General features: G+C 46.9%; 7 protein-coding genes and 1 long non-coding RNA gene across 19 annotated transcripts; 4 read left to right on the plus strand and 4 right to left on the minus strand.

Annotated features, from left to right (window-relative positions):
- Positions 1-6,840: 6,840 nt before the first annotated feature.
- On the minus strand, positions 6,841-41,760 carry GJC1 (gap junction protein gamma 1). 8 transcript variants are annotated; one of them, XM_059907805.1, is made up of 5 exons: positions 41,143-41,227; positions 13,937-14,167; positions 13,723-13,844; positions 13,547-13,622; positions 6,841-12,591 (listed from the first exon to the last, which is right to left on the minus strand). In XM_059907805.1, the coding sequence occupies exon 5, from the start codon at positions 12,569-12,571 to the stop codon at positions 11,381-11,383; it is 1,191 nt and encodes a 396-aa protein (XP_059763788.1). In that variant the 5' UTR covers positions 12,572-12,591; positions 13,547-13,622; positions 13,723-13,844; positions 13,937-14,167; positions 41,143-41,227; the 3' UTR covers positions 6,841-11,380. The 8 variants fall into 8 exon arrangements, with proteins under 8 accessions (XP_059763788.1, XP_059763787.1, XP_059763786.1 ...); XM_059907804.1 differs by lacking the exons at positions 13,723-13,844; positions 13,937-14,167; positions 41,143-41,227 and adding exons at positions 17,760-18,079; positions 41,596-41,760; XM_059907803.1 differs by lacking the exon at positions 13,937-14,167 and having other exon boundaries at positions 13,723-13,904.
- Positions 41,761-41,849: 89 nt separating this feature from the next.
- Positions 41,850-51,706, plus strand: HIGD1B (HIG1 hypoxia inducible domain family member 1B). The gene is made up of 4 exons (XM_059909032.1): positions 41,850-41,873; positions 50,019-50,169; positions 50,788-50,922; positions 51,565-51,706. The coding sequence occupies exons 2-4, from the start codon at positions 50,070-50,072 to the stop codon at positions 51,627-51,629; spliced, it is 300 nt and encodes a 99-aa protein (XP_059765015.1). The 5' UTR covers positions 41,850-41,873; positions 50,019-50,069; the 3' UTR covers positions 51,630-51,706.
- Positions 51,707-52,158: 452 nt separating this feature from the next.
- On the minus strand, positions 52,159-86,902 carry EFTUD2 (elongation factor Tu GTP binding domain containing 2). The gene is made up of 28 exons (XM_059909027.1): positions 86,741-86,902; positions 83,104-83,212; positions 79,595-79,760; positions 78,859-78,937; positions 76,332-76,407; positions 75,784-75,849; positions 74,975-75,010; positions 73,413-73,503; positions 72,397-72,479; positions 70,221-70,387; positions 67,681-67,805; positions 64,351-64,414; positions 63,874-63,964; positions 62,275-62,410; positions 60,937-61,064; positions 59,532-59,725; positions 58,468-58,579; positions 57,916-58,056; positions 57,160-57,261; positions 56,108-56,190; positions 55,482-55,568; positions 55,130-55,256; positions 54,837-54,924; positions 54,098-54,216; positions 53,865-53,959; positions 53,253-53,406; positions 52,965-53,072; positions 52,159-52,632 (listed from the first exon to the last, which is right to left on the minus strand). The coding sequence occupies exons 2-28, from the start codon at positions 83,206-83,208 to the stop codon at positions 52,537-52,539; spliced, it is 2,919 nt and encodes a 972-aa protein (XP_059765010.1). The 5' UTR covers positions 83,209-83,212; positions 86,741-86,902; the 3' UTR covers positions 52,159-52,536.
- CCDC103 (coiled-coil domain containing 103) lies at positions 86,876-91,327 on the plus strand. Of its 4 annotated transcripts, none has more exons than XM_059909031.1 (4): positions 86,876-87,006; positions 88,668-88,819; positions 89,219-89,351; positions 90,028-91,327. In XM_059909031.1, exons 2-4 carry the CDS (start codon positions 88,677-88,679, stop codon positions 90,457-90,459), a joined length of 708 nt encoding a protein of 235 aa, XP_059765014.1. In that variant the 5' UTR covers positions 86,876-87,006; positions 88,668-88,676; the 3' UTR covers positions 90,460-91,327. The 4 variants fall into 4 exon arrangements, with proteins under 4 accessions (XP_059765014.1, XP_059765013.1, XP_059765012.1 ...); XM_059909030.1 differs by lacking the exon at positions 86,876-87,006 and adding an exon at positions 87,085-87,138; XM_059909029.1 differs by lacking the exon at positions 86,876-87,006 and adding an exon at positions 87,116-87,192.
- Positions 91,328-91,484: 157 nt separating this feature from the next.
- On the plus strand, positions 91,485-92,729 carry FAM187A (family with sequence similarity 187 member A). The gene has a single exon (XM_059908981.1). The coding sequence runs from the start codon at positions 91,485-91,487 to the stop codon at positions 92,727-92,729; it is 1,245 nt and encodes a 414-aa protein (XP_059764964.1).
- An 809-nt stretch (positions 92,730-93,538) lies between these two features.
- On the minus strand, positions 93,539-102,853 carry GFAP (glial fibrillary acidic protein). 2 transcript variants are annotated; one of them, XM_059906355.1, is made up of 10 exons: positions 102,390-102,853; positions 101,386-101,446; positions 101,095-101,190; positions 99,966-100,127; positions 98,663-98,788; positions 98,255-98,475; positions 97,630-97,673; positions 97,136-97,255; positions 95,779-95,864; positions 93,539-95,149 (listed from the first exon to the last, which is right to left on the minus strand). In XM_059906355.1, exons 1-10 carry the CDS (start codon positions 102,836-102,838, stop codon positions 95,108-95,110), a joined length of 1,407 nt encoding a protein of 468 aa, XP_059762338.1. In that variant the 5' UTR covers positions 102,839-102,853; the 3' UTR covers positions 93,539-95,107. The 2 variants fall into 2 exon arrangements, with proteins under 2 accessions (XP_059762338.1, XP_059762339.1); XM_059906356.1 differs by lacking the exon at positions 97,136-97,255 and having other exon boundaries at positions 102,390-102,838.
- Positions 98,319-99,453, plus strand: LOC132354497 (uncharacterized). The gene is made up of 3 exons (XR_009499323.1): positions 98,319-98,409; positions 98,959-99,141; positions 99,366-99,453. It is a non-coding gene; the product is annotated as an uncharacterized LOC132354497 (long non-coding RNA).
- Positions 102,854-108,942: 6,089 nt separating the features above from the next.
- Positions 108,943-131,467, minus strand: KIF18B (kinesin family member 18B). Its single transcript, XM_059907116.1, has 16 exons — positions 131,433-131,467; positions 121,378-121,709; positions 120,310-120,467; positions 119,869-119,973; positions 119,551-119,661; positions 119,272-119,469; positions 118,780-118,956; positions 118,104-118,178; positions 117,853-117,953; positions 117,274-117,460; positions 116,784-116,911; positions 113,519-113,724; positions 112,741-113,266; positions 111,707-111,796; positions 111,110-111,195; positions 108,943-108,998 (listed from the first exon to the last, which is right to left on the minus strand). The coding sequence occupies exons 2-16, from the start codon at positions 121,694-121,696 to the stop codon at positions 108,973-108,975; spliced, it is 2,493 nt and encodes an 830-aa protein (XP_059763099.1). The 5' UTR covers positions 121,697-121,709; positions 131,433-131,467; the 3' UTR covers positions 108,943-108,972.
- Positions 131,468-139,823: the final 8,356 nt, after the last annotated feature.

The raw sequence follows: 139,823 nt of genomic DNA on the forward strand, positions 1-139,823 counted from the left end.
GCTCTGGCTCACCTGCCTGTTCCCTACCTGCCTTTCCAGCTCACTTCAGGTCCACCTTTCCCCTAGACTCCAACCTTAGGAATCTCTTTCAGTTTCTTGAAGTTTTTCATCCTGGGACCTTCTTCCCATTTATGACGTGACCCTCATTTTATCCAGCTAACTCCTATTCATCATTTAGGTCTGAATGGATGTGGCTTGCTCCAGAAAGACACCTGGGTTGGGTGTCTCCCCCACATGTTCTTGGAACACTTGTTCTCCTTCCTAGATCAGAGCACTCAGCACACTCCATCACACTAGCCTGTCCGCGCACGCTTCCCACCCTCCAGACAGCATCAGCTCCATGACGGGTGGGCAGAGCCTGCCTTTCACAGTATCATATTCTCAGCATGTAATCTGGTGCCTGCAATATTCATGGTGCTTAATGTTTGTCAAGTAAAAAAAAAAGCAGTGCCATCCAAAGACTAAATTGGACTGGATTGGATAGTTGTGCACTGGGCTAGGGGAAAAAAATAGGAAACATTAAACTGGACCTGAAAATCCAGACTGGCTCACAACTGTCCTGTTTTTTGCTTTTTAGTTTGTTTTTTTCGGCCACACCGTGGAGTCTTAACCACTGGCCCGCCAGGGAAGCCCCTGTCGTGTTGAACTGGGGTTTAATCTGGAATGTGAATGATCTTTGGGGTGTGGAAGCAAAACAGTTTCATTTGAGACATACCCCACAGCAGGTGTTCACTCTGGAAATTTCTTTCCCAATGCACAACAGAAAGAATAACTGACTTGTTACTGTAAAAAAGAATTGGGATTATATTCCCAATCGCACACCCTCTCCCTCAACCATATTTCCTCTGAGCCTTTCCAGGTTTATTGGTGGAAACACCATTCTTCCCACCAAGTACCCTCATGTATGAAGCCTTAGAACTCACAGCCCCTAGTTAGTAAGGGCTTACTGTGGGCCGGGCACTGGCGCAGCATCTCAGGTGACGCTCACGCTCACCAAATGCAGGCCTATTTTAGCCCCGCTTGACAGATAAGGAAACCCAGCCTTAGAGGACACGCCCCCTTGAACCCACTATGTTGCTTGTAACGTTCATCTGACCCTGTTAACTTTTATGTAAAGGTCCTATTTTCTACAACTCTGTAAAGGCACTCAGGGAGTCTCGTTTTCCGTCTTTTTGCAACTTCTGCAGAGTTTTTTTTTTTTGGTTTTGTTTTTTAAGAGTATTTTTTTTTAACTTGCTTTTTAAAAATAATTAATTAATTAATTAATTAATTTTTGACTGTGTTGGGTCTTTGTTTCTGTGCGAGGGCTTTCTCTAGTTGCGGCAAGCGGGAGCCACTCTTCATCGCGGTGCGCGGGCCTCTCACTATCGCAGCCTCTCTTGTTGCGGAGCACAGGCTCCAGACGCACAGGCTCAGTAGTTGTGGCTCACGGGCCTAGTTGCTCCGCGGCATGTGAGATCTTCCCAGACCAGGGCTCGAACCTGTGTCCCTTGCATTGGCAGGCAGATTCTCAACCACTGCGCCATGAGGGAAGCCCGGCAGAGTTTTTTTTATGTGGGGCTACCTAACATCCTTGTTGGGGAGGACGCTAATACATGACACCCTGTGCAGTTGCTGTGGCCCAGAGCGGAGACGGTGGAGCTATGAGGTAGAACAGGCCTGCTGCTCCAACACAAGAGCCGGCCACTAGCTTCAAAGGACCTCCATGGCTTCTTCCCTTTTCTGAGTAATTCATAAACTTCAAAGATTTATAGTGTTTACTTACTAAAATACTTGCCCAGCCTCTCCAGGAGCTTCAGAGGAAAGAATAAAAGAAAAAAAATCCTAATAGTCAGTGTTGTTGAAAGGGGGATGGAGACTAAAATCCTGTTTATTCAGACAGAACTGCAGAATCGGAAAATGAGAGGGACTTGAGAAAGTATCTGTCCTATTTCCCACTTGATTCCTGCTGCAAAACCACCAGTTTAGCCTTTGTGTGAATTACAATGATGGGAAACACACCACCTCAAAACCCTAGAGATTCTTTATCAGAAAGCTTAAATTGTAACCACTTTCTTCCTCCCTCCCGATTCCTCCTTCCTAGTGTCCTCTTATCTTCCTAGGACTGTCCTTTTTTTTTTTTTTTTTTTTCCCCCGCTCCGCTGCATGCGGGATCTTAGTTCCCTGACCAGGGATCGATCCAGTGCCCCCTGCAGTGGAATCCTGGAGTCCTAACCACTGAACCACCAGGGAATTCCTAGGCGAGTCCTTTAACTGCGAGGACTGCTCCTATTTCCCCAGTGCAAGTCTTCTCTCCCTCAAGCTAAAGATCCTTTCGAATTCCTTAAGTGCCCTTCACGGGCTAGGGACCCAGGTCTTGCCCTGTCCTGTTATTCTCCTCTGGACATGCCCCAACCTACCCATGTTCCTCCTAAAGCACATTGCCCAGAAAAAGAGAATACTCCAGCGTGTCATGACCAATAGAGCCAGAGCAGCGGGCCCATTACCATCCTTGATGAGGAAACCTCACTTCTACAGAAGCAGTAACTGTGCTCTGATCAGACCACATCAGAAATGTGTATTTACTGGCCTTCATCTTACCATGATTTGGCCTAAATCTGTAGATGTTAAATCTGAGAAAGTTATGGGGGCTAAATTTAATAATAGCTTTTTGTTTTTAGGAAGGAGCCAAAACTACATGTCAATCCTTGTTCAGAGGATGTATTATACGAAGACACTAGAAATTACGAAATTACGCTCGGAGAGACAGCTGAAGACGGCCCATCAAGCACCTGCACAGTCTTCGTTTTTGGTGAGCACTTGCAAATTCACTTCTGGGAAGCTCTCTCTCCTGTTCTCTTTAGAACACGGTGTTGAGGGTTGCTAGGAGCACAAAGTATAAAACTGAAGGCATCCAGCGAAGTAGGTCTACAAATGCTGGTGTGAAAAGTGCTCCAAGATGTAGGAAGTGAAAAAATAAGACATGGAGGTGTCTATAGGATGACACCTCATACGTAGACTGACATATGCACAGGAGAAACCTGTGTAGAATTCACAAAAACAGACCAGCATTTTACACTTGGGGAGAAAAACTGTTGGGAAAGGGATATTTACTCTTCACCCACTTAACACATTTTGGTACTTTGAATTTTTAAGACATGTGCATGTATATTACTTTTTTAAAAATATAAATGTATTTATTTATTTATTTTTGGCTGCGTCGGGTCTTTGTTGCTACGCGCGGGCTTTCTCCAGTTGCAGAGAGCGGGGGTTACTCTTCGTTGTGGTGCGTGGGCTTCTCATTGCGGTGGCTTCTCTTGCTGTGGACCACGGGCTCTAGGCGCGTGGGCTCAATAGCTGTGGCTCGCGGGCTCTAGAGCGCAGGCTCAGTCGTTGTGGCACACGGGCTTAGTTGCCCTGCGGCATGTGGGATCTTAGTTCCCTGATCAAATGCACGTCCCCTGCACTGGAAGGCGGATTCTTAATCACTGGACCCAGGGAAGTCCCTACTCTTCCTTCTTCTAGCTATTTCCTGGGATCATAGCCGACAACTCAAAGAGCTGGCTTGAGCGGCTGCTCACTGCCTAGGGTCAATTAAGATAAAGGAAAAGCAGTTCCTACCCCACACTATGTGTCTTCTAGGTCAACAAGCCCCCCAAAGCAGACCACTGGAACTAAACACCATAATCACAAGCTGGTCTATAATCACAACTGGTTCAAAAGCTGTAGCTCAGGCTTCCCTGGTGGCGCAGTAGTTAAGAATCCGCCTGCCAATGCAGGGGACACGGGTTTGAGCCCTGATCCTGGAAGATCCCACATGCCACAGAGCAACTAAGCCCGTGTGCCACAACTACTGAGCCCGCGCTCTAGAGCCCGTGCTCCACAAGAGAAGCCACCGCAATGAGAAGCCCGCGCACCACAACGAAGAGTGCTGCAACTAGAGAAAGCCCATGCGCAACAAAGACCCAACGCAGCCAACAATAAATAAATTTATATATAAAAAAAGCTGTAGCTCCTTTGTCTGTGATCATTTCCCCATCTGAATGTGAAGTAAACAATCCACTGACAATTCTCACTCACTCTGTTTCCAGGGCTTTTGGCATTAAGTGTCTTAAGGAGCCCAAATCCTTATGCAGACCACTCTGCAGTCAGAAGTTGAGGCCTGTCATTGCTCTCAACAGCACCTGGGTACAGGATCGAACATCAGTCTCTGCCTGCTGGGCAGAAGCCACAGCTGCAACACGCTTTCAGGAAAATGGGCCAGGCTGAAGGAGCTCCCTGTCAGTGTTTTTCAATGTTTCCAGAGCAAAGATAAAATTTCACTTTCATGGGACTGACTATACAAACTAAAAATAAAATTGAAAAAAGCTATCTAGTTCTGTATCATTTTTCCCCATGGTCAGGTCCCATTCAGGTCACTGGCTATGCACCGAAATCGGTTATGAACAGTTGCTTGGTTCTGCCTTGCCTGGAGTTTAAGGCTGTCAGCCAGCCCATACCCTGTGTGATGGCCCCGCAGAGCAGAGCAGACAAGGATACTTGTGGGAGGTTCGGCCGAGGGTAAAGAGGGAATCCGGTCAGCTTTTCCTTGAGGCGCTAGCAGTGGGCTTCCATAGGTTTTCTTTCACAATCCCTGAATCTCGTTTAAAGTAGGCATAGCATGTCAAGGGCAGGGCAAGGAAATGCTGTGCCATTTCCTCAGGATTGAGAGGGCAGGAGAGAAAACCAACTGACAGCGGATGCTTGTTACCATGTCATCATCTTTTTTCCTTTTGTTTTCCAACCCTGAGTCACTTCCTATTTCTAATTTCCTCAAAGATGTTATAAAATGTAGGGTGGAGAAACTCTGAAGTAAAGACACCAACTCATTCATATACAAGGTGGGATGGTTCTTGGTCTAGTCCTAGTCAGAAGCCAGAAGTCCTGAGTGCATATTGGAGGATGTTTTGAAAATTTATGCTTCGGGGGGAGGGATAAATTGGGACATTGGGATTGACATATACACACTACTATATATAAAATAGATAACTAATAAGAACCTAGTGTATAGCATAAGGAACTCTTCTCAATACTCTGTAATGACCTATATGGGAAAAGAATCTAAAAAAGTGGATGTGAATGTATAACTGATTCGCTTTGCTGTACAACAGAAACACAACATTTTAAATCAACTATACTCCAATAAAAAAAAAAACTTATGTTTAAACATCTAGTTGGAGACAGCATTCTTCCCAGCGGCCCCCGCCCCTCCGCCAAATCACTTATGGACTATCCCACTGATTCCAGATGAGTGAGTGAATCATCTGCAGTTCTCCACTCCAGCCAGCCATCAATCTGAGCTGACACATGAGATGACACTCATGTGCTATGTCAGGTTTAAACCTCCTTGAACAGAGATCATTCAAAACAATTTCCCTCTCGCTTTTATTCTGGCCCACATTTCACGTTTTTATTTTTTTCCTAAGTGGTTCTCAAACCTTAATATACATAAGAATTACCTAGAGAGAATTTTTGGGGGATGTCACTATTCTGTATCTTCCAGTGGTAGTTGCTCAATGCATGCATTTGTAACTATACACTAAAAAGGGTGAATTTTACATCATGTAAATTACACCTTAATAAAAGATTTTTTAAAAAATCACCTGGAGAACTTATTAGTTCTTATCATAGGCCTCAGATGGGTCCAAGGAACCAACATCTTAATAGGAATTCCCTGTTACTTCTTCATAGGTGGTCCAAGCGTCACATTTGGAAAAAATGCTGTAAACACAGCAAGGGCTACCCAGCTGGATCCACCCCCTGCCACAGTGAGAGCCCCACTAATATCTGCTTCTGCACTTCGCTAGGAAAAGAGCATAGGATGCTGGATTAAGCCACTGGGCAATCAATGTGCAGACGTGTATTCTGTTCTCAGCTCCGCCTCAACTCCCCTATCCTTTATGCCCCTGTGTAACATGCTTCCAACTTGAAATAACTAAAGGAGGCAAACCCTAAAAGTATTACATGTTAAGATTGGTATAAGCCCTTCAACCCTTAGAAATATTGTTTTAATCTCTATGTAGTAAAGAAAACAGACTTTAACTCTGATGCAACACCTTTTCCAGGTACTAATATCTGTTCTGATGGCAAATCTGCCAAAGAATCCGCTTTCCAAACTAGCAGTGACTTAACAGCTCCAACAGCTTTCAAACGGCTCACAAGTTTATTACCAAATATGGTTTGGCTGACCAGTTTACAATCTGTGCCGCTGAGGGTGGGCTTGACGCATGAACTACTTTGTCACTCAGTCAGCTATTCTGTGTCTGGGGTAACAGAGGGCATTGTTGGAATAAATGCTACCCTCTCCTCAGCCCTCTCCCACATCCTCTATTCTCACAAAGTGAATTAGTCATACCAAGACTGGTCTACATCTGTGAGGAGCATCTTTCTCAGAAGGCACTCCTCTTCTCCAGGCCTCGAGAACCAAAGGGAACCAGAGATCGGGTATGTTCCTGGTTTCTGTGCTTAGACCTTAGCCTCCACCCTTAAGGTCACCTACCCCTCCAGACTGTGATGCCACAAACACGCCAAATCCTTTTAGCCACAGCCATCCCAGAGGAGTTCTAACCCAGCTATGAAAAAGGGCATCTTTTGAGCCCAAACCTCTACTTGGAAAATTTCCTGCTCATGTATTTCCACTGAGATCAACTTACAGGTGAATGTATGGGAAGAGATTTTCATATCAGGTTTTCTGTGTAAACCATTAAGCTCTTGGGCACTATTTGATACAAAGAATGGGGTAAAAATCTTCAATATGACATTTCCTGGCAGTTGAGTTTTCACGTTTGGAAAAAGATGCACAGACCACAAATGAATCTTCTAAACTGTATTTGGAACTGACAAAAACATCTGGAACTAACAAAAAATCTTCCTAGAGACAAGGCCCTCAGCAGAGTCTGTCCCCACTATAAAATTTTACATCAACTGTACAGAACCAAATTAGCAACGAGTGATCTTTGGCACTAGAATGGGTGACTCCTTAGCTGTTCATACAATATCCAAACTGCACATCACATGACATTAAATTGCTGGTTAACAGTTGAATTTTACATTTAAATTATCTTAAAAAGTTGGGAGTCCTAGCTAAGTTTTTTGGTATCAATATGCTAATGATATCTAACACTTAGTGCCTGAGGTAGAGACTTCTGTAAGAGATTTATTGAAGAGAACACAATTGAGAGTACAAAAAAGAAAAACACTTCCAATCTTGGAATCATACAGCCAAATGTCTTTGCTGGTTCAGCAAGCCAACCCTGAAATGCAGAACTCTTTACTTCTTTTATTTCTGTAGAGATTTTGCACGGGAGTAGGGCTTTCTTTTGTTTGGACTCCTGAATTTCGGAATACATGGATTGCTTCTTTCAAAAGTATGATTATTAACATGGAATGTGCATGAACCAAACTCACTTAACATCATTATTAAAAACAACAAAAACAACACAACTGCACATTAGGGACAACAAATAAAATCTTTTAAACTCTCCATGATATGTGGCCAGAATGAGTGACAAGTATGCAAGTCAACCTAATGATTCTAACCTTTGATGGTAACTGTGGATTACTACAGATCTACGATATATAGGTGAGCTGAAATTTTATTTCCAAACTCTGCACTGTATAGGTGCAGGGGCTTTATTTTCAGGTGGTAAGAATCTTCGTGAAATTACATTATTTTATAAAGATGAAATTAATCTAACAACTGGAACCTTCCAATCAAAATGACCAGCAGCTCTGTATCTCTGACTTCAGGTACTTTTCTTCACAGCTGGGAAAGACCTTTCCTTTATAAAAAGGCATTTGTGAAGTAGGTTCAAGTATAACATAAACTTGCCTTTTATAAAAAACTGGCTGGCCAAAAATTTATCCTAAACTATAGGTATTATTTTTAGAAGTGTACTGTCTCTTAAATGAGACAGAAAACGTAAAGCCTAGACGTTTATAAGCGTAATGGGTAAAGCACAGGTATGACTAATAGGAATAACATTTAAGTCCATTCTTGGTATAAACTGCTTAGAGCAAGTTAAGTGTTTTAAACAATCACTGATTCCTGTGATAAACAGCACTGAAGGACTTCTTACTACATCACATAGTTCTTCCACCTATTTTTTTTTTTTGAAGCTCCAAGGTCAGACAAATGACCAATAATAATAGTTGGTTTTTTAATACTTTTTTTACCAGACACTTTTTCTAACTACTTCATAACACTTCTGAGAGGTAAGTGGCTCCTGCAACTTGGAAAAGTAAAGTCAACCGCCTAGTCTCATACCATGAAGAAATGACAGTTAAGGTACCTAATGATGACGTTTTTCTTTTTAAAGATATAGGTGTCCTTCTAAAAGACAGATATGTGGGAGCCCTAACCTGTGAGAACCATTTTAGATGGCAAAGTTCCTTTTTAGCAAAAGTCTATAGACGTCAGTCAAGGAAAATCCCCAAACTGACTTCAATGAAGTAACACGCTTGTGGTTTTAAATGAACAAATATAGAGACAGGCGAAACTAAGGCATAAAGCAAAGAGGAAGCCACAAAATGAACAGTAACATTTCTTTAGGGGAAAAAGTTATATAATTCTTCCCTCAAATTTGAACTAAGAAAAAAAGCCTATTTGTTTTACAAATCTCTTCTGAATAACAGACTGTAACAAAGATGAACAAAGGACACACCACATCTGAATAAATCCAACTGTACGTTAAGGAATGTAACATGTTGTTGACCATATCCTGATTGTAGTCTGTGAAGGACTAAGCACTCAACTTCTATTTAGAGAAGCAAATGTCATACAACAGAGCATGTCTTACACAGCAATTCAAAGGAACGATTTTGATAGGGGAAAAAAAAAAACCCTGCTGACAGGTGTTTTATACAAATACCTGCAAGTTCCAGAACAGTAACTGGAACAATATTTTTATAGACTCAATGTAGACCCAGTTAATGCGTTAATAAGCTAGACACTGACAGGGCCGTTTTCTTAATGTAGGCCCATGACATGTTGTTAGGGGAGAATGGCCTTGGCAAACTCAAATGTTCAAAGGCTGAAAGAAATGGACTAAGAAAGCAGTGAGAGTTGGGAAATCTATGTCATAATTAGAACTTTAGTGAGAGAATAAAAATAGACTTTAACACATGTGAAGTGACCCAGAATATCTTTCTATGTACTCGAGGAAGTTGAAGAATTATCCAGACACAGAAGATAACATTCTCATCAGAACAAGCCCAGATGAAACACCAGGGGCCCTGTTTGTAGAAACTAAGTGGATGCTTCTGGCGCCGAATGTCTGCCTGGCATTTCTGCTTGACTCCTTCCCTCTCTCTCACTCAGATCCCCAACCCTCCCACTGGCAAAGCCACTCTGTTCTCCTTCAGGCTCTGAATAGATGGATGTGAATGTATGTGTATTTTTTCTGTCCTTCAATTAAGAAATATACATGAAGTTCTACTGACATAAGAATTATTGGTAGTTCTTTATCTTAGCTGGCCTGAAGTATTTAAAATCTTCCCTGTTTTAGAATAATTATTTGAAATTCCTTATTAAACACTTGGTTTCAAGGAAACTGCGCAGGTCTATTAATTATCAAGGATACATACATGTATAAATCATTTTCTGAAATTTCCCCTTCAGTCTCACTGGAGTTTACCTTTTGCTTAAGTGTTTAGAGATCCTGAGGAACTTCGCTAGGCTAAAATTTACAGATTAAAAAAAGCAAAATAAAGGTAAATTCATGGTTAGAAGATAAGCTTAAATTTTCAACTGAGTGTCTTTTGCGGGGGGTGGGGGAGAAATGCAATGGAGAACAACAAAGAAAAAAAGAACTGCATACAGGACGCTGTTCTAAGAATAGAGAACTGACATTTAAAAATTAAGACAAAAAAATAACACTCTTGGAATTCCAAAGTTGGAGGTGGCTTGCAATAACTTTCTGTTAGAAGAGAGTGAGATACCCAAAATGAAATGCTCCCTGGTGAAGCAAACACCCCTTCCTTTAAATCTTTACCAAGCTCTTACTCAGAAGCTCATAAACTGTAAGACAAATGATGTGAACATGACAGGAGAGCAAAGTTCTCCAACATAACAGAAGGTTGAAAATGGCAATAAAATACTACTGCAAATTACGAGTGTTACGTGAACATTAATGCTTGTCATTAACAAATAGATATGCCTATAGCAAATAAATATTGAAATTCTCTTTCGGTCTATTTACAGATAGAATCCCAGGTCTGACTGGTCTTCCAGGCAGAAACCTACATTGGCAAAAATATGTAAATTATAAAAGTTCCATGGTGAATTATAAAAAATAAGGAATTTGAATTTAGGCCTTCTGCCATATGCAGTTTAAGGTAGCTTTGATTAATTTTTAGCCTAGAAGGGAATTTTTGTGTTTTTACTGTTAACATATAAAAAAAATATCCATCACTGGCTTCTTAAGAAACCAGAGTGGCAGGTTTTTGGATACAGATTTAAGGCAAATCAAACAGGTCCACAACTAAACATCTTATCAGGGCTTATTTTCCAGGTGTGCCTTTGTTTTGTGACAGAGGAATCTTAGAACAGTTCTAGCCAGGGTCTCCACACTGCTACTGGATGAGGACACCTTTGTGCATCAGCCTTTTGAAAGAACTGACATTATATACACACCATCAAAGCATATACTGGCAAGGCTTGATATTTAAAGGACTTCTGCAGTGAATCACTTTATCTTCTTTGAAAACACAAATAGGTTTTCAAAGACTAGATACAACTCTGGACACATGAATGAGATTCAAAGATTTCTCAAGTCAAAGAGAGATCTCAACCTCGCTCTACTATGGACTTTCTTTCCAAGACTGAGAACTGATTCATCCTCCTCCGGCTCCTTACATATCTGAAATCTTCCCTGCAACACGAGAGGCACTTTTATTAGGTATGTAGCATCTATTAAAACTTTAAATCCAGGGTAGAATTTGCTGAACAAAGTAATAACACTAGCCTAATAGGCATTACCTTAAGAATTATTTCCCCTTTAATATAAAAGTATAACTACAGTGGTCCAATATACAAATACAAAAAAAAAGTACCATAATACTGTACATACAAAAACTGTTCAACAAGAATGATTTAAATATATCTGTTCTTTTCCAGATCTGGAAGACACAAATGTAAAGTTCTGCAACTGTATTACTGCTGGAACATGTGTCCAGGAACAGTGTTTCCCGTTCTTTCCCCTTTGTCCCAGCCCCACCTTCAGAGTCCCCTGAGCTTGCATCATGAGCCAACAGCATCCCTGAAAATAACCAGAGCCAAATGTTTACTCAATGGAAGTCATTATTCAGTGAGCCGCTGCTTACCATGAACTATGAAAAGCACAAGTTTTAAGCCCAGCCAAGATTAAATCCAGACGGAGGTCTTCCCATCCCCTGATTTGCTACTAGCACTGCTTTTGTTGGACCCAGCTTTGGACCCCACTCTGGCTTTTTTTCCCCGGGGACCATGGGGGTTGTTTTGGTGATTGTAGGCCTGGATTGCCAGATCCAGGCGTTCCTGAGCCATTTTGATTTCCCTCTGCAGAGTCTCCAGGTCAGCTGGGAGGTTGTCCTCATGGCTGCCATACTGTTGTTCCTGGGCGATGTTGGCCTTGTTTTGCTTGTAGGCAATCTTAGCATTGGACAGTTCGGTGTACTGGATTTGATCTGGTTTGACGGCAATGTTATAGCCAGGGGGAGCAGATGGTGTGTTCCAAGTGAAAGGATAATTATAAGCACCCGGATCTTCCAGTTCCCTCCTTTTACTGTTTAGTGAGTCTCGAATTGTCCCAAATCCTAAATGAAGCATCTCCCAAACGTTAAGCAATAGGCAAAGGCCTGTAACACCATACATTATCAGAAGAAAGATGGTCTTTTCAGTGGGTCTAGAAATAAAGCAGTCTATCTTATGAGGGCAAGGAAGCCTGCTGCACACATAAAATGGGTGGACTTGGAAGCCATACAGAAAGTACTGCCCTATCAGAAAACCCACCTCAAACACGGTCCTTGCCAGCAGCTGCAGCACGTAGATTTTCATGAGCCCATCCTCCTGAATCCGGTGTCGGCCATCATGCTTAGGTTTAGATTGGTTCTGATCTTTATTTTCTTTTTCACTTTCTAATTCCATTTCTGGATACATCATGGGATCCTCTTCATGGTCCTCTTCTGTTTCTTCCAGCGCCCGGTGTTGTTTCCAACGCATTGCATAGGGTTTGCTCCGAGTGGCCCTCTTGTCTGCTTCACCGTGCTCCATTTTGGCGATCTTATGAATGGCATAGCCCAGGTACATCACTGAGGGGGTGGCCACCAGGATGATCTGGAACACCCAGAAGCGCACGTGGGAGAGGGGTGCAAAGGCATCATAGCAGACGTTCTCGCAGCCTGGCTGCTCTGTGTTGCACACAAATTTGCTTTGCTCGTCGTAATAGATGGACTCTCCTCCTACAGCTGTAAGGACAATCCGGAAGACGATCAATACAGTAAGCCAGATCTTCCCCACAAACGTGGAGTGGTTGTGGATCTCCTCTAGCAGGCGAGTGAGGAAGCTCCAACTCATGGTGACTGAACTGGTTCGCCCTGATAAAAATGAAAATTACCAAAGGAAAATCAGCAAATATTAAAATCTTAATTTTTTAATTGATGATGTCTCTAGGAACTACTTCTCTACATACTTGAAATTTATCTTCAAGGCTCATACTAGAATGACTGTTAGAATAAATAGCATCTCACTCTCTACACCACCATCAGGTAGGACCATTCACCTCAGTCAAAGAGCACTGGTTTGGGCCTACAGGGTCCTAGGAAGTCTGATTAGTTTTCATGTCTTCCTTAGCTTAAAAGGTAAAATTATAGCTATCATTTGAGATATATTTCTCAAAGTATACTGGATTTTTCACATACAGTATTATTTCATAAGACCTTCGAACTTTGTGGAATATAGATAAGAAAATAGCACAGAAGTATAGCTATTCGGTCACAGTAAGACTGCCACTGAGAACATAATGGGGACACCTGGGCTGGATGGACTCCATTGTGAAGAGGTACCTTATCAGGAAAGTTAAATTTTGGACCTGGTGACAAGTATTAAAAAAGAATTAAGGAGATAGTACAGCTGCAAATAACTGGCAAAGATCAAGAACTAAAATAAAAGACAGAAAGAAACAAGGAAGACACTCCTGAGCTAGGCTGCATCACAGAGATTCTAGCATTCTGTATTATATTTCTGTATTTTGTTTATGGTAGAAGTTAAAAAATGCCTGTAGATTGAATTGTGAGGACATTAAAAATCCAATCAATAGACAAATCCACTTAAAACAGCATTTTGAAGGATAGTTTTATTCTGAGATTCTTAGATCTATGTCCAGAATCCAGGTAAAAACCATCAAATGAGATAATGTATGTAAAATCCCTAATACAACCCCTGACACACAGTACACCTAGCTTTTCTCTTCTATCTTCCCTCTCTTGGTTTACTTCTGCAGATAACAGTTGATTATCAGCATCACCAAAGAAATTTAAATACACTTTTTACCTGTTATCCAGAATTTCTGTTATCCAAAATTTTCTTAGAGAAATGATGTTTTGCGCACAAGTTTTCCAGATTCCCTCTGGAAGGGAAAAAGAAAAGAGAAGGTCATAAGTTTCCTCCCACAGAAAACAATCAATCACTAGAACGCCATTTTCAGGGAGAAACAGTTTTCTACGTACCATAGGAATCAATCAGCATGAGATGGAAACAGGCTTGAGTTTGAATATCACTGTTCTCTCCTCCTATACGTGGTAGGGGAAACTACCTTACAGTGACTCAAAGAGTCTTAGGTCACTGTAGTCTAAGAAAATATGACAGGAAGATGAGTCATTGGTGAAAATCTGAAGATTAACTCTGGCATCTATAGGAAAAAGCCAAAGTAGAAAATCTCACCAAATTTAAACTGGGTCACTAAAGGCCTTGCAAAAATCTTCACCCTGTGTGCTCTATTCCTGTTCTGTTCTCTGAAGCAGCCAATACCTCTCTCAATGGGATTTGAGCAGCCAACTAGGAGCAAGCTGTTTAGTTAAAACACCCAACAGCTGGCTCTCAGTCACTGGGACACCCATATCCACAGAAGGTGATTTACAGACTCAACTGCTCACAGAAGGAAAACACCTGCATCTGTATTGTGATTAAAAAATATATATATAGGACAAATTATTGCTCATTATCAAGTTCTGCAAACTATGGAATAACTATGGCCAAGAATCATCCACACTATCATTTAATTTAATAAATGAATGTAAAACAATCCCTAAGTGTTCCAAGTTATTATGTGTTCAAAATAACTTAATAAAAAAGATACATGAAAAAAAACCAGAACAATTCCCAAAAGGTCAATGAAGAAGAAGAAGAAAAAAAGTTCAGGCATCTGCATAACATGCAAGTACGAAGATTTACATACAGAATCCAACCACACAAAGATCTCACCATAGGACTTCAAGTACAACTCTCATTTCCAGCCCTGATGTCCAACTGAGTTCACCACTTCTCTCACTGCACATACAAGTTATAAAACCACAACACAAGAAGTAAATAATATGCAGTCTTTAAATGGTGATGTAAGCCAGATTTCCAACACAGAACTCCATAATGATTCACATCCACAAGTCCAGATTCACATTTTCCCCAAACACCATATCTAAAGCATTTACCTTAAAGCCTGAAATTCTATTTGTTCCAATAAGCCAAAATCATGAAAGTGCAATTGTTAATTAGTTAGGAAGCTCATCCTCTACACTGCCATCCATACCGAAAACAAATGGGTACCTTTATAAATAATTATTGCTATGAAATAATTTCTCAACAGTTCAGCATCTCATACAATAATCTAACTTTTTTTGGGGGGGGGGGAATTAGTGACAAACCCTTCAAAGCTTATAAGTTATAAAGCAGCCACTTAAACACATACAGAAATACACATTGCATACTGGTTAAGCTGTAGGCCTAGACAATGATGAACCCTTAGAGCCTGGTTTTCCGTGGGCACTTGTAAGTGCCATAGTACCCTATACCCAAACCTTGAGTATAAATGATGTGTAAAGTAATGTAGCTTCAGCATCTCATACAATGGATGATGGGTAATTTTCTTTCTAAAATAACCATGGGCTTCCTAATCAAATGGCAGCATTACCACTGAGCTGTCAGTAGGTTTTCCGTTGATACTCTTCCCTTTCCAAATCCCCTTCTTCTCCTTGTAAGCATTAAGAGAAAGGCTTAAGTATCAGAGTAGCCTCCTCCAATTTGGGGGGTGGGGTGGAAAGGAGAAGAGGGAGGGAGGGTGTGAGAGAGGAGAAAAAACTGAATGAGTAGAATGGTGGGTTCTGGAATTGACATTTCTAAGCAAAAACGTGTCACTGCCAAGTGTGGTCTTGCTGTGTTCTTGCGCCACTAAAATTCCCTTTTTTCAGAACCATTTTTTTGCTCTCCTACTAGAAGCCTAAGATTCAGAACACAGTCTTCTCTGACTTCCCTGTTTCGGCAAACAGACTTGGTTATAGAGTAGGGAGTGAGAGCATGTAATTAACCTGTGAACAGCTCTCGTGAAAAAATAAAAATCATTTCCATACTCTATTTATGAATGGAAAATATGGGAGCATGGGATGAGTGGTGGTGAGAGGTGGGGGGATGCCAAACACCTAAATATTTTTTGCCAATTAGGAAAGCCAACTGATTTAAATGTATCTTGACACTTAATGTCTTCTTGAATATATCCTTTATGCTTTGGCTGAATTTATCTATAGACAAATTCTAGAAAGTGGTATTATCAGGACACAAGAAATGTAAGTCTGTGTGGTTTTTGCTCTGTACTGTCATTTGATTTTCTAAAAAGGTCCTAGCAGTTTACAATGCCTGGCAATGAATGAGTACAATTTTACCTCAACCTCATCAGCACTGTCTGTTATGCTACTTTGCTAGGTGTAAAATGGTATTTCAAAATTATGTCAATTTGTATGTTTTTAATACAGCAGGATACCCTTCCCTTATATTCCTCCTTCTTTGTGAACTATTTCTGTCCTTTTGCCCATTTATCTGCAGAATGTATTCTTAATACAGTACAGACATCAATCATTTGACATTTAATATAAATACCTCAGTTTATTGTTTTCCTTAAAATTTTAGTATTTTATACAGTCACACCAATTTCTTGAATAAATTAAAAGGTGGAAAAGTTATTCTTCCTAGGATGGCTTTTTACATAAAGAATTTGCAAAATTCATGGTAGCTCATAATTCAAAAGGATTCTCAATTCTCTCTCCATCCCCCAACACATACTGAAGAAAATCATATTTGCTTTCATAACATTTACTGGACAGAAATCAAATGTGCTATTTTTAGTCTGTTTTCCAAATAATTTTCAAATCTACCTTGTCTTACACTAGAAAATAGAATTTTAAAAATTACTTGGGGGCTTCCCTGGTGGCGCAGTGGTTGAGAATCTGCCTAACAATGCAGGGGACACGGGTTCGAGCCCTGGTCTTGGGAAGATCCCACATGCCGCAGAGCAACTAGGCCTGTGAGCCACAATTACTGAGCCTGCGCGTCTGGAGCCTGTGCTCCGCAACAAGAGAGGCCGCGATAGTGACAGGCCCGCACACCGCGATGAAGAGTGGCCCCCACTTGACGCAACTAGAGAAAGCCCTCGCACAGAAACGAAGACCCAACACAGCCATAAATAAATAAATAAATAAATAAATAAATAAATTTTTTTTAAAAAAAATCTATCTTTAAAAAAAACAAAATTACTTGGTATCAACACGGTAATAAATTAAGTAATCTCCTCCCAAATTATTTATATTTGAAGAGTTTTCTATCAGCTACATCCTAACAGGATCAAGTCAAAGTTTACTGCATGTCTAAAACTCAGGATCTTTGAAGATTAAATATAAAAGCTCATTATTTGGATTATCTCTGGAGGTGGATTATATGATTAGATCTATTTTAAATATGAAGAAATGAGGTCCAGAAAGTTTATAAAATTTGCCCGAGATCATCCAGTTATTAAGAGGTGAAGCTAGAATCTAAAGTCAGCCAGTCTTGCTCCAGTCTCAGCTTTTAACTACTAGTAAAGAATTGCACTCCAGATGAGGTGGAACTATGTACAGGCCCCATGTGAATACAGAGGAGGGCACCTCACCCCAATCTTTGGAATCGGAATTAAACTAAATAATAAACTCACAAAGATCAAAGGGGGGGGGTAGTTCTGCTGCCAAAAGAAACTGGAAAAAAAAAATCAAAGGGGGAAATTTCAGGGTTTAAGATCTTACACACAGAATGAATTGAAAGTTAAAACAAAACAAAACAAACAACAACAAAACATAAAACCCAAAAAGAACTCCAAGGTTGTTTCTTGGCAGTTGGAAGGGAAGAATAAACTAGAAAAATGGTATCTTCAACAAAAATGTTTTTTTTTCCACTAAGAAGGATAACTTCTGTGGGCATTGAGAACAGTGACAGAAGGTGGTAAATTTAGTTCAGGGGTGAAAATGCTTGTTAAAGGGTAGATACAAAGATGGTATACACATGAAGTGCTCAGAGCTGTGCCTGGTCTCAAGGCAAGCACCATTATTACCATTACTACCAGTGCTGCTGCAACTTTTTGTCTTATCACCTCAACTGTACTGGGAGCCCCTAGATGTTAGACACCACATCTTTTATCTCTGCTTCCCTAGCTTCTAGTCTGATGATTGGCCATTTTTTAAAAATTAATTACCTTATTTATTTATTTTTGGCTGCGTTGGGTCTTCACTGCTGCACGCAGGCTTTCTCTAGTTGCGGTGAGCTGGGGCTACTCTTCGTTGCGGTGCGTGGGCTTCTCATTGCGGTGGCTTCTCTTCTGCGGAGCACGGGCTTTAGGCACATGGGCTCAGTAGTTGTGGCACACAGGCTCAGTAGTTGTGGCTCACGGGCTTAGTTGCTCCGCGGCATGTGGGATCTTCTCAGACCAGGGCTTGAACCCGTGTCCCCTGCATTGGCAGGTGGATTCTTAACCACTGCGCCACCAGAGAAGTTCCTGATTCGCCATTTTAAGTGCTAAATAAACATTTGACAAACAAATGAATAAATGCATTCCTATCGGACCTGCCTTACATTTTTCACTGCAATCTCTTCTCTCTCTATATATATTTTTTCTCCTAGATTCCCACTGCATCAGTCTGTCCAAAAATGGAATAAGCAGCCTCATGAAGCAGTGAACCCTGGTATAAATGCAGCAGGGAGGGTAAAGGGATATAAAGGGAGGTGTCTGTACTTCACTGAAATCTATAAAATGTGACACCAATGATGGCAATACTTTATGTATGTACAGTGTAATACCTAAAACAGCCACCAAAAAAGCACACAGAGGGACTTCCCTGGTGTCGCAGTGGTTAAGAATCTGCCTGTCAATGCAGGGGATATGGGTTCGAGCCCTGGTTGGGGAAGACCCCACATGCCACAGAGCAACTAAGCCCATCACCACAAGTACTGAGCCTACGCTCTAGAGCCCACGAGCCACAACTACTGAAGCCCGCGCGCCTAGACCCCGTGCCCTGCAACAAGAGAAGCCACCGCACCGCAACGAAGAGTAGCCCCTGCTTGCCACAACTAGAGAAAGCCTGCACGCAGCAACAAAGACCCAATGCAGCCAAAAATAAATAAATAAATAAAATAAATTTAAAAAAAAAAGAAAAAGAAAAAAGAATGACCATACCTAGTGTTGGTGAGGATGTGGAGAAACTGCTACTCTCATACAAGTAGGAATGTAAAATAGTATAATCACTTTGGAAAATAGTCTGGCAGTTTCTTAGAAGTTAAACAACATATACCAACTATATGATGCAGCCATTCTGCTCCTAGGCAAGAAGTAAAACCGTATGTCTATAAAATGACTTGCACATAAATGTTCACAACAATTTTATCTGTAATAGCCAAAACCTGGAAACAACACAAATGCCCATCAGCAGGTTGATGAGTAAACAAATTGTGGTATACTCATACAGTGATATACTACTCAGCAATAAACTATTGATATGCATAGCATGGATGAATCTCAAAATAATTAGACCAAACGAAAGAAGTCAGGCAAAAAAAAAAAAAAAAAAAGGCACACACTGTATGATTCCATTTATATAAAATTCTAGAAAATGCAAACTAACCTATAATGACATAAAGCATGTCAGTGGTTGCCTATGGATGAGCTGGGGGTGGGAGGCAATGAGGGATTGGCCAGCCTGATATCAAACTCTCATGGCTATTATTTTTCAGTTTCTACTTGTCTTACTTTTCCTTTTTCAAACTTCTAAATACATATCCTGATTTTTGTCCTATCTTATTAGCCCATCCTTTTCAGTGCTCTTTGCTGGTTCTTCCACCAGAATCCAAGCTGTAAATGATGTCCCACTTTGCTCCAACATCTCCCTGAAACTTCAGACTTGAAATTCAACTGCTACTCTACATCTTCTCTTGGATGTCTAATAGGCACCTGAAATTTAACATAACCCAAACCAATCCTCCCATCCTCCAAAGACCTACTCTTACTCTGTCTGCAGTTTTCCCAAACTCAGTAAGTAGTTTCACCATTCATGCAGTTTTTTAGGCCAAAACCTTCAAGGCAACCTCACTCCTTTTTCTCACTCCATAGGCAAACTATATCAGCAAATCCTGTCAGTTCTATCTTCAAAATATATCCACAATCCAACCACTTCTTTCCACCTCCACTGCCATCACTCTGATCCAAGCCCCCTTCAACTCTAACCAAGATTATTGTAAAAGCAAGAGTCTTCTAATTGGCCCCCTAGCTTATGCTCTTATGCCTCTCAAATCTCTTCTCCAAAAAGCAACCAGAGTAAAGCTTTTAGAAAGTATGTCAGATCATGTCCCTCTTCTGCTCAAAACTCTCTCAGAACAAAACCCAAAATCTTTACTATAGTCTACAACGCCCTTTATCATATAGCTACTAGTACACTTTTGGTCTCATCACCTTCCATTCTCCCTCTTGCTCATTCTGATTTAGGAATATCTACATCCTAACTATTCCTCTGATCATACCAATCATGCCATACTTTTGCCTCAAGATTTCTGTACTTGTTATTTTCACTGCTTTGAACTTTTTTATTTCATAGATATTAACAGAAAACTCTCTCATTTCATTCAAGTCTGCTCAAAAGTCATCTCCTTAATGACTTTCCTCAGACCACTTTCCTAAAATAACATCTGTCATTCTCTAGCCCCTTTAATTTCCTTTATAGCACTTAACCCTCACATAATTTTTATTTTACAATTTTATTGTTTATAGAATATAAGCTCCCTGAAGGCAGGATTTTGTTCTTTTATCCCCAATATCTAAAACCCCACAGCCTGGCAAATGGTAGTAGGTTCTCAATAAATATCTGTTCAATAAATTAATTCAAACATTTAGAAAAATGCTCTGGATGTATTAACTGAAAAATATAGGATACGGAACAGAATTATCCCAATTTTGGAAAATGAATAAAATTTATGCATTAAAAAATCCTAGAAGAAAAACAAAAATGTAAAAAAAAAACCCACCAAAACCTTGAAAGGTTATAAACAAATACCCACTAGTTTCTCCTTTCTTTAGCCTGTTTCCTGCATCTCTACTAGAATTCTCTCTCTAAAATGGATCTGTTACTCCTTTGCTGAAAAACCACTAATGGAGGTGGCTCCTCAAACCAGTGGGGCAAAGATGGACTTTTTAAAGTATTAGAATAAAACATAGTTGATATCTGTTATAACTCTGGATATGAGAAGAAAAGATGAATCTGAGTACAAAAAATAAAAAGTGTCTCGGTGGTTAAAAGAAAAAACAACCTAAACAATACTGAAAAACAATGGGAACTTCCCTGGTGGCGCAGTGGTTAAGAATCTGCCTGCCAATGCAGGGGACACAGGTTCGATCCCTGGTCCAAGAAGATCCCACATGCCACAGAGCAACTAAGCCCGCGAGCCAGAACTACTGAAGCCTGTGTGCCTAGAGACTGCTCCGCAACGAAGAGTAGCCCCCGCTCGCCGCAACTAGAGACAGCCCATGCACAGCAATGAAGACCCAACGCAGCAAAAACTAAATAAAAATTTTAAAGAAAAATAAAAACAATGAACTGGGGGAAAAGGTTTCAGTAACTCTTTTATAAGCAAAGAGCTAATTTCTAATATATAAAGAGTTCAAAACATACATTCCACAGAAAGAAAAACACAAATTCCCCTTTAAAAAAATGCACAACGTGGATGAACCTTGAAAACATAATGCTAAGTGAAAGAAGTCAGACACAAAAGCCACCTATTGTATGATTCCATTGATATGAAATGTCCAGAATAGGCAAATCAGTAGAGACAGATTAGTGGTTGTCAGGGGCTATGGGAAATGGATTGTGACTGTTAGTTAATGGGTACCGGGTATCTTTTGGGGATAATGAAAATGTTTGGAATTAGACAGTGGTGGTGGTTACACAACCTTGTGAGTATACTAAAACCACTGAACTGTATACTTTAAAAGGACAAATTTTAGCATATGTAAATTATATCTCAATAATAAAGTACTCTAAGATACAATTCTTCTCCTATGACATTGGCAAAAATCCAAAAGGAGAGGCTATGGAAAAACAGACATTCTCACATATCGCTGATGGGAGTGGTACAACCTCTGGTGGCAATTTGATAATATCTAACAAAATTACAAATGCATCTATATCCTTTGACCCAGTAATCTCACTTTGGGGAATGATCAAACTATAACACTGTTTTTATATAACTCAAATGTCCACTGTCAAGGGAATGGTTAAATGCACTATGGTCTATTTACACAACAGAATACCACGTGGTTGTAAAAAATAATGAGGAATGCTCTCCTTGTATAGAAAGATATTCAAGGGCTTCCCTGGTGGCGCAGTGGTTAAGAATCCACCTGCCAATGCAGGGGACTCGGGTTCGAGCCCTGGTCCAGGAAGATCCCACATGCCACGGAGCAACTAAGCCTGTGCGCCACAACTACTGAAACCCACGCGCCTAGAGCCCGTGCTCCGCAACCAGAGAAGCCACTGCAATGAGAAGCCCACGCACCGCAACGAAGAGTAGCCCCTGCTCGCCACAACTAGAGAAAGCCCGCGCGCAGCAACGAAGACCCAATGCAGCCAAAAATAAATTAATTTTAAAAAGATATTCCAAACATTTAATTAGTGAAAACAGCAAGGAAGTGTATATATGTATATGCCTTTTACATAAGGAGAAAAAATATCAATCTGTGTTTTTGCTTATATTTCTATAAAGAAACACAAGGATACATTTTTTTAAAAAACTAATAAAAGTGGGGGAGGAGACTAAGGAGGACGGGGTAGGATCAAGACTTTGATTATATATCTACTTAATTAATATATTTGGCTGCGCCAGGTCTTAGTTGTGGCACTCGGGATCTAGTTCCCTGACCAGGCACCGAACCTGGGCCCCCTGCACTGGGAGCGCAAGTCTTAACCAATGGACCACCAGGGAAGTCCCTGATTATGTATCTTTTTACATTGTCTTATTTTTTTTTAACCAAATGAGTAAGTTGCCTTTTTAAAGAAAACACCGCTAAAAGCATTCCATGCCCTACAGAATAAAGTCTGCTTGAGATTTTAAAGAAATCCTTTTGCAAACTTTTTAAAGTTAAAAAAAACTTACATATTTTTCAGAAATTAAATGTTTTATAAAAAGATCATCTTGGTAATGAATTCCTTGGAGGTCCAGTGGTTAGGACTCAGCGCTTTCACTGCCAAGGGTGCAGGTTCAGTCCCCAGTCGGTAGGGGAACTAAGATCCTGCAAGCTGTGCTGCACGGCCAAATTAAAAAAAAAAAAAAAAAAAAAAAGAGTTCATCTTAATTTCTGTTTAACCCCAAGTTTAAATACCACCTGTACATTTTTCATCAACTTACACTGTACATTTTCACATGTGCATTTGTTGTTTCCCTCCATTAAACCCACTTCCCTTGGACATCCTCAGTTTACTCCCTCACTTCAATTTATGCTTCTCTTCAGATGTCACCTCCTGTGGTGAGGACTTCCCTGACCACTTACCTAGGATAACATTCTTCCATCACTCTCTACACCCTTACCCTGCCTTTTTCCTTCAGAGCACTCAACACTACCTAGAACACTTTTTATTTGTTAAGTTGTTCATTATCTGTCACCCCAATAGAATTTAAACAAGGACTTTGCTCTTGTATCCCTGGCACTTAGAACAACTATTAACTGAGTGATTTAATAAATTTGAATCTCTGCTCATTGATTTTCCTCTGCTTTATGTGGTCTTTCCACAATTTCCTACTTGGAAAAATTTTTATCCTTTAGGTTCTAGCTCAAAGGTCACTTCAAGTTTTCTTGACCTCCTCACTTAATCTCCTCAGAAAGTCTATAATAGTTTTTCATTCCACAAATAACAGGACTTAATCTATTAAACTGAGGTTAGTAGTATCAGTTTCTTCTGCTGGAATATGAGTTCCCTGAGGGGAAAGTCCATGTTTTTTAAAATTCTCTGAGCCCTCAGGATACAAAAATAACTCAATAAATGTACGCTATATTTAATAGAAGATCTAAATGAATTTATAGGAGGTAGAAAATATAAAATATGTTCACTAATACAATCATTTCAGGGCAGAATACAATGAATGGTATAGAAGTACAAAATGTGAAAATACTCAGAGAAGGAAAAGAGACAATTCCTATAAACTAAAAAGTATAAGCTGTCTATTATACCTCAATGAAGCCAGAAAAAAAAAGTATAAGCTTACTGCAGAAGACAAGTGGGTCTCTGAAGAATGGGTATGGTTTCACCAGGCAGAGCTGGGGTGGGAAGTAGAGGCAAGGCAGATGGAGAAAATGGTGTGAGTGAAAAGTTGCACAAGAAGGCTCTTAGACTGGAACATGATGGAGGATGTTTGGGAAGTAGTTGTAGAGAAGGCTGAACAGGGAAGTCAAAGACCAGTTTGTAGAGGGCCTTAGCACACCATGGAACCTGAAATTAAAGCATGTAAGTAATGATGAGTAAATATTCCTCAAATGTGGTCCACAGACCACCTTCAGAATTATCCAGAGTACACGTCTAAAATGCTGATTCCTAGGTCCTACTTATTCAACTCCCACTCTCAGGCCTACTGAGTCAGAATTTAACAAATCTTCTATGGTTAGACATTTAAGTTGTTTACAATGATTTATTCCAATACTTATAACTTTGTACACATCCCCAATTATAGATTTAGGATAAATTTTTCTAAAAGAATTGCTGGGTCAATAGTTGTACAAACTGTGAAAAAACTGTGTGTGTTATTAAGAAAAGATCAGCTTCTTTATGCACTATTTCTCCAAAAATTCTAAGGCTTTTCATATGTATTACCAAATTACTCCTGCAAAAAGCCGGTACCTATTTATATTTCCACTACTGAGAGTATGAGAATACTGGTTTCCTCACTCCTTCACCAATGATTTTAACGCATTTTTCAAGAAACAAGGCTTGGGTCAATCTGTGTTTAAACTATAAGAAGTTTTAGATGATCATTAACCATTAGGGAAATGCAAATGAGACAAATAATGCACAGTGAGATACCATTTCATACTCAAAAGGATGACTACTATTAAAAGAAAAGAAACAAAAAAGAAAAGAAACAAGTGCTAAAAAAGTTATGGAGAAACTGGAATCATTGTTGTGCATTGCTGGTGGGAATGTAAAATGATGCACCTGCTGCAGAAAATGGTATGCTTATGATTTTCTCAAAATATTAACTATAGAATTATCCTATGATCCAGCAATTCTACTTCAGGATGTATACCTAAAAGAAATGAAAGCAGGGACACAAACAGATAGTTGTACACCCATCTTCATAGCACATTATTTACAATAGCCAAAAGGTGGAAGCAACCCAAGTGTCCACTGACAGATAAATAAACAAAATATGGTATATATCCACAATGTTATTCAGCCTTAAAAGGAACGAAATTCTGACACATTCTACAATGCTGATGAACCTTGGAGACAGTATGCTAAGTGAAAGAAGTCAGTCACAAAAGGACAAATATTACGTTTCCACTTATATGAGGGCCCTAGAATAAAATTCATAGAGAGAGAAAGAAGAATGGTGATTGCCAGGGGCTGGGAGGAATGGGTAGAGTTTCAGTTGGGAAGATAAAAGTTCTGGAGATAGATGGTGATGATGTTTGCACAACAATGTAAATGTACTTAATGCCACAGACCTATACACTTAAAAAATGGTTAAAATGGTAAATTTTATGTTATGCATATTTTACCACAATGAAAAAGTAAAAAAAATTTTAGACTAACTTCATTCATGCAATTAGTATTCACCTACCATCAAGAAGCTTGCAAGACAGTAGTTTATAGGAAATTACAAACACTTAAAAAAAAAAATACAGTTGTATTCAAGAAGTATTTAATGTTATATATGCTATGCAACAGAAGACAAGGAAATAACTGGAATCATCTGTTAAAGTTTAAACATATTTTACAGCATAGTGACTCTACAGGGAAATGCTTTATTTTCCAGTTTATCTGATTCATTTTTTCCATTACAATCTCTTTACTATAATGTTGGCCACAAAAACACCGTTAATCCAAAAATATCTCTTTCATATATATCTTTGGAAAAGTTTCTCATAGACTCATGTTTTTAAAAAAAAGCTCCCAAGGGTTTCAGATCAACAACTAAAAAAGCGTGTAACTTGTCCCTTGTCAATTTTTTAATGCTCACTAAACTGAAATAACCAGGAAATTTAAAAATTTTAAATAAGTAGTGCTAGTCTAAATATTTTACAAATCCAACCGAGTCCAAATGGGTCAGAGCCAAGTTTTAATCTGCTTCTAATTAAAAAAAATTTTTAAACCCCAAAATCTATAATAGCTAGACCATATTTAAAAGCCTTAATTTCTAAACAAAAAATCCAGGATGAACTAATATTCTAGAAAAGTGATTCTAACTTTGAATTTTGTGAAACTGAGAGCAAGCACTTAACTAGGAGCCAAGAGATTCTAACAGGCACTTCAGGAATAAATATTTCTTTCCACTTTTTCATTTGTGAGATAAGTGAAGAATACCAGATTAGATTATTATTAAGGTCCCTTCTATTAACAGTTGATGAAAATCAACTCAGGCAGAGTACTATTCATAAAACAACCAACAAATTATGTGGAATTCAGAACTCTAGGGACAGGAAAGAAGCAAAGTAAGAGCAGTGAAATTAAACAATAATAAGATGTCAAATTTTCAAAAAGGCACTTCCCAAACAGTCATCCCAGAAAATCCGTGATTGGACTAAAATTAAAAATTTCAATATTGACTCACCATGATTCTACAGTATTAACTATCTGGGCATCCCAGATTATGAGCTGAGCGATCCACTAAGAATCGTGCTAGTGACTCACATTCCTGAATGAGACTGCTTTATGTGCAGAGACAAGGAATCAATTAAAGGGTTTACAATGAAGTTTTGTTTAACTGGAACGTTTTAAGTGGAAGTTAATTCTGCATGAGTGATAATAGATGTTTAATAACTAGCTAGTGACAATTTCTAAGCAAAAGCACTATGGCAGCCTTAATCTATGTATTACAAACAGTAATCTATGTATTATAAACATGAAAACAACTTGTTTTTCAAAAGAGCTCTTGGCTATGGACAATATTTGAGAAACACAAAATTTGTTGTAAATCAAATTATAAAATAAAGGAGAGAAAGTAGTTTGAAATCTTGGCTCCATTAACTAACAAGGAAACAAAATACACCACTGTGGGTTGAAGTGTCAGTCTATGCTGGCAAAAAGCCATTCTATTTGAATGTAAGAACCTTCAGGAACCAGCTGGAGAAGTATGGGGAACCTGGGATAATGTGTTCGTTCACAGTGCATAGTAAGTGGTACTGTCTTCATGTAAAAAAGGACAGTATTGGTACACTTGTCCAAAACAGCTTAAGTCAAATCAAAAGGACGACATCAGTCTAGGAAAATGACATGTCTAAGAAAAATTAAAAAAATAAACATATAACATTACCAATATGACTAGGGTCACAACACAAAATTTGCAAAAAACATTATCATACACTGATGGTGAGGGTGGTCTGATACAATCTTTCTGGAAGGCATTATGGTAATATTTACCAGAAACTTTAAAATGTTTTATGTCCTTTGATCAGTAACACCACATCTAGTAATTTATCTTAAATAAATGCCCAATAAAATATAAATATATTTATTTATAAAATAAATCTTAAATGAATGCCCAATAAAAGAAAAATTTTACGTAATTTATGATATAATCTCTATGAGGAAATACTGTACAACCACTGTAAATCTTGTTTTAGAACAGAGATCACAAAATCCAAATGTCTACAACTATACAGAGACAAAAAGTAGATTAGTGGTTGCCTAGGACTGAGAAGAATGAGGAATAGTAGGGAATGACTGATAATAGGTACGGGGTTTCTTTTGGGGGGAATGAAAAAATTCTAAAATTAAACTGAGGTGATGGCTACACAACCGGGTGGATATACTAAAAACATTGAATTGTACATTTTAAACAGGTGAACTGTACAGTGTGTGAATCATACATCAAAAAAGCCATTTAAGACATTTTCTAAATGTCTAGGCACCAGTAAGTGATACAAGGAACTGAAACAGAAAAATGGGGCCTGGACAACACAGGCACCAACTAAAGAGGGGCTACTGATTATTAGCTACAGCTGTTGTTGTTATCAGACTGTCATATCTTTCAAAATAAGTCTTCAACCTGGATTTTTATGTGAAGCCTGATTTGGGGGTAATTTTTTTCTTTTTTTTTTCTTTTTTTCTGTGTTGGGTCTTCGTTGCTGCAGGCGGACTTTCTCTTGTTGCGGTGCACGGGCTTCTCATTGCAGTGGCTTCTCTTGTTGCGGAGCACGGGCTCTAGGCGTGCGGGCTTCAGTAGTTCTGGCTCGTGGGCTCTAGGCGCATGGGCTTCAGTAGTTGTGGCGCATGGGCTTAGCTGCTCTGCGGCATGTGGGATCTTCCCGGACCAGAGCTCGAACCCATGTCTCCTGCATTGGCAGGCGTATTCTTAACCACTGCGCCACCAGGGAAGTCCCTGGGGGTAACTTTTTGATTGAAGTATAAAATACCTACAGAAAGGTGCACAAATGTAAGTGTGCAGCTCAATGAATTTTCACATATCCATGTAACTAGCACTGAAATCAAGAGCAAAGCATTACCAGCCACCCAGAGCCACAGTTATGCCCCTTCCTACCCAAGGGAAACCGTCACTATTGACATCTTGGATAATTCTTTGTTGTGGGAGACTGTCCTATGCATTGTAGAATGTTTTGCAGCATCCCTGGCTTCTTCCAGTTGCGACAACCAAAGATGTCTCCAGACACTGCCAAATACCCTTTGGAGAACAATATTATACCACATTGAGATCCACTAGTTTAAACTGTCCTTGAACTTTACATAAATGGAATCACAGAACGGACTCTCTTGTATCAGATTCATAAGGAATACACTTCTAAAAATAATTTAAAAATAAAAGAATACACTCTTGTGTCTGATTTTTGTTCAATATCTGCTAAGTCACCAATCTTATTGCATTTAGCTCTAGTCTGTTCATTCTCTTTGCTTTATTATATTGCCAGTGTGTATATATCACAATTTATCCATTCTACTGCTGATGGGCATTTGAGCAGTTTCCAGTTTGGAGCTATTATGAATAATGCTACTGTGAACACACCAAATATGCCTTCTGGTGAATATATGTACATTTCTGTTGAATACCTAGACCCAGAATTGCTAGTTGTAGGGTATGCATATGTCAGGTTTAGTAGATCAGTACTTTTCCTAAGGGAGTTGTATCCATTTACACTTCTACCTGTCTCTTTTTTCATGTTGACAACTAATAGAAAAAAATTTTTCAATAATATTGAGCCAGATATTTTATTGGCTGAGTAAAGCCTGCCAATTTGTGATCTGTTTTAAAAAAATGTTTCACTATGTGAGAAAATGCTCATATGTAATAAAGAGACAAAAAACAAACAAAATAACTCCCAATAATATAATATGCCTGAATGGAAATATACCAACATTAACAATGGCCTATGAATGTTTTCTCTTCTATTTGCTTTTCAGTATCTTCTACAATAAACATGTAATAATGAAGTTGGCAAAGCCTTCCTATGCAACAAAAGCCCCAAGAGAAATTTAAAAAGTAGGTCGGGGTACAAATTTCATAATATTTGCATACATACATATTTTACATTCATGAAGACCTAATTAAGTAATGAATATATCACAGAAAAGTTAACTATCTCATAGAATCTTTGGTACAATTACTACACAGCCCCTCCATAAGGGGGTCCACGACAGAACTTATATAAAATTTCGCCCTAGAGTAAAAGATAGGATGGTGAGGGTACAGGGTAATCCTTAATTTGTAAGGATATATCAAAAGATAGTAGTCCTCTGACATATCTTATATAGTAGTTAGTATAATAATGCTGCTCTTCTCATTTCTTTAGAGACTCACTTTAAATTGCTCCAGAAGCAACACAGAAAATTAACATACTCAATACTCCCTTGAAATGCATAGTTGTTGCCATTGCTACCTGCTGGTTATTGAGTGTCTGATATTGAATATTTGGAAAAAGTTACCTCTATTTGAGAAAATGATTATTAAAACAGCCACCAAAAACTTTCCAGTGTCCCTTATGAGTTCTATTAAATGTTTACTTGACATGCGAAAATGTTACAAAACTCATACTTCCTGTCCTAATCACTCCATTTCATATCAAGGATTCTGCTGTTGGGATAAGACTGTGCCCATGAGATTCACTACAAACCCAAAAGATATATCTCCTGAGTCAAGATACTAAATGCTAATATACTGCTTTAAATGGAGTTTTTTAAACCAAAATAACCTGTTACTTTAAGGCTTTGCTAAAGGGCACTATTCTGAGCACTGCTCCCATCTGCATTTTCCTATCAAGAAACTACACTGACATGTATGTAATTATAAAACCAAAAAGCAAAAAACAGTTTTCTGAGGCAAAATAAATAAAAAGCAGTAGAAAATAAAGCTTTTAACTACTAAGAGCATTCTAGCTGGGGTTCAAAATGCTAAGGTTGCTTTAAATTTCTCATTGAACTAGTAACCATAATTAACTGGTAACCAAAATAAATCTATTCAAGCTATGTATACATAATTTTCCTCCCAGGATATATCACAAATCATAAACACATTTTCCCATCCTCTTTTCTTTACAGAGTTCAAGTATGATAGGAGACAATGGCTTCAGATACACAATTCAATAACAACTGAGATACTCCCCCAACTCCCAGTAATTTTTCCAAGCTCAAAAAAGAAAGCTTTCCTTTCCAAGTGAATCTGAGAAGTGCACATCTGCTTGAACTGCTCAACCTATAATAAATATAAAGCTTTCACTCTGAATAACATGAACATCTAGTACTGAACTGGAATGTGAGATCAAAAAGCAAGCTATTTGAGTTAGACAAGCAAACAAATTCCCTTTCAGAAAGTACTATATGGTTTCTCTCACTAAATCATTTTCTGTACAAATCCAGATAGGCTAGTCAATCAGGTCTTTTAAAAATAGAATAATTAACATTTCTGACATTATAAGCTTAAAAATCATTATCTTAAGAAAACAAACAAATGAAGCAAGCACCTTTATCACCCAAATCTTCCACAAACACACTTACGGTTTCATAGGTTCACACACTATATCAGTGGTAAAAGAAATATTAAGAGATTGGCTAGGCTAGTAGTAGTCTCCAATTTCTAGAGTCTGAGGACCTTTATGTAACTGCAAAAGACTTTCCACTATGTAATAGTGGTTATACATTTATTATCTATCTTTGGAGAAAACACATACACTGGTAAAGTTTAAAAATAAATCTGTAGTTAATGTATCATAACATCACTCACATATACATTTGAAAAGGTTATACGTATCTGTAAGACATTACTTATACATTTCACAGATAATACTTGCATGGATTCTGAGGTCATCTTTCAACTATTCTGCAGTGGCCCATTGTCTAACACCATAGTATGAGATTAATATCCTTATTTTACTGAAGAGAATACTAAAGATCATGATGACTTGCTTAAGGTCACACAACTAATTATCTGTAAAGCCTAGAATACAACTCAAGACCTACTGATCGTTTTCCTATACCATGTAGATTTAGTATTTAATTTTATTTTAAGACCAAACAGAAGGTCACTGAAAAAACTGACAGTGATATACAAGTAATATAACTAAAGAAAAGATTCCATTTAAAATAGCAACAAATAGATGAAAAAAAACTTAGGAATAAGCCTCACAAGAAACATACTACCCAGGAACACAAAAGACTTAAATGCGTAAAATACGTTAAAGACTTAAAGCATTCTATGTTCTTGGATACAATAGCCATCATAAAAATATTAATTCTTCCTAAATTAATCTAAATTGAATGCAATCTTGATTTCTAAAAATGCCAATAGGATTTCTTTGGAACCAGACAAACTAATTCTAAATTTAATGTGTAAAATTAAATAGTAAGAATGGTTGGGAAATTTCAGAAAGAGAAATGAGGGCACACAAGCTTCTCTCGATATATATTATAAAGTTGTAATAATTTTAAAATGTGGAACTGGCAAAACGATTAACAAATTGGAACAGAATAGAAAGTCCAGAAGATCCAAATACATCTGAGAATTTAATGTATGATAAAGGTGGCATTTCAAACTAATGGAAAAAAGATGGAATATTCAACAAATGATATTGAACTACCATGGGTAGCTATCTAGAAAAAAATTAAAGTTGGATCTTTAAATTCCAGATGGATCAAAGATTTTAAATTAAAAACAATACAATAAAAGTTAGATGAAAACATGAACATTTTTTCTTAATAATCTGAGTAGTGAAAACTTTTCTAAAATGACACAAAATCTAGAGATCAAATGAAAGAAATGACAAATTCAATTATACAAAATATAATTTCTAGAAAGCAAAAAAATACTATAAACAACTCAAAAGATACACTAAATGCTTAAAATTATTTGCAATTCTTAGAATAAAAGGCTAAGTTCTCTTAACACATAAAGCGCTCCAGCAGATCATTAATTGTTAAAAAAAAACAAAAACAAAAAAACACTCAATAGAAATGTGCAATGCAGACACAGAAAACAAACTTATGGTTGGTTACCAAAGGGGAAGAGGGGAGGGATAAACTAAGAGTTTCAGATTAGCAGATACAAACTATTATATATAAAACAGATAAACAACAAGGTCCTCAACTATACTTCAATTAAAAAAAAGTGCAATGAAGAGATAGTTCTCAGAAAAATATAAATGGCTTTTAATAATATAGTATGTAAAGATATTCAATATCACTTGTAATTAAAGATTTACAAATTAAAACTATACCAATATACTACTTTTTCATTTATCCAATTGGAAAAAATTTAAAAATTGATAACAGATCAGCGAGAAGGAAGGGTGTATATATAAAGAGGCATTCTTTGTGCTCTACTGGAAGTGATGGGGTAAAATGGTAAGCTTCTGTAAAAGACAACGTGGAGGGCTTCCCTGGTGGCGCAGTGGTTGAGAGTCTGCCCGCTAATGCGGGGGACATGGGTTCGTACCCTGGTCTGGGAAGATCCCACATGCCGCAGAGCAACTAGGCCCATGAGCCACAACTACTGAGCCTGCGCGTCTGGAGCCTGTGCTCCGCAACAAGAGAGGCCCCAACAGTGAGAGGCCCCGCGGACCGCGATGAAGAGTGGCCCCCGCTTGCCGCAACTAGAGAAAGCCCTAGCACAGAAACGAAGACCCAACATAGCAATCAATCAATCAATAAATAAATCTTAAAAAATAAAAGACAATGTGGAAATATCCATTAAAATTGAAAATGTAGATGTATTTTGATCCAGCGATTCCAGTGCTCAACATTTATCTAATGAAATGTTCAGACATACAAAAAAATATACAAGAATATTCACTGCAGTACTGCTGATAATGGGCTGTAAACAATTTAAAGTCTATCAGTAAGGGACTGGGTAAACAAATTACAGCACATCTAGTAGTCAAAAAAAAAAAAATAGAGTCAGCTCTATCTGCAATGATATGAAACAAACTAAGATATATTAATGAAAAATGCAGGCTACAGAACAGCGTGTAGAGTATGCTACCATTTATGTACGTGGGGGGGGATACTGAATATATGGACATCTCTAGAAGAATTCACAAAAAAAGCAAACAGTAATTGCTTCAGCAGAGAAAAGAAAACTGAGTGACTGAGAATAAAGGAAGACTTACTTTTCTTTTTAAACATATTATTTATTTGTTTGTTTGTTTGTTTTTGGCTGCATTGTGTCTTCATTGCTGCCCATGGGCTTTCTCTAGTTGTGGCGAGCAGGGGCTACTCTTCGTTGCTACTCTTCGTTGCGGTGTGTGGGCTTCTCATTGCGGTGGCTTCTCTTGTTGCAGGGCATGGGCTCTAGGAGCACGGGCTTCAGTAGTTGGGGCATGCGGGCTCAGCAGCTGTGGCTCACGGGCCTAGCTGCTCGCGGCACGTGGGATCTTCCCGGACCAGGGCTTGAACCCGTGTCCCCTGCATTGGCAGGCGGATTCCCAACCACTGCGCCACCAGGGAAGCCCCAGAAGACTTATTTTTCACTGTACATCCTTTCATACCTTTTGATTTTGTATTATGTATACCTATTCCAAAAAAAATTTTTTGTCAGTGAAGTGAAATACTCAAACTGTCAATGTCAGCCTTAATGTATAACTGCATAATATAGCCAGGTTTCTTGGGACATTAATTATACTGACTCTTGGCCCACCAAATGGGGAGAAATTAAAATTAGAACTAGGTACAGCATGTCAAAGAAAAAAACTAATCTTCAATTTCTTTATTGCATCTGATAGCAATTTCTTTATTCCATCTGATAGCCTGCCTAAGCCTAGCTGTGATTATCTTCCTGGGAGACAAGAGTCTCCACTGTGTATACCACACCATAAGTGATCACTGTATTTTTGGTCTATTAAAACTGCTGAAGCGAATTCCCTGGTGGTCCAGCAGTTAGGACTCCGCACTCTCACTGCCGAGGGCCCGGGTTCAATCCCCTGTCAGGGAACTAAGATCCCATAAAAGCCTTGCAGCGCGGCAACATGGATGGACCTAGAGATTGTCATACTGAGTGAAGTAAGTCAGACAGAGAAAGAGAAATATCATATCCCTTATATGCGGAATCTAAAAAGAAATGATATGGCTTCCCTGGTGGCGCAGTGGTTGAGAATCTGCCTGCCAATGCAGAGGACACGGGTTCGAGCCCTGGTCTGGGAAGATCCCACATGCCACGGAGCAACTGGGCCCGTGAGCCACAACTACTGAGCCTGCGCGTCTGGAGCCTGTGCTCCGCAACAAGAGAGGCCGTGATAGTGAGAGGCCCGCGCAACGTGATGAAGAGTGGCCCCCGCTTGCCGCAACCAGAGAAAGCCCTAGCACAGAAACGAAGACCCAACACAGCCAAAAAATAATAATAATAAATAAATTAAAAAAATAAAAAACAAATAAAAAGAAATGATACAAATGAACTTATTTACAAAACAGAAACAGACTCACAGACTTAGAGAATGAACTTATGGTTACCAGAGGGGAAGGATGGGGGGAAGGGATAGGGAGTTTGGGATCTACATGTACACACTGTTATATTTAAAATGGATAACCAACAAGGTCCAACTGTGTAGCACAGGGAACTCTGCTCAATGTTATGTGGCAGCCTGGATGAGAGAGGAGTTTGGGGGAGAATGGATACATGTATATGTATGGCTGAGCCCCTTTGCTGTGCCCCTGAAACTGTCACAACATTGTTAATCAGCTATACTCCAATATAAAATATAAAGTTAAAAAAAAAAAAACAACTGCTTAAGACTGATCAGGCCATGGTTACCAGTAAGTTCACATCAGTAAGTATTTACTGAAGACCTAGCACTGTACTGGCATGTAAGACCAAAAATACAACAAACAAAATACAATAATAAGGCTTCTAGTTAGAACAAAAGCTTTGGCAGAAGTTACTTCATTACCATCAATAACTACAAATAAAAAAGAAATTAGTAAACATCCAAATAATTGCTGAATACCTAAATGAACTATAAGCTAGGTGCTAGGGATACTGGCCATCCAAGACAGACATTACTCCTGACTTTATGGAATATAAAGTATAGTCTGGGAATTCCCTGCTGGGCCAGTGGTTAGGACTCAGCACTTTCACTGCCGGGGCCGGGGTTCAATCCCTGGTCAGTGAACTAAAATCCCTCAAGCCACAGCACGGCGGCGGGGCAGGGGGTGGGGCGGAGTATAGTCTAATGGTGACACAGGTATTATACAAATAGCTAAATTAATTAAAACTGTGATCTGTCCTACAGAAGGGAAGTGCAGGGTGCTGTAAGAGTGTATTATAGGGGTCCCTAATCTAATATAGGAGAATCAGAGAAGGTTTTTCTTCGGAAGTGATATTTAAGCAAATTCTGAAGAATGAAGAGCTGCCTTCCAGGCAGAGGGATTAGCTACAGCATGTACAAAGACTGTTGGGTGAGCTTTGAACCTTCAGGGAATAGGGGGGAAAAAAAATATCAGTATGGCTAGACCATATATAGCAAGAAAGCAAGTAAAAAGAAACGATGCTCGAGAAGCAGGCAAGGCCAGATCACATCATGTTAAATGAAGAGTGAAGGGAAAACAACAGAAGTTTTCAGGTAAGGGACTCGATTAAATTTTTTTAAAAGATAATTTTAGCTGCTGTGAGAAGAGCACAAGAGGGTATATTGCTTAGGCGTATATAATACATAGTAAAAGTATAAAGAAATGCAAGGGAATAATAAATTCAAGTTGGTGATTACCTCTGGGAAGGACGCCTATAACGGTGGTTGTTTGGGGTGCGGGGGTGCAATCAGGTAGGGAAACAGAGAAGACTTCAACCGTACCAATAATATTGTATTTCTTTCTTTCTTTCTTTTTTTTTTTTTTTGAAACAAGAGTGAACAAGGAAGGACCATTTAAAATTGACCTATAATAGGGACTTCCCTGGTGGTCCAGTCATTGAGAGTCCGCCTTGCAGTGCAGGGGACGTGGTTCGATCCCTGGTCGGGGAACTAAGATCCCGCGTGCCGTGGGGCAACTAAGCCCGCACAACACGACTAGAGAGCCCTCGTGCTAGAGAGAAGCCCGCGTGCTGCAATGAAGGATCCCGCATGCCGCAACTAAGACCCGATGCAGCCAAATAAATAAATAAATTAAATTAAATTGACTATAATAATTGTCGGGACTTGCCTGGTGGCGCAGTGGTTAGGAATCCGCCTGCCCATGCAGGGCACATGGGTTCCAGCCCTGGTCCAGGAAGATCCCACATGCCGCGGAGCAACTCAGCCCGTGCGCCACAACTATTGAGCCTGAGCTCTAGAGCCCGCAAGCCACAACTACTGAAGCCCGCGCTCCTAGAGCTCATGCTCCACAACAAGGGAAGCCACTGCAGTGAGAAACCCACGCACTGCAACGAAGAGAAGCCCCCGCTCGCCACAACTACTGAAGCCCGCGCTCCTAGAGCTCGTGCTCCACAACAAGGGAAGCCACTGCAGTGAGAAACCCACGCACTGCAACGAAGAGTAGCCCCCGCTCACATCTAGAGAAAGCCCGCGCACAGCAACAAAGACCCAACACAGCCAAAAATAAATAAATTTATTTTTTTAAAAAATCGTCTTGGGAAAAGGTGGCCTAGACTAGGATGGGGAGACTAGAGTGGAGAGAAACTGCAAGAATCTGGCCTCAGTAAGTTGTTGATAGAGCCACTTAATGAAACTGAGTACGGTGAAGAAGGTCTAGGTTTGGAGCCAAGATCAAGAGCTCAGTCTGGGCAACTCAATTAAAAATACCTCTGAGTATCTAAGTGGAGTTGTTGATTGAGCAGGCAGCTTGGATCAGAAAAGGGGTCTGAACTACAGATTAAAAAATGGTTGTATTCAAAATATACATGCGAACTGAAACCACAGAATGGATAAGATTAGAGTGAGAAGGGACTAAGGACCAAGACCTGAGAAAGACCATCAATTAAAGATCTGGTTGGGGGTGGAGGGGACCTGAAGGAATAGCCAGAGATCGAGGAGGGAAAATTCAAACCCAAATAAACACCTACTCTAGATAGGCACTTAGGAATCCGAGGTCCAAGAATGAGTCAAAGGGAATTCCCTAAAAATAGACAAGAGTCTAGATCCACTTTACTCTGAACATTCCCAAAAGGAATGCTGTAACTCAGTTAAGTAACAATAAATTCCATCAAAACTGATAAATCCTTCCAAGATGTAGATGAAAACTTTTCTAACTATTTGAGACTTAAATACAATTAAGAGATTAGTTGAAAATAGGGATGTGGAGTTTATTCCATTTCTGTAGAGAAAAAAATGAAAACCCCGAAATCCTATACATTTCTTTCCTCTCAAAGATTTTAGATAATTTCCAGATTGCTAAACCTTTTTAGCATGTTAAACCAGGGGTCCCAAATTGAAATCTGGACTTCCCTGGTGGCGCAGTGGTTAAGAATCTGCCTGCCAATGCAGGGGACAGGGGTTCGAGCCCTGGTCCGGGAAGATCCCACATGCTGCGGGGCAACTAAGCCCATGCGCCACAACTACTGAGCTTGCGCTCTAGAGCCCGCGAGCCACAATTACTGAGCCCGTGTGCCACAACTACTGAAGCCCGTGCGCCTAGAGTCCGTGCTCCGCAGCAAGAGAAGCCACCATAATGAGAAGCCCACTCACCGCAACGAAGGGTAGCCCCCACTCGCCACAACTAGAGAAAGCCCTCCTGCAGCAACGAAGACCCAACACAGCCAAAAACAAAAACAAAACAAAAACCAGGGGTCTCCAACACCTGGGCCACGGACTGATACCTGTCCCTGGCCTGTTAGTAACTGGGCTGCAGAGCAGGAGATGAGCAGCAGGCAAAGGAGGGAAGCTTCATCTGTATTTACAGCCACTCCCCATCACTCACATTACCGCCTGAGCTCTGCCTCCTGTCAGCATTATGGTGAGTTGTATATTTCATTATATATTACAATGTAATAATAATAGAAATAAAGTGCACAATAAATATAACGCGCTTGAATCATCCCGAAACCATCCCCACCCCCACCCCTGTCCATCCGTGGAAAATTGTCTTCCACAAAACCAGTCCCTGGTGCCAAAAAGGTTGGGACCGCCGTGTTAAACTGTAAGCATTTTGAGAACAAAGCCCACATAACATTCATCTTTGAACTGAATCTTCAGTCCAGTTCAGTGTTTAACATAAGTACCTGACGGAAAAAACAGTTCACTGAATGAATGGCCACCAGAACACTTATGTCCAAACTGTGCTAGTGCTACAGCAATATAGCCTCATAGAACAGGCTTCAACTGAGAGTTCTACTCATTCCACAGAAATAAAGATCTCATCCTTGTCTTAAGGAAAAAAAACCCCATGGGGCAACACATTCCACTGGTCTGAATGATAAATCCAAGTGCTGTCAGCCACTGCAATGCTTGCAAAACTCAAGAATGTACTACCCTATGCCAACCAGAACTGACTGATCATTCATTCTTTTTTTTCTTTTAAATAAGTTTGAATATTTATTTAATTAATTAATTTATTTGGCTGCTCCAGGTCTTAGTTGCGACACGTGGGCTCTTTTTCAGTTGTGGCATTCGGGATCTAGTGCCCTGATCAGGGATGGAACCCGGGCCCACTGCATTGGGAGCACGGAGTCTTAACCACTGAACCACCAAGGAAGTCCCTGATCATTCATTCTTGAGAGCTGTAGAAAACAGCAGTGCTCAGACTTAACCAAATAGATCCTTACTTCCACACAAACTAAATTCATCAGTTGCAGCAGTGTGCTTGAAAAACAATTGTTGACACTTTGCTGATATTAACAGTTCATAACTGTTTTCTATGTGTAAGCTTCAGGTTAATGATAATAGCCAAAATCTATCTTATATGTGTTCTCAAAGAAATGGTCTACAAAAGCAAAAAAACACAAAAAACCCATCCTTTCTCTGTCTAAATTTTCACTAGATATTTTGGATAGGAGCCACACATGTTCTATGGCCACAAGAAAAGCACAAGTTCAGAAATAAGTAATTATACCTCCAGGTGCACTTAACTATCAAGATTAATATTAAAAACAAAACAAAAAAAGGAAAACACCTCATTTATTTTGAAATGTGAACTGAAAAAAAAAAACCCATCTTTTTTGGAACTCATCACTTTGCACTGAATAAGTCATGGAACAAACTATGTATTTATTAAGAAAGTCATGCTCTGAATTTTAATTGTATGTTTTGTATTCTAGGATCCCAATTAATGAATTGATAGGTAGGCCTGAAGCTAGAGATGAGGGAGGGTGTAGCTAATCAGAGACCCACCCTGAATCCTTTCACTTTGGCTAATTTATACAAATACGAAATAAGAGTAAAAATTATTAAGAGACAGCGGCATTTACAAGTAAGATTATTATGTTGAAGATATGTTAACTTCTTAAATCCTTTGGTTTTTTTTAATGGTTAAGATGGTAAATTTTATGTTACATATATTTTCCCACAATTAAAAAAAACCAAACACATCTATCTTCCCTCCCACTCTCCACCCCCGCCCCCCCCCCCCCCGCAGGTGAACTCCTTATCTTGATCCGTATTTAGTTGATATAACCTGGAGAAAGCTGGGAGGAATTCTTAAATCCTTTCAATTAAAGACTGAAACTCAATTCAACCTTCATGAACTGAAGAGAAAGTTACTGAGTCCTTTGCTCCTTTTTAAGAGCATTGTGGCTACTAGCAAAAGTAGAAAACCAATCCAAAAGTCACACAACCTAAAAGGAAGCTAAAAGCGTTGACTTTTGGAAAGGATGTTTGAAATGCTCTGGAAAAGTGCACAACAGTTTAAGATTATTAGTAAATAGTATCAAACCATTACAAATCAGGACAAATAATAAAAGGAGAATTTTCACATAACTACCATGTACAAAGATCTGGTGAAAACTAAGACACAGATTTGTTTACCAGAGCTTTTTACCTTTTACCCAGAATAGTTCATGTTTTTTTAATTCTGCCATTACATAGCACTTAAGAAATCGAAAGCAACTGCAATATACAAAACTCTGCTAAAATCCAAAAAATAAAACAAAAAAACACACACACAAAACCATCAAATGTAATCACAATTAACATACTTTTAGTCAGGAGCTCTGCAGTTAAGTTTATTTTTCTGCATTCTTATTCTGAAAAATACCTAAGCCCTCTTCCAGGGGTAGAGGATTTGATCCCTAAATTACATTATGAAGCCTTTTTTCTACAGATATTAATGTACTCCGTTTATCACGGAATGAAAATCCCTTTCATTTATAGTTTGATTTTTACGGCACTTTCACTGGAACGTATACACAACACGAACGTATAATAATTTTAGACTAATCAGGCCTACAAGATAACACTTATCCAGAACTTATTCTAACTTGATTTATTCGATCCCACAAAGTAATCTCGATGCTAACAAAATAAAGCTCGAGCACAATGAAATTTGTACCACTGCTGGTTCTCAACGAACAAAAATTCCTTCAAATGGTAAAAACCAAACTCGCCCATTTCCCAAAAAAACAGTAATCCCAATCTTAGAAACAGTTGCAAAAAAAAAAAAAAGAAAAAAAAAGAAAGAAAGAAAAAGAAAAAAAGAACAAACAATTCTAAACCACACAATCACGTAAATCTTTTCAACTCAAAGCTCCAAAAGCAGCCGCCAACCACACAACTGGCCACAATCACAGCGTTAGCGCCTTCTCGTAATTTTGAATCTGGAGACAGAAGGAAAAAAAACCACAACACACCAGTCATCCAAAGTTTCACGAAGAGGAAAAAAAAATCATTTTAAGTAAAGAAAACGTGTTAACCGAGAGGCGACTATTGCATTCCCCGTCCCCCACTACCAGCCCGCGAACTAAATCTCTCAAACATTCAAGGAGACAGAAGTCCCGGCAGGGATGTTAGAGGAAAGAGCCAGACGAACCGCACGCCGCCCGGAGAGATGTCAGGAGCCGAGCATCGGGAGACAAAGACCAGCCCGCGAAGAGCCCCGGCGCGGGCCTGCGCCCCTAACCGCCCGAGGAGTTGCGAGCACCGCCCAAGTGCAAGCCCAGGTCCTTCGGGCTCCCCGCCCACCCGGCGCCGCCGCCGCGGCCCCGGCCCACCCCCGAGCCGTTTTCCCTCCCAATTTGGGAACCGCGCGCCTGGGGACAAAGGGGGAGGGCGCGCCGGGGGCAGCGGCGGGCTGCGGGTCGCGACGCCCCTCTGGGCTCGGAGGGAAGCCCTCTGTGGTGTCCTCTCCCTCCCCCCTGCCCCCGCCGCACTCTCCGCCGGCCCACCTGCCCCTCTCCAGCCTCCCCACAAGTTCTCCCACCACCCCCCTCGGGCCCCGCCCCTGGCCCGCCGCCTCTCAGCCGACCCCGCGGCCGCCCCTCACCTGCCGGCGGGGTCCCCCGGAGCCGCCTCCTCCGCCGGGCCTCGGCCCGTCCTGCCGGCCGCCGCCTCATGTGCCCTGTGTCGCCATCGCCTTCGCCGCCACAGTCATCTCTCCTCCTTCTCCTCCACCGCCGCCTTCGCCTCAGTCTCCGGCCGTGGCCAAAGCCGCTCCCGCCGCCCAGAGCCACAGGGAGGCGCCTGCGCACTGCGCGCCGCGGTGGGGGCGGGGGCGTCTCGCCGAGGTCTGGGGGCGGAGGGTGCGCTGCACGTGGAGCCCGGGTAGGAGGGGGCGTCGGGAGCGCGGGGGCGGAGGCGCGGGCGTCCAACTTTCCGCGGTGGGGTCCGCGCGCTCCCGGACGGGGTAGAGGTGCGGTGCTTGTAGGAACTACCCAGGCGCGTGGAGTCTGGGCCCTGGGTGGGCGCAGCCTTCGCCTCCTGGACAGTTCATTCCTCCAGCTTGATCCTCAAGGCAGGAACTCCGCCGTGGGCAGTGCCTCACTTCGAGTGGGCAACTAACGGCGCAGTGAGGACACGCCTTACCTGGGTATCCTGAGGTGTTGGTCCAACGAGCCCCGGAGTTGTATTCTGTGTGCTCCGCCAAGGCCTGGGTCCAGTGTAACGCGGGATGCTGATTCCCCGTTCTAGGTTCTGCTCTACAATTACTCGAGGATCCTACTGGCCTTTGTTGGGTTAATCGTCCTAATTCCTTGGCCTCTGGGCTTTTAGTGTTGTTCTAGATATTTTTGAAGTCCTGGACTTCTCCCATTAGCAAGACCCTAATAGGCCATTTCCTTTTAACCCCTTGCATCCCAGCAGGATCCCATTTTCAAAGGACTTTGTATGCATAGGAATCTCCAGCCTTGAATTGCCTCGTAGGAATATGAAAACTCCTCAAATGGTTTAAGTAGAGGGAGTCCGTGCATAACAACAGAAGTCGTACTAAGGAGATGGGAGAATACTTTACTTTGTAAAGCGCTCCTGAATTATCTTATTGACCATCATTATGCGGAAGGATAGGTTTTCATTTTACCCTTTTGACCACAGAGGAAATTAAACTCTAACTAGTGAGGTGACTTGCTACAGTTCAACCCTGCCCCCTCTACGGAAAGCCAGGCCCTTATGGCCAGTCAAGTGGCTGAAAACTTGAGGGCTGAGCATCTGGCCCACTGACAGATGTTTTGTTTGGCTAGTATGATGTTTTCCAAAATTATGAATTAGTTGCCAAATTTTAAAAATCTGTCTTTTTGGCTTCTCTCTAAAAAGTCAAAAGTTTTGCTCATTTTGAGCCTCTCTTTTCACGTGACCGTTACTTCTGAGTAACATCTGTCCATCCAGGGCAGGCACTGTCTCCACTTAGCTGCTTGGCCTCTGTATTTAAATTATCTTCCCCCTATACTTGCCATGCCCCAGTCTCCGTCCCCTCCCCATTATCACGTTACCTCTCTACAAATGTATTTAAAATGACAAGTGTGAAGACCCTGTAAATATGTGAAAATAGGAATAAAGAACATGTTAGCTAAGATGACACAGGAGACAAAATCCATACTGACTACAATATTAAAACTCATCTATTGCTAGTACAAGTGTAAATCGCTACAAATCACTTTGGAAGACTGTTTGGCAGTGTCTACTAAAGCCGAAACTAGGAATGTGAATCTGTGAATCTGAAATTCCACAAAATGTGTACAAAATACTTGTTCTAGAATATTGATGGCAGCAGTATTTGTAATAGCCAAAAAACTGGGAACTACCCAAAATGCCCATCAACCATAGCAAGGATAGATAAAATGTTATATTCTGACAATGGTACATTATGCAGCAATGAGAATGAATAATCTACAATTACACGCAGCAAGATAGATGAATCTCACAAAACTTTCCATTTGTATAAAGTTCAAAAACAGGCAGAACTAATCTGTGCTGTTAGAAGTAAGGATAGTGGTTATCCTAGGGTAAGGATAGTTATCGGAAGGGAGCCTGAGGGGGCTTCTGGGGGGCTGTTCCTGTTCTGTTCCTGAGCTGGAGGCTGAATACACGATATACAGGTATCTTTAGTTGCCACATTTGAGCTGTTCTCTTTTGATAGTGATAGTACACTTTTCTGTGGCATGTTGACTTCAATAAAAACCTTTAAAATATTTGGTTATATACGTATATATAATATTTATAAACAAATATGTATTGTGTATTATATATAAATAATATATATATATATACTCAAATGTTTATTAGGTATTATTTTCCTATAAATTCATGGATGAACCTGCCAGGAAGTGTGGAGTCCTAATCACTGGACTGCTAGGGAATTCCCAAGAGCAACCTTTTAAAGATGGAAATGATGTGCTTCCCTGGTGCCTTCCCTGGTTAAGAATCCGCCTGCCAATGCAGGGGACACAGGTTCGATCCCTGGTCTGGGAAGATCCCACATGCTGCAGAGCAGCTAAGCCCGTGCGCCACAACTACTGAGCCTGTGCTCTAGAGCCCATGAGCCACAACTACTGAGCCCGCGCGCCTAGAGCCTGTGCTCCGCAACAAGAGAAGCCACCACGATGAGAAGCCTGCGCGCAGCAACGAAGACCCAATGCAGCCAATAAATTTTAAAAATAAATTAATTAATTAAAAAAAAAAAAAAAAAGATGGAAATGAGACCCAGAGAAGATAAGTTGTTTTAACTGCAGATAGTTAAAAAAACAGAAATGTAGCCAAAGACTCTATCTCCTAGTCAGGACTCTTCATCCGCTCCTCTGTCACCTTGCCAGCTACTGACATCCTTTAATCCAGTTACAGGTGGGGAAGCTGAGGCCAGAAACCTAAGCCAGAGGTCCAGGCATTCACCATGGTCCGGAGCAAACCAGGGCAACTGCTAGAATGTGAGCTCCCTGAAGGCAGGGCCGCTGTATCGCAGCTCCTTGAGCCCAGCCCAGCACACAGTAGGTGCCTGGCAAGTGTATGCAGAGTGCATGAGTGAAGGAAGGCTTGCCATTGCTAACATAAGAAAGGCTACCGGAAGGAAGAAAAAAAAAGCCTCAAAACAGGGAAATGGGTCTGGTTTCCAGCCTCTGGCAGGGAGTGGTAGAGCCGGGTGCTGTGAGAACCATGTCACTTTTTATTCACATGGGGCCCAGGCAGGAAAGGATCAAAACCCAGTTTGAGAACTTGAGAGTCGCCCTGGGGCTCTGTGGTTTAGAAACCGTAGGGTCAACTTGAAGGCTGCAGTGTGTCACTATTTCCATTACACATTTTCCAGGGTCCCCACTTGGCTGGTAAACTCGGAGCAGATTCTTCTGTCCAGGGGGATGGGAGCAGAGGCCCAGAGAGGTAGGATTTGGGAAAGCTCCCCGTTGGCAACAGGAAGCCCTGCTTGCCCCAGACTGGCCGGATAAGAAGCTCTTGATTACTTGTGCTGTTGGGAGGGGGGTGTTAGTAGCACAACCCCCTGTCCCCATAATCCCCAACAGTTTCAGTTAACCTGTGAGACACATTATACTGCTCCTCCCTGCCACAGGGATGTTGTTTGAAGCAGATTTTTTTGTCAAAAATTTTTTTTGAATAGGTAATGCAAGTAGTATAGAGGGAACAGTAAGATGACTCCCCCCCCAGTGTTTCCCAGAGCCCAGCTAGCTGCTTCTTGTATATTTAATGCTGGATTTCAAGTTAAGGTCAATTTACTTGCAAATGAAGGGTAGGTGAAGTATGCTCAGGAATTAGGGGTGGGGAGAAGGGTATGGGAGATGAAGAGACCTCCTCTGGTACCACCCACAAACAAGGACTTTTGGACACGCTCAGAGCACAGTGTGGGGGAGGGATGAATTGGGAGATTGGGACTGACATATATACACTATTGATACTATGTATAAAATAGATAACTAATGAGAACCTACTGTACAGCACAGGGAACTCTACTCAGTGCTCTCTGGTGACCTAAATGGGAAGGAAATCCAAAAAAGAGGGAATATATGTATACATATAGCTGATTCACTTTGCTGTACAGTAGAAACTAACACAACATTGTAAAGCAACCATACACCAATAAAAATTAAAAAAAAAAAAAGAACACAGTGCACTGGCTCAGGACCTACCCTGCCTTGGTGAGAGGCAGTGCGGTGGGTGTGCAGTCCTTGAGTGTCTGGAAGCCCTGGGTTCAGAGGTCTGCTCTGCCCAGCTGTGTGCATTCATTTACGTGTATTTCTAAGATGGTGTGAGAATGTGATGAAATGTACAGGAAATCACATTGTCATATGTTAATTTTTCATTGTAAAGTGGTCTATAGTGGTTATCATATTTTCTTTTTCTTTTTTTTGGCCGCACCATGCGGCATGCAGGATCTTAGTTCCCCGACCAGGGATCGAACCCAGGCCCTCGGCAGTGAGAGCACGGAGTCCTAACCACTGGACCGCCAGGGAATTCCCTGTAGTGGTTATCATTATTGGCTGGATAGTGCAGCCATTTACCTGCTGTGTGATATGGCTGTTACTTAACCTCTCTCAGCCTTGGTTTCCTCATCTATAAAATGGGGATAATGATATCTACCAGTTGGGGCTGTTGCGAAGATTAGATATGTGATGTATCCTAAATCTTGTAGGCTCTCAAGACATTAGTTCCCTCTCATAGTGCGCTTTGGGTAATTTGGGTATTCAAAAGCACCCAACACAAGAACTTCAGCAAAACATTTCAACTCCTCTGGAGCAACCATTTGTTAGTACAGGGGTCTATACTGGTGTCTTCTGCAGCTCAAAACTATTCCTTCACAAGACAGGATTCTGTGTCAGCATCACTACAGTCTGTCAGCCTTCCAATTGCTATTATTATCCACACCCTCTTAGAATCTTTAAAAATATGTGAGCAGTCCCTCCAGAATGATTAGTGGGTACCAAAGGCACTGTCCTGGCCCAAGCCTGTGGCCCTCGAGGCTGTCCTTAGACAAATACTGCAAGGTCCTTGGAACCCAGTGCCTGTTTTTAGAAGGAGAGGGGGTGTCCCACCCTCCCCACCCCAGGCACCCTCTAGAGGTTGCCTCAGCCTAGCCACATCATCTGGAAACTTCCACTGCCTCTGCCTGTTCCTGCTACCACCTCTTTGCCCCTCAAGTCCCCCAGATACTACTATATGGCCCAATGTTTTCTCCCCTGTGATTACCCCAGCCCTTCAGCCTGGGTCCTTCCCATTCTAACCCCAACTCAGAGCATTCTCTGTTCCTTATCCAGTTCATTCATCATCATCCCCTCACTCACAGCACTCCTTAGCTCAAGGCAAAAGCTGCACGTCCCTCACCTCCCCCCTCTTGTCACTCAGCTCCCTCAGGCTATATATAGCACAGCTGTGTCTTAGATTGTGTACAGCCTCAAGTCCAAGTCCCCCTCCCCTACCCATTCCCTTCCCCCCACACAATAAGGAGAACAAGCCTGAAGCTTCCAGTTAGGGCAGGGAAGCCCCTCCAACAAGGAGGAGGTGGGGTTGGAGAAGGTTGAGAGTGTGCTGAATTCAGGACCACCCAGAACATGGGAACCTTCCCATCTGTTGTCAGGGACTTTCCACTTCTCCCCCAGCCTGTTACCCATCCCTGCCACTTGCTCATTCTGGAGGAAAAGGAGCAGGCAGTGTGCAGGGGAATTCTAACAATCATCTTGTTTAACCCTTACAACGATCCTATAGGTAGATGCTACCTCCATTTTACAGATGATGACACACACTCAAAAGAGGTTGAGTGGCATAAGACCAAGTATTCAGAGAGTGGTTGGTCAAGCAGCTGACCCCACGTCTGACTCTGGCCGGCACTCCAGATCCATTAAGTCTGTCTGCATCATTCAATTAGACCCCTCTAATAGAATTTCTGTTAGTGTGACCTGATCTGGAAGAGGTTTATTAAGCAAATTACTAATGTAGAAAGGCTTAAATCAAAGTAATTATTAAAGACTTGGCATATTAAACAAAAATGGTATCATAATTTTATCTTATCTGTTTACTAAAACAGGACTCTACAGAAATCTGGTCCTTGAAGTTTTAATTACTGTGTGTTCTCAGAGGTTCTTGAAATAAAAAGCAATTTTGTTTCTTCTATTTCAAGACTTTCCCCCCACTTTACAGTCATTCTCCTGTTAGTCCAGAGTAGTGAGACTTGACTTTAGGAATGGTTAGAAATCTGGTCCTTTTTTCTCTGTCACTTTCTGTGACCTTGAGCAAGATGTTTAACTCAAGCCTCAGTTTTTCATCTTTGAAATAGGAATAAAAATAATAGTACCTACCACATACCTAATAGAATAATAGTTATGAGGATTAAATAAAATAACCTACTTAAAGCAATTAGCACATGTCTATGCTCAGAAGATCATAGCAACTATTATTATTTTCTTGGTTCTGGGCTGAGATGCTGTGGGAGCGTCAACATCATCTCAATGGGGAGAAGTTGAACTTCGCTCTCCATAGCTTGGCCTCCATTCTCTAAAGGGCTTAGAGTTGATCCTGATTCTTGCACTGTCTCATCCAGACATTTCCATCCTCCCACTTCTGGCCTAGAGCACTGATCTCTGGAGAATTCAGGCCACTGCTGGGACCAGGAGAGGCAGCACAGGAGTGTGTGTGAATGACTGGGAGGAGAGTTCCCATGGACGCTGGGGATATGCGGAGGCCCTGGGGAGATGCTGTGACCCTGGGTCTCTCCCTGAAGCAGTGAGGGCTAGGGAGAGAAAAGAGAGACATCAGCTGCTGGACACATTTCCAGTGCTAAAACGCCCCTTTAGGACAGACACACAGGCTAGGAGAGAAACAAAGGCATGGGACGGAGTGGGACTCTCCACAGTGCATCCGATCTTTCTCCATTTCTTAGCAAGAAGCTACTTTGGAGCCACCCAGACCTAGGTTCAGATCGTGACACTGCCATTTACTAGCTGTGTACCCGTGGATAATTCATTTAGCTTCTCAGAAGCTCAGTTCCTGGTCTATGAACAAGCTGCTACTTACTGTGTAGAATAGTGGAAAGGTCTGAAATATAAATACTTTAAATAGAATAGGTGCTAATGCTGGTCTTTGTCATCTCTGTATCCTGAGTGAGCATCACCCCATAGGCAGTATGAAGGGGTCTGGAGATGTGAGGGAAGTCCCAGTTGTTTCAAACTCCTGGAGAAATCTCTTTGGTCCAGAAAACATCCTTGGAGGGATCAAGACCAAGACCAGACAGCCCGTCTCTCACAATTAAGGCAGTACAACAACTTGGGGGAGAACCCAGGATCTCTATCCATCCTTGCCTCTATATTCCCATCTCAGTTCTTCAAATCAAGTCCGTCTCTGATCCAGCCACTTATGTCCAGAGGAATGAAAAGACTGAATTGAGGTAAGGGCTCCCCTCCATCTGATCTTTCATTACTTTCCAGTGTTTGAGCTCCAGCCTGGAACTCAGCAGATGGGGGGTTAAGACCGATGCCCTGTCCTATCTCCTCTCCTCTCCATTCCTGACTTCAAAGTCTCCATAAAGCCGGACACTGCTTCCCTGACCCCACAGTGGCAGCTCCATCCTCAGCTCTTGGCTGATTCAAAGCAGCAGACGCTGAGCCCTGGCTGGGCTGCTTGCACTCCACTTTCTAGCCGTCTCCTAGGGTAAGCACCGGCGTGCTGAGGACCTGTGGGGCCAGCAGTCTTTGCTCCTCCAGGAGAGGAGAGGCAACTAGGAATAGAAGTCACCTCAAGCAGGGACTTTGTCTCGTGGTTAGACTTAGAAGGCACCCGGCAGGCAGAACCCCTGGCCTAAGGACCAGGACTCTGGGACTCCATCTAGTTTTTGATCAGAGCAGACATTTACAGGGTTAGCAAGTAGAGCCATAGGGGTTCCAGCACAGGGATAAGGCAGGGGGTTGGTACCTGCAAAGAACCTGGCAAGAGATGGACTTAGAGACAGGAGAACAGCTCAGGGACCAGAATTTGTTCCATTAGCCTTAACATCCAAAATCTACACAAAATTATACACAGATACATGCCTAATCGTTTCAATCTCTGGCTCTGGTGATTCAGGAACCAGTGCTGTAACTCTGTCTGGGATGACTCTGGCTGCCTGGGGCCAGATCTTCCTTTGCAGCTCCATCAGGGACAACCATCACAGACTCAAGGCCAGTGGGGGACCCAATGTTAAAGGCCTGTTCCTCCCACCCTCATCTGTGGATTTTTCCAGCTGCTTTTCTTGGCCCAAGGATCCCACCCGTAGGGACAGAGGTGGTAGAGGGGGAGGCAGAGAAAACAGTGAAGCTGGAATGAGTTGGGCAAGAGGCAGATGCTGGGAGGAAGAGACGGAGAAATGGCTCCAGCCATCTGAGACAGGACACCCAGGACATCTTTTTAAGTAGTGTCTGTGTTGGGCATGGTAAGAGAGGTCTCAGCAGTCCACTTCTTCCTTCCCACCCTAGACTGGGAATTGGAGTTCTTCCTGCCTCCTTCTAGGACTGATTTGAAGCCTAGGAGCCCCAGCTGCTAACATCTGGGGGCAGGATCATGTCTGCTAACAAAGGCTCGTGGGCACCACCTGAGGGTGAGGACAGCATGTCTGAGAAGTTCCTGAGGAAGACCAGGGAGTCTCTGCTGGTGCCTATAGGTGAGTGGGAGACGAAGGAATGGGGGCCGAGGAGGGGGCCTTCTCTCAGAGAACATGTCTCCTAGTCCTTTCAAAGAATGAAGCACAGAACTCAAGTGGTCCTACCCATCGAATAATCAACAGCTAGAAGAGAAGTGAACCAACAGCAAAGATGCCGAGGGACTAAGGGACACGTCCTGACAATGAAACGAAGGAGTCTGGATGGCTGGAGGTGGCAGCCAACCAAGCGCATGGGATACCAACACCAGAGTCAGGATGGGCAGGAGCAGTTTGGGGTCCCCCAGGGCTCCCTTCCCCCTGGCCCTGGGAGGTTAGAACAGCTGTGGGGGCCGGCAGCAGTTGGAGAAGAGCTAAGGGGGGTGGGAGAGTGATGATGATGGGCTATTTGTACAGAGAGGAGGGGAGTCATTGGAGGGAAGCACTTTGTAAATATCTTTGAGAAGAAACAACTCAATGTTCTAATGATAGCCTCTCCTCACCCCACTGCCAGCCCCAAAGCAGTAGCAGGAGGGCAGCCGATTGTCCAGATGCCCAGCCTGCCTAGTGAGGTGTCTCTCACCAGGAGAGCGATGTACTTGGTGACTGAGGTCCAAGGGGTCATGTTCTCTGCCTACATAGGCTTAGGGGGCTGTGTGGTGTTGGCAGCATGCAGGATTTACCGGCTGAAGGCTCGTGGTTCCACCAAGATGTCCACACACCTGATTCACACCCGAGTGGCAGCACAGGCCTGTGCTGTGGGTGCGATCATGCTGGGTGAGCAGCTGGTGGGGTCATGGGAGAATGAGGGCAAAACTGATTAGGCAAAATCTGGCTGTGAGTCCTGACAGTTAAGGGACCATGAGTTCAGTCCCTGTTCCCTATACCAAGCTCCACAGCAAGTCCTTGGTGAGGCCCTCATACCGAGAGTCTCAGGGTTCCCTGTTTAATCTCCTGTGTTCCAGGGGAAGATGCACAGTCTGTTTCGTGAGTTTGTCCTAGAAATGAGAAAAACCATGCAGCAGAACCTATGCTGAATTTCTTTTCCTCTCTGGATCAAAAGACAGACAGCTACTTACTAGCTGTGCGACAGTGGACAAATCTCTTTATCTCACAGTTTCCCCATGTGCAACATGATGGTAACCACCCCAGCTTGCCTCCCTCATGTACTGCCGTGAGGTTTCTCAGATAATATACGTGAAAGTACTTTGTGAAGTGTTAAATGGGATGTTTCCCCAGGCTGTGCGGCCAGGTGTTTGTAGCAGCTGTTGTGACCTAGGGCGGAAAGATAAGCAGCAAAGCTGGACTCCCAATGGGATAGCTAGTGCTGGACCCCCAGGACTCTGGAACACCTGAGAGAGCCAGAGGATGGGTGGAGGGTGTGATGTCATGGGGCCTTTTCCCTTCTCCCTCACACAGGTGCTGTGTACACGATGTACAGAGACTACATCAAGAGAACCGCGCAGGACGCTGGGGAGAAGTAGGACTCCTACAGGCCTGGGGCAGTCAGACCTCTTCGATCAACCCCTGGTATGCTCCTAATAAAGGAGTCTGAGGCAAATCAACAGTCTCTTCTGCACACAGACGAGAGCAGAGTAAGGGATTGGTAGGGGCTGGTAGGAGGACTTACGGCAAAGGGCTGGAAATCAAAGAGTTCTGGCCCCCAGCTCCAGGGCAAGGAGAATCCTCAGGGGCAGAGGAGGAGGTGCAGCCCTCTGATCCCAGAGACCCAACAACTCCCAAGCCCCCTCAGGTGCCATCCACCAGGAATGGGAGCTGGGGACAGTAAAGAGGCCTCAGTGCTCATGGGAACACTGAGTGAAGAGGCAGGCGTTCCTCCCCCCACAGGCCGCCTCCCTGGGGACCAGGCAGGAAGAAGGCTGCAGCTGGGAGCAGAGTCAGTGTGGCCTCATGGGAGACAACACAGATCCAGAACCCAAGTGCCAGGATGAGCCCGTGCTGGAGGGAAGGGGGCGGAGCGGTGGGGATGAAAAGAACGGAGCAAGGCAGAGGTCAGAATGTTCTGTTCATTTATAAACCATGTCTAAGGTCAAACTTTTATACAAAAAAAAATAAAATAAAATAAAAATCCACGTAAATCCTGACGACAGGGCCCCCTTGGGCTTCAACACTGCCAGCCCTTCTCCTTCCTGAGCCCAAGCTCCTCTCTGTTCTCTGGGAATGGAGCCAGGCAGAGGCCACAGGAGGAACCAGGAAGCCAAACGCTTCTCCCTCTGGGTTGGAGGTTGGAGGCTCTGGGCTTGTTAAGGGCGGCCACAGCAGTCCCAGACACGCTCTGACAGCACGGAGTCCAAGTCCCACCAGGTCCTCGCTTCAAAGCCCAGGACGCAGCCCAGCGCAGGGAGCAGGAGCTGCCAGGAGTCCGGGCGCTCACATGGGGTAATTGAGCACAACATCCTGCTTGGCGAGCTCCAGCAACATAGGATCATCGAAGAACTTGCTGATGCTGACGTCTTCACTCAGGCCCTGCAGAGTGGGGGCAAATGCAAGGATGAGCTCTGCGTGATCGAGCTGTGCTTGAGTGTGGGGAGCGGGTGGGGGCCAAGTGTCGGCGGAGCTGCTTCGGGAGCCCTGCCTTTAGGGTAGCGTCCCAGGGCAGGGGAAGGCGCTCCCTTCCCAGGCACGCGGCCCCGGGTCTGGTTGCCTGAAGCCTACACAGATCGTGACTCTCCACGCTCTGCCGTGAAATGCTTTCAGTCTTTGGGAGGAGGGTCCAAAAGCAAGAAATGAAGAGAGATCCAACTCCTGGCAAGACCCTTGGGGGTGGAGGGATGGCCGTGGGTCTGAGGGACACGTACCTTCCTACGACGGGTTTTGATCATGAATTCTCGGGCCAGGTGGGGTGCTGGCTGCGGCTCCAAGGGACGGATGACAATGCTCTTGTCCAGAGGATCACCGGGTACAATCTGAAAGGCAAAGTGGTTTCATCAGATGGTCCAGGCCGACCTCCCAGAGCATCCGGCCTAGCAGCAGGGCCCTTCTCTAGGATGCCGGCGATCCCCCTTGGGGCCTGGAGAGGAACAGGTCAGAGGGGATGACCTTGCAGAGGTGGGGACCATAGCGGCCAGCCTGCATTGTTTTCTTACCTGCCAATGGTGGAAGACAGACAAGGAAAAGGCCTGCCCCTGCGTGTGAGTCCGCAGATCGGTCTCAAAGCCAAAAGAGTCGATGGCAGGGATGAAAGCTTTGATGGTGTAGAGAGGGGAGCCTGGGATGGGTGCATCCTGAGTCACATGCCCCCTGAGACAGAAAAACAAAGGCTGAGTCCCTAGTCCTGAAGAGGCCAAAAGCAGAGAAGTAGTGTACCCCCAAATGTTGACCATCAAAGAAAATAACCACAAGTGCGCTACAGAGGGCAGAAACGGCTCTCGGCCTAGTTCCCTGTGGAAGTCAAAGGGGCAGCAACCTCTGGGCAAGCGTACAACATTGACGAGACAAGGTCCTGTAGACATTCCCACCACTGACACACCCCAGGAATACTTGCCCCAGGAGCTCTCTGAGGGGGCAGCCCAAGGAGAAATCTCAAATTATAATCTGTGGTAAGGCTGGGGATTGCCTCATTCCTTTCCTACTTCCTTCTAAAAACCGTGGTTTCCGGAGTGGAGAGTGTGGGGTCCAGTCCCTCCTCCTCCACAGCGAGGTTCCTTCTTGCTGGGCTTGTGCTCGCTGCCCCTCCCTAACGTGCCTGGGCAGCTCACCTGCGTCTGGCCAGGACGGTATAAACAGCAGAAACACAATCTGCGGGAGCCTGGACCTCTACGAAGTAGTAGGGCTCCATCAGACGAGGGGTGGCCTGCGAGAGAGCCAGAAGGAAGGGTTCCTCAGCTTGGGGAAGGCTGAGGACCGAGAACCCGGGTAAAGGGAAGGCTGCGGGACAGTAGCCTCGAGGCCCCACTTAATGCCCTGCGGCAGGACAGCCCTACTCGCTCACCATGAGGAAGGCAGAGTAGACGACTCTTCTGGCCGTGGGGATGATTTGGCCCCCACCCCGGTGCAGGGGCTCCTGGGCAACCACTGCATCCAGGATCTTAAACTTGACATTTCGAATCACTGGAAAGGAGAAGGGGGAGCCGACTGCTGAGTGGTTCTGGTGCTAGTCAAGGGCGCATGGGCAGAGCAGCAAGGAGCCTCTGCAGCACTGCAGCTGTCTTGTAGCCATGAAAGATACGGTACAGAATCAGCCTGCAGATGCGCGTTCTAATAGCATATGCGGGGGTGTGAAGGTAAGCATATGTTCTCAGTGTTGGTTTCAGGCCACGTTCAGACAGCATAAAGTGTCCCTAGAAGTTTATGTGTTTCTTTTCCAGATATTTAATTATTTTGGGATGTAGAGTAAGTTCTAGGAATTGCACATTTGTCCCAACTAAGTCCAACCCTGGTCTATAAACCACTCCAATCCCATCCCCCTGATACCCTTCCTGAAACACATTCCAGAAATGAGGAGCAAATGTCAATCTAGACGTGACTTCCATTTCTAAGGTGTACCAAGCAGTAGCACCAGCATAGGGAAGGAGAAGGGAGGAAGCTGGCCCAGGACATGGGAAGGCCCTGTGGGCCCCAAGCTGCTTCTCCTGCCGGGTCCCAAAGATGAGCCCACCCCACCTCATACACCCAGATGCAAGGACCCTAGAGGCCTGGGGTGGCAAAGGCAGAGGCGCTGGTGGACTTACACTCATCACAGAGGGGCCCCTCCCTGGTTCCCCACTGGAAACCTTGAACGATGCTGTCCTTCACCGAGCCGAGAAGAGCCTTGTCCACCTGCACAAAACATGAGGGCCCCTTAGCAGTGACCCTGGCAACAGCCGAAGAGTTTAGAGGGAGGAGGAGGTAGGTACACCAGTAAAAGGATACTCTTCTTCACCAGAACATACAACATACTTTTGGGAAAAATAAGAACACTTTGTAGTTTCTTCCACTCAAGAGCTAAGAGAAGGCCACATGGCTTCCATTAGTTCTTATGTACCTCAGAGGGCAGGGTATCATCCACCAGGATGTTGGGGCCGGTGGCATCAGGGCCAAAAGCCCAGATGGAACGGGCAGCCAGCAGATCCCAGTCGTACTTGGTCTGGAAGAACTCTCCCAGCTTCTTCCTGGGGGAGGAGGAGAAAATGGTCACATCAGACAGTTCTGTGATTGCCCGTTCCTGAGGCCACAGATCCTGCTTTTCTGGGTAACAGTCGCCTCAGCCTACCTACACTGTGCCAGGACCATAGCGAGAAGGGGGAGACAAAATCAATTCCTAGAGTGAGGGATGTGTCGTGCTAGAGACTCATCAGGTAAGCTGTTCGGCCCTGGAATCAGAGCCACGTTCTCACCTGTTCCACGTGATCTGGACCACCTCGTTCTCTATGTCCTCAGCGAGGCCCTTCTCAAGAGGCTCAGCAATCATGGTGATCTTGTTCCTAGTCAGAAAGGAAATGGGTAATGAGGAGGGTCAGCAGGCTGACCCTCTAGTCAGAAAGGAAATGGGTTCTGAGCAGGGTCAGAAGGGTTGTTCCTAAGAAAGGGTGACAAAGGAAAGAGCTAAGGCAGCGACATCAGTGAAAGCCACAGGAGCAGAGTAGAGCAAAAAGGGCTCATCTTCTTTCATTTGAATCTATCACTCTTTAAAAAAGTAAAATTTGGGGCATTGTTTTAAAAAGCTTTAAACAGTATTAGTTATTAAACAGTGAAACAGTAGAGTTGCTGCTAGGGAAAATTTTAAGATGGTCATATTATACAGAGAGAAAAAGTGGCAATTACAAAACCACTGGGAGTAACTAAGGCAAAGAATTCCACAGCATCGTGTCCAAAGGCATAATGAGAGGGCTGGGGTAAAACTCAAGTATCCTAAGCACCCTCATCCCAAGACTTAGGGGCCTCTATTTGTGATTGGGGTAGAGGTGGGGGCAGGGGAAAGCGACCCCTGTGAGTCCCAGGGTCACTATGACCCCCAGCTTACTTCTTATTGGGAGTTTCAGCAAAGCACTTGAGGGAGGATGTTTCCACGACCGTCTCACAAAACGTGACAACGGGGTCAGCCACCTGAGAAACAAAATAAACTGTTAGGCAAGGTCTAACTGTTGGGAGGACGACCTTCTGCCAAAGGGGATTCCAAGGTTCCCTTGATGCTACCTCTGCGAGAACCCCTGTCTTAATCAGCGTTAGCGACAAGTACCATAGCAGGCTCAGGCTAAAAGTCTGTACCTAAACTAAGAAGCCTGGAAAACTTAGTGTAGTGCACAATTTATGTTCCTGAGCCAAGAGTAAGTGGAGATCAGTTTAGGGCCTAAATTATAGTCTCCCAGGGTATCTTTCAATATCCATACAGCCGTCCCACTAGCATTCACTAAACACCGTGGGCCTGTCAGAGCTCTGCCTTGACACACTGACTGGCGAGCGCCCGTTCCATCCTCAACCCACGACCTCCGGGCAGCACAGCTCCGCCCAGAAGCCCCCACATGGCCTACTCGCGGAAAAACGCAGCGTCTTCTACAGCACCAGCCCTGGGCTAAAAGGGGCATTTGAGGGCACTCACTCCCACGACCACCACCCATGGCCCTGGAGAAAATGTGTGTGTCCACTGAGACCAAGGCTGTGCGACGGGCAGTTTAACTGAGGGGCTACATTAAGATCTCACCACGAGTCCAGAAGAGCCAGTCCCCACGCTCTCCTCGGAACCATCCACTCTGAGCCCTAATCACCACAGATGGCTTAGCTGTGCAACCATTTTCTTAACAAAAGATCAAGAATAACTTTGGCTTGGGAGCCTTGGCTCTGAACGTTTGACACTGAGAATAACCCCCACCGCAGGAGGCAAACTGGATTTCCAACCCTTCCCACACAGGGAGCAACAGGTCATGCTTTTCCCACACAGATCTCCTTCCCTGGCGCACCCTTCTCCCCTTGGACCTTCCTGGGGACTCAAGGGTTTGGCTGCTTGTAAAATCAGCCTGGAGCTGTGAGCCAAGCTCCTGGCCAAGCAGGAGCCAAAGAAAGGAGCGGCTGCTTCACCTTGATGTCTATCTCCGAGTACATCTTCCGCAAATCGTGCATCACACAGTCCAGGTAGAGCTCCCCAGTACCCAGGATCACGTGCTCGCCAGATTCTTCCACCTGAAACACAACGACCCTGGTGGTCACAGCCTGGACTCTCTTGTGGCAGCAACAGCAGACAGAGACAGCATGAAGGCTAGAACCCAGGAGGAGGTGCCCAAGCCCACTATCAGAAAGGCCACTGGCCAGTGTTGGTTCCAGCCTCTTCAGGAAGGATCAGTGGGGAGCAGTGACCTATGAGTCAGTCCTCAAGACACCTGGACCGCTGAGCACAGTGCTACTGGGTGTGAGGTCACGGACTGAATTAACATCTTAGCCATTTAGGGAAAACCCTGCTCTGCCCGTGGATATAAGCTGACCCTGTAGCCCTGGCCAACTCCTCAGAAAGCTATGCTGGCAGGCTCAGAGTGACTCACTTTTCCCTGTGTGTTTTCTGGAAAATCAATTCAAAGTGTACTTTCCAGGAATCACCTTTCCTATCTAAAGATGCTTGTGTAAGATGCATACACACGTGCATACAGGCCCATACACACAAACAGGGGTCTTGTACTGCCTTCAAATGACAATTAACAGACAGGGACCAGTCCCTGATGTAGGCTGCCGGAAGCAGCAGATCAGAGCCACCCGGTGGACACGAGGCAGCGCGCGACACAAGCAAAGACCCCCTCAGCCTGGGCACACAGGGCTCGGCAGCGACCGCGGCCTCGGGCCTACCTTGGTGGTGAGGGACGGATAGCTCTTGTTGACCTTGCGGAGGCCGTCCAGCATCTTGGGCAGCTCAGAGGGGTTGACTGGCTCCACAGCAATCTTGATAACAGATGTGGTGTTGAACTTCAAGGGCCGGAAAATCTGAGCCTGAGACCCAAAATGCAGAGCAGTGAGGACACCTGGCCTGAGCAGGCACAGACAGTGCGGAGGTCAGGGAGAAGCTGATGACCTGCTGGGGAGCGGACTATCCCCCCCACCTGGAGCCAGGGCGCTGCTTGGAGGCAACCTGAAGGGCCATTTATTCCCACATACGTTGGCAGAACAAAAAGAGGAGGGAAAGAATAAAAGGATCCCTTCTAATTCCTAGCATTCAGTACAAGGAGAATCCAGCAGGGGCAGATCTAGAAGGCTGAGCCCATGCTGAGGCCTGGCAGCAGGAAGCAGCAGTGACTCCGGGTTCATCCCCTGCGCGTTCTGCTGCCTGTTGCTCACGTGTGCTGCGGCTCCTTGTGACCCTCTAGCTTAAGCCAATCTAGTTGCCTCTTCCAAAACTCTTACCTCCTCATTGCCTCGGGGTTCAGTTATGGTCGCGGTCTTCACAATTGGTTGATCGACACCTTCAATCAGAACCCAGTTGCCAGCAGGAACACGGTTCACTTCAATGTGGTACCTGGAGCAGCATCCAATAAGCAGCAATGGAACTTGGGCAGAGTATTCATTCCATAAAAATTTACTGAGCACCTGCTCTGTGCCAGGCACTGAGCCAGGAGCAGGGTGAGCAAAACAGATACATTCTAGCAGGGAAGGGATGCAATGAACAATCAATCATATAGCCACACATATATGTGGTTACAAACTGATGCATGCCATGAAAGAAAAATGCAAGGTATAACATGAGGACAAAACAGGCAAATCTAATTCCAGTTAGATGTTGGTAGTAAGCAAACCACTGCCCAAGGGGTAGAATGTAAGGAGATGCCAAAAGCACCACAGAAGATACTGCAACTCTCCTAGCTCTTTAATTTTCTTCTGCCTTCTAGAGAATGGGGTGAATTTGGAGGGAAAAGGGGCTGTTGGCAAGGTGCAGCAGCCACCCTAGGAACAGGACAGCCTCGGTTCGGCTTTCTAGCTAAAACGCCAAACTGATGAACTGACAAGCAGCCCAGAGACCCAAGCGAAGTTTAATTCTGCAGACTGGGGTGCTACAAGGGATCCAGCAAAGTCTTTATCTTAGTCAAAAAATAGTCAGTGGAGTTCGGGAAATAATTTCTTTTGGGAAGAAACATAAAGGTTACGATTTAAAGAACACAGAAGAGGAAGAGAAGATTAAGATGAGTGAACATGGAAATCCTGCTACAAGAGTTTATACAAACCATTCAAAAGGCAAAGGCAGGGCTCTTGGCATTATCCCAACAGTAGCTGCCTTGTGACCCTAGCAACCTTGGATAGTAAGAACCAGAAGTCAACAGATCTGCTGCAGGAAGGAGTGGACTTCATCTTACCCCCATCACAGGGAGCCAGGCAGCTACTGTGTTTCCAAGGAGGACCACCCCTTTCAGCTCGCTGGGGCAGTTCCAGTGCAGAGGCCCAGGCATGCCCCTAGGGGCTCTGGTTGGCAGTACCTGGCCACGGAGATCCAAAGGCGGCCCACGGTGCATATCTGGGAGTCTTCCTCATCCTCCAGGGTGTAGTTCTCCCCCAGTACCTTCACAGGCTGCCCAGCATGGATGGTGCCACTTAGCACTCGGCCAAAGGCATGAAACTGAACTCCATCATCTGTGCTGTACATCTTGGTAGTATGGCACATCAGGGGACCCTGGAGGTGGGGACAGAGTGTAGCCTCAACCACACAGACTCTCTGGGTAAGCACCACCGTCTCCACCTTCCTTCTTAGCAATGACATGAGCTCCACGAGAAGGCAGCCCAGACCGAGAAGAAGATGTGGCAATCTCCTGGGAAAATTCCAACCAAGGCCCACCCCCTGCTTAGTTAATAGATGTCACAGGCATAGCAAAAAAATCTTCCTTTTTCTTGGGGTGGGATGAGGGCACTGGGAAAGAGAAGCAGGTTTAGGATGGTAGAATGGCACTTTTAACTTGCAAGATTATAAGACTAACTTGCCCCAAATTTCCTCCAAAGAAGTAACTCACAATTCTCGACTGGCTGTAACGTTTATGCCAAGAAACTAGATTGCCTAAGGAATGACGGGGACAGATTTTTTTAAAAGCCAGGACTGGGACTTTCCTGGCGGTCCAGTGGTTAAGACTCTGCACTTCCACTTCAGGGGGCACGGGTTCGATCCCTGGTCAGGGAACTAAGATCCCGCGTGCTGTGCGGCAATCAATCGATCAATCAAAAATTAAGGGGGCTTCCCTGGTGGCGCAGTGGTTGAGAATCTGCCTGCCAATGCAGGGGACATGGGTTCGCGCCCTGGTCCGGGAAGATCCCACATGCCGCGGAGCAACTAGGCCCGTGCGCCACAACTACTGAGCCTGCGCGTCTGGAGCCTGTGCTCCGCAACAAGAGAGGCCGTGACAGTGAGAGGCCCGCGCACCGCGATGAAGAGTGGCCCCCGCTCGCCGCAACTAGAGAAAGCCCTCGCACAGAAACGAAGACCCAACACAGCCAAAAATAAATAAATAAATTAATAATAATAATAAAAAATTAAAAGCCAGGACTGACAAGATTAGTTATCATTCGTTGAATCTTTACTACCTGTCAGGCACCATGCTAAACACAACTGTGACACTTGCTTAATCTTACTTACTTCTCACAACTACCACATACAAATTATTATCATCACTTTATAGACCAAGACCCTTAGACTCAGAAAGCCTAAACAATGTTCTCAAGATCACACCAGCAGTAGTGGTAACATCGGGCTTTGAATTCAGGTCATTCTGACTACGCCCATTGGGAGGGCCATGTAAGGACGGAAAAGAAGGCATTACTCCTGTGACTGGAAAACAGTATTCCCCATACAGTAGGGGACGGAAATCAGAGAACCGGGGGGCCACGTTCCCTTACATCAGGGTCACAGTCGCTCATGGCCTCGCCGAGGTCGGAATCCACGCCTCCGGTGTAGGTGTGCTCGATCTTGGGCTTGGCGCCCGCCTTTGGAGACGGGATGTGCTGCACACACATGTCCACAAAGCCTGCGGAGGGAGCAGAGAAGCCACGACTATACGCTCTCATGGGGGAAGGGAGTGGGGAGCTCTGATCCACTCATGATGGCCAGAAAACTAACAGTGAGGGGACTGCTTTTCAGCTCGAAAAGCTATGGTCCTATGATTCTAGGCAGAAGTGATACCCTGTTGCCTGGGCATACGCTGCTAAAAGATTTGGAATCACACTGATGCCAGGGAAGAGCAAGAAGAAGGTCTAAGTGGTTCCTCGGAACTCAGCTGACAAAAACTTTAATGTATCTATATCAGTCCATGACCTTTTACTGAATATAAGCACTTACTGAGCACTTACACAAAACTAAGTAAGTACCCCATCTCTTCTTTCTAGATCTACTTAGAACAATCTCCGAATTGACTCTTCCCTTTGGGAAACACTTCATACGTTTCTGTTCAATAAGTTATTCTGTTTTTCTAACAGCCAATAAGCCACACAAGAGAGAACCTCCATTGGCACCTTGGGGTGCCTAGCATGTCTGCTTTTAGTTGGGATCTCCTATGTCAGATTGAGGACCAGCCCAGAATGAACCATTAAAATTATGCACTTTAGGGATTCAGATACCTAATTCCTATCAGACTCGGAATCAAGAGATTGCTGAGAGGGCCCTTAGCCATCACCTTTTCCACCTCCCTTATTTTACAGATGAGAGATTAGAGTGACAGAAGGATTGAGTGGCTGGCCCGGGATCACCCCATGGGACAGGGCCAGAGGAGGATTAAGACTCAGGTCTTTTCCCAGCCAGTCTGGGGCTTGTTTTACTATAGCACCTGCCTTCTGCATGACTAAAATATGAGAAAGAGGAGCTTGGGGGAAAGAGAGATTGGAGTCTATAACCCATCTCCCAAGTCCCAGCCTGGGGCTTTTCCCACTATTTTACCACACCCACGAGTCCACCTTCCTGACTGCCCTCTGGCAAAAACACCAGAACCTCAGAATCTGCTTCCCCATCCCCTTTACTTGCATGCTCCTCCTGGTAGGGAAATTTAATTGCTTTTGTTTTCCCAAGATAGAATTCTTGGTACCATCTTCTAAGCAAAGCAGCTAGGAAAAAACCCAGGTGCCCTGCATCCTGACCTGCAGTTTACTTAAAAGAGCCTCAGATCTCCAAACACCACTGTGGGGTAAGGAAAAGGTCCCCATGATACATGTGGAGGAAAATGGTGATGACGATGAGCTCCTTACCTGTGAACTCGCCAAAGAATTTTTTGCAGACCAGCCTGAGCAGGGGGCGGATGTTCAGCTTCAGCTCCTCCTTGGTCAGGTGGATGCCAAGCTCATCCAGGGTCCTCGGGAGGCTGGTGTCCACATCACCCACGACCTGTGACAGTTGACACCATGTCAGCTCGAATCATAGCCCCAGTGTGGTGGTACAGAGGACAAGGGGGGCCAAAGGGCAATAGGAAGGGTCACTGCACTGGGTTCTCTTCTACAGGGAGAGCTCTTGGCAAGGATATCAATTTGGTTTCAGGGAAATCTTTGGTACTTACACTTCAAACCAACAGTGGGTGTAGCAAGCTCAGTTAAATGCCCACACCAGCCAATAAACCTGGCCCTCTCAGACGGACTGCTGTCAGTGCTGCCCCCTGGTGTCCGAAAAGCAGCATCTCATCTCACTCAGGAAATCCCTTACCCTTCCTTCCCTATTTAGAGACTTCTCAGATTTAGAGGATCACTGCACTGGAAGGAACCAAAAAAGGTCACCTAGCAGTCCATCGGCTGTCAGAATGGGGCCAAGCTAAATCATCCTCAGCAGACTCAAGGTCTCTACAGAGACAGACTATATAAATTTCTTCTTTAATCCTTAGTCTCACACAAGATACGAAGTATTTTCCAGCACTAATAAATTTTAATCGTGGTACTTTGTTTTGTTGCTATGTTTTACTATTTTGTCAGTTGGAATGGCCACACACATTTTGTGTATGTGTGTGTGTTCACTGTGCACAGTGCTTATTAAACACTTGCATAAACACATAACACTCATAAAGTATAACTGTCTTGGGAGAAAGGTATGTATGAAAATTCCTGTACAACATTATTACCCTTTTAGGTAGCACAAATTCATACAAATGCAATGTTATATTCTTTTCTTTGGAGCATCCCACATGTTTTATTTATTTATTTATTTATTATTTTCATTGGCGGATAGTTGCTTGGAGCATCCTACATGTTTAACTACATCATTACCACTGTCTGATGCATCCTTTTCAATCTGACAAACATCACATACATATGTGCCCAGAATAGTCATTAAAATCAAGCTCATATAGCCATTCATTTAATGGCTGCAAAATACTTCATTTTATGGGGTGTACCGTAATTCATTTAATCAGATTCTCACCGATGAACACATATTTCCAGTTTTTTCCCCTTTTCCTGCTGGTATAAATAACGCTATAACATATATATATATATTTTAAATATATTTTCATATGTGTATAAAAGTAAAAACTAGAGAACGTTCATGTGAAACAATTATATCGAAGTTAAATCCCCATAACTGAAACTATTACTTCTCAAGTGTCACATTCTTTCGAATAGTCAAAATCTTTGTACGTTTCTCCAGGCTGTGCCTTTTCTTTTCTATCTTCCCCCTTTACTCTGATCTCAACAGCACTTAGAGGACTGTAGTGTTCTAGATCCAGAAGACTGGTGACCAACCTTCCTCATACTGAGTAATACAAAACTGATCAGGTTCAGGGGCAGGGGGAAGACCAAGTTCACCAGCTCTTCCACCCTGTGCTTAGAAGGGCAGACCTGAGCCAGGTGACCTGACACACTCACCTGAGCGAGGATCTTATAGAGGGGCTCCAAGATAAACTCCACGAAGCTCCTCTGGGAGCTGCTGGTTGGGGCCTTTTTGGTGAACTTTCGCCTGAAGAGATCAAGAGTTATGGGAGACCCAGGAGGAAGATGGCAGTGTCACCAACCCCAAGGGTGGGTTTCCTAACTTCTGAATCTGGGCAAGGCCAAGCCAAGGGGAAGGAATGTGTGTGATCATAAAATCTCCAAACACAGACTCCTGAGACGGCATAGGTTATGACCCTCATGCATGCCTGGGCTGGGCTGTGGAGACTTCAAGGGAAATGGCCTCTCACCGTGTTAGAGCTCATGAAGCCAGCTCACTTAGAGGAGGAAAGATGGTAGTTCACGTCTAATAAAAAAGTAGGTTTTAATCTTAGGAACTCTTTCTCTGTCTGTCCGCACTTACTGGGAAAATGGATCATGCCTCTAGAGAGTCACTTCCTGCACTCTACTTACGTCTTGGGGTTGAAGTAGATGTCACCCCAGAGTCTTTTAGCAAATTCCTGGTAGTTAATGTCACCTATAAGAAAAGCCATACAATTATAGTCTACCTAGCAAAGTACTATTCGAAATTGTTTCATGTGCCACAAGTGGTTTCTAGCTGAGGAATTCTTGCACCTTCCTCTCCAAGGTCCAGACATTTGCTTCTACCCAGGCAGGCAGACAAGGATACCGAGGCACAAGGGACACTACTGGCCCAAAGTCAACAAGGCGATGCTGGAGCCAAAATGAGCACTCAGGTAGCTCCATCTCCAGGAAGCCTATGACTGAGCTATGGACAAGGGTACAGTTTATATCCTTTCCTTTGATGCAACAGGTTCAACTGCCTACATGCTATCCTCTGTGTGCACCTATTACCGCCCCTTCCTGCAGTGGATCTTAGTAGTTCCTTCATTCCTTCCTGACCCACAGAAGCTCTACTCCGCTGCCAGTGTGGGCAACCTCCCAGCTGCAGCACCACGCTGAGGCTCCGACTAGCCGTCAACCTCTAGAAGGCACACACCCAGCCCTCTGGAGAGAAAACACCAAAGCTAACCATTGTGTCATCTTTTACCAATTGATATTTTTAGTTTGACTGCAACTGCTGATCCTCATCAGACTGAAGCCAGCAATTGTGGCTTTTAAAATTCAAGATCTTCTGAGTCCAGAGCTCGTCTAACATTCAGTTAGATCCCTGATAGCACCAGCTATCTCGTGGATGTTTCTAACCCAGATGTCAGACTGCTATCTCTTTCTTGAGAAGGCATAGAGGAAATTCATCACCTTTTCCCTAAAGCCACATTCCCTCAGACTTTTCGCTCCCTTTCAGTGAGGCCATCATCGGCACTTCAACCAAGCTCAAAATCTCTTTGTTGCCCACTTGGTTAATCACCACATTTCCCCTTCTTTCCCACGTTATTAGTTACTTTAACCCTCTCTCCTCTGTGAACCGCTGTTTCTTTTACACACCTCTATTACTGCACTTAACATACACTGTATTATAATCACTGGACTGAGCTGCCCGAGCACTCACAGAACCAGGCCTAGTGCGTAACAGACGTTTAATACGTGCTTACTCAAAGAATGAGTGAACACCTCTCCAATCCCCCTGCCCCCTTTCAATCTCAAAGATAACATCAAGCCAATAATCACAATCCTGTATCTGTATATTGGCGAAAATGTCTAAATAAGTGTCCCTTCCCTCATCATTTCCTCTCTCTGGCCTATCTTCCATCAGCTTTGCACATATCATCCCACTCCAATCTTTATTAGCTCCTAACTGCCTACAGGATAAAGTCTAAATTCCTTAACCTCACATTCCAACCCTCCCCAATGTGGTCCCAACCCAGCCTCCCAGTAGTTTTACTTCAACTCTTCTCCTTGATGGAACAGTCCACTATTCCTGAACAGCCGCCCGTGGGCCAACACCACCCGCCTCCGTGCCTCCTCTCCCAGCCCAGCGAGTCTGGACCTCCTGGCTCCCTACTCTCCACCGTCAAAGCCCCGTCTCCTTCAGGCAGCCTCCCCTAGGCCTTTGCAGCCGAATTCCCTCAGCTCCACCTGCCTACGGCAGCCCCCAGGCACTAAGCCTACACCACCTTACACTGTCATTCATCACTGTGGGATTCTGTCTACCCACTGGATGAAGTTCCCAGGAGTCAGAGATTATTCATCATGCCTTGTGTTCCTAGTAAGAAGACATGGTATCAATTTTGGCAGGATGATGTGATTAAAAAAGCACCAAAGTGGATTCTAGTCCCAACCCCATCAATAAGGTCTGTGTCCCTGGGCACAGTTTTCCCACATGTAAAACGATGGGGAAGGACGCAGTGATCTCTGATTCCTTCCAGTGCTGACTTTCCAGAAGTCCCTACGTGGCTTTTCATAATGATGCTGGGGCTCAAAGCTGGCTTCTTTGGAAACTAACAGTGGGTTCGAAGGGTGAGTAATCATCTCTCCTGAGGCTCAGAGCCATTTTCAGTCAGAAACTGAACCGTCAATACATTATAATTACAGAAACAATCTTGGATTTTGCTTCATATGTTGATACAAACAACATTCAGAAACATAACCTGGAACCTTGTTCAGGTGAATTTCATTTACTGTCTGTCCATCTATACATTTTTTAAAAAAGAGCCATTTGGAAACAACCAAAATATATGTCTAATGATGAGAAAGCGAATAAGTTATAGTACATCTATACAGCGGACCAATAGGCAGTTACATAAAATCATTTTTATCAATAAATTTTAATAGGCAAATTATTGTGATCTAATGCTAAGTGAATACTTATCTTATGCTATTATACTATATGTATATATATAAAATACGATCTCTTTTATGTAAAACACTGAACTGAGAAAGAAGGAACTACATCAGAATGTTTGCAGTAGTTATGGTAATGAGGTTATGGGTGAATTTTGTTTCCTTCACATTTTACTGTATTTTCCACTCTTCTAAATAAGGATGCAGTAAATATGTACATATTTTAAAAAAGACCAAGTTTTAATTGGTCCATTATTTTCACCAGAGCAAACGTTTCCACGTTTGAGAGTGAGGCAGGACCAGTGACTAAAGAACACTGGTGCCCCAACGCCAGCGCTGACCAGCTGTGAGGCTTCTCACTGAGCCTGTCTCCTCAGCTCCAAAAATGGGGGTGACAAAGACCTCTGTGCGGAAGTACAGTATTTGACACACAGGCTACACACTGACACCCAGGACATGGTTCCTACTAGATCTGAGGGAACTGGGGAGGCACAGAGGTGGAGCGCACGGGAACCTCTTGAGAGTTGGGGAGCTGGTCCCAGGGTTCTGGTGTTGCGGCTCCAGGGGCCTATAAAATCATTCCGCTGGACGTCCCAGTGGGCTGCGAATCCAACTCGAGTTCTCAAGTGGGACTACAAAACTTCTATGTGCCTGGATATAGTTGGAAAGACAGCTAGAAGCACGACCAGTGAGAGAGATTCCATCTCTGAGAAAGAGGCCTGAATGGCTTTGGAGCCATGGATAATTCCTTCTTGACAAAATCTGTTTCACCCTAGGAGAGATTCTTATTCCTAACTTGAGCTCCCTCTCCACCCATTTCTTCCCAGGCACCTTTATCCCTCTATTTATTGTTTGGAAAGCAGTTAGCCCGAGGAAAGAGCCTAGGTGCCAAAAAGAGCCCCAGATGGGAAGACAACACTTGATAAAATGCCTCCCTCCGACAGGGGACTCTGGCATGAAGCCCATTTCTAAACCATTCAGCAGGAAAGGCACACATGACTCTGGGGAAGCTGGAGAGACAGACTGCCAGCCAGAGCTTACCAAAGGTGTCAGCGTAGATCTTGGCAAAGGAGCCCAGTGTGAAGCAGATGCTGTACTGGGAGCTGGAGAAGCAGACGTTGCCCAGGAGCGGGGAAAGGATTAGGTTCTCGTCAGTGGAATACATGCTGAAACAGAGACAGCCGTGAGTGCAGAGCCAGGCTGGGCAGCAATGCCGGCGCGATGCCAAGGGTGAAGGGCGCAGGGACTCAATATCACAGCTTCTTTCCAGCCCTCACCCTCAGAAGGGGCTTGCGTTATACACTCGGCTTTGCCAACAGCCTGATCCAAGAAAGTGACATGATGGAGCTGTACCCTAACCCCCAGTAACAAAGTGATTTCCCAGAGCTGGAAACATTCTGCATGATCTTGAAGAAGTTAACTGCGCCAGACAAGGGGAAACTTGGAGGACAGAGACAAAGACCTTGGAACACAGGAAACTAATCTAATGTGATAAGATTAGAGAAATCCAACATTTTAGAGGAATCTCAATTTCACAAAGAGAAACACCAGTGTAAGTAAATGAATGAATGAAAAAAAAGCAACTTTGCCCCCTGCTCTCACTGCCCTACTCTTCATTGCCTTGTTTGGCTTTGCTTTTACAAATTCATGTTAAAACGTTCAGTCTTAAAAGCCATGCAGAAGCCACAGCACCCCAAGTTCACTAGCATTTATAAGAAAACCAGCTGTACACAGGGATCAAATCCACAACCCTAGCCTTTCTGACACCCTGCTTTACGCAATTTCTTTTCTTTTTAAAAAATATTTGGCTGCGCCAGGTCTTAGTTGCAGCGTGCAGAATCTTTTTAGCTGCGGCATGCGAACTCTTAGTGGCGGCATGTGGGATCTAGTTCCCTGACCAGGGATCGAACCCGGGCCCCCTGCGTTGGGAGCGCAGAGTCTTAGCCACTGGACCACCAGGGAAGTCCCTGGAATTTCTTAATTTAGAAATAAAAGTATTGGCTTATAAAGAGTAGTCCCCTATCATACTCCCAAGTTACGGTCCCCAGAGGCAATTGCTTTCAACTCTTTTAAAGGTGCTTCTAGAGCATTCACCTCCATATTTCTAAATAATATGTTCATGTTGCTATTTCTTTTTATTTCTTTCTTTTTTTTTTTTTTTTTTGGCTGCATTGGGTCTTCGTTGCTGTGCACGGGCTTTCTCTAGTTGCGGCAAGCGTGGGCTGCTCTTCGTTGTGGAGTACAGGCTCTATCTAGGGGGCGGGCTTCAGTAATTGTGGCACGTGGGCTTAGTAGTTGTGGCTTGCGGGCTCTAGAGCCCAGGCTCAGTAGTTGTGGCACACCGGCTTAGTTGCTCCGCGGCATGTGGGATCTTCCCGGACCAGGGCTGGAACCCGTGTCCCCTGCATTGGCAGGCGGATTCTTAACCACTGCGCCACCAGGGAAGCCCCATGTTGCTATTTCTTGTTTGGTGGTTGAGATGTGACTTCTTGACTTCCTATTCTGGTACATAAGGATTTAGCCCTGTCCAAGCCGTCCCCCCTTTAGAGAAGTTTATCATTTCATCTTTTCGACTCTGGCCATTATATGGGCTCCAGTCATTCTCAGCCCTTCCAGTAACAGGGAGAAGATACCCCTGTTGAGAATCAGTGTTACAAACTGGGGGATGGCGGGGCGGGGTGTCTGAAGGTGAACCTGTCCCCGCCACAAGAGTACTGTCCCTGACCCTCAGCTGGAGAGGAGCTCTCTCAGGAGGGCAGCCTCCTCCCAGGCCCTGCAACGGACCTCAAAAAGTCATCCAGTACATCCTTCAGCCTACAGATAAAACTGTCTTTAAGAATATATTCAGGGAGTTCCCTGGCGGTTCAGTGGTTAGGACTCCACGCTTCCACTGCTGGGGGCCCGGACTGGATCCCTGGTCGGGGAACTAAGATCCCACAAGCTGTGCGGTGTGGCCAAAGAAAACTAATTTAAGCTATTCTTCAAAGCCACCTTGGTACTGTATTCTAAGGTCTCCCAACCATCACTCATAAACCCCAAATCCATCTTTTTGAAAAGCAGCTTCAACAAGAAATAAAAGCCAACAGTTCCTTCTCTCACTGAGTCTGTGCTAGTAAGATAATAGCAGCTAACATTACTCACCCATCAGTTACTGTATGCTGAGCACCGTGCTAAGTGTGTTACACTGGCTGTCTTTAATTCCTTGTAACATCTCATTGGGCAAATATTACTATTCCCTTCTTACGGAAGCAGAAACTGAGGCTCTATGAGCTTAAGGACTCTGCCCAACTTTACATGGTTGGTTCGGTGAAGACGAGACTGATTCTAGAGCTCAGGGCACTGACTGCAGTACTAAATTGAGGATGTGTGGCAAGCTGCATATCTGGTTAAGGAGCAGAGTTAATGAGGCCAAGGCGGCGGAGTCAATCCCTGCAGAGCCACAGAATGCGCCTCTAGCTGTGTCCAACAAGCTTGTCAACGCATGCCAAGGAATCAGAGTTGCCCCCAGAGGTGTTCCAAGGTTAAGATTTATAAAAACCAGAGTGCCGAGGACAGGAGGTCCACTCCCAGGGTTCCTCTACCTTATTAATCCGTTGACCTCATCTACAATGTGACGCAGCTTGTAATAAGCATCAGTGGGGGGCAGCTTCAGCTCCAGGATCAGCCGGTCAATCTTGTTGATGCACACGGTGACTGCCAGCCTCTCCTGCACGGCGTGCTTGATCAGCCGCTCAGTGTTCAGCATCACCTGAGAAACACAAGGCTCAGAAGGTGGTGATGACAGCAAAGACGGCAGAACAGTCCAGAGCAGAGCCAAAGAAGGTACTACTTAAAAATATGAAGAATGTGGAAAAGAGGAAATAGATTGTTGGGGGGAAGCAGAGGGTATCTTGCCCAATGGCAGATTCAGGAATTTTAAGAGGTGACCTTGCAGGATTGAGAAATGAATAAATACACTGATGATGTTGGGAGCCAGGTTTCTCGGTGCCAGAGAAGGAACCAAGGAAGGCTTGGGAAGAAGCCGTGGTGCTGAAATAGAATTGTGGGTATTAGGATAAATTGATTTTTTTCTTCTCTTCTACTGTGTTAATGGTTTTTAATATGTATGTATAGAAACAGTTACAGATACCTTTGGGTGTATATTATCTGTGTTCAGTGAAAAGTCCTAGAAGCAATGTGTCCCAGTAGCAATGAACATACTCTGATCTTTGTTTCTATGTATCCGTCCTCACTATAAGGAGCCAAAGCTCCATGGAGAAATGGCTGATTCCAGGATTGGGGCAGGGAAAGTACAAGATGACTCTAGGACATCTTTTTGTGCCTAAAAAAAGATGGGGCATGTCAAAAGGATAAAGGAGCCAGCCTGAAGGAGTTCTCACTAGCCAAATCTGGGATAACTAGAATATTAAAAGATATAAAGATACTAGTGGATTATAACCCACTGAGTAAAATAAAAATCCGTGTATCCATACGGATAATAAATAAGCAAATGGAGAAGGGAAATCTCTCCCTTACAACAGAATTCCAACCAATAAATACAGAAGAAATAGTAAGAGTTAGAAAATCACCATTTGCAACTATTATATCAATAAGCTAGGAATGACCAATGGATGATAAAACTGGTAAAGTTTGATAAGGAATAACATGTATACGTAGACTCAAGGTATCACCCCACAAATCAGTTATTACAAGGGGGAAAACAGTAACTTTACATTGGAGAAGCCTGGCACACCCACCTTAACCAAGTGATCAAAGTTCACATCACCAATAATGGGATAAGGTTACATCATGGGCCTTCTGATGTGATGGACTAATAAGAACACAACTGTGCTGATATAGTATTCCTGCCCCAAATAACCTGAACCTAATCATGAGGAAACATTAGACAAACCCTGATTGAGAGACAGTCTACAAAATAAATGGCCTATACACTTCAAAAATGCTAACGTCATAAAAGACCAAGAAAGGTAAAAGAAGAATTCCAATTAAAAGAGACATGAAAATTAAATGTCATGCATCATCCTGGATAAGGAAAAAAAATTCTATAAAGGACATTAATGAGACAATTAGTGAGACTGACTAAGGTCTACAGAAAAAGATCTGTACAACAATATTGTATCAACGTTGAATTCCCAGATTCTGGTAAGTGTATTATGATTATGTAAGTGTATGTCCTTATTCTTAGGAAATACATTCTGAAATATTTTATTTTCAAATGGTTCAAAGGGGAAAACACATACGTGTGAGTGCATATGTACATGTACAGAGACAGAATTACAAATGAGGGTGTTCTCTGTACTACTGCAACTTTTCAGTAAGTTTGAAATTACTCCAAGATGAAGTCAATTTTTAAAAAGGTAACCCTGGCTCCCTCTGCTGGCTATCTCACCCATGACAACATGAATGAGGTTAGCCAGATCACCTAATCTTTGGGCCTTTTAACTCCAATCTCTCTTTACCTTAGACAAATTCATTAACATTTAAAACTCTCCTCCCTCCCTTTTATTTACCTTTGTCATTTTTGTGTTTCTGAATGACAATGGGTCCTATCATTTTGAGCTTCACTGGGCAGGGAGTGAGGGACTCACTGAGAACTAATTTTGACTTTCATTTGCTGCCCTAATTTTAGAGCAAAGGTGAGGCTTAATCCCACAGACTCTCACATTCTCTAATTCCCAGCTCACTCAGAGCTCTGGGCATCGTGTGCGGCAAACATGACAGGGAGGAGGGGTCCTAAGAGAACTGACGCAGACTTACGCCCTCAGCAGCATCGATGAAAAGGACCACTCCATCTGAGATGCGCAAGCCAGCTGTGACCTCGTCAGAAAAATTCACGTGTCCTGAAAAGCAAATACCAAGTAAGTCGCCACTCGTGTGGTGGCAGGATGAGGCACAATTAACTTGTACGTGGTCTGTGGGGCACTGCAAAGCATGTGAACCCACAAATACCCCCTTCCCTTCTCCCCACAGCTCCCTGCAGTGTGCAAAGTTCCACGTTAGAGCCACATCCTTGGATTATGCTTTTATACAGGAGGCCCCCAAACATAAAGAAAGCATTTTATCAAGGAGGGCACAACACATTCAACTCGCAGACTAAACCAGTCTAATCAGCAGTGAACAGAGTTCTGCGGGACAGAAGACAATTTGGAAGCAGGAAAGAGGGCAAAGGAGGGCCTGGAGCATGGGAGCTGGTTCCTGGCAAGGTGGTGCTGGCGGGTGCGGGTAGGGGTCAGGGGCTGAGAGGTACGAGGGCATCGGGCATCTGATGGGGCAAAGAAGGCCAATCTGTCAAAACCCAAATTTTCCTATTTAAAAAAAGGGAACCCTGAGCTGGTCCTTCCCAAAGAGAAAGTCAGCCACAGGGTGAGGTATGCTGCTTCTATGGTAACCTGCATGTCCCCCAGCCATCGGTGTGTGCCCCCATAGTCTCCTTCAAAAGACTGAGACTGCCTGAGGCCGGGACCATGTCTGACTCAGCTTTGCTGCCCCAATGTCTAGCATGGGCTGACACAGGCTGAAATGAATAAGTGAATAAGATTCCCCCAAATTTAAATCTTCTAGAGCAGAGTCAAGAGAGGAACAAAATAGAAGGCCTGGAGCACACTGCTGGCTAATTAACTAGTTAGAAGCAAAGGAGACAGTTAAAAAAAGAAAATTATCTCAATGAAGGCAAGGGAATGTAAAAACAAAGACATAATGCTCTGCTCTGTTCTGGAAGCAAAAGAAACAAACAGGACAGGGTCCTGATGGTAAAAACTCAAGGAATGTCCTACCTGGAGTGTCCATGATATTGAAGAGGTAGGATTTTCCTTTGGTATCTGGCAAGACTACTGTCACAGGAGTACTCTTGATGCCAACACCCCTCTGAAAGCCGCAGAGAGAAAGAGGGCGAGAGTAATCAAGGCTTCTTCCTATTCAGGAGGGATTCACTCTGCTCTTGGATCTTTCCAGTTGCTAGTAAATTACACTGATGTCTCTCCTTGTAGTGGGTGTGATTTTTATCTAGGTCTCTAACCAGAATGACCTTAAAGATGAACAATCTTGATGTTAAAAAGCACTGGGGGGCTTCCCTGGTGGCGCAGTGGTTGAGAATCCACCTGCCAATGCAGGGCACACGGGTTCGAGCCCTGGTCTGGGAAGATCCCACATGCCACGGAGCAACTAGGCCCGTGAGCCACAATTACTGAGCCTGCGCGTCTGGAGCCTGTGCTCCGCAACAAGAGAGGCCGCGACAGTGAAAGGCCCGCGCACTGCGATGAAGAGTGGCCCCCGCTTGCCACAACTAGAGAAAGCCCTCACACAGAAACGAAGAGCCACACAGCCAAAAATAAATAAATAAATAAACAAAGTAAACAATGCGTTTGAAAAAAAAAAAAAAAGCACTGGGGCGGGGCGGCGGGGGGAGTTGGTTCAAATACAAAAAAGTAAAAATAAAAAAATGAACAAGCTAGCAAAGCAGTATTAAACCTTAATAGAGAATCCAGAGTCCTAAAATCTTATCCTCCTCATACACTGTAAACAAAAATAATTAAGCACAGTACAAGTAAAAAGAAACAATCTGCGGCATTTTAGGTTTTCTTAAAAATATATTACAAAAGCTGTAACAGAAAATAAGTATTAAAACAACTCCAGTCAAACAAATATATAAATACATATATAAAAAAACAATAGCTAGTATCTGTTGAGTGCTTAACATATGCCAGCACCGTTCAAGGTTCCTTTGGTTAATCACAGTACTTACACTCTTGTGCTTTCCATGTGGTCATTTATGAGAGACAGAAATAAAGAAGAGGGGGAAACAGAAGGGATTAGAGGGGAGAGACAAAGATCCAGATGGAAAGAAAGACCAACCAGTAGGAATGGGAAAGACAGAGATGTATGCTCACTCTTTTATACAGAAAGAGAAGCACAAAGACAGACGAACCCATTCTCCAGGAGAAGCTACCCCCAGAAAGATCAACATATGGATGGAGTCATCTTACAGATTTTAAGGATGATGTCATTTTATAAATCATGTTTAGCTTCTGCAGAACTTACAGCATAAATGTACACATCACCTCTTAGCATTTGCCCTACTAGGCTAAATTAAATCCAGCCAAAGATAGGAGAGTCTCCCCTTTTACCCTACAGTTTGCCTACCCAGCTCTCTTTCAAGTTATAGATCATAGTATGACCGAGAGAAGCAGGGAGATAAAGAGATGAGGGGTGGGAGTGAGGGTGGGGAGGTGTGTGGTATGGACCAAAATGTTACCGTAAAGCTCTTCGACATTCCCTACAAGACTACTACTGCTGGGCCTGCTGTGGACAACAATCAGACTTCCAAAGGCACACTTACCTCTTGCTCTGTGAAGAGGATGTCAGTGTAGCACAGCTTTAAAAAAAAAAAAAAAAGGAACTGTAGTTACCTCCTGAATTCAGACTCCTCTCCCACACAAACCATCAATTACTTTCCCTCACCACCTCCCAGCTCAAGGGTCTCTGCCTCAGGAGGAGAATAGATGGAAGACAACAGGGTACCCCTACAGAAATTTCAGACAATGAGACCAGCACCCTCCCAGATGGAAAATGCTCCTGGGTGTGTGGTTGGTTGGGGAGTAGGGGAAGTCACTAAAGACCAGGTATGACTGAAGAGCTAAATTATATCAAATGCACTGAATTTTTCACAGTGGTACATGGAGACACATCCGGCCTTCATGGGACCCTGAACGTCAAAACAGTCATCTGGCCAAGACTGAACATTTATTGCACTGAGACTTGCAGCCCCACTTGGCCTCATTCACAGGCATTTAAATTTATCATGAAAACAACAAGGTCCAATTGTATTATATTTATAGAGAAGCTATTAATACTATGACAGGAAAGAATAGGTTATCGAAGTCAGCACGTATCAGAACAGAGGAGGGATCCCATGCGCGGAACAGATCATCCAAAAATACTGCACGCTAATATTCTCTCTGTTTCTGAGAAAGTTGAAATTATTTTCTTAAGGCCTATTAATAGAAATTACAATTATAAAGCAGCACATTATATGCATCATTATTTACAGTGAGAGTGGGAAGGTGGAAGAAAGGGAAAGGAGAGAGACACCCACCCCTGTATATTCTGAATGGTTCATCCTAAACCTTCAACAGAATTTCTACTCACATCTTGGTCGTAGCGCTTTCTGATTTCCGGGTGAGTCTGCTCTATTAAACAATCTACAAAACATGTCTGAAAGGGAAGAGAAAGTTAGGTTCTGCCAACCACAGAGAAAAATCTACTCTACCCTTCTCCCAGTTCCTACTACACCACATAATTTAGGGATAAAGAGAGGAAGAAGAGAGCAGGGAGGATTATGGGCCAGCAAAGAATTAACAATGAAGCCACAGGATTATTTTCAAATGAAAGATGAAATCTTTCTTAGACAAGCATCCCCCAGGAAATGAAAACTTATAAAATCAGAGCAAGGCTCAATTTCCCCTCTTCTGTCCAGATGTAGACACAAGGCTCAGGCATGCAAGTGGCTTAGCTTTCCATCTGCTGCTCAGGAAAAGCTAGAATTTCACAGCTCAGTTTCACAATAGGCATGGAGGCCCCCCAGAGTGAGGAGGTCCAGCCTTATGGCCTCAGACCCCAACGTGTGACTCTGAGGGCTGAAAAAATGAGCAGAAATGAAGAGCAACCCTGTTCCAAGTAGCCGAAAGCTCTCTCACCTTGCCATGGTGGAGATGACCACAAAGGGTCACATTTCTGATGAGCTCCGAATTATCCATCAGATCTGCCAAGAAACTGAAAGGAGAAAGGAAAAGAGCAAAAGGGACTTTGCCAAAAGTTTTCAAATGGGGGAGTGCTACAAAGGTGTTTTAGGTATTTTCGGCCAGGAACAACTTTCAGACCAACTGGAGAATTGTCAGAGGCAGAAGTGAGTTTCTACCTCTACACAGTTCTGGCTTTGGGAACGGAACGGACTTATTCATGAGGAGACACGACCTGTGAAATGTCATGGAGATTTCAACAGTAAAATAATGAAATTTGAAAAGCAAGCAAGAAGAAAAAACCAAATACCAGCACACACATACATGAGTACTGTTCAGTTCAAAACATTCAGGCTAGATGTTACACATTTATACCACTGATGCCAAGGGGACTTCAAATCACTTTGGGAGCTTTGCTTCTGAAACTGCCGTCACAGCTGATTAACAAGGCTTTCAAGAAAACCTCATCTCATTAATGATGAGCAGAGGAGTTCCATCCTGATCAAAACCAACCCTGCCTTTCTTGCTTATCATCCGCATTACTTATGGTAAACAGCCTTCAGATGACTTTTGGCTCTTTGAAAAATCCAGCCTGGGGCTTCCCTGGTGGCGCAGTGGTTGAGAATCTGCCTGCCAATGCAGGGGACACGGGTTCGAACCCTGGTCTGGGAAGATCCCACATGCCACGGAGCAGCTGGGCCCGTGAGTCACAATTACTGAGCCTGCGCGTCTGGAGCCTGTGCTCCGCAACAAGAGAGGCCGTGATAGTGAGAGGCCCGCGCACCGCGATGAAGAGTGGCCCCCGCTTGCCACAACTAGAGGAAGCCCTCGTACAGAAACGAAGACCCAACACGGCCATACATACATACATACATACATACATACATAAAATAAATACAGTATAAAGTGTTAAAAATAAATAAATAAATAAATTTTAAAAATCCAGCCTGCTTTCAAAGATTGAAGATTTTTTAAAAAATCACCACTGAGAACACAAAAGAATATGATGCAAGTTCTGAAGAAAACTGAAAGGTTGTTTCAAAAATGTGTGAATGGGGGACTTCCTGGTGGCGCAGTGGTTAAGACTACGCACTCCCAATGCAAGGGGCCCGGGTTTGATCCCTGCTCAGAGAACTAGATCCCACATGAGATTCACATGCCACAACTAAGGAGCCCGCCTGCCGCAACTAAGGAGCCCGTGCGCTGCAACTAAGACCCAATGCAACCAAATAAATAAATATTAAAAAAAAAAAAAAAAGTGTGAATGATGGCAGGTGAGCTGACCATTTCAGAAGGGACCTTACTCCTTTGGACATACAAGATGTCAGCATGTTTTAAAAAAAAAAGTTTCATTATTTAATAATGGGTCACAAGCACCTCAATATATGAGGGCCTTATAAGTGCATTTCCTCAATAAAAATATTTTCAAAAACAGTTTGCAATGTGAAGAGTCTAAACTATTCTACACATATCTACCTACCTGTGCCTCCTTTTCAAAATAAAGAGTTGTTATGTTCCCAAAACACTTAGCAACCATACCGAGTCAAAACATGCTCTGGTGGCCCCAACACTGACAATTATAATACCCAGTTCTGTCTCAAAGGCTGGCTTCTAATACCAAACTAAAGGTTTGGAAGAAGAGAAAATGGCTGAGATCCGGATGAGAGCCAAGAAGAAAGTTAAGATTGAGCCTAAATATCTCAGCAACGATATAAGCTGAAGGAAAATTTTGGCAAATTGTAGGAAGAGATTTTTGCTTTCACAATAATTCACTGCCGCAGCACCATGGATGGACCTAGAGATTATTATCCTAAGTGAAGTAAGCCAGACAGAGAAAGACAAATGTCATACGATATCACTTATATGTGGAATCTAAAAGAAAAAAAAAAAAGATACAAATGAGCTTATTTACAAAACGGAAATAGGCCCACAGACATAGAAAACAAACTGACGGTTACCAAAGAGGAAAGGGGAGGGGAGGGGAGCGATAAATTAGGAGTTGGAGATTAACATATACACACTACTATATATAAAACAGATAACCAACAAGGACCTACTGTAGAGCACAGGGAACTATACTCAATATTCTGTAATAACATATAAGGGAAAAGAATCTGAATCACTGTGCTGTACAGTAGAAACTAACACAACATTGCAAATCAACTATACCTCAATTTTTAAAAATTAAATAAATAAATACATAATAAAGAGCTCAGGGATATGCCCTTTTACCTACCAAAATAAATAAATACTTAAATAAAGTTGAAATCTGTCAGACTAGATCTGGCAGCAGGCAGCGACAGAGCTGAACCTGGTCATAGAGAGAAGTCAGCAAAATGACTCAGGCACAAACAGATGCCACTGCTCTCACCACCACCACCCCAAAAATTCACTGGTTACTTTAACCACAAACCACCTCCTACCTCCATGAAAAAACTGAACCTACAATATTCGTGCAGAGAGGCTGCAAGACCTTATAACTTACTCCATTTCATATACCGTGACAGGTAATGTCTGCTCCATCAGAGTGAATTTCTTGGTTTTCACCGGTTTAATAATGGGTTCTAGGAGGGAAAAAAAAGTAGTGATGTGTAGGTAGGCATAAAGCATAAAAATACAGAGCCCTATTCCATTAGACTGAGCTTTCAGAATGGATGATATATGACATCAATTTATGTTATTCTCGAGGACCACTCAGGTTGAGAAAGTTCTGGGAACGCTGTCTGGCATGAGACACTGAAGGATCTTGAATTGTGGACTGAGGTGTTTGGACTTCATTTTGTGGGAGGAAGGGAGAGGGACTGGATATAGGATGAGGTCAATGTCAGTTCAAAATCTCTCCTTGCATTTATAAAATGCAACTACTTCCCAGAAGATCAATGAAAATTATTAAGGACGTGGAAAATAAGCATTGTGAGGACTAGTTAAAGAAACTGGTATTATTTGGATGGAAAAATATGTTAGACCAGAGGGAGAACTTAAAAACAGTCTTCAAGAACCCAAACAAATATTAGATAAAGAAAGAAGTGACACTTATTTGCTTGCTAACAAGCTGTTTTGTTGAATATCAAAACAGGGCTAATTGAATCTCAATCCAGAAATACCACCTGAAAGAAAAACTAGTCAGTTCATTCACTGAACTTTCAAGACTGCTGATGGCTATGAAATGAAGTTTTCTAGCTTCAATTTCACCTCTCACAGCCCAGTGCCTCCAGACTCACCTGTGAGAGGCTGGGTGTCCTCCTCCTGAACTATGGTCTCCACTTCAGGACCGTACACCTCCTCAGCTGTGGGGTAGTACTTCTTGTCCTCATGCAGCACCACCTCCATCCCAGGGTGGTCTTCATCATGATCTCCTAGCTCGTCGTCGTCGTCATCATCATCGACCTAAAAGCAAGAGACGGAAGGAGGTTGGAAGAGGCATGCACTTTTCCTGCTCAATGACTCACTACACTACACGAGTTAAGATCAATGACTTCACATGCCTGACAGCTTCTTATTTTGAGTTCTGTGCTACAGTCAGTGGGGCAGGTTCTACTCTTGCGTGATCCTTCACAAAGAGAAGACTGTAAGCCGTGGGTATGGACGGCTCTCCTGATTCAAATGGACCCTTTCTTAAATGCAGGCCATTGGTCACAAATGGATCAAGATTGGAGGCACTTTTCTGGATATTGCCCTATGCCTCACACATTAGGAATCCCATAGGACGGGAGTTCTTTGAGCACTATTCATCTCTGTGTCCTCGGTACACAGCATGGTGCCTGGCACATAGCAGACCATGTTAAATGAATGAACTTCTCTACGTATTCCTGTCCCTGTTGAGTACTTCCAATAACAACAGTACTCACTCACAAGACAGCCCAGTTCCCTGTTGGAAAGTGAGTCTTCGTAAATGACTTCGAACTCACCTCCTTATAAATTAAAACCCACAGTCACAAGCAACGCTGAACAAAGCTATGCCCTCTTCTCCTAAAAAGTCTTTCAAATGATTAAAAGTGGCTACTACATAACCCTTTATGTTCCAAAACATCCTGGTTAATTCATTCGCTCAACAAATATCTACTGAGCACTTACTATGTGCCAGGCACTGTTCTAGGTACTGGTAATATAGCAATGCAAAAAAGAGAGGTGATGACATTTGAGCAAAAATCTGAGGGAAGAGAGAGTAAGTTCTACAAGTAAGTGGGGAAGAGCATTCTAGTTGGCTGAAACAGCAAATGCAAAGGCTCTGAGTCAAGGGTATGCCGGCAACTTTGAGGATTAGCAAGGAAGCCAGTTCAGTAAATAATGGGGAGAACTGTATAAGCTGAGATCACATAGGAGGTGATCATGTAGGATCTTCTGGATCATTCTAAGTAATCTAACTTTACTCTATGGCAGTGCTTCTCAGCCAAAGACAATTCTGTCTCCCAGGGAACACTTGGCAATGTCTGAAGACGTTTCTGGTTGTCACAGTTGGGTATGTGTGTGGGGGACCTAGTGGGTAGAAGCCAGGGATGCTGCTAAACATCCTATAAAGCGCAGGACAGCCCCTGCAACAAAGAATTATCTGGCCCCAAACGTCAATGGTACCAAGGCTGAGAAGCCCTGTTCTAGCAGTTCTGAGCAGAAGAGTAATATGATCAGGCTTTTGTTCTAAAAGACTCACTCTGGTCCCCAGACTGAGATATACTAAAAGGAGAGAGATTAGTTGGAAGGCTACTGCAGTGATACAGGAGAGAGATGGCAGTGATTGTGGCTTACGCCCAGAGGAGTAGCTGTGAAGGTGGAAGGAGAGGTTGGATTCTGCATATATTTTAAAAATAGAGTAAAAAATGTATTCTAGTGAATTCAGAGTAGGAATGAAAAAAAAGAGGCAAGGTTTTTGACCTGAGCAACCGGGGAATGGCCCTGTCTTTACTAGATGAGGAAGACTGTAAGAGGAGGTTGGAGGCAGAAGCAGGGGACAGGGGATGGAGAAGCTCTGTGTTTAGGCCTTAGATATGCTAAGTTTGAGATGCCATATTAGACATCAAGTAGAGATGCCAAGTAGAAAGCTAGACATACAAACCTGAGGTTCAAGAGAAAGGTGCAGGTTGGAGATATAAATTTGAGAGTCCTCAGGGAATAGAAGGGATTTGACATACTGGACAAGATGACCAGGGGAGTGAGTGCAGATAGAGAACAGGTATTAGGAATGGAGCCTTGGGGCCCATTGACAGTTAAGAGGTCAGGGAGATGAGGAGGAACCAGCGGCAAAGACTGAGAAGGACCGGCCAGAGAAGAGAAGGAAAACCAGGGGATTCCCTAGAAGCCAAGGGAAGAGAGTATTTTAAGGAGGGAGGGATCAGCTGGGCCAGATGCTGCAGACAGGTCAAGCAGGATGAGCACCGGGTCTGGGGCAGAGGTCACTGATGACCCTGACAAGAGCAGTCTGTGTGGAATGGGAGAGGCAAAACAACAAAACTTGGTTTCAGAGAAAATGGGAGGAGAGGATTTGGAGACAGCAAGTAACAACTCTTTTGTGATGTGCCGCATTGGGAAACAGGGAAATGGGAGGTAACGGAAGGGGGCTATAGGGTCATGAAAGGATTTTATCATGAAACAACAGCATATCTGTATGCTGATGGGGATGATCTAGTAGAGAGGGAAAACTAATGACATGGGAGAGAGGGGAGAATTGCTGGGGTGAACATCTTGAGTAAATGAGAAGGGATGATGGAAAAATCAAAAACACTAGTTCAAAAAGACATATGGGGGCTTCCCTGGTGGCGCAGTGGTTGAGAATCTGCCTGCCAATGCAGGGGACACGGGTTCGAGCCCTGGTCTGGGAAGATCCCACATGCTGCGGAGCAACTAGGCCCGTGAGCCACAACTACTGAGCCTGCGCATCTGGAGCCTGTGCTCCGCAACAAGAGAGGCCGCGACAGTGAGAGGCCTGCGCACCGCGATGAAGAGTGGCCCCTGCTTGCCACAACCAGAGAAAGCCCTCACACAGAAACGAAGACCCAACACAGCCAAAAATATAAATTAAAAAAAAAAAAAAAAAAAAAAAAGACATATAGGGGCTTCCCTGGTGGCGCAGTGGTTGAGAGTCCGCCTGCCAATGCAGGGGACACGGGTTCGAGCCCTGGTCTGGGAAGATCCCACATGTCGCGGAGCGGCTGGGCCCGTGAGCCACAATTACTGAGCCTGCGCGTCTGGAGCCTGTGCTCCGCAGCGGGAGAGGCCGCGATAGTGAGAAGCCCGCGCACCGCGATGAAGAGTGGCCCCTGCTCGCCGCAGCTGGAGAGGGCCCTCGCACAGAAGCGAAGACCCAACACAGCCATAAATTAATTAATTAATTAATTAATTAAAAAAAAAAAAAAAAGACATATGCACCCCCAGGTTCATAGCAGCACTATTTACAACAGTCAAGACATGGAAACAACCCAAGTGCCCATCAACAGATGACTGATTTAAGAAGACGTGGTACATGTATACAGTGGAATATTACTCAGCCATAAAAAAGAATGAAATATTGCCATTTGCAGCAACGTTGATGGACCGAGAGAATATCATACTAAGTGAAGCCAGACAGAGAAAGACAAATATTATATGATATCACTTATATGTGGAATCTAAAACACAACACAAATGAATCTATATACAAAACAGAAAGAGACTCACAGAAACAGACTCACTAATTTATGATTACTACTTTATTGCTTTCTTAAAAAAGAGAGATGAAAAAAGTATATATTTGTTTTACCTCATCAAGATCTTTGGTCTCTCTGCCCAATTCATCATCATCTTCATCAGAATCAAGCTCTGGTCCAATATAATTCCCAAACTCATCATACAAGTCAGTATCCATGATGCTAAAATTCAAGAAGAGAAGAGTTAGATGCTGGCAAGGTAATCAAGGCCTCCGCCCTAGCCTGTGGTTGACCATATCCCTCACACAATCTCCTCTCCAGTTACATCAACCTACTGACTGCTCCTCCAAAGCCCTGTACCTTCCCCTCCTGTCTGTTCCACTCCTGTTTCTGTTTACATATACTTCACCCACTTCTTTTTTCTAATACTAAACAAATTTTAATTTTAAAATAATTAAATACCAGAAAGTTGCAAAAATAGTACACATAACTTTCTTTCTCCTAAATTATTTGCAAATAAGTTGCTGACACAATGTCTCATCGCCTCCTCATACTTCAGTGCAGCAGTTGGTAAACTATAGCCTGTGGCCAAATCTGGCCTGCCAACTGTTTTCATACAGCCCTGAAGGTAAGATGTTTTTTATTATTTTTAAATAGTTGAAAGAAATCAAAAGAATAATATTTCATGACACATGAAAATTAATTATATGAAATTCAAATTTCAGCGTCTATAAAAACAGCTTTATTGGAACACAGCCATGCTCATTCTTTTTTTTTTTTTAATTAATTAATTTATTTATTTATGGTTGTGTTAGGTCTTCATTTCTGTGCGAGAGCTTTCTCTAGTTGTGGCAAGCGGGGGCCACTCCTCATCGCGGTGCGCGGGCCTCTCACTATCGCGGCCTCTCTTGTTGCAGAGCACAGGCTCCAGACTCGCAGGCTCAGTAATTGTGGCTCACGGGCCCAGTCGCTCCGCGGCATGTGGGATCTTCCCAGACCAGGGCTCGAACCCGTGTCCCCTGCATTGGCAGGCAGATTCTCAACCACTGCGCCACCAGGGAAGCCCCATGCTCATTCTTTTATATTGTCTGTGGCTGCTTTCACACTGTAACAGCGGAGCAGAGTAGCTGCCACTGAGATCATATGGCCCACAAAGCCTAAAATATTTACTATCTAGCCCTTGACAGACAAAGTTTGCCAACCCCTGCTTTTAGTGCATGTGATTCCTACAAACAAGGACATTCTCCTACATAACCACAACACAACCATCAGAATCAGAAAACACTGACATATTACTACCACCTAATCCACAGGCCCCCATTCAAGTTTCACAGACTGTTCCAATAATCTGCACAGCAAAGGAGCCAATCCAGGATTCCATGTTTGCATTTAGCTGTCATGTCTTTAGTCTCTTTCAATCTGGAACAGTTCCTTGGTCTTTCCTTTGACTTCTATGACTTGACACTTTTGAAGATTATAGGCTAGTGAGTTTGTAGAATGTCCCTTAATTTAAGTTTGCCAATGTTTCCTCATTATTAGATTCAGGTTATGCATTTTCTGGCAAGAATATCACAGAAGTGATGCTGTGCTCTTTTCAGTGCATCTTCTAACAAGTGGCATATGATTTTAATTTGTCCCATCAGTGGCGATGTTAACTTCACCACTTGATTATGGTGGTGCCTACCAGGCCTTTCCATTGTAAAGTTACTTGCTTTCTCTTTGTAATTAATAAGTATTTTGTGGGTTGTCTCCACTTCAATTATTGAAATTCTATTCAAAGTAACAGGTCAAATACCATCTCCTTCAAGCCTTCCTATAGCCTCAATTTCTCACTCTCCTATACTGCTGTAGCCTTTTGTGTCTTTATCAGCATTTAATTCTGTCATGAATGGTAGTTAACTGTACTAATTACCCTCACCAACATTTCTATAGCTTACAGTAATAGGCAACAGACCAGAGTGCGGGTTAATGGTCAGGGCTCTGGAGTTGGGAGACCTAGATTTGAATCCAAACTTTGTCACTTAATAACTATGTCATTTCAGGTTATTTCACATCTCCAAGCTTGTTTCTTTAATTGGAAAATAAAGTGATTAATCCCCATTGCATAAAGGGTTATGAGAATTAAGCAAAATAGGCTGTGTAAAGAATTTATTACAGTTCCAGGCTCAATAAATGTTAGCTAGCATTATTTTTTGGCCATTCTTGAATACAGGAACCCTGTGTTCCTTGTGCCCACCTGCCAATGACCAAGACAGCGTTTCACGTAAGTAGGAAGTGGATAAATGTTAACTGAACAGAATGTTTAATTTCGAAATACTGATATTTCTTTCATGAGGCTAATCCTTCCACCTCCCTCAATGCCCTTGTTGAGTGCTGACTGTGGATAAAATAGAGAATTAAGAGCTCCAAGCACTAATAATTAAATGTAAATTATTATGGAAACTTTCATATGCATAGAGATTCTTTTTACTACCAAAGAGCTACCACATCTGTGCACATTTCATTCTCCCAAGACACCCATGAAATGACTGCAGAAATTTTTACAGAAGGCTGTTCATGGAACAACCCACCTCATTTCTGCTTCAGGGCCACTGCACTTACTATTCTCTTCCAAAATGCTCTCCCCTTGGGCATGTATACCTTGTTCCTTCATCTCACCCAGGTCTCTACTATATAAAACGTCACCTTCTCTGAGAAGCCTCCCCTTGTCACTCTAAAAAAAGCTTCACCCATACACATTCTCCAACCCCCACTTTCATTGTTTTATTATTTTTATTAACATTTATCATTAGCTGACACGTATCTATTCGTGTATTTACTGTCATCTCTCCAACTACAGTTTAAGCAACGACTGTTTTTTTTCACTTAGAACGGTGCCTGGCACAAAACAGAACCTCAATCAGTATTTGCTGAATGACTAAATGAGTGACTCCAACAAGGCACAGAGAAGATAGGTGACTTGCCCACAGTTGCACAAATTAGTGAACTTCGGTACCAAACTTCACCGCAGCTTCCCACCACAACGCAGGCTCTCCAAGGAATACAGAGTAAGGACGGAGGGAGCTTGGTAGAGAAAGGGTGAAGGCGGCACAGTTGGAAGAGGGAGTGAGACAGGTGCATGGACAGTGCAAGAACGACCCCTGCCCCGGGAAAGGGTTTTAAAGATGGACGACAGGGGCTCCCCTGGTGGCGCAGTGGTTGAGAATTTGCCTACCAATGCAGGGGACACGGGTTCGAGCCCTGGTCTGGGAAGATCCCACATGCCGCGGAGCAACTAGGCCCGTGAGCCACAACTACTGAGCCTGCGCGTCTGGAGCCTGTGCTCCGCAACAAGAGAGGCCGCGACAGTGAGAGGCCCGAGCACCGCGATGAAGAGTGGCCCCCGCTTGCCGCAACTAGAGAAAGCCCTCGCACAGAAACGAAGACCCAACACAGCTTAAAAAAAAAAAAACAAAAAAAAACACCAACGTTTAAAAAAAAAAAAAGTTAACTTTAAATGAAAAAGGTAGCCATTTAAATTCTACAGCCTAAAAAAAAAAAAAAAAAAAAGATGTACGACAGGAGGGAACCCCGGAATCGGTGGGGGGGGGGGCGGGGTGGGAGGGCTTTCATTCCCTTTCCCGCCTCAATTAACCCATCTGTAAAGTGAAAGGAGAAGATAGCATATAACGTTTCCTCCACATCTGACATTATTTAATTTCCCATCCCACAAGAGCAACCTTCCCATGCCGTGGACCCGCGTCAGCTCACCTCCCGCTGCTCAGCCAAAATCTCCGAGTCAGCCGCCGGAGACCGCGCTTCCGTCCCACGCCGCCGCACCGCCTGCGCCCGCTGTTCGGAAGGACCCCGCAGACGCCGCGGTCGCGTTTCTGCCCCGGAGGACAGCCCTTTGCCTGTGGACCAGCTCGGAAGAATGCCGGCCGCGGACACAGGAACCTGCGAGGCGGAGTTGTGGGTCCCCAAACCAAGGCGTGGGCTGCTCCGAAGAAAGCAAGGCCCGAGGAGGCGAGAATCTGGTCAGGCGCCTCGGGGCCACCCTGACGAGGGCGGGGGGCCTTCGGGGCGGTCACGTGGGCAGGCTGTTGGAGCAGTTGCTGGGCAACCACAGCTGCTGGGCGTGGTCTACACTGAGCCGACTTGGTCTGGCGGTAACTGGGGATCCCCAAAGAAAGGAAACCAGGGCCCTGGCTGCTGGGGTGAAGGTCAGGGGGCAGGAGGATTAGATGTTCTATTTATTTCAGTGACTGGCAAGGGCTCAGAACTAGACAGGAGCCAGGACACCTGAGTTCAGTTCCTGGCCAACCCAGCCTCCTTCTTGGTCTTCAAGCTTACCCATGTTGGGGTGGAGGGGGAGGGCACGGGGTTGGTTGTAGACGTCAAGCTTCCCTGCCCTAAGACTGTTGATGATGACTTCACCACTTAATCTAGCTTAGTGCACTAAGAGTCTGATGTTCAAAGGGGTCTCACAGTAAGGAAATGCTAGAGCCAAGACTAGAACACATATAGGTGATCTCCGTGTAAAACGGGTCAGTCAGCCTCAGATATGCGGAGGCTGCAGAAGTACAGTGGCAGAGCTAAAGAGGTTGCCCAAGAACCTAGGAATCTGTGCTCCAGCCCTGGCTGGACAGAGGGATTTGGAAACGGGGATCATTGAGCCCCTTCTTCTGCCACCTCTACTTGATTTCCTGCTCAGTCTCTGCATCTGGATTGGGTGGAAAGTATCATTCCTCGTTAAAGACATTTAACAATGAGTGGAATTTTATCCCAGGGCTCAAGAGTAGGTTACAATAGTTCTGCTTTTGTGTGAGGGCCTCTATCACAACTCGCTATAGAGTGAGTCCATGTGGAAATGTGAAGGGACTGAATTCTGAAATCTAAATGCTTCCTCAGCCAAAGCACCAATACTAAAATATTTTTAGAGGCAGAATAAAAAAGAATGAAAAATTGCCGTTTAAAACAACATGGATGAAAAAAAAAAAAAAAAAACCCAACATGGATGGACCTAGAGGGTGTTATGCTAAGGTATTATACAGTATTACAGGATATTATAAGTCAGACAGAGAAAGACAAATACTGTATGATTCCACTTATGTGTGGAATCTAAAACACAAATGAACAAACAAAACAGAACAAACTGGTGGTTGCCAGAAGGGAAGGGGGTGGTGGGATGGATGAACTAGGTTAAGAAGCACAAACTTCCAGGTATAAAATATATGTTATGAGAATGTAATATACAGAATAGGGAATATAGTCAATAGTATTGTAATAACCTTAAATGATGACAGATGGTAACAAGACTTATTGTGGTGATCATCTTGTAATGTATATAAATGTCGAATCACTATGTTGTACACCTGAAACTAATATAACATTGTATGTCAATTATACTTCGATTAAAAAAATATTTTCAGAGGCAGAGAGCAAAATTTAGACAAGGCACTAAATTGAAAGTCAAGACTATTTTCAGTGGCAACAAATCTTAAGCAAGACCTCACTGTGCAACTCAGCTTCCCTCTGTAAAATAGAGAACTAGATTTTTATAACACCCCCCTCAAGATAAGTGACTAGATATCCAGAGTGCTTTGGGGTCATTTTGTGGGCTGGCAAAGAATCCAGATGCAACCCCCCACCCCTGATATTCACCCTCTGCTGACATTCATTCCCTTTGCCTTCCCAGGCACAGGCCATGAAAAGGAATGACATCATTGACTTCAAGGCTTTGGAGAAAGAGCTGCAGGCTGCACTCACTGCTGATGAGAAGTACAAACGGGAAAATGCTGCCAAGTTACGGGCAGTGGAACAGAGGGTAGCTTCCTATGAGGAGTTCAGGTCGGCTTACTGCCATTTTTCTCAGGCTCTCCTGTTATGGTTTACTATAGTGGATAAGAGCGTGCACTTGGAGTCAGACAATTCTGGGCTCAATCTTGGCCGTACCTTCTGCTACCTGTGTGATCTTGTGCAAGTTATTTAACCGATCTGAGCCTCTGTTCCTCATCTGTAAGAGAGAGTAACCATTGTCATGTTAAATGTTATTGCACATAAGATTCTGAGCACAATATCTGGCACATGGAAAGTGCTCAAAAGTTGTCAGCTATTGTTACTGTTGTTGTTATTATTATTGTCATATTAGCCTGCCAACAGGTTCAGCCAGTATCACACAAAGTCCAGCCACCTCATACCTACAGACAGCATTAGGTCCATCCCCTAATCTCTGTCCTTTGCCTGTAGGGGTATTGTCCTTGCATCACATCTGAAGCCACTGGAGCAGAAGGACAAGATAGGAGGAAAGAGGACTGTGCCCTGGAACTGTCACACTATTCAGGGAAGGCCCTCCCAGGATGAAACCACTGAAATCTCCCCGGTAGGTGAGGCCCAGCAGGATTCTCTGCCTTAAACCTCCAACCCTGTTTTCTTATAACACATATGTTTTCCTTATTTCTCATGTAAAGCCAACAGAGGCAGGTTTCTGCCTCCAATCCCAGAAAGAAAAGCAACCAACGGGTGGTGAGGCCAAAACTAACCAGAACAGGTCAGAAAGGTGGGCTCGGCAGGCCCCTGTCAGTCAGTCCTTAGTTCCCATTCCCAGATCAGATTTAGGTTGCTCTGCCTCGAGTTATATGGTATAGAGCCTATGATCCTCTGGCAGTGTTGGGAAGGAGATCTAGCCTGTCAGATCCTTAATACTCATCTTGAGTTCCTTTCTCTCCTCCCGAGGTTTCCAATTACCCCCTCTCCTGCCCTGCCCAGAGTAAACTCTGACTTAGTCTTGTAGATCAGGGCTATGTCTACATTCATCAGTAGGAAAATCCTGGTACAACTGAGAGTCTCAAATCACAGCCTGGGTTCCTTGGGACCCTCCCTCCCCATCCCATCCCTTGTTCCCTCGTCTGAAAATGAGGCCCACAGGGACCGCAGCCTTGCCAGTGCTCAGAGAGTGATACTAGAGCTCAGATGAAAATCCACAGGCTCCCCTCACTCTCACTGTCATAGAGCAGCTGCAGGAGCTCTGTACTCTCTTTCCTTCATCTGCGATCCAGGAGAAAACGCTCCTCCAGCCCGAGACCTCGGCTGAGTTCTACCGTGATTGGCGGCGATACTTGCGGAGTGGGCCAGAGCGCTACGAGGCCCTGCTGCATCTCGGGGGCCCAAAGCTGGGCCGCCTCTTCCAGATGGATGTGGGGTTTGGGCTTCTAGGGGAGATGCTGATGGCACTGGCTGATCACGTGAGGCCAGCTGACTGGTGGGTGGTGCTGGGGGTCCTGCGCAGCCTGGCCAGCACGGGCCGCTTCACCCTGAACCTGAGCCTGATGAGCCATGCGGAGAAAGAGAGCTGCAGATCCTTGTTTCAGAAGCTGCAGGCCATGGGCACCCCCAGCCTGGAGGGGCGGGGTCTGGGGGAGCAGCCTGGTGGGCTCCAGGAGGAGGAGAGTCTTCTGCAAGAGCTGCTAAGGCTGTATCACGTGGACTGATGGGACCAGTTACCTTCAGAGGCCCCCAGTGGCCACTGGAGGCATTTTTTTGTTGTCTCGAGGGCTCTGCAGGACTGTAGTGAGAAGCCCACACCTAATTCCCTTCTGGTCTTGGAATTTTCACAACAAAAGCAGTAACTGAATTTTCCCTTTTCCTCCAGCCTCTTGGGGGCTCCATATGCTGAACTGTGTAGATCCACAGGATGGTCAAGGGCCCAAGAAGTTGAAAGACTTTTGCTTCCCACCCTTAGAGTCTGCCAGTCTGCTAGCCCATGGCCCTGAGAGATGGGTGCGAACCCAACCAAACACTGGTACCACCAGTTATAGCCTCCACTCAAAAAAAGTAAAAAGCAAAATTGTTAATCTTCCATGATAAATTAATACTGATCTCCATAGCTCTTAACAAGAGTATTTGTAACTGGAAACCAACAGAATGGACATTTAATCAATAAATGATCAAATGCTACCTCATTTGAGGTGCAGTATTTTTCTCGAGGGGCTGACTTCCTGTGCAGGTTGGGCCTGGGAAAGCCCCAAGCCATCAGCTCAGGCCTGGCCAGCCTCCCAGGCATCTTCAGATGGCCAGATGTGCAGGTAGGAGGGTTTCCTTCAACTCCTGGATTAACCAAAGGGAGGACCTTTCCACCGGGCAGGCAGGGCAGGGCCTGGAACAGAGAGGCAGAGAGTTCCCTGTCCTGGTACCTGGGCCCTTGCTTCTCATTCTGGCTTCCCCTGACCCATTCTTGAGTGAGTGTCAGTGTTCTAGAAAGGGGAGAAAGGGCCAGGTTCTAGAATGGTTTTCCCTCAAGATCATGTCTGGAATGTTAGAAGGGCATCTTGTACTTCCACTGGGAATAAATTGCTTGGTCTGTGGCAGCTTCCTCTGCAGACTGTTGCTTCTTCTCCCGGCTGCTGAATCCTTTCCTCATATACGTGCCTCCTCCCAGCAGTGATTTCTAGAAGCCCCACAGGCCTTTAGTGCCTAGGTTTTGCCCTGCCCCCTCTGACTCTTCCCTTGCGCAGGCATGAACCTGGCCCAGGCCACTGTGCTCCTGTGGGTGTTGGGGAGCCTCCAGGCCTTTGAAATCGTGGAGAAGGAGAACATTTTTCAGAGGACCCCCTGCCCAGCTTTCCTGATGTTTGACAATGCAGCCTACCTGGCTGACATGAGCTTCGAGCTCCCCTGCCACTGCAAGCCCGAGGAGGTGTCCGCTGTCGTCTGGTACTATCAGAAGCACCTCGGCAGCGGCCACACCAAAGTGCTGACGGACTTTGATGGGCGGGTCCTGACGGAGGCAGCCCAGGTGCGTGTGGGCAGCGACATGCTGGTCCGCTTCAGCATCCGTATGTTCAGCCTGCTGGTCTTCCGGGCGCAGCCCGAGGACTCAGGCTTGTATTTCTGCGGCACCCGCAAGGGGGACTACTTTTACGCCTACGACGTGGACATCCAGAGCAGTGAGGGGATGGTGGCCACCTTCAAGGACCAGGGCCAGGAGCCCTTCGCAGATGAGTACCACGGGAGCCTCCACGTCTTCACCACCTTCTGGGAGTGGACCCCCTGCGACCGCTGCGGGGTGCGCGGGGAGCAGTGGCGCATCGGCCTGTGTTACCTGCAGAGCCCAGACCTCTCCCCCCGCTACCGCAAGACACTGCCCGACGTGGTGTCCTGTGGTTCGCGGGCCGTGCCCAGGCAGCTCCGGGCCCAGGCCAGCAACCACGCCCCTGAGCTGCTGCTTCGGAGCTGCCTGGTGCCCTGCGAGAAGAAGAAGAAGATCCAGGAGGGTGTGATGGCCCTCTTCAGCTACGTGTCCAAAGTGGGCAGCCGGCCCTGGTTGCCCCAGGTGCCCATTCAGTTCCACCAGCAGAGGCTGGGCCACGGACTAATCATCTCCTGTCCCGGGGCCCGGCCGGAGCATGCCGTGGCCTGGGACAAGGACCACCAGTACCTCTACCGCACGCAGTACCTAAAGGGCGTCAACTGGTCCATGAGGGTGTTCATCGACCACGGCAACCATCTCCACATCCGCTTCACCCAGCTGGAAGACCGGGGCATCTACTACTGCTGGCGGCAGGGCGTGCGCATCGCTGGGGTCCGACTGGGCGTGACATCTCGAGGCCGCTACCCAGTCTCGTTCTCCAACCCCGAGATTCGGGCCGCCCTGGTGCTCACCCTGATAGGCTACCTGCTCATCACGGCAGTCTTCATCACTATTCACCTCTGTCGTTGCTGCTGTTACTTATTCCGCTGTTGTCCCAACTTCTCCCCCTAGGCTCTCTCTTCCCCAGCTCTGAAGACCAGATGTGCTCAAATGTGTTTGTTAAATGGTACCAGATGCCTCTGGATAGGCATCCTGAGCTGGGATGTGTGGCAGGGCATGTGGACAAAGTTGTTAGCTATAACCTGCTCCCCGCTACCATGAGCGAGTCTGGGACCCAATCTGGGAAGTGGGGAGGCCTGAGGCTGGTGGGAGATGGGGGACTGAAGCGAGATGGAAGTAGCCAGGGTGCACGTGTCTTCTGACTTCACGCTCAGAGAGGCAAGAAGTGAACCTAACATTTATCACCTGTCTGGTGTTGAACAGTGTTTGACGTGCTTTATTTTCTTGCCTTCGAGGATTGCTAAGTGGGCGCTGTTTGAATTGGGGGTAGCAGTGGGGGAAGAAAAGAGTCGGGGTACCTAGTATATATCCTCTTTGCCTTCTTTCCCAGCCTCATCCCGGGACTGGCAGGTAGAAATGGTGAGTTTGGGAATACAGGTAAAGACTAGAACAGGGGAAATGGGTGAGGAAATTGGAGACTGAATTCAGCACTTTCCTGAGAGACTGCACCCAGGCTGGGGGCTGGGGGTGAGAAGAGGGGCGGGAAGCGAAGGCCGTGGGGGGCAGGCACCAGGGCTGCAGGGCAGAGCAGGGCTGGGGATGGGATTTGTCATGTGGCCACTGCTGGGGGTGGCTGGGGGTCCCAAGATGATCAGTGATAAGAAGCAAGTTGTGTCTTGTCCAAGGCTACTTCCTGCCCCCTTCCCCCAGCCCCAGCCTCTGCCGAACAGATGAGAGTCCACTCTGGGGAAAGCCACAGCAGTTGTCTTTATTTATGTCAGTGACTAAAGGCAGCAGTGGTGCCCCGAAGGTTAGCAGCAGTGGGTGGCAGGAGGGAGTAGGGGAAGGGCACCAGTCTTGGAAAGAGGGAGGGACTCCTACTTCTCCCTCCCTCTGCCTTAGAGGGAGATGGGGACACTGGAGTGGGCCTCTGAGCCCCGCTCGTGGGCACTGATCATCTCGTGTCCGCCAGTCTTCCCGTGGACCGCAGAACAGGTGCTCGGGGTGAAAGTGTCTGCCCCAAGCTGTCCTGCCTCTAGGCTGCAGGAACACAAACCAGTGTCTTCACTCTGCGTGGGCCTCGGGTTCCCAAATTATAAAATAGGGCGCTACCTAAAACACGGGGGTAAGCTTTGTATTTGACTACGAGGGGACAACAGGGGCCTTGGCTTAGGGAAGAGCAGCGGTCACTGTGGGGAGGAGAGGGTCAGGCGTGCGGCAGAGGCTTTGCCTAGCAGTATTTGCTGGGGTCAGGCGGCAGCTGCAGCGGCTCCCAGGCCTGGGTGGACAGGGGTTACGCAGCCAGGAAAGGGCCTTTAGAGCTGGGACAAAGTGGGCCCTGCCCCCAGGAACAGCAGCCTCTTTCTTTCCTGTTTCACCATCTTCAAGAGGATGAGTCACTTTCTTGATTCCCACGACCCAGAGGCCAAGTGTAACTGCTCACTCACAGCCCCCCACTCTGATGTCTGGCCTCATCCCAACCGCCTCCTCTACCATCTCTACCTGCCCCCCCTCCAGCCTGTATCGGGGGCGGGGGAGTCCTCCTGGGCTTGACCTCTCTGTGCCCACAGCTCGGGGCCAGGCCCCCTTCTACTCCCTCCCAGCACCCCTTCCCTCACCACTTACACTGTAGTTCCCCCAAGTACTGAGAATCAAGCTCCCACGGGCCCACAGCATGCCCACGTGGCAGCTCAGTGGGGCTGAGACACTTGAACCATCACTCAGGAGGCCCCTCTGCAATCTGGGCAGGCCAGGAATTCTGTCCGGTGACTACTCCAGGTAGCAGGATAGCCCCACCCACCCTCAGACTGGGCAGAGTCAGTCTAGAAGAATAAGCCTCTGGCCAAGGCCGCCTTGCCTATGGGGATTCCCCTGCCTGTCTCAGCGTCTCGGTTTTCCTCCACCAGCCTGAGGAAATTCAAAGACCCCTTTCCCAGATACCCCCAGACACCTCCGGCTCTGGCAACAGTTGCCATGACAACAGGGATTCGGGATATGGAGGGTGATTTATTAGGTCTCCCTGCCCTCCCCAACTTCTCTCCTCCCTCCCAATTCTAACCCAAGCTGCTGGCCATGCCCCTCCAGGCTGCCCCTTTGGGGTGAGTGCCCTGTTAGAGTTGCTGGGTGCCGGGTGGGTGCTGTCTGACAGCCTTAATGCTGATGGAGCCTAGGGCAGCAAGCTGACATAGAGACTGAGGGGGAAGAGGAGCAGCTGGGGTGGGTGGGAACTCAAGTCTGGGGAAATTAACTAGCAGAGGAGAGGCAACTACCCCGACTCCTGCTGCAGGCCCCTCATACTGTGGGGCAGGGACCACCAGGTGGGTCCTGCCTCACATCACATCCTTGTGCTCCTGCTTGGACTCCTTAATGACCTGCAGGGGACAGAGAAAGTGCCACAGTTAGGTTAGGAGCTCACACAGACTCCAGGTCCACCACAGCTAGGCTATGGACCTAGACAAGTCCCCCGCCTTCCTGGGTCATCTTTTCTATGATAGTAGCCGGAACACGCCCATGCAGCAGTCAGAGGGGGAGATGAGGTAACGTGGGCAAACAACTAGCACCGTGCCTGGCACATGGTGAGCTGATCTTGTAAGATTAGCTGGTACTGTTGCTGGTGTGATAGGGAGGGGGTTATGACCAATCCCCCCATACCATTCTTCTGCCAGGTTCCTTTCACCAAGCTGCAAGTTGAAAGTTGGGAGTGAAAGCTACTAACTTTAATTTTCTTTTTCTCTCCCCCAGGCCTGGCATGGGGGCACCGGAGTCTGAGGGTGAGATAGGGAGAAAGCTGGAGTCAGGACCCCATCCAGTGGTCTAGGCACCCAGGCTCCCCTTAGAACTGCCAGTGGAGGGGCTGGGGAAATGAATTACATCCGGGTTCCTTCCCCTCTTGCAGAGCCTCCCAGAGGAGCTGTTGTGAATGATCAACAACCTTCTATGTGCCAGTCAAGCTTTCTTCCAGAGTCTGCCGGGGCCAGAATCTGGGATCCGCCCTCCTCACCTCTCCATCCCGCATCTCCACGGTCTTCACCACGATGTTCCTCTTGAGGTGGCCTTCTGACATGGAATTGGTGTCCAGGCTGGTTTCTGCAGGCATGAGGAGAGGAGGCCTCCGTGGGCTCTCAGGGCACTAGACATCCTCTCCCACCCTCGGTTTCACCATGAAATCCCCAATCATGAGTCCAAAAGCCTATCCAATCAGGCAGAGAGGGCATAGGCTCTTCCAAAGGGGCTGGCAACCTCCTAAGTCCCTATGGTGCTGGGCAAGTCCTTGCTGCCCCACTCGCTCTCCTGGCCTGGCTGCATTTCAGCCCCTCTGCAAGCCCTCACCTGGCCCCTGGCTTCCTGACAACCCAGCGCCGTGCCAAGGAAGGAGCACGTGGGTTTTGAAGTCAGGCAGGCCAGAACTTGAGTCCCAGCTCAGCCACATGACTGTGGGCAAGTTAATTTACCTCTTCCAGCCTCAGTGTCCTCATCTGCAAAATGGGGATGCTGTTGTCTACTTTTCTAGGTGGGAGTGAGGAGTCAGTTAACTGAAATAATGTTTGTTAAATGACGGGCACATATTAGTGCTCAATACACGTGGGTCCCTTTCCTGTCCCCCTTCCTCTTTCCTACTTCTCTCTGCCTCTCCTCTGGGCCCTAGTGACCCTTTTCTGTCTGGCATTTGGCAGTATTGCCTCTACCTGGTCTGCCTGGTTAACCTTTCTGATGCTGAACTAAGCCCTGATACATGCATAGCTAGTGTTCCTAAATTTCTAGCCCAAAAGAAAGAAGAATTTTTTTTTCCTTAGCTAAGAATCATTTGAGGGCCACATACAAGTAAGAAGTAATTGACTTTTTTTCCCCCCTCAGAGAGAAAAATATAACATGTCACACTCACTAATATTTAAAATTAAGAGCAGGGGACATAAAACTTTGTTCACTCCAAGAGCAGCAGTCCAGGGGGAAATAATCCTCTGGGTTGAATCATCACTGAGCTGAACAATGGAGCCTCAGGGACAGAAGAATCAGGCAGAGAGCCTAGCTGCCGGGCACAGCGAGACCCTAGGGGCCCTCCCAGTGATGGGAAAGAGGTGAGGCAGAGGCTGGCGTTTGCTCAGAGGCCCCAGAACATCTCACCTGTGCACCCGAGGACTTATCACCTTGAACACCGGCCAACTCTGCTACTCTAACCTACATTTACCCTGTGCCAGGTCCTGGGCTGGGTGCTGAGGCTGCTGGGAAAATGACACAGGCTTGGCCCTTTAAGGAAACCTGGGAGGAGGGAGCCCAAGAGGATGGGGAAAGTGGGCTTGGTGAGGCTCGCTCCCTATCAAGCTGAGAAGAGCACCGTGTCTATAAGGCAGGCAGCTAACCGAGAGCCGGTGGGGCTCCATTTACAATCTGGTGAGCCTGTATTGGTATAACTTGTATTGTGAGGCTTTTGAGATGTCTTGTGACCTTGTGACCTTCCCCTTCTTTGGTGCTTTTGCCCCCTGTAGTGACAAGCAGTTAAAAAAAAAACACACAAACATCAAACACTTGGATGTGCAGAGCTTAATCAGGGATCTGCAGACAGGACAGAGGTTGAGACCGTCATCACCCAGTTCTGCAATGGAATGGGGTGTGGGGATGGGGGGGGGTGTGGGACAAAGGGCAGAGCAGGACAGGAGTGGCTGTAAGCCCCACCTCGAATGCTCTGGGATGGTGTGTTCTGGCTAGAAGTTCTGCGGTGAATCATGAAGGTCCCCATGGAGAGCCCCAGGCCCGTTTGCCCTGGTCCTCGGCCCCAGGCCAGAACAGCAACCCACAGGCCTGGGGGAGGGGGCAGGAGTCCAACACTCTGCCCACAAGACCCTGTTCTACTGACCTCGGATCTGCAGGTTGGAGAAGGTCTGCACAGGAATGGTGATGCTGAAAGACAGCAGAGAGAGAGAGAGGGGTGACCAGGCTGCCCTAGGATATCCCCAGGCCAGGTCCTGGTCTGGGGATTTCATGACAGCTTTGAGGCTTTTTTCCCTGCCAGGAAAGGCCGACCCCATCTTTTAGCTTCCCCAGCAGCAAACACACTCCTTGGAGCTGCCAAATCCGGCAAGGGGCCTGGATGTTGTGAGGGGAACATCTCTATTCAAAAGAGAGTGGGTGCTTGGAGGATGGCAGAGGGGAGGGAAGAGTGGCGAAGAGAATTCCCAGGAGGCAGAAGACACTGGTCAGGGGAAAAGAAGTCCGATTTTTGTTGGGAGGGTGGGAAGTGAGCCTCTTAGTTTGGGAGGTGACCCGAGTCCTTACCCCGGGACCTAATCAACATGGGCTGAATTGAATCCATTCATTCATTCATCAGACATTTATTGAATACCAACTGTGTGTTAGGCAAGCACTGTGCTGGGCACTGGGATAGGAGGGGGCTGGACACAAGACTGAATAAGACAGTCCCTGAAGGGAGCAAAGCAGCTCCAGGGAGGGGCACGCAGGGAGGGCTGCTGGGCTGGGCTCACCGGTTCTCCTCGCCCTCCAGCAGCTTCCTGTAGGTGGCGATCTCGATGTCCAGGGCCAGTTTAACGTTGAGCAGGTCCTGGTACTCCTGCAGGTGGCGGGCCATCTCGTCCTTGAGGCTCTGCCCCTCCTCTTCCAGCCGGGCCAGCGCCTCCTGGTAACTCGCCGCCTCCCGCGCGTGGCGCTCCTCCTGCTCCCGCATCTGCCTCTCCAGGGACTCGTTCTGTGGGTGGAGTCGGCTGGTTTCTCGAGGCCCCGCCCCGAGTAACTTTTCAGAGCTCCGCCCCCAGCCCTGGTCCCAGCCCCTGGCCCTTTTCCAGCACCTCCTAGGGCGGCAGGTCCCCTCCTCCGGTTCGCCAGCCTCCGCTCGCGGGCCCCGTCCCCCCGCCTCTGGCCCTGCCCGCGCTCACCGTGCCGCGCAAGGACTCTAGGTCGCAGGTTAAGGCCTGCAGCTGGCGCCGGTAGTCGTTGGCCTCGTGCTTGGCCTGGCGGAGCAGCTCCGCGTTGCGGGCAGCGGCGTCCGTCAAGTCCGCAAACTAAATGGGGAGAGGGCTTTATGCTGAGCGGAGGGCTGGGGACGCTTATGGCGGAAGTTGTGCGGGCCCGTGGGGAGGAACGATGTCTGGAGGATCAGGGAGATGGGCGGGACCCCAGGGTGGTTGTCCAGCTCACCCCAGCCATTGGCCCTGGGTGGGATTATTCGCAGCGACTGCGGCCCGTGGACCGGGGACACAGAAGACACTGCTACGTCTCCAGCACCTAGCACAGTGCCTGGTCAGGGAATGCAGGAATGGAACAGTGTTCGCCACGGAATCCAGAATCTCCAGCACTGGCAGCTCCATCCACGTGACTGAACCCTGTCCTCTTCCACCTTACACAGGGGATTCTGGTGAGCAAGCGCTGGATTCTAATAGCCCTGTTGCAGTGAAGCCCTCAGGGCTCCACCACGTCTTGCCCTGCTCAGAACCATCACTGGCTTCTGCCACTTAAACTCCTCAGCTCCACGCCCTGGCCCAGGATCTCTGGGCCCCTACCTCTTTGTGCTTTTCGGCCTCTACTCAGGCTCTGTCCTGCACTCTGAATGCCCCTTTCCTCTTTTCTTTATGTTCACAGGCTTCCAGTCCTGCCTGGTCCCAGTGCCCTCCCTTCTATGATATCCTTCCTGTCCCCACATTGTATATAAACTCTGCCCTGCTGTGTTCTCCGTAGACATCATTATTGGGTGACATAACATCTCCCTGGTCAGACATGTCTCTGTATCCTGGGCAGAGCTGGAGATGTAGTAGATGCTCAATAACCCAGGATACAGAGGCATCAAGAATTCAGGCTCCCAAGTGAGATAGCTAGGGTTAGAAATCCAGCTTTACTGCTTAGGAGCTGTGTGACGTTCGGCAAATTGGTTAACCTCTCTGGACTTTAGTTCTCTCATCTATCAAAGAACAGTACCTACTTCATGGTAAAATAATCCATGCAAAGCACAGGGCCTAATACACAACAGTGTTGGCTAATAGTAATAGCAATAAGTACTAATAAGTACTTATTGGAAATAATAATGCCTGTGTAACCCCGGGCAAGTCACCTCACTTCTCTGGTGAAGATCAGTCACTCAGAGAGGATCCTCCCCCAGCTTCCTCCACCCTCCTTCCCCAGTTCCTTTGTATGGAGCCAGGAGGGCTGCCTGGAGGAGGCAGGCTGGCCCAAAGTCAGGGCTACCTTGGAGCGGTACCACTCCTCCGCCTCATGCATGTTGCTGGACGCCACTGCCTCGTACTGCATACGGATCTCTCTCAGGGCTGCTGTGAGGTCGGGCTTGGCCACATCCATCTCCACGTGGACCTGCTGCTGAGCTAGCTGCTCCTGGAGCTCCCGCACCTCCTGGCCAGGGTGAGAGAAGGGATGCCAGGGCTCAGGGACCAGGCTGCAACTGGGGTTTCCCCCCAGCATCATGCCCTCTTCTGTCTGCCCCTCGGACACAGAAGTTGGCTAAGGGAGATGGTCATTCCTAGTTGAAGGAAATGGCATGGCCCAGGCTAAGGGAGGCGGGGGGTACTTTGGGGGTCTCATGGTGTCCTCCTCCCAAGCCTGGAAGGCAGGAGCACTGAAAGTGTGCCTGTGTTCTCGTGGGAGAGTGACTGAGTCCCTGTGGTGTGGGTGTGCCTGTGGGTTCCCAGGTTCCCTGAGGCCGTGGATTCTGCATCCATTATCTGAAGTCAGAGCTCAGCTGTGGTGGGGGGGTTGGTTGGTTTGTTTGTGTGTGTATTTTTATGTATGGCTCTCATTTAAATGGAGACAGATGGCAGAGGGAATGGAGTCAGAGAGACTAACTGTGTGACCCTAGCAAGTTCTTTAACATCTCTGGGCTTCAGTGTCCTCCTCTGTGAAAAGGAGATAACACTGGAACGGCGGTCCCTATCTCACTGGGCTGTAGTGAAGAAAAACAGGAGGCAATGAGGCCTGTTGTAATTCTCAGTAAGTGGAGTGTGTGTCTGTGTGCATTTTACCGGGGGCTGGGGATGCTCTCTTATCTATCATTTTGTACCCCGGCCGCACAGCGAGGCACGTGAGTTCCCCAGCCAGGGATGGACCCCGTGCTCCCTGCAGTGGAAGCGTGGAGTCCTAACCACTGGACCACCAGGGAAGGCCCTGTCTTTATCTCTGTCTCCCTTAGTCTCTCTCTGTATCTCTCTCTGTCTTTTCTCTCTCTCCCATTTTCTTTCTCTCTCTGTCAGTCTGTCTCCTTCTCTCTATGTCTGAATACCTCTGCCTCAGTCTCTGTCTCTCTGTCTCTTTTCCTCAGTTCCAATCTCTGTGTTGGCCTTTCCTCCCTCTGCCCTGGCCTTACCTCCTCATGGATCTTCCTCCAGAACCGGATTTCCTCCTCCAGAGACTCAGTCTTCCTCTCCAGATCCAGACGGCCCAGGGTGGCTTCATCTGCCTCCTGGAGTAGGGAGGAAGCAAAGGGCCCCTCTGACCCCAGACTCCTCCTCCCCACTCCCTAGTCTTATCTGATCCCTCCTTTTGTGGCTGGGGGGAGCAGCACATTGCTCTGGAGGGCTGGGCTTGGGGGCTATGTTTGGGTGGGCTGCCATCAACACTTTCCCCCTCCCCGGCCCCTCCCCTCTGCCACCCTGACCTGTCGATAGGCAGCCAGGTTGTTCTCAGCCTCCAGCCTCAGGTTGGTTTCATCCTGGAGCCTGGGGTAGGGGGACACATTCCTGGGTCCGGGCTCTTCTGAGGACTATAGGACCCCTGCCCTAGTCTCCCTGGAGGTAGCTGCCAGAGAACCCCCCCCCTCCCTCCCAGGACCAATGTGAGTGGCAAGAGGAGTGAGGGGCAGAAGGACTTGGCCAGGAGGGTGAGCAGACAAGGTCCTTTGCTTTAACTCGTTACCAAGTTGCCTTATCAGGGTTGCTGCACCTGCTCCCGCTCACACAGGCGCTTCCACCAATGTACACTCACTGCTGCACACACCACACACACACACACACACACACACGTCCTCCTGCACTTGAAGTCACACATGCATGCCCTGCCAGCTCAGCAAGGACCATGCCCCTGGGGTTTCCTCTGACCTTTGGAAATGGGTTTTATTAAGATCTCCGCTTTACAGCTGTGCAAGTTGAAGTGTCTTGACTAGGGTCATAAGCTGGTGACAGGCAGGGTCTCCTGTATTCTGAAGCCAGTATTCTGCCTGCTCTTTCCCCCTCTTCCTGTAGCCCCAGCCCAGTCCTCCTGGTGCATACCAATCTTCCCTTCCAGTTCCCCCTCTAGACGGACCCAGGCTCAGAATACGTGCGCTCCCCGACCACAGTAACAAGGCCCTGCAGTGAGTGAAACGCAGAGACCCTGCCCGCTGGGGGTCCCTGACTGTCCCACACAGCTTTCCCCAGCGGGGAGGTGCTGAGAGTACCCGAAGGTCTTTGGGAATCAGATCCCTGAGATCCTGGGCCTCCTCCCGGGCCCACCCTCATCTTGGGGAGCAAGGGCCACCCTCTCCTCCCAGAGGTGGGAAACTGGGGAGCAGGGAGGCAGAGCCCCTGCCCGAGACCCCGCAGGCCTGCAGGTGCTGCCTCTCCCGGGGTGGGGGGTGGCTCAGTGCTCCCTGTTCATGAGGCCCCTCTGCGGCCCCCTCCTCACTTCTGCCTCAGGGTGCCCAGGTCCTGCGCCAGATTGTCCCTCTCCACCTCGAGCCGGGCGCTGTTGGCGGTAAGTTGATCAAGCCGCAGCCGCAGCTCGCGCAGCTCCGCCTGGTAGACGTCGGCAAGCTTGGTGGGCTCCTTGGCCCGCAGCTGGTTCAGCTCGGCAGCCAGCACCTTGTTCTGCTGTTCCAGGAAGCGCACCTTCTCGATGTAGCTGGCGAAGCGGTCATTGAGCTCCATCATCTCCGCCCGCTCACTGGCCCGGGTCTCCTTGAAGCCGGAGCTGAGCGCCCCGGCCAAGGAGAAGTCCACCCGGGCCGGGAGTGGAGGCGGCATTCGAGCCAGGGACAGGCGGGTGCCAGGACCCAGGCGGCGGCCCCCCATCCCCATCTCTGAGGAGGAGACATAGGAGCGGCGAGCCACTGAGGTGACCCGTCTCCTCTCCATCCTGTCCTGGCTCTGCCTGCTCCTGGGATGTGCTGGCTTTATGGAGGAGGGCCCGGCCTGGCCCGGCCCAGGCTGCCCCTGGCAACACCCCCTGGCATAGCCTGAGTGGGTGGGGCTGGGCCACAGCCCAGCCATGGGGAGAGTGCCTCTCATGCCCACCGAGGTCACTGTGCCCAGAGACAGGGCCTCCTGGGCATGCCAGCCCCAGCCTGGCTCCAGACAGAGGTGCTAGTGGGCAGTTCCCGGGGCCGATGCTGCGTCTGGGGCCCTGACCACTGGACAAGGAGACCCTTTCACTGGGACGGTGGGTCAAGGAAGGGCTGGACCAGATGACCTCTGACCTGTCTTCTAACTTTTAGATCCTATGACCCAGGCCTTTCCTGACTCAGCATTCTCAGGCACACTCAGTGCCTGTTAGATGCTGGGAATCTGGTGGAAAACAAACCTGTTCCATATCTTCAAGGAACAGCCTATGTTACAGTTTCCTGCCAGCCTCATTCCCAACAGATTCCTGCAGTCCCTCCCTCTGAATACAGGCGTTCTGCATTCCTGCTTTCTCCCCATCTGCAGGTGTGGGGCTGTGGGCTGGAATTAGAACCGGCCCTTTGTCTGGAGGGTCAGTTGAGGCCTCTGTCTAGCAGTGGGGGAATGATGGAAGGAACGTGGAGCCCCTGATAGGGTAAGTGGGGACAGGCGCTGCACTCTCTGGCCCTCCCCCTGGGTCACCCTTAAGCCCCAGCCTCAGCCTCATCGGGCTCACCCCTTCCTTGCCCAGCCTCCCCGCACCCCCTCCAAGAGTGCAGGCCTTGACAGCTCCACAAAGCACTTATGAATGAGCTGGCTGTCCCAACTCCCATCTTTGTTCCTGTAACACCCCGTTTCCCTGGCCACCCCTCACCTCACTCTCACACTGGAGATTTATCTCCTTCAAGTTCCCACACATCAAGCTGAGAAGCTGGGAAAGGCTTCTGGAGAATTGGTGGGTTTGGGAACCTAGGAGCCAGTGGGTTTGAACTGGGAGCCTGGGGCCTGGGCCCTGTTGCCCCTTGAGATTTCAGATCCAATCACACCTTCTATCTTGTCCCCCGGGGTCAGTACCCTGCCCAGGCCCTTCACCCATCTCTGTCCCTGGACTTCTGGGAAGTGGGCAGCCTTCCTCTCGTGCCCCCACCCCCCGCCCCACTGCCCACTGCCCACGCCTGGGCCTCTGATCCCTTTTCCTGAGCACTTGCTGAACGGAGCCTTGTTCTCCACTGCCGGTGAGGGTGTCGCGTGGCAAGGGCAGCCCTTGCAGGGGGCTGTGCTGTTTTTATCCCAAGATGCCAGCCTGTTGGGTGGGGTGCAGCCCAAGCCCCTTGCTCAAAGAGCTTCTCGGAAAGCATCTGATGGGGGCTGGGGTGCAAGAGGAAGCAGGCTCTGTGCCCACCCCTGACCATTGTGTTTGTGCCAAGGTGAGTCATTCAGTGGGCACCTCACAGTGGTGAGTCATTCAGTGGGCACCAAGGGAAGGCCCTGGGGGTAGTCCAGCACTGCCAGGCCTCCAGCTCTGCAGACAGGGCCTGGCTACTTGCCTCCTCCCCAGCTGTCAGAGCCAGCTCAGCCCCTGAGCTCCTGTCTGGGCAATGCCCCCTCGTCCATGCCAGGGGAGATGCTTTTCATTTGGGCAGGTTACAGGCTGCTTGCCGAGATTTCCCCGTGAGTCCCAAGCAGAGAGAGGAGGTGAGAATCCCTAATTCTTTAGCAGAGTCTGACCCTGGGCCTGAGCAGTATCATGGGGAGGGGAATCTTGAATCTTTAGGAGGGGGCACCCAGTCACTTGATCCTGCTGTGGGTTGAGGGGCTGGGGAGGGATGGGGCCTGGGAGTGACATTAAAGGAAGAACAAGACTGGGGACAAACCCTTGTCCTAACTCCTCTCAGTGGCTTGGAGAGGCTGCCCTTCCAGCTTGCAGGGCAAGTCACAGCGTGTGGCCTTCTCTCTTTGTACAATTGAAATCTAGTTGAAATGAGCGCAAAGCGGTCCTGGAGGGAAAAGATGTAATAGAGCAGGAAGGGCTTGTCAGGGACTCTCAGTAATTGTGTCTGGGAGACAGAGGCTCAGCTCGTTTTAGCAGCGGCAGATGAGGCCCCCTCTTTAACCCCTTCAGCCACCTCGCTGGGCCCCTGTCACCGGCCCAGGCCCTCTCCCTCCATCCTCAACTCCCATCCAACCTTCAGACCCAGCTCCACACTCAGCCCTTAACTCTCTGAAGATGTCCACACAGAGAAGCAAAGAGATAGACAGACTCAGTCATGGTTGTTTGTCAAACCTTCATTATTTTTTATTATACATTCATTGTAGAAAAATCAGCAAATACAGATAAGCAAAACAAAATTTAATTAGCTATAATTTTGCCACCTGGAGATATAAACATTACCGGATTTTTTTTCTACACATATAAATTCATTTTTTAAAAGTAGGCTCACGCTGTACAAATTATTTTGTAACTTGCTTTTTTTTACTAGACAATATGTTGTGAACATCTTTCCATATCAATAAATATTTATCTACATCATCATTTTAACAGTTGCATGGTTTTCCACTATGTGCATTAATGTAACCAAGCCCTGTTGTTGGACAGTTATGTCCCCTCTTTCTCTGTTCTAGATCACACCGTGATGCACATCTGCCTCAGGGAGACACAGCTCCCGGCCTCCACCTCTACCCCCCTCCTCCCAGCCTGACTCAGGCCCCATTCTCTGTGGCGCTTCCTCTCCTGCTTCCCCAATCTGAGGGCTTCATCATCCAAAGCCTCAGGCCAGTTCCTAGACTGACTTCTGGACTAGATGGCAGAATGCTGCGGGCCCCAAGAAGAGAATGCCTGGACACCCTTCCTCACGGCCTTCAGCCAAGCTGCGCCCCACTTCAAGCTGAGTTGGGGACAAGATGACCTCCCACTCCCTGTGCCCATCTTCTACATCAGAATTTGCCAGGATGCCCTCCTGCCTACGAGGCCCAGGTTGATCCCAGGATAGATCAACACTTCACCCGGCCTCAACCCACACACAAGGTGCCCAGTGTTTTCCAAACCTGCCAGCCTCTAATTCAAGGGGCCCTTTTGTCCCTTGACTGCTGCCCATTGACTCCGCTTGTGCTCCTGCCACTCTCCCAGTGCCTGGCACAGCATGGTGGTCAGCAAGCGTGAGTGGGATGGAGAGAACATGGATCTCTGACCAGTCCACCCACTCGGTGGTGACCCATCTCTGAGGAGGGAAACTGGCCACTAGATGGCAGTGCTGAGCTGACCAGGTCCGAGTGGCCTGGTGGACATAGCCCTTTGGAGGCAAGAAGAAAGTTGGTCTCACAACTCTAGGCAGGGTTTCTAAAACCCAGATGTGCATTACTTAGATGGCTCACTAGAATTGCCTCTGACTGCTATGGCAGTGCCGTCTAGGGGAGAGAGCAAGGCCATGGCCACTCAATAGCTGTATGATCTTGGATGACTGAGGAACCTTCTCTGAGTCTCCATTTCCCCATCTGTAAAATGAGGTCTAGACATACTTCCAAGGTAGCTGTGAGATAAAAATCAGTGAAAGCCGGACACAGCAGGTGCTCGACAAATCCTGCTTCCATTTAATAACACCTACCAGGTGCTTTACCTGTTTCCATGTTAGCGCATCTATGATGGGGTGGACCCGGGGGGCTGGGAGCTGGGTCTTCCAGGGGAGCAGCCATGTCCTGTTGACCCCATTGGGGTTGGGGCAGGGACAGCGTGTGGGCAGGCCCCCCCTGCAAAGGGCAGTTACCTGGCAGTGTGGACAGGATGTGGGGAGGGGGCAGCACCCTTTGCCCCCAGATCACTAGTTGTTTGTGGCTTTGGGTCTCCCAGGGGACATGTGAGAGTTATGTCCCACTGTTCTGGAGGAGACTCAGAGTATAGGCTGTTTCCCACCCTGCTTTCTCTCCTCCCTGACTCCCCCAGTGGGCTCTGTCCCTCCATCCTTGCCCTTCCCCAACCCTTGTGGGCTTGAGACCCACAGCTCCATTGGCTTGAAAACCTCTTGGTGTGTCAACATCTCCGATGGGTGCAAGTCTCTTCTGCACTTCAGCCTGAGGCTTCCCAAGGACAAGGCCCCCTGAAGATGGGGTCCTCCCGTTGCTAGACCTATGTTTTCCCATCAGACTGGGATGCACCTAAGGGTAGGGTCTGTCTCCCCCTTCAGACTCAGGCACCCACAGGACAGGAGCCGCCCTCTCCCCTTGGATGGGAGCCACCTAATGGGAGAACCCGTGGTTCACTGTCAACTGGGAGCTCCCTGAGGGCAGGGGTCTCCCCTTTCTGTTGGAGGATGGTTGGAGGATGGCTGCCTCAAGCCAGGGATGGTTCCTTCTCCGATCCTGAGCCTGTGCCCAGCCCAGCTCTGTCGGTTAGAAGCGCCCGACTCCTGTGGCTGCAGAAGGGTTCCTGGCTGAACCCCTGGACTCCTTCTCCTTCTCAACGGCCCCTCAGCTGTTGGAGGCATCAGCTCATTCACCTTCACAGACCCAGGGGCCAGGCTGCTGTGTTGGGGTTAATAAGCTCGGGCCCTTGCTCTACTCCCGCCTCCCCACCCAGCCAGGGGCCGCTCAAGCCTGCCCCCAGCCTCTAACCCTGAGACCAGCTCTTTAATTGCTTTCCTTGGTCTGCTCTGCTCCCTGCTCCCTTCCGTCTCCCTGCCTGACTGTGTCCCTTTGGGAGGGTGAGAGGCGGGGACCAGATGTGTCCCTGGAGGGAGGAGAGGGCTGACCAGCGGCCTGTTATTTCCAATCCAGTGGTCCTTCAAATGGACAGGATGAGCCGGGGGCAGGCCTGCGGGTGAGCCCAGGGGAGCTCCGGGGTGAGCTAGAAAACACAGCCATGGTCTCCAGGCTCTTGGGTATGACTCTGGTCCCTTCCTCCACCCACAAACTCCATCCCAAGACTTTCTAGGTCCCTATTCACAGAAGAACTGTGGAGGAGGGGAAGATAGCCAGGAACTAGATTCTGTCTGGGAAGCAGGATCCCCCAAACCTAGCCAAGAGCCAAAGAGACATTCTGGGGGAAACTGGAGGCAGATGAGCAAGGGTCTGGGAGGCAGGATGCCTGAGTTAGCAGCTGCCAAGGAGGAAGGAGCCCCATGGGGTGATGATGTCCCCTGTGGGCGCCAAGCTGATGGCTGGGGTGGGAGGACCCAGTGGAAAAAGCCCAGTCCCTTCCTCTTGACACGGCCTAACACTGACGGAGGTTTGGGTTTACGCTCAGGTGACAAGGACTCCATCCTGACTCTTTGTGTGAAGGGAACATGTCTTGTTCTGTCTCTGCAGCTCCTGGCACTGAGCCTGCTTCTCTGAACTGGGCAGGAATTTGTGCCCCGGGGTGGGGCCCAGACCTGAGCTGCGGGGCCTGGAGTGGGTGAAAAGAGCCTGGGAAGAGAGAACATCTAAACTCCCTGAAGTGGAGGGAGGGGCTCTGCATAGGCCCTCAAGGCGGAAGAGGCAGGCTGAAGCCGGGAGGGAGAACCTAGGGCAGGCTGACCGGCAGTGGACGGGGGAGCCATCTATTGCCGCCTCTGGCGGATGACTCTGTGTGAGAACAATCCAATCTCAGAGCCTCATCGCTGCCCACGGAGGTCAGCTGGGAGCTGGCCGTCAGCTCACTGCCCCCCTCAGCCCCTGCCAGCAACCTGGACCATCCAGGCTGCCTCCTCGCGAGCGGCCCATCTCAGCCCAACCTCCCGTGATTGAGGGCAGGAGCCACATGTGCTTAACTCCATTGGCAAAGTCTTCGTACATTTAATGGGTCACCCGAGAGCACATTTTGCACCACGGAGCCACAAATGTTTGCTGAGCGAATGGTCAGCTGCAGAACATCCTTGTCAAGAGTGACCTCTTTCCCTTGCGAGCTGCCCCCAGCCCTCGTGCAACGGAGCCTGTTGGGCAAAGCCTGCCCTCCTGGCCCTGGTTACCAGCCACCTTGCCCTGTGCCTGCTGCCTCTGCGCTTGCAGGGGTGATGGTGACGATCAAATGAGATAATAGATGTGAGGGCCCCAGGAAATGAGGAAGTTATTCAATTTGGATGCAACCAGCATGCAGCGAGGTCTCCTGAGGTCAAGGCACCACACCAGGCCGCTGGGGGCTACAGATGCGAGGCGGTGACTGCTTCTGCGGGGATCATGGTATACAGGGGAAAAAAACTCATTAAGACTAATTGGAGAGGAGGAAATTCCCGGCACGCGGAAAGAAATGATGTCTGTTCACTTCTAAACGGAAGCAGCTTGGTGTCATGTGTACGACCAGATCCTGGTCTGAATCCTGGCGCTGCCACTTGCCGTCTAACTCCGGGCACATTTTGTTAACCTTTTTGTCTATTTCCTCATTATACCTCATAAGGTCGTGAAGTCGTGTGAGATGCCTGCAGCCGGTAGGAATGCGGCGCTCCCCTCTGTGCTCTCCATTCCTCCAAAAAGGCATGGAAACTGAGCGGGGAGGGGTGCCCCAGGTAGAGGGGGAGGCTGCTCGCCCACAGCAGCGAGGCCTCATTTGAAATTAGCGGCATTGTTTACACACTACTCACAAAGTGCTAAATGCCTTTTACGTGTTTGTTTTCAGAAGCAATTTAAACACAGACTGCTGGGATTTTGGTTATGCCATTCGTTCATGCAGCCAGCCATGTCTTCCTGGGGAAACAGAGGTAGGCTTGGGTTGAACTGTCACAATCCGAATGAGTGGAGGGGAGAGCCACGAACGGGGGTGGAGGGGAGTTTTCAGAGCTGTGGGAGGAAGACTGCAATGGGTTCCAGCAGGTGGAGGCTCAGCCTGGAGCCTTGTAAGACCTGGGGACCACTAAGACGCTCTCTCTGACGACAGGACTCCTGGCAACCCACACCCAGGCTGTAGGAGGATGGACCAGGCCTCCAGGGGTGATAGCTTCTTCACCCGCTAAGGAGCAGGGGCCCTTAGCAGAAGGTGGGGCTGCGGAGTAAGGGACAGGGCCCACCTGTAAGGATGGAGGAGGAGGCAGAGGGGGGATGTTTTTTATACTCAGAAGTTTCTTGAAGAGGAGGAAGGGGTTGCTATCCTACCTAGGTGTACAGAGAGAAACACACACCAAGGATGGAGATGGTTTATTAATCATTATAATTAAAAAAAACTATATCTATACGTGTATATATATATGCAGAACTAAAGGATCAGAGGATATAAACCCAAGTATTAACAGCTCTTATGTCTAGATGGTAGCATTAAGGTTTATACTTCTTACACGGAGTGTGTATTCTGTTTACAATAGGGTAAAAACGATAAACTCTCTTCATTTGGAAATCAAGGCACCACCATCACCTGCATCATCGTCAGGACTGTGGCATGGGGTTGGGGCTCTTGCTCCAGGCTGGGGGGATGGGGCTGAAGACGCCTTCCTCTCAAAGCCAGGAAGAGCCAAGCTGGGACTCCCTCATGCCCCCATCCCATGCTCACCCCTCCTCAACTGCACAGCGGGCATCACTGTGCAGAGCCCTGTGTTAGATGGCGGGTGGGCAACAAAGCCCCCAAAAGCCACCTTCCTGCATGGAGGGTGTTATAAACTAGGGGGGAATGATGGCAGCACCCTTTAAAATAGCAAAATGTTAAAACTCACAAATGAATAAATACACGCTGAGAAGCTGAGTGTAACAAGAGGTTAATGAAGAGGGCGAGTAGCAGAATGAACATCTGGGGGAGGACCGTTAATAAAGGAAGAGGGTGTTGGCATTAATTGCTCCGAGCCGAGGAAGGCAGGTCAGGGCTCCTGGTGCAGGCGGCTCCAGGGACCAAGAGGGGCCGGGCGGTCAGGACACCTTGGCAGAGCAGCTCCCAGCTGACAGCGCTCCCCCAACCCCTAACAGTTCCTTCTGGCTCCTCTGGTTGCCAGGGGAGTGGGGACTGGAGGGGGGCTCTGCAGGCCAGTTAGATGAGGGGAGGCAGGGAGGAAGGAGAAAAGTGAGGCTGTATCCCACCGTTCCCTTCCCCCACCCCATCCCCCATCTCTCTCACCAGGGTCCCTGAGGTGCTCGGAAGTACCCCATGCCCTCCTCTCGCCTGTCCCCGCCTACATTTTTTTTTTTTTTTTTTGGCGGCTTGCGGGATCTTAGTTCCCTGACCAGGGATTGAACCTGGGCCACCGCAGTGAACGCGCCGAGTCTTAACCACTGGACCGCCAGGGAATTCCCTCCCCTCCTACTTCTTGTCCCCATCTGCCACTGTGACCCAGAGCATCCCTGCCCCCAAATGCCAGTCACCTGGGATTGCCAGGGGCCCAGCTGGCCTCTTCAAGGTGCTGCTGGGGAGGTGGGCGATGCGGCTGTGGCCGCGGGGGATGGAGGAACTGCGGGAGGGAAGGAAGGAAGAAGGGGGGAAGGTCACGGCCAAGCCTCTGGACTACGGGGGGTGGTGGGGGGTGGTGGTGGGGGGAGGGTAAGAGCTAGACACTGAGCCTTGGGAGCAGGGGGAGGCTGAGCACCAGTAGGAAGTCCCAAGGCCAGACCTGAGGGTGGGAGAGGCAGCAGAGGGAAGGGGAGCTGAGTGGGGTTTGGGAGGGAAGTAGAGGTGAGGGGGTGGGTAGTCCACTCCCTGGATTACCCAGTGAACACTGAATGTCCCCCTCATGGAGAGAGGGTCTGTGGCCTTTACTGAAGGAGGGAGACATCTCTAATATAATCCTGTAATAGCAAGAACCCAGGGAACCTGAGACAACCAGACGCTGGTCCTGCTCACAAGACCCCCTGCTACTGGCCCCAAGGGGTCTAGAGACACACGCAGTGCCTGTAGTTGGCCCGGGCGTCCGCTGCCCTGGTGACAGCTCCTCTTTTCCTCCTCCCACACCTCCCCAGCCTCACCTCACAACGCGCCTCTTCTTGCGAGCTGAGGTCCCAGGGAAGGAAGTTGCCGGCTCGGGGCCCTTCATGGTGAACAGGTGCCTGGGTCCGCTGGGGAGGGAGGAGGATGAAGGTGGCACATCAGGAGGGAACCAGAAAAGGGTGCCAGCACCTCCCGCTCCGGCGCCCGGCTTGCGGGGCAGGGAGGTTAGACACGATGACCGCTGAGGTTTCTTCCTCCTAAGAGGTGGACTCCTCTCCCTGCCTCACTCGGCCCGGGCTGACAGCTGAGTGACAGGCCTGCTCTGGGAGAACATCCAGGTGTCAGTTTCTGGCGCGTCCGGGGAACTGGAGTTCAGACAGTTTCACCCTTCCACCTGCCTGGCTCTGAGCCTGTTCCTGAGAGGGGGTTCGGGCTGTGGGAGAGGTGGGGGGAGCAGTGGGCAGCCTGCCACCCTCGGCCTCCCGAGTCCAGGTCAGTCTGCTGCTTGTTCGCGGCCTTGGACTGTCCTGAGCTGGTTGCTGCTCCCCCTACCTGCCACGCGGGAAGAAGCCGAGGGTGAGAGCATCTTCCCACTGAAAAATGCTGAATAAAGTTTTCTCAGGATGCCCTTCCCAGTCCCAGATGCTGGGCTGGAGGGTAAAGTCTGGGGTGGAAGTGGTAGAAACAGGTATTTCTCAGTGGGATACAGAACTCAGACCAGGCCCAAGTGATGGGGCCCAAGGAACAGAGTGGGCTGGGCACCCCATGTTAGTTCCTCCTCCCTGCTGACCCTCCCTATAGGGGGCGCCTGTGAGCTACTCATGGGCATGTCACAAACCAGCACAGAGCTGGTGGCTTTGAAGTGTAGATGGACAAGGCAGGGCCTGGAGAGAAGCAGCACCTCCAAAGAAACGGCACTTTGCTCTCCTGGGCCTGGATGCTGGTCAGACCAAAGGGAAAGAGATGCAGTGTCCCAACATCAAGAGCGTGCTGTCTTCCGTTCCCCTGGGCAGCACCTCTGTCCCTTGCTGACCCCTGACCACCCTGCTGGGAGGGCAGAAGGGAGACCCACCTGGGGATGAAGGGCTGATCCAGCCTGTTCAACTCCTGGGGGACATTGTCCCAGCCAATGCATTCGTGGAAGCCCAGCTTTGAGGGGGTCTCCTCGGAGAGATCAAAGGTGGCGTTGAGGTCCCGTGCGGGCAAGGCCAGAGGGGTGGAGCAGTTCTGCAGAGCGGAAGGGCCCAGGGGCACCCGGCTTTTGATGACTGTGGCTGGGCAGAAGTGAGGGGAATGGCAGGGGGAGGAGGCCCGTCCCCCCGTGGGGGTGATGGGCCCACAATGAAGCCGAGCCTCAGGCGGGGTCCCCCTCCTCAGGCAGGGCAAGAGGGACTGGCGCTGGCGTTTGGTCCCGGGCTTCGGGCCTGGGGGGCTGTCTGGCTCCAAGGGGCTCGGTCTCCTCCTTTTCTTCCCTGTGGGCCGTCGGGATGCCTGAGCTGAGGTGCGGTCAGGCCTGGGTGGGACCCTGAGAGCGTGTATGACGCCACTCAGTTGCCTTGCCATGGTCCGGGTCACAGGGCCGGAGTATCCTGGAGACTCTGGGCAGAGAGGAGGGTGATAAGGGGAGATCAGGGATTGGCCAGAAGGAAGGAGAATTTGTAGAATTTGGGGAGAGAGACACGGGACAGGCAGGAGCCCCTGACTCCTCGGGTCTGCGTGACCCCTGGGGCCTCTCTGTGCAGAAGTCCATGATCCTAGGGGTCCAGTCTCTGACTGAACCATAACCCAGCACCCGGGGCCCCAGCCACCCCTTGGCACCAGAAGACAGGCCGAGCAGGGCTGAGACTCACTTGACTCTGAACGTAGCTCCTGAGCCAGAGGTGACCCCCTGGCCGGGCCAGGCTCCCCGGTGGCCTCTGCTCCAGGCTCAGTGTTTTCCTCTTGTACCAGCTGCTGCAGCATCTCGAATTCCGTGATCATGTCAGGGGTCAGGAGGTTGGCTGCTTGGAGCAGGGAATACTGGCGCTGGGCCAGGCACAGCACCCTCAGAGCCAACCTGGAACAGAGGGAAGGGGATCCCCACCCCGCCTCAGACCTGCCCGGAGGACCCAGCCCCAGGGCTCCAGGTGTGGTGCGCAGCACACGTGCACTGGCCCTCCCGGACTGCCTGGCCGGCCTCATCACCCTTCCAGCCGTGCTGAAGACCAAGGCTGGCGGAGATGATGCCGGTAATGGTGGGCGGCTTCACCCACTCAACATGTCCCCTGACAAAGACAGTACTTGGGAAGTAGGGAAAGGGCACTAAGTGGCCTTGGACTTGGAAGGTCTGAGATTCCTCTGAGCTCTGCCACCTACAAGTGCTGTGATCTTAAGTCCATTTCCCAGAGGGGCAATGGGAGGTAGCAGAGAAGAGCCAGGCTCAAGTCAGACTAACAGCTCAAAACCCGGCTCCAACACGTCCCAGCTGCGTGACCCTGGATCACCTCTTACCCTCAGTGTCCACATCCCTAAAATGAGGTCAACACACACAGCCACCTCACAGGGTTGCTGGGGAGATGAAATAGGTTATTTTATTTAAAAAATTTTTGGCAGTGCCCAGCAGATTGCCGGATCCTAGTTCCCTGACCAGGGATTGAACCCGGGCCCTCAGTAATGAAAGCACAGAGTCCCAACCACTGGATTGCCAGGGAATTCCCCTAATGGGTTATCTTAGATATAAAGTGTTTAAAGAGTACTTGGCACATACCCAGCACTATAAGGTTAGTTAACTGTTGTTTTCTATAATAGTAATAATAATAATGCCATCTACCTTGTTAGGATAATAAGAGATTAAATAAGATAGGCCATGTTGATCTTGGTTCTGAGGAGACCCTCAAAAATGCATTCAGTCTGCTCTTTCTATTTAGTGATTGGGATCCTGAAAGAGTATGTGTGTATTAACACATACTTCACATGCACTGAGGGGCTATTTAAAGGAAATTACGAAGGACACCCCTGGTGGCGCAGTGGTTAAGAATCTGCCTGCCAATGCAGGGGGCACGGGTTTGATCCCTGGTCTGGGAAGATCCCACGTGCCACAGAGCAACTAAGCCCGTGCGCCACAACTACTGAGCCTGTGCTCTAGAGCCTGTGAGCCATAACTATTGAGCCCGCGTGCCACAACTACTGAAGCCCGCGCACCTAGAGCCCGTGCTCCGCAACAAGAGAAGCCACCGCAACGAGAAGCCCGCGCACCGCAATGAAGAGTAGCTCCCGCTCGCTGCAACTAGAGAAAGCCCGCGCGCAGCAACGAAGACCCAATGCAGTCAAAAATAAACAAATAAATAAATTTATTTTTAAAAATATATATGTAAAAAATAAAATAAAGGAAATTACGAGGGTAATGTGATTATTGATGTTGTAAATTTAGATTCTAAGAAAGCAAATTTTCCTTCTGTGAGGCACACCCATGATAAAAGGATAAACAGTTTTCTCGGTGGGGATTATTCATGGCCAGTCATTTATCCCTGGGTAGCATTTACCTGCCTGGACATCTCTGAGCCCCCTCCTGTGTCCTCACTGTGTGCTCAGGGAACCCAAACTCATTTTATAAAGCAGCCTCAAGGCCTTTTTGAAAGAAGGCAGGATATAAATTAAAAAGGACACAGCAGAAACTCATTCTGTATCTGCCTGAGCCACACATTATACGAAAATTAGACTGAGAAAAGTGGGAGTCTGGGGAGAAAGCCACTGGCCTGGATGTCAGATGACCCAGGTCTGGTCCCGTCCCTCTTGCCGTGTAGCCCCCGCAGACGGGGGAGTCGGTCTATATCATGGGTTTTCAATTCAGGTTTCAAGAAGCCCATTAGAGGACATTTTTAATGGAACAGCTCTGCTTTATCTGTTCTACATATTAGACCTCAGCATAAGATTTCAATTGAAGACAGGGCTTTGCGGCTAAAAAAAAATTCTGAAAAACCACTGAACTGGAAAATCTAAAATCTACTCAGTGCCCTGGTGGTCTAAGATTCTAAATTCTAAGGCCAAAGCAAAATTATTTTCGATTATCTGGTTGTTAGGTTGTTTTCAAGCATGGAGAAGATCTAGAATGTTCTGCAGCCCCTGATACTTGGGGTCTTCCATCACAGTTTATTAGTATCTATTATTAACTCTAAGAAGTAAGGAAAACAAGGACCATGATGCCCAAATCGCAGCCAAGTTTGAAGCAACTTGTCAGAAACCACAAAATCAGAGGCAAAGCAGAAATGAGAACCCTGGTGTCCTAGCAACGCGGGACTCCAGGCAGAGAGACCCTGAGTCATCAGTGGGAGTCCATGGTTGTTCCCTGGGGGCCAAGGGGACATCCCGCCAGTGCATCCCTGCCACTCCAGGGCCCCGGGGAGTCGGCAGCAGGAGACAGATAATGAGCCGCTGATTATTCAGGCTGCAGCATTTTTTGCTGAGTCGGGAACAGGCACTCCCCAACAAGAAATAAAATTAAACAGGCCCTTCTGTCCGGAAGCTTTAAATACACTGCTTAGCGTGAAGCGTGCTGGGGAGGGAGGTGTAGGGTTGGCAGCAGCAAAGCTAAGTGGCAGGGGATTTATGTTCTGGGGGCACCTCTCTATTAAGCACGGAAAGAATGGCCCAAAAGCCATTTCTCTTTGGGTTTGTATTTACTTCAGAGGAGAAGAGCAGCAGTCAATCTGTTGATGAAGACACATGACGAACACCTGACTCAGGAAAGCTGTCCCTTGCTCAGCTGCTGCCCAGCTTCTCCTGGCAGCTGTCTCCTTGCTGAGCACAGGCAGCTTGGCCTTCAGACTGGAAAGCAAAGCACTAGCCCAGGCAGCCCTGCCCTAGCTCGGTGTTTGCCAGCTGTCTGGATGGAATTTGGTGTTTTGCTTCCCCCCTGTTGGGCTGCCAGTTACGCGGAGTAATAGAGAGGATGCTACGTAAACAGAGTAGGTGATAATATCAAATTGTTGACAGCAGGTAAGGGACAATATTGATGAGAAAAGACTTGCCTCTTTAACTAGAGCAGAAACAGAGCTTTTGTGATGTACTTAGCGCCAACTCCCACCCCAGGAGGCCTGGAACCCATCACCTCCCGCCTCGGAGCAAGAAGATACCTACTGCTTAGAACGGTCCCTGCCCAGGTTCTGTGGTGAGAGGTGGTCCACGACTGGCTTGGGCTGCAGGGTCAGGTCAGGGGAGCCGGGCAATGGGTGTTTGAGGTTCTGTGCTGGCACCTGGATTGGAACCTAGAGAGGAAGGGAGTCACAGGTCGAGGGCCCAGGAGGGCCTCCCTCGCTTTACGTGAGCAGCTCCTACAACCCGTCCCTCCTCCAAGAGTGGGAATGACAGCTCCTGGAACGACCAGGTCCTGGTAGGGGCTTTTTCTCTCCCAGTCCCCGTGCTCCCTCCCTGCTCCCCTTCTGTTAACACTCAGCCTCCCCACTTCCAGACACACAGGATCTGACAGACTAGTTCTTCCTGCGTAGGATCTGAAAGCCTCCTAATGACTGAGGTGTAAGACATCCAGGTAGAGAAGCTGGGACTGAAGGGACCCTGTGAGTTGGGGGTGGGGCATTTCTTTCAATATTCCACCAGCCCCAAGTCTTACCTCCTCAGCCGGACCTTCGTCCTTGTCCTCTGGGGGCTGCTCCCTGTCTGAAGAGTTCCCTTCCACGACCTTCTCCACCTGGGCCTCTGTCCCCAGGCTCTCCCCTTGAAGGACTGCCGACCCTGGGTGTAGCTCTGGGGTGCAGGGCTGGCTGGGGAGGCGGGATGGCGAGGGGCAGCTGGGAAGGCTAAGGGGGAAAGGAGAGGTTTGAAAGGCGGGAAGCAGGGGCAGGTGGGAAAATCAGGGAGGGGGCAGGATCTCTGTGGCTCCAGGTCCATAAGGGGTGGATGCTTGGGTAACAAGAGGGCAGTAGCTGAGGGTGGGAGAAGGAGTCAGGGATTTTCTGGTTTAGGAAACAATGACACCCGCCCCCTAAATGCACCTTCTTTTGAAGAGTAGATGCTGCTTATATAGGCTGGGGTGTGATTTACTCCTTTGACATAGACAATTCTAAGTGACAATCAGTGTGCCGGGCAGTGAGTAGGAACCCCTAACCCCAGATGCCAGAACAGAAGCGAGGAGTCCTAGCCCTCCAGAAGCTGGAGAAAGGATGGGGCACGTAGGGGCGGCAGAACTCACGGTTGATGTGGAGGGCCCGCTTTGGGGGACCGTGAGGAGTCCTGCTGCGGGGCCTGGGCTCCTGCCTCGTACACTCGGAGCTTCTCCCTCAGCGCGGCCACCTGGAACGAAGCAGCCCAGACCCTCAGAGCCCCGGGTGAGCACAGGAGGCAAGGGGCAGGCAGAGCGCCCTGGCCGCGCGCCAGTGGTCCCGTCCTGCCCCCGAGCCGGGTGCCCTGCCTCCCGGCCAAGCTCCCCAGGCGGCTCCTCACCTCAGCCTGGAGCTGCTGGCAGATGGTGGCGTACTGGCTGATGTGACAGTCCAGGCTGATCACGTTGCTCTTCAGCTGAGATGGGGGCACAGGGGAGAGATCTGTTTGTTCATTCAAAGCCGCTTTCGGCAACCACTTCCAGCGGCCAGACGCTGCGCTAGGCACACCTCACTCACATTCCCGAGACTCACCCTCACGACTGAGGGAACAGGGAGGCCAGTGGCAAGAGGAGAGCTTGCCTTTGAACCTGAGACCCCGGCTCCCTGACCGATATGCTCTCCCCAGGCCAGGGGCTTTGCAGCAGTGGCTCCTGGAGCACCGGGGCTCCCTGGAGGAGGCGGGGGAAACCGGGCAACCCTGCTTTTATCTGTGTTATATGTTGTTTTGCCAAAAATATGGGCCTGCCGCTAAAAACAAGTCTGACAAAGATCACCGGCTGATACTCGGCCACTCCCTTCCGTTGCCTCCCTCTTGAGAAGATTCTGCTTCAATCATCCCAGTGCTGTGATATTTTAAGGACGAGGACTCTGTCACTTCTTCCCTCGGCCTTGCGGGAACGCTTGCTCCAGGTACCAGAGGAAGCCAGTGGGTCCTGTCCCCTCCTCCTCCCAGCCTGGGGGCTCCCCCGACACCCCTACACCCCCGCTCCAGGGTGGCCGTCCCAGCTGGCACGCACCGAGAGTTTGATCTCCTTGGCCCGGTCGGCATACTTGAGGGTGTTGTAAGTGTCCTCGTAGGCCAGGCTGGAGGGGCTGATGGCAGCGATCATCACCGTACGGCAGTTGCCCCCGATGGAGTCCTTGAGTAGGCGGGTCAGCTTGCTGTCCCGGTAGGGCACGTGAGACTTGCGGCCCTGGGGACAGTGGGTGGGCGTGGAGTGAGTGTCTGGACTACACAGACCCAGGCTAGACTCGGTAGCCTTTGCTTTTTTTTGTTTGTTTGCTTGTTTTGTTTTTGTTTTTTTGACCCCGCTGCTGGGCTTACAGGATCTTAGTTCTCTGACCAGGGATTGAACCCGGGCCACTGGAGTGAAAGCACCGAGTCCTAACCGCTGGACCACCAGGAAATTTAGACTTGATAGCTTTTGGCCCAGGGCTGGAGGGAGGGCCCCTTGGCTCGGGCACTGGGTCGCTGTCCCGGGGAGGAGCCTGGCTCTGTGCAGCTTTACCTTTGCGTCGGCCAGGGCGTTGAGGACGTTGATGAGGGCCAGCAGCGAACGGTTGATGCTGGCTCCCTCCCGCAGCCGCTCCCCCTTGGCGTGGGTGCTGGACGCCCGCTCCGAGCCAGCCAGGTCAATCAGGCTCATCTTGGCCACCCGAAGGGCCTGGGTCAGACCTGGGATCCGGTCCTGCTGCTTCACGAAGATCTGGGGGCAGATGGCAGGGGTGAGGGGGCACTGGGCACCAGGAGCTCCAGCTTCAGGCCCTGGCCCGTGACCCCTCCTCACCTGGAAGATGGCATGGGAGCGGGAGGACGTAGCGTTGACGTCAGTGGGGTGCTGCGTGCGGTTACGGTTCCCCCTGGTCAGCATCCCCAGCAGCTGCTCAGCTGAGGTCGGCTACAGAGGAGATGTGCAGGAAGGGGGCTCTGGTCTCCCCAGCGGGGACTTTTCCCCCAGCAGAAGGGCTGCTCTTCAGGACCAATGTTACCCCCTTGCTATCACCACCACTGCCCCAACAGGATCCAGGACATCCCCAAACTGCCCGGTGAGGGGATTCCGGAGGACCAGTGGGGCTGCTCGTCCCACCTGAGCCCAGCCCCTTACCTGGTGGAAGGAAAGTCCTTGCACCACCACCCCCTTGTCGGGGTCCTCACGGATGGCAAGGGGCCCCTTGGGCTCTAGGAGGTCGTGGATCTGCTCATTGTACACCTGAGGAGAAAGGAGGCCAGGGAGAGACCTGAGGGAGAGGCTGCTTAAGAAGCCTCTCCCCTAGGGGCTGGGGAGAGCTGAGTTGCTGGGTCAGGGAAGCATGATGAGACACGCCGTGGTGAGTGGCACTTTGCTGGATGATGTCACATGGTGAGTAGGACAGGCGGGGTCAGTTCACATGCAGTCTCTCTTGGAGCTGTGTCCACCCTCTGGGCCCCCCTCTGCTCACTCCCTACCACCCTCTCCCCCTCCTGCTTACTCCACCCCACTCCCTCTTTAGGTGGTTGTGAGAATGAGGCATGGGGCCGCCCAGTCCTGGGGTGCAAACAGCCCTACCTCCTGGTAGCTGATGAGCACCTCGAGTCTCTTCTCCTCCCGGCAGGCCTCGAGCCTTCTGTACAGTTCCATGGTGGTCAGGTACATGATGCCGGGGTCCCCCTCTCTTCCCAGCATGGTGTGTGTCTTCCCGGCCCCAGTGGCCCCATAGGCAAACACTACAGAAGACAGAGTAGGGAGTAGGGTGGCGGCAGGGCCAGATCCACCTTCTCTAGGGGCTCCCCCAGTGCATTTCCATCCGGTCAGCACTTCCCTTCTCCCCGAGCCCCCCTCCTTCCTTCCACATGCGCGGTTCCACTGCTCTCTCCCACCCACCCACATCCCCTACGTTCCCAGCTGTTGAGTTCTCCGTGTCCATTCCTGGTGCCCCTGTAGGCTTGTGGATTTGAGGGCAAGGGGTCTCCACTATGGGTGGGAGCTTATCCTTTCCTCAGGGAAGCCTTCTCCAGCCTGGGTAGCTTCCTCTGTGGAAGGCCCACAATTCTTTCCCTCATATCACTTATCTTGGTTTTTTTTTTTTTTAATAAATCAGCATATTAGGGGATATTATTATTTATTATTATTATTTTTTTGGCTGTGTTGGGTCTTCGTTTCTGTGCGAGGGCTTTCTCTAGTTGCGGCAAGCGGGAGCCACTCTTCATCGTGGTGCGCGGGCCTCTCACTATCGTGGCCTCTCTTGTTGTGGAGCACAGGCTCCAGACACGCAGGCTCAGTAATTGTGGCTCACGGGCCTAATTGCTCCGCGGCATGTGGGATCTTCCCAGACCAGGGCTTGAACCCGTGTCCCCTGCATTGGCAGGCAGATTCTCAACCACCACGCCACCAGGTAAGCCCCTTATCTTGGTTTTTAACCACACACTTGTGGGTGTGATTTTGTGATGTGTTTTCTCCCAGTTCTAGACTGTAAGCCTCACGAATACAGGAACGCTGTCTGCCTGATCTGCTATTGTATCCCGTGGCCCAGTGGAGTGGCCCACACACAGGAGAAGAATGAATGGGGGGCCCACAGAGAATGCACGGCCAGAGCCCTCCTCAACCAGTGCCCAGCAGAGGGGGAGACGGGCTCACCTGAGCAGTTGTAGCCCTGGAGGAAGCTGTCCAGGATGCTGTGGGTGGTGTGATGGAACACGTCCTGTTGGGTGGCCGCCTCACCAAAGACCCGGTCAAAGACAAACATCAGGTCTTTGCCCTTCTTCTTGGGGCCATCATGGACGCTGCCCCATTTCAGGCCAAGGAAGCCCCCATCGGGCTCCTCAGGGTCAAACACCAGCACCCGTTCATCCACCACCTGAACCACAGGCCGCCGCTGACTCTCCAATTCCCTCGGGGTGGGGGGCCGCACCCGCACCACGACCTGCACCATGCTGTTTTCCACCGCCATCACCATGGCAACACCTGGGCTGAGACATGATGGATATGAGGACCAATCTGACCCAGGCCTGACCAGGTGCCCTCAGCCTAGCACTCAGGGGCCTTCTCCCACCTCCTCCTCAACAGCTCAGTTCCATTTTATACCTCAGGAGAATATTGATGCCAGCACCAATTACTGACAAATATCTTTCTCATCTGAAAGACCATCTTTGTCATATCCAATGACTGTATTTTTTTCGGAGGCCTATTCTGGGCTTTCTATTATGTTCCACTAATCTGTCTATTCCTGTGGCAGCACCACAGTTTCCACTCCATTCCTTTACAGTTGCTTCTTATCTAGCAAGGCAAGACACCCCTCCCAACCCCAGCTTTCTTTTTCATGATTCTCTTGGCTATTTTCAGTCATTTATTCTATTCGACTTTAAGAACATTTTATCAATTCCATCCCCATCCCAGAACCCCACCCCCCGAGAAAAAACCTATTGGGATTACAATCAGAATTATATTAAATTTACATATTTATTTTATATTAAATGTTTACATACAAGAACATGGCTATTACCTTTCTATTTGTTCATGTATTTTTTATATCTTCAGATAGTTTCTATAATTGTCCTTTTAATACAATTCTTAAGTACTTTATTGCTCTTATGAATGGAACACCTTCCCTATTTCCAGGTGCTAATATGGAGAAACATGATTGATTAAAAAAAAAAAAATTATTTATTTGGTTGCGTTGGGTCTTAGTTGTGGCAGGCGGGCTCCTTACTTGGCTCCTTAGTTGTGGTATGCAAACTCTTAGTTGCGGCACCCATGTGGGATCTAGTTCCCGGACCAGGGATCGAATCCGGGCCCCCTGCATTGGGAGCACAGAGCCTTAACCACTGAGCCACCAGGGAAGTCCTGAAACATGATTGATTTTTATATATTTGCCTTATACCCACCACCCTCAAACTCTCTTATTATTATTATTATTATTATTATTATTATTTGGCCGTGCCACGAGGCTTGTGGGATCTTAGTTCCCTCACCAGGGATTGAACATGGGCCCTCAGCAGTGAAAGTGCATAGTCCTAACCACTGGACCACCAAGGAATTCCCTCAAACTCTCTTATTGACTCTAAGTGCTTTTTATTAGAGCTTATTGAGTTTTCTGAGTATACAATTATGTATTAGAAAATAATTTTTTTTACCTTTTCTTCTCCATACTTATACCAAATATTTCATATCTTGTCTACTGTATTCCCTAGAACTTCCAAAACAATGTTGAATGATAATAGGCATCCCTGTATTGTTTTTTTAAAATAAATAAATGTATTTATTTATTTATTTATTTTTGGCTGTGTTGGGTCTTTGTTGCTGCACGTGGGCTTTCTCTAGTTGTAGCGAGCGAGGGGCTACTCTTGGTTGTGGTGCGTGGGCTTCTCACTGTGGTGGCTTCTCTTGTTGTGGAGCACGGGCTCTAGGCACGTGGGCTCAGTAGTTGTGCCTTGCAGGCTCTAGAGCGCAGGCTCAGTAGTTGTGGCGCATGGGCTTAGTCGCTCCGCGGCATGTGGGATCTTCCCGGACCAGGGCTCGAACCCGTCTCCCCTGCATTGGCAGGCAGATTCTTAACCACTGCGCCACCAGGGAAGTCCCCCTGTAGTGTTTTTGATCTTAAAGGAAATGGCTTTAGTGCTTCACTATTTATTTATTTATTTTTAAAATTTATTTTATTTATTTATTTATTTTTGGCTGTGTTGGGTCTTTGTTGCTGCGCACGGGCTTTCTCTAGTTGCGGCGAGCGGGGGCTACTCTTCGTTGCGGTGCACGGGCTTCTCATTGCAGTGGCTTCTCTCATTGTGGGGCACGGGCTCTAGGCACGTGGGCTTCAGTAGTTGCAGCATGCGGGCTCAGTAGTTGTGGCTCACGGGCTCTAGACCACAGGCTCAGTAGTTGTGGCACACGAGCTTAGTTGCTCCGCGGCATGTGGGATCTTCCCGGACCAGGGATTGAACCCATGTCTCCTGCATTGGCAGGCGGATTCTCAACCACTGTGCCACTGGGGAAGCCCTGCTTCACTATTTAGATATTGATTTTGGACAAATAGTCATTATCATATTAGTAATTTCCTCTGTTCTTATTTTACTCAGAGTTGTTATCAGGAATGTCTTGAACTTTATCTAATGCTCTTGCAGCATCTTCTGATATGTTCACATGTTTTTTCTCCTTTATTTTGTTGATGTGGTAAATTATTTGATATTATTCTTGGCATCAAAGCAACCATGCATTCTTGAAGAAAAATCCTACTCTGGCCATACTGAAGTTTCCAATTTTCAAATGGTCAAATGTGTCAACCTTTTTTTTAATTGTTTTTATGTCATATTTAAGAAGACGTTCCTTCCCTAAAATAATAAACACTTTTCCTATATTGCTAATACTTTTCCTTTCTTACATTTAGATCTTTATCCAGATGGAATTTATTTTTGTGTGTGAATGATATGAGGATATTCCTAAATATCTTTTCTTTCCAAATGGCAGGCAACTATCTCAAGATCATTTATTAAATAGCGCATTCATTCTCCACTAATTTATTTATTTATTTATTTTTAAAAATTTATTTATTTATTTATATTTATTTTGGCTGCGTTGGGTCTTCGTTGCTGTGCGTGGGCTTTCTCTAGTTGTGGCGAGCAGGGGCTACTCTTCATTGTGGTGCACAGGCTTCTCATTGCAGTGGCTTCTCTCGTTGCGGAGCATGGGCTCTAGGCAAGTGGGCTTCAGTAGTTGTGGCACATGGGCTCATTAGTTGTGGCACATGGGCTTAGTTGCTCCACGGCATGTGGGATCTTCCTGGACCAGGGCTCAAACCCATGTCCCCTGCATTGGCAGGTGGATTCTTAACCACTGGGCCACCAGGGAAGTACCCCCCACTAATTTAAATGCCATATTTAACATAACTAAATTCTCATATAAACATGAATTTGTTTTGTGAGTCTCCATTCTGATCTACTGATATGTCTATTCCTTTTCCCGTAACTCGTTGTAATTATTGTGGTTCTATAATATATCACCTTATTGTTCTTTTTCTTGGCTATTCTTGGGCACCTTGTCTTGTGCATGATTTTAGAATCAGCTTATGAAGCTGATTCTATGAAAAATCCTGCTAAGATTTTAATTGGGATTATTTTGAATTTATAGATTAATATGAGAATTGACATCTTTACAGTATGAAGTCTTCCCATCTAGGAATATTGTATCTCTTTTCATTATTCACAACTTTATAATCTTCAGTAAAATTTTATTGTTTTCCTCACATGAGTTCTGTACATTTCTTCATAGGTTTATTACTAGTTACTGTATAGTCTTTGTTATATTGTAAATAAGCTCTTTTTAAAATTACATTTTCTAATTCATTTTGACAGAACATAGGAAAGCTACTGATTTCTGTATGCAGATCTTGTATCTGGCCATATTGCTGAACACCCTTATTAGTTCTAATAGATTGTCATTGAATCTCTTAGATTTTTAAATTAAATGATGATATAGTTCGCAAATAATAACAGTTACTTTCTATTTTTAGCTCTTCTATATTTAGTTCCCCACCCTCCACTACCCATTAGGAATGGGTGCTAAATTTTATCAAATGCTTTTTTGGCACTTGCTGAGATGATCACACAGTGTTTCTCCTTTAGTCTGTTAATGTAGAGGGTGACATGGATAGATTTCCTAATATTGCCCTGGTAGTGATCCCAAAAGCTTATTTACCTATTCTCTCTTGAATTCCCCTCAGACCTCTCTCCCCTTTCATTTCACCTTCAAGCCAGCCTACCAAAGGTAGAGATGGAATTTCTGGAATGCAGTAGTCACAGATATCCTGGAAAAGTTCAGCCCAAGTCTAGGGATATGTTAACAGGGGTAAGAAACAGGGGGCTGTTCCTGGGGGATAGGAATAGATGAATGCTTTCCTAGGAAAGATGAGGTCCCACTGATGGGTCACAATTACCAGGGTCATTCAGCAAAGAAACATGGGATTTCTACCTAAAACTCCAGCAAACAACTCATTTTTTCCTTGGGGAATGAGGCAGAATTGAGTTGATTTCAAACTCCTGTCCTTCACCCCCAAACTTCTTAATTTCTTCCCCACACAAAACAAAGGAGAGATGTCGACCAATAATCATCTTTTTACTTGTGTGTAATTAATTCTATTCCTGTCCCAGCAATCAGCTCATCATAATAATAAACATAACAGGTAAGTGCCCACTCTGTCAGGGACTGTTCTAGGCACCTTACACGTTTCACCTCCTTTCAACCCCATCACGACCCCACGTGATAGATACTATTATTATACTCATTTTTCAATGAGAAAATTGAGACAGAGAGGGTTAAGCAACTTGCCCAAGATCCCAGTGGTAGTAAGTGATGAATCCTGGTTCCAACCCGGGCAGTCTGACCATAGAGCCTGCTATACTGCCTTGTAATGACATTATATATTACACCCTCATGATCACATTGTTTAATAGTCCCTTATGTTTCTATAATAATTATAATCCCTTTTATGTAACTAGCATTATGTATGCTGCAAACGCTTTCGGATAAATAGACTAGACCTGATTTTCAACACTCAGAATTCCTGTCTCCCATCCTCGCAATCCCACCCCCAGGGAACCCCACTCTTTATTTTTTGGCTGCGCCTCACAGCTTGCAGGATCCTAGTTCCCTGACCAAGGATCAAACCCCTCGGCCCTCGGCAGTGAAAGCATGGAGTCCTAACCACTGGACCGCCAGGGAATTCCCAGGAACCCTACTCTTGTGACCAGGAAAGTGAAGGCAGAGGGTGCCTGGTCCCACCATCTGAGCCTACACTGTATTAGCTGAGTTGGAGCTACAGAGCAGCTTAACATTCAAAGCAGGAAATTAAAAAGGGCACTGGCAGCGGAGTGCGCCTAACCTTTACAGTTCCCTCCTCTCCGCCTCCTGAGGGCCAGTGAGGCCGACTGTTTGCCTAATGAGATGTTTTCCTTCTCCCTGAGACAGTGCTGAGGGTAGGGGGTGGGAGGTGGGGAGCGGGTAGGGTGACACTTGGCATGGCCGCAGTTAGGACACCTGGGTCCTGGTCTCTGCTTTGCCTCTGACTGGTGGGGAGGTCTTTCCACCAGCCACACCATGTTGATGTCACATCATCTGCCTTCGAGAGCCAGAGAGAACAGCTACCAATCTGCTCTTGCCCCAGGGGGATGGGAGATTAATGAGAGAACGTTTGTCAAGTTTACTTTGATCCTCGGTTGGAAAGAGCTTTTCAGCCCAAAGTACAAGGGAGATGATTCTTTAATAAGATCTTCAGGGTTCTGAGCCAGCCACAGTCATGTCCTGTTTCTAACCTGGGGCAGCTCATTAAAACCCAGAGGCTAGTTCGCTGCGGAGCCGAGGCTGGGAAGCCAAGATTCAGTTGTTTTCAGGGTAGCCTCCTCTGCCCATCCTCATAGGGACAGAGAGAACAACCCCAAGATGCTCAGAAGCCCCTGGAGAAGAATTTTTGAGGACTTGAGGGGGGTCTGCCTGCAGACATTGGGAGCTCGGAAGGCAGGGAAAGTGCCTAGCCCTTGGGTGTTGTACTTTTATATAGTGGTTGCTGTGGTCCCCTTCATTGCTCCTTCACAACAATCATACACTGTGTTTCTTGTCCTTAAGCTCCAAGAGAGCAGGACCCTCTTCTGATATGGTCTGTGCACCTCAGATCCTAGGAGCCAGATCCAGCATGCAGTAGATGCTGTATAATATTTGTCCTATGAATGAATAGAGGCCAGAGAAAAGCAGTCTGAAGCCAAAAGTCTAAAAATAACTACAATTATAGCTAACATTTATTGAGCACTTACTTTGTGTCAGGCACTATGCTAAGTGCTTTACAAGTGTTTTGTTTATCTTTCACAGCAATCTCATTCTGCAGTTATTGATACATTTGTTACATCCCTACTCTGCAAAGGAAACTGAGGCTCAGGAAGGAAATTGTCTCATGGATGGTAAGTAGCAAGGCCAGAACTTGACTTTGTTCTGTCATCAGAGGTGCTACTCTTCATCCTAGCCTGCTCTGCCTTCTACCTGGGCTTTTGTAGCTCTTAATTCCCCTCACCTTAGTACCCACAGAAAAACATCCAAAGATGGCTGTTTCTTTCTATGGGTGGTAGCAAAGAGGAAGGAGCTGTGTTCTTTTGTTTTATAAATAGACAATCATAAGGCTGTAACTAATGATAGTTTTGTTTATCCCTTTCTAATCAATTTTATTTATTTTTCTTGTCTTACAGCTCTGGCTAGGACCTCAGGTACAATACTGAAAGCAGCAATAGTGAGCAATCTTGTCTCTTTCCTGCTTTCACTTTGCTCTTTGTTGGTTTAAGGAAATTTACCTCTATTTCTAGTTTACCACTGAAAAAAGTCATAAATGGTTATTGAATGCTATTTCTGTACCTAATGGGATATGTTTTCTCCTTTAATCTGTAAATGTGTAAATTGTATTAGTAGATCTTCTATTGTTAAACTATTCTCACATTCCTGGGATAAACCCAATTTAGTCATAATGCATTTTTAAAAAATACATCACTGGCTTCTGATTGCTAGTATTTTATCTAAGATTTTTACAACTACATTTATAAAAGAGATTGGCTTGAAATTTTCTTTGCCTCATTTTTGGTATCACAAAATAGACTGGGGACTTCCCTGGCGGTCCAGTGGTTAAGACTCTGAGCTTCCACTGCAGGAGACACGGGTTCGATCTGTGGTCAGGGAACTAAGATCCTGCTTGCTGCGTGGCACCCCGCCTCCCCCCCAGAAATAGACTGAAAATGTTTTCTTCCTTTCTTTCTTTTTTTTGGAAGAGTTTCTATAAGATTAGAATCATTTCAATTGCCTGTATATTTTTGGTGGGTTTTTTTGATGTGTGAAGGTAGATTTTTTTTTTAATTAATTAATTAATTAATTATTTATTTTTGGCTGTGTTGGGTCTTCGTTTCTGTGCGAGGGCTTTCTCTAGTTGCGGCAAGCGGGGGCCACTCTTCATCGCGGTGCGCGGGCCTCTCACTATTGCGGCCTCTCCTGTTGCAGAGCACAGGCTCCAGACGTGCAGGCTCAGTAATCGTGGCTCACGGGCCCAGTTGCTCCGCGGCATGTGGGATCTTCCCAGACCAGGGCTCGAACTCGTGTCCCCTGCATTGGCAGGCAGATTCTCAACCACTGCGCCACCAGGGAAGCCCTGAAGGTAGATTTTAAACTAATTAAATTTCTTCAGTAGTCCTAGGTTTGTTAAAAATTTCCATAGCTTCTTTTTTTTTAAATTTATTTATTTTATTTTATTTTATTTATTTTTGGCTGTGTTGGGTCTTCATTGCTGCTTGTGGGCTTTCTCTAGTTGCGGTGAGTGGGGGCTACTCTTTGTTGTGGTGCGCGGGCTTCTCATTGCGGTGGCTTCTCTTGTTGCAGAGCACGGGCTCTAGGCATGCGGGCTTCAGTAGTTGTGGCACACGGGCTTAGTTGCTCCGTGGCATGTGGGACCTTCCCGGACCAGGGATCGAACCCGTGTCCCCTGCATTGGCAGGCGGATTCTTAACCACTGCACCACCAGGGAAGTCCCTTCCATAGCTTTTTTTTTTTTTTTTTTTTTTTTTCCTTCCATAGCTTCTTGAATCAGTTTAGGTAAGTTGTTTTTCCTAGAAAACTGCCCAAAAGCATCATCAAAAAGATTTCCCATTGAAGTCTTTCTCTCTCTTTTAATCTTTCAGTAACCAAAGTTATGTCCCTATTTTCATTCCTAAGGTCATTTTTCCATGTTTCTTTTCTTTTTTTCTTAATATTACCAGAGGTCTGGCTTTTTTATTAGTCTTTTCAAAGATACAGCTTTTGGCTAAGTTAATCATCTCTATTATATAGGAAAATTCTATTTCATTAATTTTTGCTCTTAACTTCTTTTATTTTCTACACTTTAATTCTGTTGTTCTGTTCTATCTTATTAAAATTGAATATTTGCCTCACTTTCAGCTTGAAAAAATACATGTTCTAATGTAAGCCTTTAAGACTACAAATTTCCCTCTAAGTATTCTCTAACTGCATTCCCCACATTTTATAAATAGCATTTTCACTGTTTCATGCTAATTACATTTTAATTAGAATAATGATATCCTATTTGACTGAGTTATTTAAATGTTTTTTTTTTTTAAATCCAAATGTGGGTTTGTTTCTTTTTCTTCTGTATTTTAAACTTAATTGCTTGTGGAAATAGAATATGGTTTGTACAATACTCTGATAACTGTTTAGATTTGCTCTGTGGCCAGATAGAGACAATTTTTATTAAGATCTCTAAAAATATGCTACTGGCATACTTTTTTTTAAAAAAAAGGTATAAGGGCTTCCCTGGTGGCGCAGTGGTTGAGAATCCGCCTGCCAATGCAGGGGACACGGGTTCGAGCCCTGGTCTGGGAAGATCCCACATGCCGCGGAGCAAGTAGGCCCGTGAGCCACAATTACTGAGCCTGCGTGTCTGGAGCCTGTGCTCCGCAACAAGAGAGGCCGCGATAGTGAGAGGCCCGCGCACCGCGATGAAGAGTGGCCCCCACTCGCCGCAACTAGAGAAAGCCCTCGCACAGAAACAGAGACCCAACACAGCCATAAATAAATAAATAAATAAAATTTAAAAAAAAAAAAAAGGTATAAAATGGAGCTGGGTTGGTTAATATAAAACCAACAAATTGAGACACTTTAAAATCTCTCTCTGATGGTGGGGGAATTCAATCATGAAATAGGCAGAGGACTGGATACTTTGGTAGTTGTTTGAAGCATGGACTGTGTGACTGGAGAGGAAAGAGAATAGTGATAAGACTGGAGAAAGCAGTGTAACATCCACAAGAAGCTCATACAGAAAAATTTTGTGGATGTTCTCCTCTTAGCTAGGCTTAACTTCTCTGTTTCTTAACCTGTAAAATGTAAATATTAGTGTCTATTCCATTGGGTTGTTGTGAGGATTAAATGAGTTAACTCAAACCTGGTAAGTGCTCAATAAATGTTAGCCATCATTATTAGAATTGATATGACATACTAGCATTTCACCCCCTACCAGAAGAACCAACATCTGCAGTAAAATCCCCTATTTTCCTTGACACAGACCAGGCTTATCTTTCCCGTGTCACTTCAGTACCTTAAAGGGTCAAAGCTAAGAGGAAAGGCATCCTAGGAACAGTAGCAGAAGACCTGGTTTTCCGTCATGCAGATCTTCTTTCATTCTTTCCTTTATTCAATCAAATATTTACTGGGTGCTCCAGTAACTAAGTTACAGCCCCCCGCACAGCTCTGCAATCAGTTCTGCACAGATGTGCAGCGAGGGTCTTAGCTACTCCTTACAGATGTGCAGAGAGTCCCACGTCTCCAGTTCTAGTGCGCGGGAGGACCCAATTCTTCCTTACGTATGAGCAGGGGTACCTTTCCCAGAGCGGATGTACAGAGGGCTGGGCCCGGGTGCAGACTTGAGGGCCCAGTCTAGGTCCTGTACAAATAAGCAGAGAGTCCCGATCTCCCGTGCAGGTGTGGAAGGAAGGGCCTTCTCCCCGCACCTCCCCCCACCCTGTTCGGAAGGGACCGCCCGGGACCTGATGGGTCTTCACGCTGCACCTCCGTGTCCCGCACAAAAGAGGCCGGGCTCCGGCTTCCGCCGCCGTCAGCAGCTGGGTCCGCCCGTCCAGACCTGAGCGCAGGAGCCCGCGGGGCCGCCTCCGTCGTGGGCCAGCGCTTACCCTTCGTCGGTTCCACGCCGCTGGTGTCGCTCCTCGCTGACGGGTCCCGCCGCAGCAGACAGGAAACCCTGACCACCGGAGAGCGCCGCCCCTCAAGCACCCGACCGGCGCCAACCTCCGGTCCGCGCGGAGTGTTCAAATTAGCCGGGTCGGCTCATCGGCGCTTGCCATTGGTCACCGCCCGGATGGCTGATTGGCTGTTTCCTAAGTAACAGTGTACTGCTTCGAGGTGGCGGGAGTTGTCAACAGTGCGCTTGCGCACTCCCCCTTCCTGCTTGCTGGAGGTTTGAGGCGGTGGCTCTGAGGCTGGAGCCACCAGACTGACCGGCAGAAACCAGTATGCGGTTGGGGTACGGAGGGGGAAGGGGGGGGGGTTACGGCCTGTCTCAGTTGCCCCTGGGACTGAGTTCATCACCAAATGCAGCAACCAGACATCAAACACGTTTTCAAACCTGCTTTTTCTGTGGGCTAAGTCGGCATCCACTTACCCAAGAAAGGAGTTTCAGCCGCTCTCCAGGGTTTCTTCTCTTCCGCGACCATCCGAAGAATGGACTTCAAGCTTTGATGTGGAGAAACCGGGGGAGGCAGAGAATGGCACCTGCTTGGCTTTGACAGTGCCAGGAGTATCATGGACGGACTGTTGAATATGAGGGGCGGCCCCTTAGGGCACCGCTGGGCAGCAGTGTCTCCATCCTCCACAGCGGTCTGCTGCTTGGACTCTGGTGGGCCACCGTCATGCTGATCCCCAACACCGGGGGTTGTGGAGGTGGAAGAGAGAGCCTTGCCCTGGAATCGGAAAGTCTGATTCCAATCACTAGTGACTGTATCATTAATTAGTGCTGAGACTGTGGAAGTCACTTCTCCTCCCTGGGTGTCAGTTTCCTCATCTATAAAGTGGGGCAAATATCCTGCCCTTCCTAAGAGCATGGTTGGAAAACCCTCTTAACTTCCAGCATATGTAAGCTTTCTATGAGTCTGATTAGGATGAAACAGCAATGGCTGCCAGGAGTCAGTTGCTCACCACTTTCTAATGATCTGTCCCCACACTGGGACCATGAACAGGTCTGAGGCATGCAAGAAAGCAGGAGGCAAAGTTCCCTGGCTGGCCTGCCATCAAGATAGGAGTGTCACTATTTAATCCCTGGTTGATTTGACCCAAACTCCATTCACCTACCTGGACCTCTACCGCCCTCTATTCAGTGAGCTAGCACTGCTGGTTTGGCGAGAATAAAATGAGACAACCATGCAAAAATGCTGTTATTGTAAAGCTACCAGAAAACCAGGGTATTCTTGCCATCTCCACTACCCAGGAGAAATAAGCTGTTAAAGAATGGCTTCCAGGTTAGGGATCTCCTCCCCCTTCACAGGGATGTGCATTATAACAGAGGTTTGGAGTGTGGTTGAAGGCTTGGGGTGCCCAGGAGACGAGGGGAATAGGAGCCTCTTGTGCCCTGTAAGCCAAGTCTTGCCCTGGTCCTATTCTGACTCTGACAATTACCTGGAGAAGGTGAGGTGAGTCACGGTGAGGCCAGGAGCAGAGGCTGGCCCTGCTATGGGCAGTGGAAAGGGGACATTTACTTGCTTGATCATTTGGGGCAAGTCACTTAGCCTCTCAGAGCCTCAGTTTCTGCAGTTATAAAAAAAGAGGATAAAATAATACTTAGCTTGTTACAAAGATTAGAAATAATGTAGGTAAAGCAACTTGCAGACATTCAATGAAGTGGTAATGGGTGTTCTCGTATTCATTCATTCAACAAGTATTTACTGATAAGAGACAAGTAGGCTCAGAGGATAGGGTGGTGAGTGATAAACACTCACCTCCTACCTTCATAGAGCTTTCAGGCTATGGGAGAAATTGGCCTATTAAACAATGACTAACAATGACATGAGAGATGGGCTATAATGAGAACATCTGAGGGTGTCAGGAGGAAGTGACGTGCAAGCTGAGGTCTGAAGGAGGAGTGGAGCTCGTTTGGTGAGTGGAGCCATTCCTTGGATCTTAGAGGCCAAGGGAAAAGAATTCTGCAGGTGAGAGAGTCAACCAAGCCCAGTGATGCTGAGAGAGCTTGGTAGGGCCTGGTGAGGCCCACCTTAGTGGACACAAATGGAAAACCCTTGGGCCCTACACCACAGATGCTGATAAGGGGAGAGCAGCGTGGTACTGGTCTAACAAGAACTTCAAAGCATATAACCCAGACGTGAGGGCTGGGTGCAGGATTTTTGCCTTGTCTGGCAGCAGATGTTTCTGGGCTGACATGGCTGGGGATGTGAAAGGCCACAGGCTCTGTGCTCTTGTGAGGTGTGTGGATGTCTCACTATCTGCAAGTGGCAAGATTTCCAACCCTGGGTGCTCAAAGGAGGCAGAAGGGAGGCATGTCCATTCACCTGTACACTTGTCACTGCACATCTTTGCACCTGGATGTAGCATTCACTGCTTCGGGTGTAGACCAATTTTAAAAGGTCCTTGGAGACTTCCCTGGTGGCGCAGGGGTTAAGAATCCACCTGCCAATGCAGGGGACACAGGTTCAATCCCTGGTCCGGGAAGATCCCATATGCCGCAGAGCAACTAAGCCTATGCGCCCTAACTACTGAGCCCACGCGCCTCAACTACTGAAGCCTGTGTGCTCTAGGGCCGCGTGCGGCAACTACTGAGACCGAGGGCCTAGAGCCCGAGCTCCGCAACAAGAGAAGCCACCGCAATGAGAAGCCCTCGCACCGCAACGAAGAGTAGCCCCCACTTGCCTCAACTAGAGGAAGCCGTGTTAGGTATTGAGTGAGCCACTTGGAAGATGCTCTCAGTATGGCCTTGGAGATGGCAGATGACTGCTGGGGAAGTCCAGGAAGGCTTCATGGAAGAGCAGGTGTTCTGCAGGCAGCTGAAGTAGCCCAGGGTCTAGCAGACCCATCCCTGGTTCTGGGCAGGCAGGGAGAGGTCTGTAACTCTACTGGCCTAGGCAGTTGTCCTAATGCTGGCTGGGGTTCCTCACTCAGGGAGCAAAGGGGCTTGTGCCCTGGGGGTCTGGGAAGAACTCCTTGAATTTGCCCATTACCGTCTGGGAAGAGGCAGGAACCCCGCCCCTGCACAAGCTGCCCAGGTGGCAGGTTTTATAGGAAGTGTCTAGTGATTTAGGGGAGGAAAGACTGCTCTGGCTGGGAGGGAGTGAGATTCAACCCTTCCCCTACTCCAGGGAATGGACAGTCAAGAGAGCTGTTGCCAGAAAGATGAAGCCTGGTGATCTTGGGCAAGGTTTACCTCTCTGTGCCTCATTTTTCTCATCCAAAAAAATGGGTGTGATAATAGTAACTACCTTATGGGATCATCGTGAGATTAAAATGAACGAATACGTGCAAAATTCTTAAAACAGCGCATGGTGCATAAGCTACTGTTATAACTTAGTTGTTGATACGGAGATGAGAGTATATTTGTTCTTCCAGCTCCAATATTCCCCAAACCCCTGGACAAAAGAAGAGAAACCCCTCAGCTACCTGGGTTCTGCCCCCTTCCCTATTCCAAAAAGGACAGCTTCAGCAACAGCTGGGGTGGGGTTGGGATCTCAGATTTTGGAAGGAGACTTGTTGTAAAACCTTTTTGAACATTATATAAGTAAAAAAAAAAAAAAAAAAAGTAAGCCTCCCCTTAGTCCAGCTCCCTCAGAGGTAACCGCTGTTAACAGTTGGGGGAGCCTTCCCTGCCTCTCTAATAGCACCGTGTCCTGGATGTATTTATACGATCTCTGTAGGTATCTTGAAGCCCTGGGTGGTTTCTTATCACTTTCTGGCTCCTCCACACTGAGCTAGGGCCTGGCCCAGATGAGGTATTCAGTAATGTTAAAATGAGCAGAGCAAGTAGAGACCAAACAGATGGGTTGGCCAGGTCCTTGGGGGTATCCCTGTGCTCTTACCCCAAATTGGAGGCCACAGAGCAGAACAGTGGGAGAATCCACATTGGAGACTCCATTCTTAATACTTAGCTCTACATCCTGGGTACCTCAGACCAATCTCTCCCCTAGTGCCCCACACTCACTTCGGGTGGGAGAAAACCCAGATGTCTTCGTTTTCTTCAGTGATGATCATCACCGTCCCACACATTGAAGTGCAGCCAAAAGAATTTCATTTTCATTTTTATTTATTTATGTATTTATTTGGCTGTGTCAGATCTTTGTTGCAGCCTGTGGGATCTTTTATTGCGGTGCGTGGGCTTCTCTCTATTTGTGGCATGGACTCTGGGGCCCACGGGCTCAGTAGTTGCAGGGCGCAGGCTCTCTAGCTGTGGCACCCGGGCTCTAGAGTGCACGGGTTTAGTTGCCCTGTGGCATGTGGGATCTTAGTTCCCCCACCAGGGATCGAACCCGTGTCCCCTACATTGGAAGGCAGATTCTTAACCACTAGACCACCAGGGAAGTCCTCAAAAGAATTTTAAATCACAGGGCTTAGGAGACTTGCATCTGCATTTTGCTTTACAACTTACAAAATATTAATAATTTCTTACCCACTGCTTCATAATGGCCCTTCAAGTAGATAATTTTATTAGGCCCATTTTATAGATGGAGAAACTGAGGCTCAGAGAGGTGAAATTTCGTTTCCTGAAACACTGAACTGGGCCAGAACTTGAGCCCAGTTCTTTTTTTTTTTTTTTTATAAATTTATTTATTTTATTTATTTATTTTTGTCTGCATTGGGTCTTCGTTGCTGTGGGCGGGCTTTCTCTAGTTGCAGTGAGTGGGGGCTACTCTTCGTTGTGGTGCACGGGCTTCTCATTGCGGTGGCTTCTCCTGTTGCAGAGCAGGGGCTCTAGGTGCGCGGGCTTCAGTAGTTGTGGCGCATGGGTCAGTAGTTGTGGCTCATAGGCTTAGTTGCTCCACGGCATGTGGGATCTTCCCGGACCAGGGCTGGAACCCGTGTCCCCTGCATTGGCAGGCGGATTCTTAACCACTGCGCCACCAGGGAAGCCCGAGCCCAGCTCTTTGACTCCAATTGCTGCAGGTCTGCTGGGTCCTGCTGTCTCAGGTTCTAGCTCTGCCCTGAACCAGCCCGAGCAACCTTGGGTTCCTCTCTGGGTCTCAGTTCTTCCAGCTGTGTAATGAGAGTTGCCCATTCTGTGGCTTTGATTCTCAATTTTGGCAGATGGGGCAAATGGGTAGCATGTGGAAAGCATGGGGGCGGGGAGCCCTCTGGTCCCTTTTCTCTCCAGGCCCCAGCTGCCCCCTCTCAGTAACCCTTCCACCCCCACCCAGTCCCAAACATGTATAGACTTTTCACTTCCACTTTATTATCACTTCATTTGTAGGATTTTAAGGTTTATTACCGGGAAGGAAGCGAGGAGCTCACACCTCCAGTTCCGCTTTTCAAATATACCTTCATCGCTTGTGAAAATAACCTTATGAACAGCATCTAACCTGCTACAGCTTACGGGGGTACCCAGATAAGTACATGCAGAAGGAACCAGGGCAGGGGAAACAGCATAGCTAGCTGAAGTAGTGCAGCCTCTGGACCCCTGGGATTTTCTCCCAGCTCTTGGGGGTCCTGGAGCTGTTGTCAGGGTCAGCAGAATGCGGGTGAGCCCCAGAGTAGCCTTGAGCAATTGGTCCTTGCCTCCTGCCTCTTCCTCTGATGTTCAGAGACCCTCCGGGACACAGCTCCCGTGCCTCCGCGCCTCCCCTGTCCCCTGGATGCTTGTCCAGGATTGATTCTCCAGGCAGCTCCCCCTCTGAGCAGTAAATGAAATATCGGTTACCAGGAGTGAGGCGGGAGGCAATTAACCCCTAGACCTCACCATGGCAGATGTGTTTGCAGCAAGCTGAAGCGGAGAGCCGAGCGCACCTGCCTGGCCTTCCTGCAAAGTCATCCAATTAGGGTAGCCCCCAGCGGTGGGCTCCTGCCGCCCCCTCTGCTCCCCGTGACCCCGGAAACCAGGGCAGCACCAGCTCCGAGGGCTGGCAGATGCCTGGGCACAGGATGGCCTGCCATTCCTCGTGTGGGTGAGCTCCAGGGGCACTGCCATCCTCACACCCCTTTGGCAGGGACATTATTCGTTAATTAATCACACATCTTTCTAAAGGGGAGGCAGCCTGGGGAGGCTTCTTCCTTCCTTCCTCCAGAGTGGGACCACCATTCTGCCTGTCCAGCCTCCTTTCCACCACCTAGCCAGCCCTGCCCCGTAGAATGTTTCTGTGGCAGAAACTCCCCTGACAGAGGAAGAGGCGAGACACATGCCCTGCTTTCAATGAGCCCCCAGTTGGATGAGGAGACAGAGTTTGTCCTTCAGGGAACCCCCAGTCCCAGGGTCTGGTCTCAGAAACCCTAGTTTAATAGAAAAAGCACAGTGTCTACCCTTGGAGCCACTGAGAGGACGGCCACAATCTTTGCAACTAGGAAATGGCCCCTCCTCATCCCCAGTCTCTGGAGATACACGCCTTGCCCTCAACTGAGTCAAAACACTGTCTTTGAGGACGCCCAGTCTGATGGAGGAGACACAGTCTTGCCTTCAGGAAGTTTCCCATTCTGAGGGTGGAGACATAGTCCTTGCCCTCAGGTGTCCCAAGTCTGAGGGGGAAAAAATAGACTCGCCCTTGGGGAGCCCCTGTCTAATGGGGGAGACACTTCCCCAACACATTCCCCGGCAGCTGGGATGCTGCTTGAGTGACAACCAGCTGGCAACTGGCACTGCCGGACACCCCCGGTGCCCTGCAAAGGAAGAAAAAGTCCTTGGCTTCAGTCCTGTCCCAGTTGTGTCACAAACTTGCTGCATGACCATGGACAAGTCACAGATTTTCTTCAGACTATGATTTCCTCATCTGCGACATGGAGATTTTAGGCCCATCTCTCAAAATGACATGAGGATCAGCCAGTCACCAGAAAGAAAAGAAAGCAGGCCAGCCAGCCTGGCTCTCCCTACAAAAATGACTAACATGCTTTTTGCTGTAGCAGAGGTTCTAGACCAGTCCCTGTGGTCTCTGGGGAGGGCTGGGGAGCACCCCCAGGTGTGGTGGCTGGGTAATTTGGGGCCAGTGTGACCATTAAAGAATCACAGGGGGCTGTGGGTGGCACTGGCGGGGGGCGGGGGCAGGAGGGGGGCTGCTGGCTAATCTAATCACTCTTCCCAAGGAAACTCTTGTTCCAGCTAGACCTGCCAGGGGTTTTATTGGGTTTGTGGGAACCCGCAGATTTCAATCTCCAGACCCCACAGGGAAGGAACAAGTATTAAGCTAATTTTATTAAATGGCCACAGCTGGAAGTAGGGGGATGTAGGGGAGAGAAGACAGGATAAAGAAAGTCATTCAAGTCTGCCAGCCTTGACAAGGGTCCATACATGGGGCCTGACTGGGAGGGAGGCCACCCCTCCTTCCTGTCTCTCCAGCTGAGCCAGCAGGGGGAGGGGAGGCCAGATGGGACCCTTCCCTCAAGCAGAGCCTTGGGATTCTCCAAGAGGCTCACCCCATGGCTGCTGCCCAGGGCAGATGCTTGTAAATCCCATCAAGCCTCTGCAGGGCAGCGCTGGAGTGGAAGCGCTGGGCTGCCCCAAGCCATCCTTCCTCCGTTCTGCTTTGGAGATCCCAGATCTTTATGAAATATGGCATGCTGTGTAAGAGCATGGTCTTTGGTTCAAATACTGGCATTTGCCTCTTCCTAGCTCCGTGACCATGGCAAATTATTTATCCTCTCTGAGCCTCAGTTTCCTCATCTGAAATGGATAAAACGACAGCATCCATGTTAAAGGGCATGGGAGCATTTCTTGCCAGTCCACTCCCACCCCACACATATTTCCATGAGATAATATTTATAAAGTTCCTATATGGGGCTTCCCTGGTGGTGCAGTGGTTAAGAATCCGCCAGCCAATGCAGGGGACATGGGTTCGAGCCCTGGTCCGGGAAGATCCCACATGCCGTGGAGCAACTAAGCCCGTGCGCCACAACTACTGAAGCCTGCACACCTAGAGCCCGTGCTCTGCAACAAGAGAAGCCACCGCAATGAGAAGCACGTGCACTGCAACAAAGAGTAGCCCTGCTCGCCACAACTAGAGAAAGCCTGAGCGCAGCAACGAAGACCCAACGTAGCCAAAAATAAATTAAAAAAAAAAAAAAGTTCCTATGTGGTGTCAGACACAGAGTGGGTGCTCTCTAAATATTAGCTATTATGATTTAGGAATGCCCTAACTGTGCAACCGTCATGGTCCCAGTAATAGGAGGTGAGGGAGGCAGTGACAAGGCAAGGAGATTTAGTGTGTCTCCAGGGAGCAAGGGCTTCTCGGATTCAAGTGCAATCACAGAACTTGGTGACTGTGTCCTATTTTTGTTTTAAATAAATTTATTTATTTTATTTTATTTACTTTTGGCTGTGTTGGGTCTTCGTTGCTGTGTGTGGGCTTCCTCTAGTTGCAGCGAGCGGGGGC

The sequence above is a fragment of the Balaenoptera ricei genome, chromosome 20 (genome assembly GCF_028023285.1).
Source record: "Balaenoptera ricei isolate mBalRic1 chromosome 20, mBalRic1.hap2, whole genome shotgun sequence".
Lineage (NCBI taxonomy): Eukaryota > Metazoa > Chordata > Mammalia > Artiodactyla > Balaenopteridae > Balaenoptera > Balaenoptera ricei.

What these genes read in the sequence shown, in the direction of transcription:
- GFAP (XM_059906355.1), bottom strand. Translation starts at nt 102,838, where the DNA reads ATGGAGAGGAGACGGGTCACCTCAGTGGCTCGCCGCTCCTATGTCTCC. An exon ending in AGGAGTGGTACCGCTCCAAG is followed by an intron (nt 98,789 to 99,965) that starts GTAGCCCTGACT and finishes CTCCCCATTTAG; the next exon opens with TTTGCGGACTTGACGGACGC. An exon ending in TAGAGTCCTTGCGCGGCACG is followed by an intron (nt 98,476 to 98,662) that starts GTGAGCGCGGGC and finishes CTCCACCCACAG; the next exon opens with AACGAGTCCCTGGAGAGGCA.
- HIGD1B (XM_059909032.1), top strand. Translation starts at nt 50,070, where the DNA reads ATGTCTGCTAACAAAGGCTCGTGGGCACCACCTGAGGGTGAGGACAGC. An exon ending in GTCTCTGCTGGTGCCTATAG is followed by an intron (nt 50,170 to 50,787) that starts GTGAGTGGGAGA and finishes CTGCCTACATAG; the next exon opens with GCTTAGGGGGCTGTGTGGTG. An exon ending in TGTGGGTGCGATCATGCTGG is followed by an intron (nt 50,923 to 51,564) that starts GTGAGCAGCTGG and finishes TCCCTCACACAG; the next exon opens with GTGCTGTGTACACGATGTAC.
- KIF18B (XM_059907116.1), bottom strand. Translation starts at nt 121,696, where the DNA reads ATGGTGATGGCGGTGGAAAACAGCATGGTGCAGGTCGTGGTGCGGGTG. An exon ending in CCAGGGCTACAACTGCTCAG is followed by an intron (nt 120,468 to 121,377) that starts GTGAGCCCGTCT and finishes TGTCTTCTGTAG; the next exon opens with TGTTTGCCTATGGGGCCACT. An exon ending in AAGAAGAGGCGCGTTGTGAG is followed by an intron (nt 111,196 to 111,706) that starts GTGAGGCTGGGG and finishes TCCCTCCCGCAG; the next exon opens with TTCCTCCATCCCCCGCGGCC.
- GJC1 (XM_059907802.1), bottom strand. Translation starts at nt 12,571, where the DNA reads ATGAGTTGGAGCTTCCTCACTCGCCTGCTAGAGGAGATCCACAACCAC.
- EFTUD2 (XM_059909027.1), bottom strand. Translation starts at nt 83,208, where the DNA reads ATGGATACTGACTTGTATGATGAGTTTGGGAATTATATTGGACCAGAG. An exon ending in AGACCAAAGATCTTGATGAG is followed by an intron (nt 79,761 to 83,103) that starts GTAAAACAAATA and finishes TCTTGCTTTTAG; the next exon opens with GTCGATGATGATGACGACGA. An exon ending in CTGTCTTCCACCATTGGCAG is followed by an intron (nt 53,073 to 53,252) that starts GTAAGAAAACAA and finishes TTTGCCTTTCAG; the next exon opens with ATTGTACCCGGTGATCCTCT.
- FAM187A (XM_059908981.1), top strand. Translation starts at nt 91,485, where the DNA reads ATGAACCTGGCCCAGGCCACTGTGCTCCTGTGGGTGTTGGGGAGCCTC.
- CCDC103 (XM_059909028.1), top strand. Translation starts at nt 87,956, where the DNA reads ATGAAAAAAAAAAAAAAAAAACCCAACATGGATGGACCTAGAGGGTGT. An exon ending in GCTTCCTATGAGGAGTTCAG is followed by an intron (nt 88,820 to 89,218) that starts GTCGGCTTACTG and finishes CTTTGCCTGTAG; the next exon opens with GGGTATTGTCCTTGCATCAC. An exon ending in AAACCACTGAAATCTCCCCG is followed by an intron (nt 89,352 to 90,027) that starts GTAGGTGAGGCC and finishes TCTGCGATCCAG; the next exon opens with GAGAAAACGCTCCTCCAGCC.